The sequence below is a fragment of the Salvia hispanica genome, chromosome 5, assembly GCF_029641045.1.
Source record: "Salvia hispanica isolate PSC_SH4W2 chromosome 5, Shi_PSC_v1, whole genome shotgun sequence".
Lineage (NCBI taxonomy): Eukaryota > Viridiplantae > Streptophyta > Magnoliopsida > Lamiales > Lamiaceae > Salvia > Salvia hispanica.
The window spans coordinates 22,618,539-22,752,070 of NC_142696.1; the positions used below are offsets into that span (position 1 = coordinate 22,618,539).

At 34.6% G+C, this 133,532-nt stretch overlaps 14 protein-coding genes and 1 pseudogene across 25 annotated transcripts; 7 read left to right on the forward strand and 8 right to left on the reverse strand.

Annotated features, from left to right (window-relative positions):
* Positions 1-9,237: 9,237 nt before the first annotated feature.
* Positions 9,238-11,270, forward strand: LOC125191281 (protein NRT1/ PTR FAMILY 2.7-like). The gene is made up of 4 exons (XM_048088795.1): positions 9,238-9,354; positions 9,443-9,657; positions 9,733-10,256; positions 10,333-11,270. Exons 1-4 carry the CDS (start codon positions 9,285-9,287, stop codon positions 11,117-11,119), a joined length of 1,596 nt encoding a protein of 531 aa, XP_047944752.1. The 5' UTR covers positions 9,238-9,284; the 3' UTR covers positions 11,120-11,270.
* Positions 11,271-11,352: 82 nt separating this feature from the next.
* LOC125186163 (V-type proton ATPase subunit a1-like) lies at positions 11,353-20,728 on the reverse strand. Of its 7 annotated transcripts, XM_048082500.2 has the most exons (18): positions 20,212-20,728; positions 18,980-19,024; positions 18,407-18,529; positions 18,207-18,314; positions 17,210-17,323; positions 16,962-17,135; positions 16,682-16,819; positions 16,143-16,250; positions 15,942-16,049; positions 15,691-15,839; positions 15,370-15,523; positions 14,288-14,448; positions 13,382-13,588; positions 13,120-13,303; positions 12,949-13,032; positions 12,530-12,726; positions 12,393-12,452; positions 11,353-12,000 (listed from the first exon to the last, which is right to left on the reverse strand). In XM_048082500.2, the coding sequence occupies exons 1-18, from the start codon at positions 20,350-20,352 to the stop codon at positions 11,796-11,798; spliced, it is 2,460 nt and encodes an 819-aa protein (XP_047938457.1). In that variant the 5' UTR covers positions 20,353-20,728; the 3' UTR covers positions 11,353-11,795. The 7 variants fall into 7 exon arrangements, 4 of the variants coding, with proteins under 4 accessions (XP_047938457.1, XP_088914619.1, XP_047938459.1 ...); XM_089058493.1 differs by lacking the exon at positions 18,980-19,024; XR_007170369.2 differs by lacking the exon at positions 11,353-12,000 and having other exon boundaries at positions 12,530-12,670.
* A 3,358-nt stretch (positions 20,729-24,086) lies between these two features.
* Positions 24,087-27,128, reverse strand: LOC125186149 (arogenate dehydratase 2-like). Its single transcript, XM_048082484.2, has 12 exons — positions 26,793-27,128; positions 26,636-26,703; positions 26,426-26,518; positions 26,019-26,219; positions 25,862-25,942; positions 25,684-25,779; positions 25,517-25,594; positions 25,337-25,426; positions 25,193-25,260; positions 24,907-24,988; positions 24,712-24,786; positions 24,087-24,409 (listed from the first exon to the last, which is right to left on the reverse strand). Exons 1-11 carry the CDS (start codon positions 27,040-27,042, stop codon positions 24,727-24,729), a joined length of 1,167 nt encoding a protein of 388 aa, XP_047938441.1. The 5' UTR covers positions 27,043-27,128; the 3' UTR covers positions 24,087-24,409; positions 24,712-24,726.
* Positions 27,129-35,336: 8,208 nt separating this feature from the next.
* On the forward strand, positions 35,337-36,968 carry LOC125187256 (dof zinc finger protein DOF2.1-like). The gene is made up of 2 exons (XM_048083811.2): positions 35,337-35,525; positions 35,857-36,968. Exons 1-2 carry the CDS (start codon positions 35,493-35,495, stop codon positions 36,640-36,642), a joined length of 819 nt encoding a protein of 272 aa, XP_047939768.1. The 5' UTR covers positions 35,337-35,492; the 3' UTR covers positions 36,643-36,968.
* Positions 36,969-39,840: 2,872 nt separating this feature from the next.
* On the reverse strand, positions 39,841-43,635 carry LOC125191175 (interactor of constitutive active ROPs 3-like). Of its 6 annotated transcripts, none has more exons than XM_048088666.2 (4): positions 43,376-43,635; positions 42,365-42,453; positions 41,732-41,975; positions 39,841-41,483 (listed from the first exon to the last, which is right to left on the reverse strand). In XM_048088666.2, exons 2-4 carry the CDS (start codon positions 42,382-42,384, stop codon positions 39,966-39,968), a joined length of 1,782 nt encoding a protein of 593 aa, XP_047944623.1. In that variant the 5' UTR covers positions 42,385-42,453; positions 43,376-43,635; the 3' UTR covers positions 39,841-39,965. The 6 variants fall into 6 exon arrangements, with proteins under 6 accessions (XP_047944623.1, XP_047944627.1, XP_047944625.1 ...); XM_048088670.2 differs by having other exon boundaries at positions 43,307-43,635; XM_048088668.2 differs by lacking the exon at positions 43,376-43,635 and adding an exon at positions 43,070-43,094.
* Positions 43,636-55,222: 11,587 nt separating this feature from the next.
* On the forward strand, positions 55,223-58,012 carry LOC125188780 (tetraspanin-3-like). Its single transcript, XM_048085833.2, has 2 exons — positions 55,223-55,854; positions 57,390-58,012. Exons 1-2 carry the CDS (start codon positions 55,339-55,341, stop codon positions 57,735-57,737), a joined length of 864 nt encoding a protein of 287 aa, XP_047941790.1. The 5' UTR covers positions 55,223-55,338; the 3' UTR covers positions 57,738-58,012.
* A 10,555-nt stretch (positions 58,013-68,567) lies between these two features.
* Positions 68,568-69,624, forward strand: LOC125190302 (LOB domain-containing protein 1-like). Its single transcript, XM_048087573.2, has 2 exons — positions 68,568-68,839; positions 69,069-69,624. Exons 1-2 carry the CDS (start codon positions 68,618-68,620, stop codon positions 69,378-69,380), a joined length of 534 nt encoding a protein of 177 aa, XP_047943530.1. The 5' UTR covers positions 68,568-68,617; the 3' UTR covers positions 69,381-69,624.
* A 3,051-nt stretch (positions 69,625-72,675) lies between these two features.
* LOC148926459 (uncharacterized) lies at positions 72,676-76,492 on the reverse strand (annotated as a pseudogene).
* A 668-nt stretch (positions 76,493-77,160) lies between these two features.
* On the forward strand, positions 77,161-78,676 carry SLP2 (Calcineurin-like metallo-phosphoesterase superfamily protein). The gene has a single exon (XM_048083442.2). The coding sequence runs from the start codon at positions 77,297-77,299 to the stop codon at positions 78,461-78,463; it is 1,167 nt and encodes a 388-aa protein (XP_047939399.1). The 5' UTR covers positions 77,161-77,296; the 3' UTR covers positions 78,464-78,676.
* A 2,052-nt stretch (positions 78,677-80,728) lies between these two features.
* Positions 80,729-83,693, forward strand: ATPQ (ATP synthase D chain). Its single transcript, XM_048088119.2, has 5 exons — positions 80,729-80,997; positions 82,050-82,131; positions 82,601-82,665; positions 83,196-83,282; positions 83,384-83,693. Exons 1-5 carry the CDS (start codon positions 80,827-80,829, stop codon positions 83,483-83,485), a joined length of 507 nt encoding a protein of 168 aa, XP_047944076.1. The 5' UTR covers positions 80,729-80,826; the 3' UTR covers positions 83,486-83,693.
* Positions 83,694-84,781: 1,088 nt separating this feature from the next.
* AAK6 (P-loop containing nucleoside triphosphate hydrolases superfamily protein) lies at positions 84,782-86,258 on the reverse strand. Its single transcript, XM_048083855.2, has 3 exons — positions 85,947-86,258; positions 85,226-85,371; positions 84,782-85,146 (listed from the first exon to the last, which is right to left on the reverse strand). The coding sequence occupies exons 1-3, from the start codon at positions 86,154-86,156 to the stop codon at positions 84,960-84,962; spliced, it is 543 nt and encodes a 180-aa protein (XP_047939812.1). The 5' UTR covers positions 86,157-86,258; the 3' UTR covers positions 84,782-84,959.
* A 3,303-nt stretch (positions 86,259-89,561) lies between these two features.
* LOC125186979 (exonuclease V-like protein) lies at positions 89,562-92,930 on the reverse strand. Its single transcript, XM_048083470.2, has 7 exons — positions 92,431-92,930; positions 92,117-92,221; positions 91,743-91,864; positions 91,174-91,323; positions 90,938-91,091; positions 90,422-90,498; positions 89,562-90,096 (listed from the first exon to the last, which is right to left on the reverse strand). Exons 1-7 carry the CDS (start codon positions 92,782-92,784, stop codon positions 89,841-89,843), a joined length of 1,218 nt encoding a protein of 405 aa, XP_047939427.2. The 5' UTR covers positions 92,785-92,930; the 3' UTR covers positions 89,562-89,840.
* Positions 92,931-94,660: 1,730 nt separating this feature from the next.
* On the reverse strand, positions 94,661-97,012 carry LOC125188493 (elongation factor 1-alpha-like). Its single transcript, XM_048085352.2, has 3 exons — positions 96,870-97,012; positions 95,823-96,303; positions 94,661-95,733 (listed from the first exon to the last, which is right to left on the reverse strand). Exons 2-3 carry the CDS (start codon positions 96,282-96,284, stop codon positions 94,846-94,848), a joined length of 1,350 nt encoding a protein of 449 aa, XP_047941309.1. The 5' UTR covers positions 96,285-96,303; positions 96,870-97,012; the 3' UTR covers positions 94,661-94,845.
* Positions 97,013-103,748: 6,736 nt separating this feature from the next.
* Positions 103,749-104,889, reverse strand: LOC125190096 (4,5-DOPA dioxygenase extradiol-like). Its single transcript, XM_048087292.2, has one exon. The coding sequence runs from the start codon at positions 104,865-104,867 to the stop codon at positions 103,953-103,955; it is 915 nt and encodes a 304-aa protein (XP_047943249.1). The 5' UTR covers positions 104,868-104,889; the 3' UTR covers positions 103,749-103,952.
* Positions 104,890-121,900: 17,011 nt separating this feature from the next.
* Positions 121,901-124,332, forward strand: LOC125186315 (elongation factor 1-alpha-like). Its single transcript, XM_048082666.2, has 3 exons — positions 121,901-122,053; positions 122,640-123,117; positions 123,207-124,332. The coding sequence occupies exons 2-3, from the start codon at positions 122,656-122,658 to the stop codon at positions 124,092-124,094; spliced, it is 1,350 nt and encodes a 449-aa protein (XP_047938623.1). The 5' UTR covers positions 121,901-122,053; positions 122,640-122,655; the 3' UTR covers positions 124,095-124,332.
* The last annotated feature ends 9,200 nt before the right edge of the window (positions 124,333-133,532 follow it).

The window sequence follows — 133,532 nt, forward strand, 5'->3', positions numbered from 1 at the left end:
AATAGTAGAGTAGGTAAATAGTTGAGTCACTTCTTTTTTGCACTCGTTTGAAAAACTTGTAATAAATAGTTAGAGTGGGTAAATAGTAAAATAAAAGCGAGAATAATGCAGATAAGAGTCTTTTCTACATTATTCTCACTTTTACTTTACTAGTTATCTACTTTAATTATTTATTATGATTTTTTCAAAATGAGTGAAAAAAATAAGTGACATAACTTTATTGGAATAGGGGGAGTACAATTCTTCAGATATTAGGTATTAGAATATCTAGATATTTTGAAAGAATTGTATAAATATGAAATTCTCTAGATTATAGATGTTATTTATGAAAATATTTAGATTTTTAATCACATTTGAAGTATTGTTCCACTATTTTCTATTTTTTTCTCCTAATGACTATTTTGATACATTATTTATATCTATCTCATCTTTTTATTTATGATTTCTCTCTCTTTTTCATTTCTCTATTTATTAAATTTTACTTCTCTCATTTCTTCCATATATTTTACATGGAATGTAATCAAATGCAAACTCTAAATATTGTACATAACTTCAAACTGTGATTTAGACTATTACAAAATATCAACAGATATAAAATAAAAGCAACAAAAAAGTCGACATAATGTCAATGGTTGATACTGTGTTGAAAATGTGTTGATATTATATTGAAATTGTGTTGACATCAAAATCTTGAAATTTGCATTGCGTTGACGTTGTGTTGATACTATGTTGAAGAATTTGAAATTTGTAAAATATATGAGTTTGTATTTTATTATTACCCTATTTTATATAATGTATCCATTTTTTATTTGGATTTATTTTTGTCTCCTCATTAATAGTTCTCTTCTCTCCTTATGACTATTTTAATACATTATTTATATCTATCTCATCTTTTTATCTATGATTTCTCTCTCTTTTTTATTTCTCTATTTATTAAATATGACTTCTCTCGTTTCTCCCTTATATTTTATTATCCGTTTTTCGTTTGGATTTATTTTATCTTCTCATTAATAGTACTATATAACAAAATTAGACCTAATTTACAAAATTAATGTGATACTCTATCTATTTATGTATTATAACTATAAATTCTTGTCTTGTATCCATATACTCTAGTCCCACAATAAGAGTCATGTTTTGTCATTTCGATCCATCTCACAATAAAAATTTTATTTTATTTTTACTATAAATAGTAAGTAGGTCTCACATTCCACCAACTTATTCTACTCATATTTTATTAAAAAATTAATATATATAAGTGGAACTCATATTTCAACCTACTTTTCTTTACATTTCTTAAAACTCGTGTCATAACTAAATAGGACTCCTATTGTGAACTGAGAGAGTAATAAAATAAGGCAATTTTTTTTAATAGAATAATGCTAAGACAAAAAAATTTAAATGAAAAATGGTCCATAGACTTTATTTTTGTAGTTGACTCTTACTAAAACAGTAATTAGCATATGACAAAGTACAATGCATGCTTACCTTTCGATTCCCTCCTCATATTGTTCAACCTTCAACATTGAAAAAAAAAACAGAAAATAAACAGCAACAACTTAGAGTGTAGTTGAAAATAAATCATATTGAAAATACGTAAATATTGTAGTTGCATAAATCATCTCATTATTTCTAATATTGAAAACTCGACGGAATAAATTCAATTTTAAGGAATCATACAAGAATAACATACGTCTAATTTCACTTCGTATCAATGTATTATATCTATTAGTAAACTACAAAATTAATCCCTAGAAAATGAGGTTTGCACGTATTAAATCCCTGAATTTGAAAAAAAAATTCGCTACGGGTCTCTAGAAAATCACTAATCACATTTCAAATTTATCTCAATTTATTATTTCCCATTTTACCACTAACTCCTCAAGAGCTTATTCAATCTAAATTCATTAACATTTTAAGAATTCAAATATTACATTACATATATTTTTAAATTTATAATTTATAGTATAATATACTCCCTTCGTTCCATAATAATAAAGACATTTCTTTCCGGCACGGAGATTAAGAAAAAAATGAGAATATATTAACTAAAAAGTGGGAGTAATAAAGTTCTATGAGATAGGAAAAGTAGAGAGAAGAAACTAAGAGAGAGGGACTAATAAGTGAGAAGAAATGTGTTGACTTTTACTAAAAAATAAAATGACTCCATTACTATGGAACGTACTGAAATGACAAAATGACTCTAATACTATCGAAACGAGAAAGTATTCAGTAGACCTTCCACACCAAAGTGTCATTATGAGATGGTGTATTCAAGTACTCAACCATTTAATTTTTGACAAATGGAAACATAAATGACTAGACATGCCAACTAATCAAGGTATTTTTAGAAAATAGTAAGTACTACTTCCTCCGTCCACCATTAGAAGTCTCATTCACTTTTGCGCACTTGTTTTATAAAAATGATAATAAATAGTTAAAGTGGAGAAATGGTAAAGTAAGAAAGAGAATAATGTTGAGAAGAGTATGCTCTAGTGTGTTCTCTCTCTTACTTTACCATATTTCCACTTTAACTATTTATTATCATTTTTATAAAACGTGTGCACAAAAGTGACCAGGACTCCTAATGGCGGATGGAGGGAGTATTTATTAAATCACTTTTATAGAATATTGCATAGTCATAATTTTAAAATATGAATATTGTCAATATTTTTTCTTCCTATATATAAATATATTGACACACTTGTATAATTATAATTACTTTTTATTTTCGTATTAAGTTCTAAGTAAATGTATAACCTATTTAATGCAGTAAAACGCATATAACTTTCTAGATTTAAATTATTTTTTCGCACAACATATATCAAATTAAAGATAATTACATAAGGATTCTAACGAGATCTCACTTCATATGTTCCGACGTTAAAATTTGAAAAAAAATTCAAAAAATTTAATTTTTTCGTACAACACAAATGTCAACATAGTATATAAAATATGTCAATATAATACATGTAGAATGTCAATATAAGCAATGTGTTAACATTTTCAAAGCATTGTGTTGACATTTCCAAAGCATTGTGTTGATATTTATGAAATACTATATCTATATTGACATTTTCATCCAAAACCCTAATTTATTGTTTTTTTTATCTTTTTCGATTTAATTAATAAAAATGAAAATTACACGTGGCAAATTGTAGACCACAAGTTTTCTAAAATCCTATGATCTTAAATTAGTTGTAGTTAGCAATTAGATGATGAGTTAGTAATTGATTACTCCCCTATATTGTTATGTATAAATATATAAGAAAAATAAATAAAAACATAAAATTTAAATAATACTATCAATGTGTTGTACTCCGTGATTATATTTATTTTTTATTATATTATATACATAAGCATGTAGCGTATATGTAGGAGGAAAAAAAATATTGAATTTCAATATTAAAAATTAAGCATTATTCTATAAAAGTAATTTAATGCATATATTCTATATAAGTGTTTTAATGAATATCTTCTAAAAATAATACTATTAGTATATATATTCTATATATACTAATAATGTATACATATCTTTTGATGTATACGCAACAAATTTACAATTATAATAATAAATTATTATAATTGTTACATTTGTTAATATGGAGTACTAAATATACATACACATCTAGCTAGTATGATATTTTTGTTTTTGTTATTATAATTTGGGCATATACATAAAATCTCAGATAACAATTTTATATAGAAATTATGTGCAGAATAATAGAATATAAATATATGTAGAAGGGAGAGTGTTATATTGCTAACTCAATGCTTAATTGCTAACTACAACTTAATAATAGCTATTAGATATTCAAATTAAAGGCCTACATCATCAACCACAAAATGTCAATACGATCAACAAAAAACGTCAATAAGGCTATAGGATTAATTCCAATAAAAATCAATAGGGGTATTAATGTCAAGTTAGTTATAACTAACTTTTAAAAGAAATCCCAAAACTTTAAATTCATATAACATATATCAAATTAAAGATAATTTTATAAGGATTCCAACGATATACTACATGCATATGTTCCAACGTCAAAATTTGAAAAAAAAATCTAGAATTTTCGTATTTTTCGTACACAGGTTAATGTCAATGCAGCTAAGATAATATGTCAATATAAAGCATATACAATGTCAATCCTAAATTTGTGTTGACATTCTCAAAGCATTGTGCTGATATTTTTGAAACACTATATTGACATTTTCATCCAAAACCCTAATTTGGCGGGTTTTTTTATCTTTTTCGATTTAATTAATAAAAATTAAAATTACACGTGGCAAATTGTAGACCACACGTTTTTTAAAATCATGTGGCCTTAAATTAGATGTAGTTAGCAATTAAATGATGAGTTAGCAATTGATCACTCCCTTATGCAGAAGTATGCTTAAAAAATGAGGTTCCATCGTTTCTCCCAATCCAAGCTAATTTGGGAGAATCCAAATTTGTTAGATCCCAGTCCTCCAACCCCCAATTGCTGAACATTGCTTTTGGATGAAAACACGAAATCATCCTAATCCTTTGGATAGTGGAGTATAGGTTGCCGAAGGGGACCCACTCGTGGCTGTGGCTGTGGCCTCGGCATCACTCGTCGTCAGGGGGTGTGGAGAGGATTAGCGTGGAGACGAGGGCTCTGGCGGTGCGCTGGTTTATTAAGGCTAGCCACTCGTGGGAGGACCCGACCACCTTTGCGTTGTCGTAGGGGAACTCGGGAGGGTTAGAGATTTCTAGAATAAGTTAGGATAACTATATATACGGGAGAGTCATACCATTTTGCATCTGTTGAAAAATTTGAAATAAGGTGTTTTCTTAGTTTCTCCCACTTCTTCATTAATTAATAAATACATATAGATTAATTGGACCCCTAATTAACCTAAAAAAAAGGCAAACCCCATTATGCCCCACTTCTTCATTAATTAATAAATACATATAGATTAATTGGACCCCTAATTAACCTAAAAAAAAGGCAAACCCCATTATGCTTTTGAATCCATTTATTAGGGACAAAGTGAAAGAATTGAATTATTTAGGCACCATGTTTTTTTGGTAAAGCATGCCAAAAAAAACTACTCCTTAACAATTTTGGATTTGGATTAGGCATACGAATTTTTTACCTGTAAATCACAATCAAATTTAAAATTGACATTGATTTTAAAGTAGCAATTGGCAATCAGGTATTCAATATCAATACAAAGAAGGCAAAAACATACTATAATTATATGAATTTGATCAATTCTTACGTGCATTGAATTATAAAAAAGCCTCTAAACAATTGTGTTTGCATTTTCAATGCGTAAAATTAAATATCACGAAAGGTATCTATCTGGTCATCAATGACGGACCAAGGTGGGGTCGGGTGGGGTCGACCGACCCCACCGGAGTCCGTCGAGAGGTGCCGGAATCTTCATTTCATGGACCTCCGACCCCACGCAGCCCTGCCTTGACCCAGTGAGGCAGATCCCCACCAGGGCACTCGAATCAATTGCCCATTGCCGAAAAATAAAAAGAGATGGAGGAGAATCAGTCGGAAGAAAAGAGGAGAAAGGAAAGGGGGAGGAAGAGAGCCGCAGACAGTTTTGACGAGGAAGATAACGTTTCTTAATGTTTCAACTCTTGTTTTTTAACTTAATGGCTGTCTAATTTTAACTTAGTGGCCTTATTTAGGTTAGTTACTACTACTATTAATATTATTTTATGATTATAATTTCTATTTTTAACGATAATTCACTTCTAAATTATTGATTTTAAAAAATTGTTGATAACTTGTCACATGATTATTTTACAAAAATATTTAAATACAAAATTTAAAAATAAATACTTTAAGTCAAAAGATAGAAGTAAAAACTAGTAGTATAATTTTGTACAACCTCTATTCAGCACTGGGAGTCCATTTTTAACATCTTGTCTATCTAGTAATAGGAGTTATATTTTCCTTTAATTATAAATAAAAAAATAAATTTTATATTGTATTAATTTATTTTATTATAAAAATAAAATATACTACTTTATAAAAGTGTGATTTAGTATTTTGAGATTTAGGCGTTGGGGATTTGAGCTTCCATAAATGAGTTTTTTTTTTTAATATTCTAAATCATTGTATTCATTTCGCGGAAATCTAATTTAAGGCATCCCATAATATTATAAGTTTCTTCTTATTTTGTTAATTACTAAGTAATATAATTTTATAAAATTTCAGTCGATACAAAACAATTTAATAAATTTTCTTAACATAATTTATTATATAAAAATATTTAATATTATTATTTAAAAAAGTAGTTTTAAAAATATTATATAAGTATTAATTTTTACTCTGTTCGACCCCACGAGCTTTGTATCCTGCGTCCGTCATTGCTGGTCATAATCATATTTGATGCATTGTTCTACTATTAGTATTTTCCACTTTTTTCTCCTAATGACTATTTTGGTACTCCATTATTTATATCTCTCTCATCTCTTTATCTATGATTTCTCTCTCTTCTTTGTTTCTCTATTTATTAAATTTGACTTCTCACATTTATCCCTTTTTTTTCTCTCATTTATCCCTTATGTTTTTTACATGTATCCATTTTTTATTTGGGTTTATTTTGTCTTCTCAATAATATATTACAAAATTAGACCTATTTTACAAAATTTTATATACATAGATAATCGTATAATGAATGTTATACTCTATCTATTTATGTATTACTCCCTCCGTCCCCGATTAAGAGTCATACTTTTCCATTTTGGTCCATTCCCGATTAAGAGTCACACTACTTACTATATTTGGACATCACTAACTCCATTTAGAGCACTCCCAATGGAGTTCCCTTATTTCTCCCTTATTTCTCCCTAACTCCTGCCACATCAGCGCCACATCAGCATCACATTTTATCCCCAGTTTTTAGCCAACCCCTACAATGGTTTCTCCCTTATTTCTCCCTTATTTCTCCCTAACTCAACATTTCATTTTTACATCATCACTAATTTAATTGTTTTATTTTTATATATAATAAAGCTAGCTTATTTAATTTATAAAGATAAATCAAATAAATAGTAATAAAGTTCGTTGTATTAAACACGGGTACACATTACAACGAAGAAAATTAAAAAAAAAAAAAGTACACGAATGGAAATAAAAAATCAAAAAAAAAATTCAAAGAAAAAAAAATTCAAGGGCGGTGGGCGCGGTTTCTATTTGCCCACAATTCTTCGATGATATCGTGTTGTAGTGCTTGATGGGCCTCCTTCTGGTGTATGTCCATGAACGCCTGGAACCGTTCATGTTCGTTGTGCGGTACACCCTGGCGGGCGGACTCGGTTGAGACACCGTGACTCGATGATGCAACACTTGGGTCGTTGGTGACGTCGAGGACGCCTTCGTGTTCATCTTCGATGATCATGTTATGCATGATGATGCACGCATACATGATATCGGCAATATCCCCCTGGTAGAAAAAGCGCGTCGGACCCTTTACCAGTGCAAATCGCGATTGGAGCACCCCAAATGCCCTCTCCACATCCTTGCGCGCAGACTCTTGCGCTCGGGCAAAATACCTTCTTCTATCTCCGAGTGGGCATCTGATCGTCTTCAGAAACACGGGCCATTGCGGATAGATGCCGTCAGCCAGGTAGTACCCCATGTTATGCACATTGCCATTGGCCGTGAATTCGATGGAGGGGCCTAATCCGTTGATCCGCTCGTTGAAAAGGGGCGAGGAATTGAGAACATTTAGGTCGTTGTTCGACCCGGCTATACCAAAATAAGCATGCCAAATCCAAAGCCGTTGGTCGGCAACGGCTTCAAGAATGATGGTGGGATGCGTACCTTTGTAGCCGGTAGTAAACTGGCCTCGCCACGCGGTTGGGCAGTTCTTCCACTGCCAGTGCATACAGTCGATGCTGCCGAGCATCCCCGGAAAGCCGTGGGTCCTCCAGTGCCAATCCAGTAGGAACTGGCAGTCAGCTGCGTCCGGCGAGCGAAGGTAGTGCTCCCCAAATATCTCTCGCACGCCCTGACAGAAATTCTTCAGGCACTCGTTGCCAGTCGTCTCGCCGCATTGCAGATACTCATCGAACATGTCGGCGGACCCTCCATATGCCAACTGCCGGATGGCAACAGTGCATTTCTGTAGGGGCGATAGTCCGGGCTTCCCTGCTGCGTCTCGCTGGAGCCGGAACTCGGGGTAACGCGCGGACAACGCATTAACAATGCGCAGGAAGAGGGAGCGGCGCATTCTGAACCGGCGACGAAATACATCTGCCGGATAACGTGGTTCCTCCGCGAAATAATCGGCGAACAGCCGATCGTGCGCACCAGTGTGGTTGCGAGGGATGTATCGGCGCCGCCGGCGGATTGGCCGTTGGGGGGGTGGCTGCTGCATTCGAGCGATCTCGCTTTGTATGCAGCGGGAGATATAGTTGTTGATTGGGTTGTTGGCGAAACCCGCTACATCCCATCCGGTGGGAGCGGGAGGTACCTCTTCTTCGGAAGAAGAATGTGATATTTCCTCGTCGGACTGAGCACGAGACGATGAATCAGAACTCATTTAATAAAGATGGAGAGAAAAAAGATTGAAAATTTGTGTGAATGAAGTTTGTGGGTGATGAATGGAGGAAGAGGATGAAATATTTATAGGGGTGGGATAAAATAGCCGTTCGGCCAAAAAAAAAAAAAAAAATTTTAAAAATCGCCGATTATCGCCGAGCGTCGCCCACAGTGGCCGGCGATCGCTCGGCGATAATCCGGCGATAAATCGCCACTCGGCGAAGCAACGGTAACATTATCGCCGAATTATCGCCGACTTCGCCACAATGGCCGGCGATAATTCGGCGATAATCGGCGATTTATCGCCGAGAATTCGCCACCTCCATTGGGAGTGCTCTTATTACACAAAATGTCATTACCTAACAAATTTATTACACACAAAAAGTCAAAGAGGTTCTACATTCCACTACCTAACTCCATTTATTACATATTCAAACACTTCTTAAAAATCCGTATCCGGTCAAAGTGTGACTCTTAATCAGGACGGGGGGAGGATTACAATAAAATTCTTGCCTTGTATCCAATAAATAAAAAAAAGGCAAATTTTCTAATAGAATAATGTTAAGACAAAAAAGTGTAAATAAAAAATGATCCATAGACTTTTTTTTTATAGTTGACTCTTACTAACACAGTAATTAGCATATGACAAAGTACAAATGAATGTTTACCGTTCGATTCCATCCTCATATTATTCAACCTTCAACATTGTAAAAAACAGAAAATAAACAGAACAACTTAGAGAGGGAACCGATGGAGAGTGAAGCACCTGCACTTCTGCGCCGTGCTCTCGGCGGATGGATCACATTTCCTTTCTTCATAGGTTCCTTTTCTTGTCTCTTTCAATAACAACTCAAGCTAGAGCCATCTTTACAATTTTACAAGTTTCACTTTTTTTTGTGGAAAAACAGCAACGGGTGGTTTGTTGGCACTGGCATCTGGATTAAGCGTCAACCTTATTACATTCTTGAAAGATGAGTTCCACTTTGAAGATGCATCTGCTGCTAAAATCACCAACTATGTCAATGGAACCTTGGCTTTCATCCCCATCTTTGCTGCAATCATTGCTGATTCATTTGCTGGCTGCTTTTCTGTCATCTGCTTCTCCTCCTTCATTTCCTTGCTGGTATGTCTGTGAATGTTTCTCTCTCCTTTTTTCATAAACAAAAGAAAGAGATGAATATTTTCAAGAATTATGCAGGGGGTAGTGCTGTTGCTACTATCTGCAACAGTGAGCCATTTGAGGCCTCCTAGTTGTGTAAAGGGTTCCATTTTCTGCAAGCATCCAACGCCTCTTCAAGCCGGCCTTCTGTACCTCAGCTTGGCTCTTCTCTCTGTGGGAGACGGAGGCACGCGCTTCACTCTTGCATCCATGGGAGCAGATCAGCTAGACACCACAAAACATCAAGGGATATTCTTCAATTGGTACCTTTTCACACTCTACTTGATAAACTTCGTGAGCGTAACGGTCATGGTATACGTGGAGGAACACCTAGGCTGGGGCTGGGGCTTCACCATCTTCACCATGGCCAATCTGTTTGGCTTGGTGGTCTTCCTCTGTGGCACAAAATTTTATCGCTTTGTCAAGCCCACTGCCAGCCCTTTCAAGAGCTTGGCTTGTGTCATCGTTGCAGCCATCAAGAAAAGGAAGATGTCTCTCTCACCACAAACTGGAGACTATCATCATGATGGAGATGGTTTAAACTGTCCCACGCCGTTTTTCAAGTAAGTTTATTATCACTTGATATGCTATAATTAATACTAGCTTCATAGTTTAAACTATATTTGGTTAAATTTGCAGGTTCTTGAACCGTGCAGCGGTGAAGAGTGAAGAAGAGTCTAGTTCAAAGATAGTGAATCCATGGAAATTATGCACAGTGCAACAAGTTGAAGATCTGAAAAGGCTAGTCAAGATTGTGCCAATATGGATAAGTGGTTTGATACTGTGTATACCTATAGCAGTGCTGATGAGTTTCATGATCATACAAGGCAAAACCATGGACAATCGTCTCAACTCTCATTTCAAAATCCCAGTTGCTTCAATCCATTTGTGTTCGCTCATCGGAACCTGTGTCACAATACCATTGTTGGACCGCCTTGTATTCCCGCTCTGGGTAAAGCTCGCTCCCACTAGGCCTCCCACGCACCTGCAACGCATTGGCATTGGCCACGTCATCACTATAGTCAGCAGCATTGTTGCGGCACTTGTGGAGGCGAAGAGATTGAGGGAGGCGAGATCGCATGATCTCAGAGTGGTTCCTATGTCGTTGTTGTGGCTGGCGCCACAGCTAGCCATTGTTGGAGTGTCAGAAGGGTTCCATTTTGCCGGACAAGTTGCATTCTGTTACCAAGAATTCCCAGCTTCGTTCAAGAGCACTGCAACCGCTGTTGTTGCTTTGACCGTCGCAGGGGGCTACTATTCGAGCAATCTTGTCATCGATGCAGTGCAGAATGCGACGGCATGGTTGCCCAACAATATAAACAAAGGGAGACTGGACAATGTGTATTGGTTGTGCAGTGGGATAGGAGCTTTGAATCTGGTGTTCTATCTTGTGTGTGCATCTTCCTACAAGTACCATAAATCTTAAAATTGGTAGGGTTGGTTGATCTGAGTCATGTTGTAGTGAAATATTCAAATATGTATTGATTTTGCTGCATCATTGGTGTATTGGATTTGGTTGATATCAATAATTCAAATTACTAAAGTTAATAAAAGTTCGCAGCATGAGTTTTTATTCACGCAAAGACCACTCATAGTTATCAAATAAGCATTGCACACACACACAGCTACTCATATAACTGAGGCGTCTGAGCAAACAGCTAAACCATCCAATGTTATCCAACTATTGCCATTACTGTAATACTGATGAATATTGATTATTTGAAACAGGTAAAGAATCAATAATCGCATAGCATATAGCACATGCAGCTAAGCAGTGATTGTTGTTTATGAAAGTTATGTATGGCTAGCAAGAAGACCCAAATAATGCATCCCCAAGAACGAACAAAATATAGACAGTTTACGCACAGAGAAGTGTATAACTCCTTCACACTAGGAGGATATGGTTTACATACACACCTTATGGAAAGACATAGACCATTGCATCTATAGTCTTGAGCCTATGTATGTATGATGTTGAATTTCGAGAGTAGCAGCCCATTGTCCGTGTCCAACTCTACAATCAGAAGGCACACCAAGAGATTTCATCTTCCTCGCTGCTACTTCCTCGCAAAAATGCCAAATGGACGTGGAACTTGGAGGTTCTAATCTTCACCATCATTCAATGCAGCAAACGAAAAGGGTTCAAATTTGTAGCCATCGCCGCTGTAGAACTTATTCTGAAACTCCACCCAATGAAGACGCAGGGCATGGAGGAAAGCACTGAGTGTCTCCATCATGAGTAGTATAAATGCTGTGGCAAAAGCAAAAACTGCCAGACCCACCAAACGAATAACGAGACTGTCATACCTGCATTCAGTAACATTTGGCCAAAAGAGGAATTTTTTGTTAGCATGGTGTAGAACCTTCATCTCAGGTCAAGCAAGGCAACCATTTATACGCCAAGAATAAAAGGGTAGTTGATCACAAGCAAAAAATTTGGGAAATTTGGGTAGTACTAGTATTTTTTTGTCCTTTTCATGTCAACTAACTTTACATAACTGTTAGCAATTAGCATGAAGCATAATTGACTAGAAATAGAAATTAACCCCAGAAATGCGAAGTGGGCCAAATGCAGAATGTCTTTGAGAAAGCCAAAACAATATTGAAGGGAGGTTTCATTAACAATGCAAGGAGTCTATTGGAGTCAAAGGGCATCAATAATTGTACAAGGCTTTGGGCCCATTGATAAGAAAACTTACCCCCACGCAAGAAGGAGAACTTTTTCGTAGAAAACAGTCGATAACTCCGAGTGGGCCAAACTGCCAAAATAAACAAAAACGGATTACGAGATTGATAGCCAAGATGGAACTTCACTACATGATGGAATTGATCCTACCTCAAAGCCCACAGCCGGAGATATGACGCAGTATTTGATACTGCACCAAGTACAAATTCGATGGTGTGTATCATTTGATGCACAAATACCTCGGTAAAATCAAATTCCTCAGGGTCCGATTGGCTTGCAGAATCGTAGTCCCTGTCAGTATAGATGTCGGAGGTTTCAAGACTCTGATATGTTCGGCCTTGAAATCTCTTTTAGATACACACACAAATGGCAAAGTCAATATTTGTTTCAATGTAATCAGGACACAAAGCGAAAGATGGTTATGGTAGAAATCTATCATAAAAGAAATTAGACAGGCAAAAGAAATATAACCGTACAGGTGCCAATATAGAGCAGAGTTTCCACAACCATCTCCCAGGATAAAGGGGCTAAAGAGAGATACACGGCAGAGCTAAAAACATTGGAAGTACCTCAGAGTGGAGTTTCTTCAAAATATAAGGTTTTGGAAAGAGCATCCATGGAACAGCAATAACAGCCAAAAGCAACAATATAACCTAAAAATAATGTAAATTAGTAAATATCAGCATATGTATATATTATATACAATGTCACCAGTAACATAAGATTTATAACAAGCATGCCTGGAAAAAGCTCTGACCCCAAAACAGCTGGTTTTCACCTAAGTCTTCGAAAGGACTCAAGAACATGTAAATCATCACATGATAAAGGTCTGCTTCAGAACCAGTACACCATTTGGTAATGATGAGAAGTGAAAGATACCCAAACAGACTGTTAAGGAAGATCATTTGAGGTACAAACTGATACCTGGAAAGAGAGTTGAATAAGTTTTTGGCTGTGAAAGATTAGGAGTTTTTGAAAAAAAGAACAGTTGAGACAACATACTTAATATCAAGCAAGCTGCGAAAGTGGCGAGCATTAAAATAACTTAGGATGATTCCTAAATTCATTTGTGCAATGCCGAACAAAATAGACATTTTCATTTTTAAAGAATTTAAGAAAGGCAGCTCAGAACGACTTCCACGCCAACTTGGATCCACGCCAAATGGATATGTGTCATGATATTTGACTAAACCAATAGAACGAGATTCACTGTCGAGTCGGGAAAGAGAGAAACAATGTTAGTTATACATAAACAAATAAAAATGACAGGCAAGAGTACTAAAACACATCAGAAAAATGTGGATAAATAGACAGGTATAGATGACAATGAAATGGAACAGTATGAAAACCAGATTGGTTAGTGTTAGCAGAGAACATAGGAGATAACCTTGTAATAATACAGACTTTTTCATACTAAATATAGAATATGAGAAAAGATTTATGGTTAATAGGCTTCACTTTATTTTAACTTGTCCAGTGAAAGGCCCAAATGATTCCTAATTAATGCAATAGTAAAATGAGCTTATAGAAAAAGTTTGGGTGCCCATGTAGTACATGTGTCAGTTTTCTAACTTGAAGATTCTATAGAAAGATTATAATACTGCTAATCTCAGGAACAAGATAATCAACCAAATTCCATTGAAAACACATAGCCAGAAAAGGTTACTTATTTTGAGTACTTATTATGTACTTCCACGTTTTAGATGGAATAGAAACCATTCTACTGTGGAAGTGAAGGAAGATAGATATAGAATAGACCAATTTCATAGCCAATCTGACTATTAAAGGAGCCCAAGTGAGACTTCCTATATTCTTGTGCATTATGTCCCATGTCACTATAAATTTGAAGGATTTATTCCATCATTCCTACGTAAACCTGATCAACAGTAATCACACACTCATTTTTACCTGCATGTAGCATCCCGGCATCGATAGGCAGAGCTTCCAAATATGTTAAAAGGAACGGAAAAAAATTCGTTGTATATCAAGCCACAATAAATTGAAAAGAGAGACATCAGGAGGAGTACATATCGACCACCAAATAGCATCTCCATGAAGCTGCCAAGTTTCTGTAGGAAATGAACATTTAAGATATGAATAACTGAAAGAAATGAGAGCAAATAGATTGATGGAGTAAACAATTTGTTATACTAATAAATAAGAATTTAGCATATACAGTGCTCAACACATAAGAAAGTAAAAGTTCAATTAACATGACCATCTTGTCCACTCATTAGAGAAGAGATTTTACTCTGTACGAATTGTATATATTTACTCCCAGTTTAGATATAGCATCTCTGACATGGTAACCAATAGCTGAAAAAACTTGGTTACTTTATTCCTTCTTCTATCCATGATGAGAAGTTGATTACAGTTGTTAAATTTTCTTCTGAATTAATTTTAAATCAGCTCAATATATCATGAAAATACACAGCCATTGAGCCAAATGACCAAGGCCATGCAACAAGTACTTCTCAGAACCAACTAGTCCTTTATAACTTCTTTGCCTTTTCTTTTGAGTAAAATTATACACAAATTTATCAAACTCTAAATTAATCAAACACGAGCAACCTAACATTTCCTTCTAAATACAATTCCTTCCAACATAAATTTTCAGAAGCAAATATCATGATTAATTATTTTAATTCACATAACATACCAAGCAAGCATATTTATTGTATTAAGGCTAATCTCTGCAAGTCCCGCAAGAGAAAATGATAACCAAATTCTGGGGCATGTTCAAGAATATAAACCAATGTAAAGTAGTTTGATTATAGATTTCATGAACTTTAGAATCCAACAAAACAACAATATCTTCTCCTTAGTTTGTTGTATCAAAGAAACCTGAAGTAAAATTAAATGCATAACAGTAGCACGAAAATTCAAATAGCCACTGAGAAAGGCAATAAAAATAGCAAAATTGTGTCTGCAAGTGCAAATATATAGTTGGTAAACTCATGCTATTGAAACTCCAAAAGTAGATGGCATACTTGAGAACCAAGTTTCTTTTCACGGACAATTAGGATCAGCGCCCCTAATAACAAGCATATACCATGACCCCAGTCCCCGAACATGACAGCAAAAAGAAACGGAAACGTAATAATTGTATAAACTGCAGGGTTCGCCTCCTGGTATTTAGCAACACTGCCAGATAAAGGTTTGCATCAGAAACACAGAAATTAAAGACAACAATGTTACAGTGATATTGGTAAATTCAATTACTCAACAAAACAAAACTAGACAGAAATTTAATATATAAATAAGAAGCTGATGTAATACACAAAAGATACAGCTCAAACATACTGGCTTACCCATATGCATTAACAATTTCTTGATATGCATATGTGAAATTGTTGGTTTGAAAATATGTTGGAGGAGACTCAACTGAGTCCTTCACGTGAAAGATTATATCAGCTTGTGAATTACTATCACATGTTGCACGTTGCAGAGCTTCCTGTATCTGCAATATGTAGCCAGATCTCATCCCTTTCAATAAATGTTATACTGGATGAAGCGCTCCCGTTACTTCCACAAACAAAAAGAGCGTATATAGTAAAAGTACCTTAGTTTTAGAAAAGATAGGACACCAACCCTCACCCACCAAACACTTCTTTGTGACATCAAAATTCAGCATATTTAATGTGTCATAAACAGCCTTTTCCCTTTTCACCTAGAGGGAGGAGTCAAGAAATTAAATTAGTTTGTATACTAAAGCATCAATGATTTTCAAACTTAAACAGAAACTACAGCAGCTCAGTCCTACCATGTTCATCCACTTAGGGAGGTGAAATCCAATGGATGTCAAAACCTTATCTCGATGACAGAGGCCAGCCTCTAAGGTTGTCTTCAGATCAGACAGGTGTGATAGAACCTGACGAAGGCAAAGAGATGCCGTCAAACATGTAGTTACGGGAAAATCATTTCAAACAGTCCACTTTGAAGACTGTTGTCAGCTGTTGATTATTAACAGTTCCTGAGCCAGTGGTTGATTAAATTGAAGGTTTTAGTACAACATGGGGCTGGAGCTAGATGGCTACTTATATCTGTCTCATGGGATCTAGTTTATCAGGAAAAATGCACAGTACTTTTGTTCATCTTCTTACTCTGCATGAGAACTATACCACACTTTTAGCCAAATAAGAGGAGTCTCAATGGAACTGAGCCCTCATGTGTATTGAATGAAGTAGGAAACTAGAAATTATATTTATATATCTATATTGCCATAACAAGAATCACAGAAAGGCATATATGTGTTTATTTTCTGTGTATTGAAACACGAAAGCGATCCAGTTACAAACATACCTCTTGAGTTATATGCCTCCGCTTGGTCATTTCTTCTGGAACAGGATAGCAATTTGCACCAAAAGCTTCACAAATTTTCAGAATTTTTATTCTCACCTGTTCCCCTGAGAATGATACGATGAAAACTGTTTTCTCAACCTGCAGATGCAAAACCAAACAGTAAGTGTTCAATCTATTTTTCAAAAATAACATGCCTGAGGCTTCCTTTCATGGCTTAACTTCCACATTCAAATTAGAAGTGCTAATATATTCTCCAAAAATAAAAATAAAGAAACAATACCATCTCATTTGTTGCAGGATCCAGGATTTGGTCATAAGCTGGTGCCTGATTGAAAAGCATGTTTCCCCTTGTTGTACGAAAGAGCATCCTCTCAAATCTTAGGACTTTAGATTTAGGGATGATACCACTAACAAATCCCACACCACACTGATTAGAAGGTCCATTTAGCATCTCCTGGAAATTAGAAAACCTACCTGAATACAATAACAAAATTGATTCATAATGTACTCAAGCCTTATTGTTCTTACCTGATCCAGCAGTGACGAGGTGTCTGCATAATCATTACTAATATGGACATTGTCCTTTAATTCTGTATCCTGGGCTGTCATAGGACTCTCACTTGGTAAAAGGAGGTCTCCTGCCTGGAGTTACCATGTTTTTTGAGATGAATGGAATCTTGTATTGAACAAATATGATACCCCGAAATAGCAAAACAAAAAACAGACTAGACTATAAGGTGATGGAGGATAGAAAGAATATTTAATCTGATTGTTGAGCCAATACATCTCCAGTTAACATATTAGATTCAGTTGGACAATGAAACGTTTGCCTCCTGAAGTTTTAGCATGATCCTGGTTTTCATAATTTTTGGTAATATGCTGATTTCTGCCTTCAGTTTGGAAGGTAAAAGGCATGCCTCATACTTCTATGATCTTTTCCTAGATGGAAGTGGCAATAGTCTATTGGCAAACATGGCTTAAGAATTTGAGTATGTGAAATCATGTCATCACGATGTCGTGGTATTTCTCCTGGTGAATCTAGTCAATTACAAGTAAAAGATTATTCAACAACTACATTGATATAAACTTCTTGTCAGGTCCATAACTGCAAGTACAAATTGATGCCATTTATCATAAACAAAAAGTAACAGAACGTAATGTTTCCTTCACTGATATGCAGTCTCTGAAAAATAAAAGTAAGCACGTGAGGAAGTGCTGTGTTAGACACTCAAAATTTTCTCTTCCTTCTGTCCCACCATAAGTGGCCTGAGCTACCCCACTTTAAGTGGCCTAGTCCAATAAAAGAAACCTTTTATACATAAAAAAAGTTAAGTCAACTTTTGTGGACCTACCACTTAACACACAAAATACTTTCTTAATCTACTGCTAAAATCAAATAAGCCACTGTTAGTGGGACGAAGAGAGTACTAATTAAAATAGTAAATATTCAAAGTACTCCATATTGTTTACAAATTATTTATCCTAATTCCTTTTTAGGATAAACATCAATAGTTTGATAATGTACCTTCTGCAATACCATCTTAAACTCAAGCAGCTCATTGTATGTCCGCTGCAGTTTCTCACTATTAGCATTCATTTCACTTAACCCATGCTCATGCTCAGCAAGTTGAATCTAAGATCAGTAGAAACAACTATAATAAGTAACAGCCGGAGCATCAGAAATATTGATCTGTAGATGGTGATTGGTGACAAAATGAAACAGACCTCTAATTCTTCTAAATCAGTATCAGATTGAGAAGATGAATTAGAAGATGGTGTCAAACAAGCTTTATGTATCTGATCTTTGATAAAACGTAGTTTCCGGGACATCTCAGCACATCTTTTAACCTGTGGATTATATACCAGAAAGTAAATCTTGAAAAGCAAGAATGATAACTCATGAAGAAATAACCACAATCAAATCAGCATAAGAACATAATCCACATTGAAGTTCCTAGTAAAAACTCTTAGTTACAGAAATATGATGGAGAAATATTTTACAGTTAAAGGAAGTATGTTGATGCAATAAATTAGTGAGTTCCAACTTTTAATTCCATATAATATAAATTGATCTATATGGATACTAAATGGTTTGTATAATATTTTCACTAAGAACTAACAATAAATAAGAAGTCCAATTGACCAAATAAGAAAATAAGGTTGTACGCTGTTAATAGTAACAGAAACTTGAACAAATGTGTTTAGAATCTCCACAGTGACATTCAAAGTTTAAGAAATAAAGTTGATTGACAATGTATGTCCCAAAAATATATAACCAATAGCATTTCATAGCCATACCTGATTAACAAATGTTCTCTGAAAAGGGCTTTTCTCATCATTTAACTACAATTTAGGAAAGCATCCAAGATTGTTGTTAAAAAATAAGCAACTACTATAAGCTGAGATAAGAATTTTATCAATGAGTCAAATAGATATTCTAGTAGACATTCACAAAAGGATTGCAGAAGCATCCCATGAACAAAAGTGTCAAATGCTCAATGAACAAAACTGTCAGCAAAACAGACTTTCTTTTTCTTTTCTTAGCAGCTGCACTCCATCTCTATACAAAGTGACAAACTGATTATGAACCTGAGATTTATTTGCAGTGTAGTATCTGAATCTAAGGAGACTTGGAAGAGGTTTGAAAAAAATGAAATTGACTTAAAGTCTAATGTGAACACAATCACACAAAAGCACCAAAAACAGTCAAACTATTGTTTGTGACAGTGAGTTATTTTGACCCGTGCAGCAGATGCAGGCCTCTGCTTGGTTAAAGGTGGTGAGTCAGCAAACGAGGCCAATACGATGTGACCGTCCAAAGAAGTAAACAGAAAATGGGAAAGAGGCATCCATGTTAGTTAACACCATTGGAAGCATGCTCTGTTTTAAGAACAAGCTTAGCATATCCCTCCGTTTAGTTGCACCGATTGTGGACATGCACGTGGAGCGTGGACATATTGTAGAGTACTCCTTAGGGTGTGCACTTTTAATAAGCACGTATGTATAGGTTTGAGTTAGGAACACACCCACTGATTAATATCTGGTACTGAAACTCCCATAAAACTAACTCGGCTCATTTTCTTCCTTTGCAATTTTGTGGAATTACGAGTGTGTGAACAGTTATAGACTCAAATGTACTATAGAATGAATCGTCCAACAAAATCTCAACAAATTTGTCACCAGGAACTTCAAATTCTTAAGTAAACTGAAATTTGAACACTAAAAAAAGGGGTATACTTTATGATCATCAATATTCACACTCATCTACATAAAAAAACAGATATAAGTTAAATCCTACAGGAACAAAGATGCAGTGGCCTTAATTGCTAAAAGCAGGAGGCAAAAATAATCCCAATGCTTGAGATTACGTTAAATTTATACTCCCTCCGCTCCGCATGATGTTACATTTCCTCCAATCATTCGCTCCACCAAGTTCAAAAAATCAAATTATAATATAGTAGGAGTAGTCTAATAAGTAAATAAAACAGCAACAATTCGTCCAGTAGAATGTGGGAAAAAACAGAGCGTACGTCGCGGAATTGCATGAGACCGAGTTGGCCGAGATAAGAGACAGCACGGTGAGCGGACTCGACGGGGAGAATGAGCTGCACGAACATCATCTTCTCGGAGCGCATTAGATCCATGGTCGGCAAATTGTGGATGTACTCCATTTTCCATCCACCGCCAAAACAGACCTTTTAACTCAGTGTCTCCGATCAACCAACTAACAAGTGCATTTGTGTGAGAGAGGTGATGAACGTCGGTTTAGACGTTTAGTGCGAGAAATGTGGGGAATGCGAGTGTCGGTGATAGATATCTATTAGTAGCCAGTATGTTAGCATCGGCGGTGGCAACTGGCAACTGCAACGGCTGGTTTCTGCTCGCTTTTGGGGGTTCACTTGTAAATCGGTGGAGAAGAGTTCTGTCCAGGGTCAATTTGGTCAATTTTTCACTAGCACAAAAAATTACTCCCTATCTCAAGAAATGCGCACATCGTCTAAGTTCTATCAAAAATAAAATTAAACTCACTCTAAATGGGATGAAATGAGTATTTTGTGAGATTTGGATTCTCACCTCCAAATATATTGTGTTTTGGTAAGATAGGAATATGCTTATATGTCATTGCATAGTCTCCACAAATCGTTTCATGCCAGATCACATATGTTAGAAATAAATTTTCATATAAAATTGATAAAATACAAGAGAAAAATGTTTAAAACATTATTAAGAAAAATAAAGTTTATTTATCAAAAAGAAGAAATTTACTGAGGTTGATTTTATTTAATAATCTAAATAGAAAAACTAGGTTATTGGTATTAGCTATGAGTCATGTGAAGAATGAGTATGTAGTAATGTGCAAGTCAACTTAGAGATATCAAATTATTGATTTGAATAAATTATTGATATACTACCTTATTTAAGTGGAAGGTGTGTAAAGAAAAAAATTGTGCATGTTCAATGCGGTGAAATAGGCAAGGCAAGAACAAATTGTGATGATGCCACATCAATCCTACAGTATTTTTAAATCGATATATGATGTCACTAATTTGAAAAGAAGAGTATTGAAGTGAGACTTAGAGCATCTCCAATAGCGGCTAGCCGAACTACTGCAATCGGCGAGCGCACGCCGATTTCCAGGCGCTGGCCGATTCGCTCGCCGATGCGCTGGCCGCCATTGCAGGCTGGCGATCGGTGAGCGATCGGCCAGCGCAATTTTTTATTCTTTTATTTTTAAAATTTTTGAAACACTACTTGTTTTAACAAGTTTTCTCTCTATCTAAAATTCTTGTTTCTCCTCATTTCACGTCATTTTCAATGGTAAATAAGCTAGCCATAGGCTAGCCTGTTTCTCCTCCTGCCACATCATCCAGCATTAAAATTCCTCCTGCCACATCATCAGGACAAGCAACTGGACAAGCAATAGGCTAGCCACATCATTAGCACTTTTAAAAAAAATACAACTAAATTTACGGAATTAAACACAAAATACGGTATTAAATTTACGACACATATACGGAAAAATTCATTAATTTCATTAAAATAAAAAAAAGTACGTTAATTAAAAAAAATTACATAATAAAAAAAATACATAAAACAAAAAATAACTATCGCCGTGCAGTCCTCCGCGTCCACAACTCTTCAATTAAATCCTTTTGGAATTGAATATGAGCATCCACTTGGCGCATGTCGGCATGTGTCTGGAGGCGGCCGATTTCATCGCGAGGTACCCCCTTCGTACGTTGGGGGTGGCCACGCCGTGACTTGGACCGGCTTCATCGTCATTGGCCCAACTAGTCAGTTGTACACCTTCATCTTCGACTATCATGTTGTGCATGATAATACGGGCGTATATTATAGAAGCAATGCAGTCGACATGTCACAAACGCGTTGGACCCCTAATTGTCGCCCATCGGTACTAGAGCACACCAAATGCGCGCTCCACGTCCTTGCGCACCGACTCCTGTCGTTCCGCAAAGTAGGCCTTCCTGTCCTTATTTGTGCATCTGATCGTCTTCACAAAGACGGTCCACCTAGGGTATATCTCATCCGCCAAATAGTAGCCCATATCATGCCGGTTTCCGTTGGCGACAAAACTAATGGTCGGACCGACGCCCTGGCACTGCTCGTTGAAAAGGGGCGACGAGTTGAGGACGTTGAGGTCGTTGTTCGACCCAGCTACCCCAAAATACGCATGCCAAATCCACAGTCGGTAATCAGCTACGGCCTCGAGGATCATCGTGGGATTCTTTCCCTTGTAGCCGGTGGTGTAGAACCCCTTCCAGGCAGCGGGACAGTTCTTCCACTCCCAATGCATACAATCTATGCTGCCTAACATCCCCGGGAACCCATGCTTCTCCCCGTGCATCTGCAACAGATCCTAACAGTCTTGGGGGTTAGGGCTTCGAAGATACTGTTCCCCGAATATTTCAACGACGCCCTCACAGAAATTCTTCAGACACTTCAGGGCACTCGTCTCACCTATGTGGAGGTACTCGTCCCACATGTCTGCCGCCCCTCCGTAGGCCAACTGCCTGATTGCCGCAGTGCACTTTTGAATAGGGGTGTGGCCGGATCTGCAAGCCACATCGTGCCTGAAGCGGAAACACAGATATCGACGCTCCAAAGCGTCAACGACACGCATAAACAGCTTCCTGCGCATCCTAAAACGCCGCCTGAACAGGTTGGCGTTAAACCGCGGCTTCGGAGCGAAGTAGTCGTCATATAGCCGCTGATGTGCAGCTACGTGATCCCGAACAATCTCTGCTCGGCGATGGACAACGGGTCGAGGTCGAGGTACCGCCGGCTGAAAAGCCCTTTCTAACAACCGGTCTATCTCACCGGACGTATAGGCCTCCAATGCTTCGTCCATTTGTCGGTCGTACTCCTCATCACTACTACCACCAGTACTACCACCCGCGTTACTCATTTTGCGTTGTTGCTCTTGTATAGAAATTAAGAAAGAGAGAAAACTCGTTAAAACAAGTGGCGCGAATGAAAATGACGTGAAAATCGCATATATATAGTGTTTCGATATTTTAATTAAAAAAAAAATTGCGCTGGCCGATTGCTCGCCGATTGCCAGCCTACAACGGCAGCGAACGGATCAGCCAGCGCTCGCCGATTGCAATGGTTCGGTGAGCGAACCGGCCAGCGCCGAGAATCGGCTAGCCGGTCGCTCGCCGACCATTGTGGATGCTCTTAGAATGAAGATTTAAAATATACAGACTTTAGATCTTGTAATATGTTAGTTTTGTCTGAACGGATAGAGTTTGGAATTTTCTTAAATCAAGAATTGTTCAATATTATAAACCGATTCATAATGCGTCATGCCCATTAAACAGAAGCACCGACGAAACAAAATGTGTGAGTGTTTCATTAAAGATTAGAGTCAAACACAATATTCCATAATTTCTGAACGAAATAAAATATTATCTGCGCGCATAGCTCAAAACTGACGGTATGAAATAAAGATTTTATCGGCATTCCAATGTCTGAGCACATAAAATAAAAATTGAATGTATGGAAGTAGAAATCTCGAACTTTATAAATACTCAATTTGTACTCTTGTAGATGCCGGCTGATTAAATACACTCATGTGGGGTGTTACATATATGCAGACAATAAGGGCTACTGCAACTTTATTTCTTATTTGGATTGTCCTAATGTAAGATAGATGACGCATATATAAAAATAAACTAGTAGAAAAAAAGAAATAGGCTAAAACTAGGAGTAGTATTATTTCTTTTACGACTTGATGGAATCCACTACTAAGAGATGGGTGTGTACCAAAAGAAAAAAGAATAATTTACTCCTTAAACATATTCATTCTTAAATTTACTACTCAATAAAAAATTAATTTCCACACTAACAAATTCACATACAATAAAGCGATAATTGGACATCATTTTACTTAAAGCTCCCTTTATTAACCAAAAAGTTGTAAAAAATGAAGAAATAGATGGCTAAAATGTGGAGAAGGTGTGTGGTGTATTTTGTTGAATAACTCTCTAGTGTACAAAAACTACAGCCCGGTAAGGAGAAAATATTGGAGGGTGGGGGAACAAACCAAACCGCGTACTTACATCAAAGATAAAAGTGCACCAGTGAAGCTGCAACTTGTGCAAAGTGCGGCATTATTTGCTCTTTCTCTAGCATCTCTAGTACTTCAAAACTGTATATGGGAGCACGGCTGAAGAATATAAATTGTTACCCTCCAATCTTGAACTCCTGCATCATTGTAAAGCATGAAACATATTTAAGAAGTTTGAAAACCAATTAGGTCTGTTTTCAAGTCTTGCTTTTCTTCGACTATATTTTGTTATTGTTTTCAATCTACGTCGATCACTGCAAATATGCTTCATCAGATAAAACAACTGCAGCTTTTCATTAGGAAGTTAAATTAGTCCTTAGTTTGTACTTAGTTTTATCAGTTAGCTAAGAACTCACTCAAATAGACTAAAGTTATTCACTCAAAATCAAATGTAAAGCAGTTGAAAAGCATACAAGTTTCACAAATATAGGTGCCTTACATAAATACAAGGTTGCTATGGAAGGCCATTGTCTGCAGGGTAACCGCCAAGAACCCTTATAAATGTTGCAAACTCCTGCCAAGATTAAACATCGTAAGGTTTATACATAAGAAAATAACTGAAACCTAGACATTGGGGTGTAGCACTGAAAAAGGGGGAAAAAATTGCAGGCAGAACATTAGGGGTAGCACAGACCTTCAGATGACCTAGAGCATTTTGAGCTCTTTCATCTGCCATGGATGCTTCAAAATCAACATAGAAAAGATAGGGAAAGCATCTGCATGCAAGAATGAGACCATCTGATTACACACAATTAATCTAGGGAAAATTATCAAGTGAACTCTGAAAACAGTAATTGGATGCTTTAGGATAATAGCAGCAGATCTTTCGATGAATTTAATTTTTCATCAATTATCCTGAAAAGCTAAAAATATCCTAAAAATATTAGCCCAGAATCACACCTGTACTGCAAAGCACTTACTTAGGAAAGCCAATGGAATTGTCATCTGATGTTTGTAGAGTCCGCTTTGGCAGTGGACGGCTTTCAATCTAGTATCAGAAAATGATAAGTAGGCATACACAATAAAGTATTGAAGATATTCCGGGAGGCCAATGACAAACTAACCTTGGTGAGATTGATATTCCTCATAGCAAATACGGCCAGTGCCTTGAAAAGCATCCCAGGACCTTCCTCTAATGAGAAGACTATACTTGTCTGCGAAAAGTAAATAATGAATGATTAGATTGGTAGGTTAGAGGAAAATATGTGTGATGGGAAATTTGTTTTGAAAAAAGGAATTCTAACCTTGAAAGGTTTATCGGTGCCTGGTATGATAGGCTCCCTAGCCAGCATAAGGAATCGAGTCACATTAGCAGTATCATCCTGGCAACAAGGTAGACAAATGGCAGTGTTTTAAATCTGTAAGAAAATGGTTATGCAACACAACGTAAATATAATATCTACAAACAAACCTGAATGTCCTGAGCAAGTACATCAAGACCATAGATCTTAGCAGCAGTTAAGCTAGCAACTGCCCCGGCATCTTCTAGCTCATGGAATGCAACATGCTGGGGGGGGGGAAGTAGAATTCAGTTATTCGTAAAATTAAATTACAATCACACGTTAACAAGAAAAGGTAAAGCATACTACCTTTGCTGCACCAGCAGTATCATCCACGGCTTCCCTAACCAGACCTAGCTTAGTTAAGGTGTTCTCACACTGTGCAAGAGCCTGCAGTATCAGGAGTCACAGATTGTAAGCTTTGTGTTCCAGAAACAATAACCTGGTTTCATTGGGCTTGAGATACCTGCGGATGGCTTAGAACCCTTGTTAGATTTTCAATCTTGATCCCGGGATTAGCTAGTAAGCAGTGACGGATTGCAATTTTAACTTCTCCAACAATATGCAACCTATGCCGGAGTAGAAGATCATAGTTCCTGTGTATACTGCCTCCCAACGAATTTTCTATAGGCAAAACCGCTCTATCAACAAGCCACCTCTCTACTGCCTGCAGTAGCAGTAGTTAAACAGAAAATTTCAGCATTCAACAGAAATTTGAAGACAGTTTATCATCACCATATCTTCAAAATTCAACTACAGTTCAACAAAATAAGACACATGATGAAATTGACAGAAATCACAATTCATGAAATAAGGCACATCATAAAATAGATTAGTAATTAGAATTCACCAAATAAGGCACAAGATACTGACTTGAAAAGCTGTATCAAATTGTTCACATGGTACTGCCTCGCAATTCGGATAAGCCTTCTCGGCTGCAGACTCGCTGTACGCACCTCGAACGCCCTTTGAAAACACATAACCGAAATCAGAACCATATTCTCTCTCGTGGAGCAGGCGATGGCCAATTCTCATTGGAATTTATGCAATAACATGCAGATAATTTAGAAGGAGGGGGAGAACCTGATAAGCGACGCGGAGACGAGGCCCTTCCGCCGCCAAGTGCGACAGCTGAGCAGAGGTCAAAGGCCCTGAAACAATCAGCAATTCAAAAGTAATCAATCGAAATTACATCCTACAATATCGGGGGTTCAAATAAGATGAAAATAATGAGATGTACGAGGAAGTGATGGGAGAGAGTCTCTGGAATTGAACTGGTAAGGGGAATCCTGGACGAGCTTCTGCAGGTCGATTGCTTGGGTTTTGTTGTCATTGCTACTTTTACCACTACTAGAGCTGGAGGCGTGAAAATGGAAGTTGCGACGGGATTGAATAGGTCTGAGGGAGAAGAATCGATTACGGTTAGAGGTAGGGTTATGGATTCCGGAATTAAGGGGGGTGATTGGGGATCGGGATGTGTTGGCCGCCATTGTCGTCGCGGCGGATAATTTACAAATCACAAATAGTTTCAGAAGAATTGAAGAAACGTCGATGTTTTGCTTCGGTCAATTCCGAAAATTTTTGAGTCCAAGAATACAATTATTGATTTATATTATCCTTCCATCAGCCCCTATATTAATTTTAATATAAGTAATTTTTTTAATATACGCTCCCTCCATCCCACAATAAGAGTCACATTTTGTTATTTTAGTTCATTCTACAATAAGAGTCACACTTCATTTTTATCATAAATAGTAAATAGGTCACATTACTTAACTCATATACTATTTTATTATAAAATCAATATAAAAAAGTGGGTCTCATATTCCACTAACTTTTTCAACCCAAATATTTTTGTGAGATGGACAAAAATAGAAAGTGCACATATTTTTATGGGACGGAGAGTATTTTTTACTCAGAAATTAAAATTCAGAGATTGATTTTGGAGTACCGTTAAAACTAATTGTCTATCATATTTTAAGTTTTAGTGTATTATTGGAGATCGTGGAGTTACTGTATTATTTAACATTAGAACTGAAATTTGAGTATGTATACTAATTTACTATTGTTTGTATATTTTCGATTAATAAGTAGTTATCATCATTTTAAAATAACTATCATTTGATAAAAATAATCTTATATTCCAATGATAAAAAAAATTTGGACAATCAGGAGGTGGAGCTGATGAAGTGATCAAGAGGAAGAAGACGGTGGAGATGGCTTATAACTACAGTCAATTTGAACAAAATATTTGACAAATCTGCAAAAATGGAGATTTGAAAAAATTGGCAAAACTTAAACAAAATCAAGCACAAACGCGGTAAGAATAGCAAATTTTTTATGGCTAATAATATCTGATAGATTGTTGTTAGATGAAGGAAGATCTCCAGAGAGGGGAGGGTTCCCGTCGCAGAGGGGGGGAGAGAGGAAGCCAGAAATTTGTTTGACCTGTTTAGGATCCGCATTTTTTCCATTTGACCTGTGAAATTGAGATGTTGGATTTAGATTCTTCATTTAAAATTTTGGAATTGAAATTATGGAATTCAAAAATTTGGAATTACAATTCAATTCCAATTCTACACATCTTTTGATAACAAACAACAAATTTGGAATTGAAGCCTCCAATTCCAATTCCAATTCCATGAGTTGAATTCGTGTACCGAACACAGCCAATATTTTTACTAGACACAGTTTTTCTTTTTTCTTTTGAATGGGAGGGTGAAAAGCGTTTCTGGGATTGTTTAGTTAAAACAAAGGAATGATGTTGTATTTTGTTAATAATATTGGTCTTTGGGCTTGGGCTTGGGCTGGGGCATAAGCATCATCATATCTTGAGTAATTTTGAAAAGAAATACATGAACTTGATTCCAGCCCAATTTAAATGCATATTTGATCATATCTTGAGTAATTTTGAAAAGAAATACATGAACTTGATTCCAGCCCAATTTTAAATGCATATTTGATTTAGAAATGCAATGCTTCTTTCTCCGCGCCTTATATGGGTTAACTTAACTTCACATGGAGACAAAAAACATGTAGCATTTGTTTGTGTATGTTTATGCAGTAGGTTGTTGAAATTCTCACTTTCAATTAGTTGGTTGGCCACACTTCAATTTATTTAGGGAAATTGGTCTCTAAAATCATGAACTTTGCCCAAAATTTGGTATTTCCCATGAACTTTGAAATTGGTATATAATATCACGAACTTTGCATTTTGTTTGGTATTTCCCATGACATGTTTATTACTATATTTGACTAACTTACGAAGCTTTTATCATACTTGACACAATTAAATCAATGTGGTTTTCAACGTGACTTTTTATGCTACATGTTATGAACTTAAAAAATGGTTTCAAATATTATAAAACATATCACGGTTGCCTATGTTAAACAAGATTTTGATGAAAATATCTTATTTGAGTGAATTTGGGAAATACCAAACAAAATACAAAGTTCGTGATATTATATACCAATTTCAAAGTTCATGGGAAATACCAAATTTTGGGCAAAGTTCATGGTTTTAGAGACCAATTTCCCATTTATTTATAATTACACACCATCAATTTAAACAAAATCTCACTGTCTCAGCATTTCAAATTTCACTGACAACCTCAATGACAAATATCTTAATATTACTACAAGAAATTCAATGTTGGCCTTTACTTAACAAGATTCTATCTCATCAAATTAGTTTTATAGTGAAAACACTACCAACTCTATGGTTATTGAAAAAAAATATGTAACATTTCAGTGTTCCTGAAAAAAAATATGGTCACTAAGCTCTTACTTCACTTCTCAATTTTGTGCACGGCTAGCCATTTTCAACACAACACAAAAACCTAGTATGAACGCACAAAATTAATGAATTTGAAGATCAAGCCTTATAAGATTTGTGTTCTTATCAAATCAACGTTTTAATTATATAAGAACCTGATAATTTTGGGTTAGGTTGAGCTCGAGTGTAGTTTAATTACTCCCCTTCAAAAGTAATAGTAGTCCATATGTTTTTCAATAAGAAGTTGTTAATGTAATTGTATCGATCGAGACTGTTAAATCTATCAATTATCAAAACACTTATGAGGAAGCTCACATGTATTTTACTAGGAGTATATGGAGTATAAAAGTAGTGACAACTTAGGCATGAAATATAAATTTAATCCTAACAAGGTCACCCTACAAGAAGATAAATATACGTTTGGTAGAAATATGTTTTCAAAAAAGTGGGGTATATATGGTCCATCCATGTGTAACAATCCAATTAAAATTCTACTATAATATGCAGAAGCTTCAAGATTTTATAGAGTTTCCAAAGCATATTCTTTTCTTCGGTGATATAGCATGCCATATAGTAGTATTATCAAAGGCACAGTTTCCCATCTCAGCTTTCACTTTGCCTCTCCACTATTTTTTATTTTATTTTATTTGGCCGAAAAAACCAAAATTTTGACCGGTCAACTGATTTGACTGATACTGATTGCATCTGGTCCCACGTTATCTTACATGTGGTACATGTGAGCCCACTACAAATTATTTCTTCACCAAAAGTAGGGTTTCTTGATTAATCACACCAATCTAATTCCAAACCCTATCATCTTTACATATTTTCAATTCCTCTGTTTTCTTTCTTATCCTCCTAAATGTAGACATCTTCTTTTTTCGTCGATGATAATTGCTTTCTTGACCAATAATGAATGTAAATACTAATTTAGTATAAATATCATATATGAATGTGTCGGGTTGGTTCGAACTTCAAACCACTTGGAAAAGTAAAGTTCATATTCATTAGAAAAAAGAAATCGACATTCACTTAGTATAATAAGTAATTATTCAATGGAGCAATTATTTGGCCCTTTGAAAATATGGAGAGGGAAGCAAACTACAATCCGTTTTCATGGGATCCCAAGAGAGAATGCAGTGACAGGTGATGACAATATTAGAATATTCGTTAGTTGGCATTGATTTTCCCACATTCCAAGAATCTTGGTCCCTTCAGATTTATTTGTACATTGGGAAGCACAAACATATTAATAATATACTCCACTATATACTATAATTAATATAGTAGTATTATTAATATATATGTGTGTGTTTTGCTGACTGGCTAAGTGGTAGCTAGATCACCTGCTTCTCTTCCTTTTATTTGGATTGGCTGATTATGTATTATAAGTGGAATGCATGTGTTGCTTATTTGTTATCTTAATGGATAAGGAAAAATAACCAATCATTCGTTACTTGAACATTACTACTCACTAGTGTTAACACTCAAAAGCTTTTTTAATAACGAAGATATATTAATTTAAAATTATGAATATAGAGTAAATAAGTATAAAAATATATTTACAGATAAGAACTAATTAAAATAAATATTTGTAATATTATAAACAACAACAAAAAATATTTGTACAATTGTACTTCTCTCAACCCACTCTCAAGAAACATTTCATATTTTAGCGGATGATTGTATACTATTTTAATATTTGATATGAGTGTAGTATAAAATAAAAGAAATAACAAAAGAGAAGATGTGTGGATGAAATGAAATAAGACATACAAATAAAGAAAAATGTAATACTACTATTTACAAAAGAATAAAAAAAAAAAGCAAACTATTTGAAGGAATAAGTTCACCAGTTTAAATTAACAAAATCAACTCAATTATAACTATGTGTACTTCTAGTAATTTAAATATAAATACATTTATAAGTAACTTCAACATATTTAATAAAATTAATATATTATATATAAAATTGTAGTATATTACTATACATAACAACAATTAATGTTATGCAATATTGTTCTTTTTTTGATAATGATATTAATTTAGTTTCACTTTATATCATTATTTATTGATATTTCATAATTACTTGGTTTAGCGAATTCAATATAAACATATTTCAAAGTTTTGAGAAGTAAAAAGAATAGAAATATGAGTAAATAATAACATAATTCAAAAAAATAATTCAATAAATTAAAATTTCAAATTAAAACTTAGCATGAATATAATAATAGAGTACAACACTTAAATTAAAACTATATTCTATTAATAAAAATGTACCCCTACTATAAATTGCATAATTTTATAGTACCATTATTTAAAATCAAAATTATACTCCAAAAAGCCCACTAAATATATTAGATTAGTAAGATAAGATAAGATATTCAAATACTTATGAACGGAGTACTACTTGAAGCGAGGTTTTAGCGATTTTTTGTATGTTTATCAATCTTTTAACTCCGCTCTATAATTGGTGGTATACATTTTATCTTCCCTTTTGAGTTGAAGTAACACCAAATTTTTTTTCAAAATGTTAGTATGATGCAATATTGTTCTTGGTTTGATATTGATATTAATTTAGTTTTTTTTTTATCATTATTATTTTGTAGTATTTTATATTTATTATTTGGTTTAGCCAAATTTAATTTCAATATTTGATAATATATTTACATTCCACAAATATTTTGAAAAGTCTAAATAGAGAAATATGAGTAATCAAAGACAAATCAATTCTATCTATATACTATGAATTTAATAACTTAGTAAAAATACTTAAAATTTTCATTTTCCCTTTTGAGTAGAAGTAACACCAAGTGTACGACCTAATATCAAGAAACTAACACATAGTATGTGTTCGTATTAATAAGCATGTTCTTGTTATGCAATATTGTTCTTTGTTTAATAATGAAATTAATTTAGCTTCATTTTTCATAGTTATTATTTGGTGTAGCCAAATTTAAATTCAATATTTCAAAATTATCGGAATTTTAAAAGATAGAAATATGAGTAAATCAAAATAACTCAATTCTAACGGTATACTTTAAACTTAATTACTTATTAAAAAAATAATTTAAAAAATATATATTATACAGAGTCAATATATTAGAAGTCCAAATTAATCTTAGCTTAAAATAAATACAATAATAGAGTGCGGCACTTAAATTAAAACTCTATTTAGTTAAGAAAGATATACTATAAAATGAGGACATAGCACTATTGGAAATCTAAATTATATACTACTACTGAAAATTTTAACACAATAAAAGCACACTAAATATAAACAAAATTCCAAACAATATACAATAAATTAATATCATCCTAAAACCCTAATGCACATGCCACGCCTCGCCTCGCCTCGCCTCGCCTCCGCTGCCTTGCTGCCGCCATTGCTGGTAAAGATCGAATCTCTTCTTCCTCTTCTTTTTCGTCTTCACACCTTTCCCCCCTATCTCTCTCGCCCGGATCTGTCATGTTCTCGTAGCCAGTCGCCGCCTTGCCGCCACTGCCCCGCCTTTGTCACCCATCGTCGGAGCTGTCGCCGGATTCCAAGAGTTCTTCTATGCTGCAATCAAAAATAAAATTATCAGTAAATCAATCAATAAAAATGCAAATTCTGATTCATTAGACCAATTTTGTGTGTATGTATATGTGTTTTATCTTATTTGAGAAGCCACTGATTCATTAGACCAATTTTTTGTCCAATAATATCAGCCTCTTTTCTGTCCAATGATTGTCATTTCTCAAAATGACTAAAAGGATAAACAAAAATAGCTTCTGATTTTCCCTCCAAAAAGGGCATTAATGTCTTTTCACCAAACTGACACTTTAGATTATGATAGATGATAGATGATAGATGATAGATGATAGATGCGTTACAAGGATGTGATGTCATGAGTTAAAGTTCTCTAAAATTGAGTGATCATGCTAAGTTGGTTGTAGGAATAGCATATATTACAGCAGCTTCAAAGGAAACAAGAAAATTCAGATCTCAGAAGATATATTTCTTATAAAAATAAATAATACTTACTTGAGTGAATTTCAAAGGAAGAAGATAATAAAAAAGGAGAAAAAATAAGTACTATATTTATCTTTTATATGAATAAGAGGTAAATATATGTCTTCAAAATTGAAGAATACATAATCAAATACTGTCTTTTATGATGGATAATGAGTTTGTATAAAGAAAAGATAAATATGGTAGTTATTTCTCTTTACCTTTCGGTCTATTTATCCCTTTAAAGTTGAACTTAGTAAAAGAATCGTCGTCTGCTCTTAATGACTTTAAGAATAAACATGTTGGTAAAATGACTCATCAGTTACTAGCGTGTGAGCACGTGGATAAATTAAGAATAGACATAAAAATCAAGACAAGAAATGTGATTTTTTAAATCTTAATGATCAATGTTGTTGAATGATTCTTCATTTACCCGCATGTGAGAGTGAGTGGATTCGTTGTTGAATTAAGAATCAAACACAAACTCAATGGAAAAAGAGTTCGTATGGTCTTCTATTAATGCAACATAAATATTAAGAAATGGATTTGATCCATGTGGATGTTGTTAATTACTTAGCTTCAAAATCCCTTTTCCTCTCATTCATTGAGACAAACTTTTCATTTGAAATGGAGAATGTAAATAAAAGGGGAAATATATAGTAAAAGAGGGCATCCCACAAATGGTGAAAAAGGGGCTTCTATGTTTTTGTGAAGTAAAATTAAGATTGGTGATGGATCGAATAGCATGTTGATTTCTGTGTGAAGATTCAATTTATATCTACTTTTTAGGTGCATGTGACAAGATTTGACAAATCAAATATCAATATTTATGTACATAGCTGTATAGAATCTTGATCAGCTAGCTTTGCATTACAAAATTCAAAAGTAACAATACTTTCATTTATTTAGTATATATACTAGTATAAAGTCTCATGCATATGCTTCGTATTAATTATAACAACTAGGAATTAAATGTAACTCAACACCATATTTATACTCATGTGCTATACATAGATGGTCACATCACATGTAATACTGGTTGTGTATATATTAGGATTCACGTCTATCTGAAAATAGAAAACAAATAAAATAACTTAAACTATGTGAGGTGTACAAAAATAGGTACAGATTTGTCCATTCAAAACATAGCTAGGTTGCACGTGTCGGATATATGGAGCAACCTTGGTTTGGAAACAATTCATATTCGATCGAACAATAAGGGAAAATGATTGAAATCACTAATTACGTCTATTAGTAGTGTCACAGTTTAGACCTAATATTAATGATGACGACTATAATATAAATACAAATACAATCATGTATATAATGATGGGGTATTCTATGTTTTCTTTTCTCGAAGCATCCATATACCATATACTCCACAACACCTGTACAAACCTACTGATTTCAGTCACCACCAGACTTACAAAGTATCCTATGTTGTTGTTGGGTTTTTTTTAAAAAAAAAATTGGTCGGGCGGATTTTTATTTTTTTTAGGTCTCATGTGGAATATTGTAAATCTGAGCACATTTTAAGAGTAAAATATTACTCCATTTTTAATTGCAATGACATCAATTTTCAATATATGGTAGAGAGAAACAGAGCACATTAGAAATTAGAATTGAATGAAGAGAATGAAATTCGAGGTGATTAATAAAAGTACAAGACAAGTACGTAGAGTAGTAGCAATAGGGTAGTAGCAGTTGTCTGAATCCGACATGCCGCGGCGAGGAAGCCCGAAGAGCACCGGGCCGGGCCCACGGGGGTGGGGTCCACCACGTAGTTTGCCTTCCCACGCCGCAGGGGACCCACAATTCGGAATTGAAATGCCGCTGTGTAGACTGCTTTTTATCGTTTTCTCTCTTGCGTGCCAACACCCACATATTACTGACACACATCCCCACCACAATCTCGTAATCATTACTCTCACTCTCCTTCTCTCTCCTAAACTGTTAACGACACCCCACTTTGTCCTCGCTCTCTCAATCCGAATATATATATGGGGTAATGGGGGTGTGTGGCTTGTACTACTAGGCTCAGTTTTTCTTTCTCTCTTTTTTTTTCCACCTAAGATCTGAGCACAACCTTCTTCTATTTATACACATTCCCTCTCATCTTTCTCGAAGAAGAAGAAGAAGAAGAAGTAGAAGCACAGGTGTTGCATGGTGGGATGGATTCTTCAAGCGCACAGCTCCATCTCCAGGTGCAATTAATTTTCTGATTTGTAATGTGTATGTGTTGATCACTTAATCAAATATGTATCTGAATCTGATCAATTTCTCTCCCATACTTGATGAAAAAAAAGCATCTTCTTTGATTTCAAACTTTGGTGTCGCAAATTCTATATTCCATTAATAGTGAAAAAGCAAATATTTTTAAACGAAAAGCCTTGGAAATTTCTGATTGTACCTGACTTCATTATAAGGAGATTAATTCCTTGAAATTGGAACCCTAATTTTAGAATACATATGTATTTATGAATGTTGGAAATTGGGTGAGATTAATACTGACAATGAGATGGAAAATGTAATCAGGAAATGGGTATAGAAAGCATGGTGGCGTGCAAGCAGCAAGATGGAAACAAGAAGGCAAGGCCAGCTGATATGCAAGCTCTAAAATGCCCTCGATGCGACTCCGCCAACACCAAATTCTGCTACTACAACAACTACAGCCTCTCCCAGCCCCGATACTTCTGCAAATCCTGCCGACGATACTGGACCAAAGGCGGCACCCTCCGCAACGTCCCCGTCGGCGGAGGCTGCCGCAAGAACAAGAGATCCTCCTCCACTTCCTCTTCCTCCTCCTCCTCCAAGCGAAGCCAGGACCACCCCCTCCCCTCCCCTATCCCTTCCATGCCTCCTCTCTCCTACGATTCCAACGATCTCAATCTCGCCATCGCCACTCTCCAGAAGCAGAATTCCGCCCATTTAGGGTTAGAGGATCACGATTTCTCCATCTGGGCCCACTCCCAAGCCCTCGGCACCTCCTCTTCGGGGCTGTTTGATGCCATCAGAAGTAGTGGCTTTCTTGAGAACCCGAGCGCTGGGAATGGGCTTCACAATTTGTACTATGATGATCAGAATGGGATGATGCACGACATGCCATATGGGGACTATGCGGTCCCCACGGCCGTGGCCACGGTGAAGCAGGAGATGCTCGGAGGGAGGGACGCGGACGGGAGGATATTGTGGGGTTTCCCGTGGCAAAATATGGGTGCCGGGGATGGCAATGGGCCGGATCTCGATTCCGCTACCAGACTTAACTGGAATGGGATCGGGTCATCCAATTGGCAGGGGCTTCTCAATAGTCCTCTTACATAAGAGGACAGAGCGAAGAAGCCCCTTAAATAATTACAATTATTCTTAATCGTATAAGAATAATTGTAATTGTTTAGATTGGGAATTTGAGTGGGTTATAGTGTTTGCTAGAGAGGGGTTGGGGAAAGAAGAAAAAAGGATAGAGTTTAATTACTTATCAAGTGTTTAACTTAAAGGGAAAGTTTAATTAATTTTAATGATGTGGATTTGTGATCTGTATTGTACGAAGAGGGAATTGATTCACTTGAATCGTCTTCTTCTTTTTTTGTTGACTGTCTACATTTATTTGTTTGACGACAAACTAATGGAATTTCATTTCTTGTTCTTTATTTATTGTCGTTATTTAATCCCCTAAATACAATAGAAACAGTTGAAGTAAGGCAGGCTGATTTGTTTGCCTCTTTTGAGGAAATGGAATTTGACAATCTTGAAATTGGCAGTGTGTTTGATTGGAAGATAATGGTAAACAATGTTGCTTTCAAGAGATAATGTAATGATGGTTTATTGTTTAGAGGTAGATCTTAGTGGATTATTAAATGGGAAAATGGAATGTTGATTAGGGATTAATTAAATGATAATTGTGGTTCACTAGTCCCAATGACATTGAAATTCAGCAAATTAAGGCTAGAGTCTTGCGCGATTCGGACAAACCAAATCCAACAGCAGATTTGGGCGTGAAACAAAAGTCTGTGGAATAATGTTGTCAGTAATGACTTAGGGAAAAAAACATATCTCGATAATATCTGGATAGATTATCTTATAGGAATAAACCATTAATTATTTATTTATTTGCATTCTACTGCTAATTTCAAACTCCATAAAACAACTCCTCAGTCGAATGAGAAAGCTAGCACATACTCTTTGCATCATTAAAATACGAATTGATAGTTATTTAAATCATTAAATTCTACTAGTTTATTTTATAAAATTTAAAATTAAAATATTAAATCATGAAATTTCATTTTTTTTTCTCTCAATTGTCTCATCTATATACAAGTCATCTTAAATGATACCCAAACTAGCGTATTTTATTACTCTATAATAAATATTTTTTCCTATTAAAATAAATTATTATTGCAATCATGCATTAAACTAAAAATGAATGCTTTAAAAGTAAACCATTCAATATTTTATAAAATACTACTACAAATATATATTAATTTTTCGATTGTAATGCAATAATTTAAATAATACTATAAAGATTTAAATAATTCATTTTTAGATAATACTCCCTCCGTTCCACAAAAGATGTCACACTTGTGAGATGGCACGAGATTTTAGGATATTTTATTTTGTGTGTTAGGTGAAAAGAGAAAATATAATATTTATATTATTGTGAGAGAGAACTTTTTTTAAAATGGAAACGTTACATCTTTAGTGGGACAAACTAAAAAGGAAAGTGTGACATCTTTTGTTGGACGGAGGGAGTACAACAAAGATTTAAATAATTTATTTTGAGATAGTATACAAAGATTTAATAATGCCACAAACATTTTCAATCCTTAAAAAATCAGAACAGAAGTATAGAAACATTAAAAAACCAAAAGTTTTGTGAGTTAGAAGGATAGAATAGTAAAAGTTGGGATTGAATTTAGAATTTTTGGAACTTTTTTATTGTAAATGCTGGATACTGAAAAGATGCAAGGCCCATTTTTTGGGTAGTACTTCTATAGTTCACTCTTTAGTTTTATTTAACAGTTCTGCTAACTATTTCATAATAACATTGTCAATCATTAATTATTCAAATAAATTCCAAATAATATTTTGCTGGAAATATATACAAATTCCTAATATAATTATCAATGTGAAATTTTTTTTCACGTAATCTTTTTTTCCTATGATAAATCAATGTGGAGATTAACCAAGAAAAGAATCTGAAGCAAAATTAAAAGAAGAAAAAAATAAATGAACAAAATTCATTAGGATTTAATTCTATAAAGTGTCGAGTGTTGACAAACAATCGATGAACAATTGCATTTAAACTTCATCTGCTTTGGGTTGTTTTGTTTTAAGAGAAAAATACGAAAATTGGTGAATAATTGCAGAGAAGTTTTATTTGGTTATATAACATGTTATTTGGTTAATAGAAAATTTAACTATAGTTAAATCAGGACCCAAAAAGACAAAATAAAAATTACGAGAACCTACTAAAAAACAGTGTATGAGAATTAAATGAAAAAATTAGCATAAGGACTTAAAGATATATTTGGCCTAATATATATACTGTAGCTAGCTACTAGGTAGTAAAGAGCACTAATACATCGTGTAGGTTATTCAATAAAAAATTTAAATCATGAAGATTGTATGACAATTTATTGTATATGCAGATTTTAAATTCTGACGATTTAAAATCACAACCTGCTATTATTTGACATTAAATTATCTTTTACGTGATATATAGAATGTTCCATATTTTTGTTTTAACAAAATGTTACTATGGCAATGCAGATTGCGAAGCTTATCATACATTTTTATAAACACATTGTTTTGAGAAATTGATTTGATAAAAAAAAAATATACTGCAAATTAAAGAACTATACATTAAGAGGGGCCGTTGAAAAAAATCAGTTAACATATATGGAAAGCTAAAATAAGATTATTAGCGAAAAGCTTAAAATGCGTACCAATAATTTATTTTTAAAATATATGGATTTGGATTAATAAAAAAATTACTACAATGCCGTTTGCTATGAAACAGGTTCGAATACAATGCTTCCCCAATTCATTATACAAATGGGCCTACTATTATTTTTTGAAAGCCCAGTAAGAATTGTTTGATCTTTTTGTTGGGTATTTCTATACACTTGTTATGCTAACAGTTTTATTTGTTTTTGGGGTCATGGTATTCTCAATTTTAGAGTTCTACTTATAAACTCCAAATTTGCAATCTCAAAACATCTTTAACTAAAGAACTTAGAAATTTTCAGACAAATGGACCATGGAAGTAAAGATACTATCACACAAAATTAGGCCTGAACTCTGGGTAGTAGTATTTCATAATTTTCATTAGTTTTTTTCTCTTTCTTTGCCTCTCAGAATACTCTCTGCAACATATGACCAAATGACCAGTTATGGAACTCGTGAAATAAAGTATCATAATTGGAATTAGAAGATTGAATATTTTAGATGTGGTCTCACTCACAAAAGAATATTGGTGTTATAAAAAGTGAGAGGGCAACTACTATGTTAATTGCACTGAAATAAACATCACTGAATTCATGTTAATTCATATCTTCAACCAAATACCCCTAAAAAGAAGAGTTCTAATAAAGAAAACACAGAGGTCATCCATCACCTCATAATAATATTCATCAACTCTATCCTTCTTATTTCTGAGGCTTCTTCCATAGCACACCAAACTTCCTCAGCACATTCACATTCTTCTTCTTGAACATTTCATCATCAAGATCATCCGAGTATGACGAGGTGATGTTCCTCATCCGAGGGCTGTAGTTGTTGTCCATTGACCCCGTCCTCTCCACTGCGTGCCCGTTGTTCCCAACCGCTAGCATGGACGCAGCCACCTCCGCTGCCTTCCTCCACTGATCCGACTGCACCTTCAGCTTCCGCAGCTCTGCCTCCATCTCCGCGTTGGCTGCTTGTGCTGCCTCCAGCTGCTCAGCAACGCGAGCTGCCTTCCTGTTGCTCCTGTCCACCTCCTCCGTCATGGACCCCACCTTCACCAGCGCCTCCTTCTCTGCTACTCTCGCTGCCTCTAGCTCCGACATAGCCTCGCTCCTCGTGCTATTGTAAGCCTCCATTTCTTTCCTCAATGCTCTGTTTTCCTCTGATATGTTATGGTATTGTGCTTTAATAGTCTCATTTTCTGCTCTCAGCTCGTGCTCCCTGTGGCCGGATAACGCGTTCTCCAGCTGCATTATGAGGGCGTCATTCTCCTCAAAGATGCTCTGCAGCTCAGTCTCCTTATCCATGAGGTTTGACCTCAGCTCCTCGATTTCATAGCTGCATTTTCGAAGCTCTGCCTCCAACTGAGCCTCTCTCTGCCCTGATGTGGACTTGATCTGTTCCACAATCTCACAAGCATGCTTTACTTGCTCTGCGCTCCGAGCCTGATCCTCGTTCCGCCTCATCTCTGCAACAGCTAGAGCAGATCTCAACTGCTCCACTTCAAGCTTCGCAGAAGCAAATTCTGCTTCAATTGATGATATCTTTACCTTCTCGTCTTCAACTTCACCATTGAGTTTCCCAACAAGCTCTTCTAGAAGCTCTACACGAGCCTTCGACTGTTCCAGCTCACTGGCTGCAGCCTCGTAGACTCCTATGGTTTTACAACCATCCGACCTGAGCGTCTCCACCATCTTCTTGGCTGCCTCCAGCTGCATAAGTGTCTCACCAACAAGTTTTTGCGCTTCAGCTTCAGATTTCTTGGACTCATTTAGTTGCTTCCTCATTTCTTCCACAACCACGAGTGTCTCAGTTTGTGCAGATTCTAAGCGGTGAGCTTCAGACTCAGCTACCATCTCCAGCTGAGCTTTGAGCCTTTTGATCTCATCTAATGCAGAGGCCAAAGCAGCCGATTCTTGCAACTGCTGCTTCTGTAGAGCTTCCAGCTCAGCTTGCAGCGAGCTGTCTTGCTGTTCACACGTCTCAGAGATCTCTACTGTGAGAGCATTCCGAGTGGCTGAAAGTTCTAGAAATTTCTTCTCGGATTCTTCAAGCTTCGAGGAGAGGACTGAGAGCTCTTGGTTGGATTCCTCTGCATCTCTTTGGGCTTGCTTCCTAGATTTTTCTGATGAGCATAACTGATCCTTCACATTTTTCAGATCAGATTCTAGCTGAGAAATCTGCACCTCGAGCTCAGAAACTTTGGTTGGACGCTTCTTCTGCAGGTTGCAGCAGAAATTGATTTAGCAAAACACGCCATATGGAGTATATATAGCAGTAGTTGAATCATCAATATTATTCAGATTGACAAAAAAATACATCATGATGAATATAAGTCTAGTTTTGGACATGGTACAAGATTTCATTACAACATCGTAGTAGATTCTTGTATATACCAAGGAATCTGTGTTTTGGTTCACTTTATGCTTCGAGCACAAAACAAAAAGATGCTAGTTATTTTTAGTACCTCAGAGAGTGGACTTGCCGGCGAGTTGTGATCAGAAACTCTAAGGCCCGACTCCTTTGGCGATCGAGTTGCTAGGTTAGAAGAAGAGACGGTGGGCTCTAAAAAACGGGGACCAGTCTTGAGCTGGCGTGGAGAATGTTTTCTGGATGCCTCGGAGGGGGTTGATCGAGGGGAGTTCTTCCCCGACACCTCAGATGAAATAGAGCGAGGAGAAATCCTCGGAGCTGCTCCTGAGGAACTGGTTCTGCAACAGAGTAATGTAAACCATCAAGATGTTCTAACTCATGAGGCTCATTATTTACATGTAAATTGTGTACAACCAGAGACATGAAACCTCACCATCACAATGTCACTCTAAACATGAAGTTATACACAGATGACTAATCACTATATATAAAGAAGAAATGGACAACCAAAGCTATGCAATTTCTCAAAAGTAATCCTTCAACCTCTAATGGCCTAATCTGGTCCCATCAGACAAGATTTACACAATTTAGCATATCCATCGCGTATTTACTCAAAATCATTACAAAAAAAGATGATCATTAGTTCCACAACACTTTAATCATTAAGTCAAATAAAAATAATCATTTTCATGAATGCTTCATTGTTCTTGTAGTCACCGAAAGTTACCTTGACTTAGGCGTCTGCATATTCAAACTAAACTTGAAAATGGGAAATATTTAGATGCTACTCAAATGCTTCCTGCCCCCACACAACACCTGCAACAGTGGAGAGACACCAAATGCATAAATGAAAGAAAATTTTGTAGAGGTATGATGGAAATGACAATAATGTACAAGTCAATTGTTCATTTAAGGTAGGCATTTCTACCACATTGAAGAGAAATACCAAGTTAAATGTTTTATTGGGACAGAAGAAGATGATGGGATGGATTAGTAGAATGTCTCATTCCAATGTCTAAACAAAATATGAGATCTATGAATCCTGCACCTCTGCAGCAGAGAGGAATTCAAGAATTCTTGCTGCTTTTGGCATTAGTTATTTATTACAGCATTTATTGAGTTGGTTGAGGCACATTTTGATAAAAAGAAGTGTGCATGTAGGCTAATAGTGACAAATGATTCAACTAAAAATGGCTCTTGGCCGGAAAAACAAAACATGATGAAACAATTAACAAGGAAATGGTGAGTTGAATGTTATCATACAAGAAAGGTAACAATTATAACCTGCAGCTAAAGTAGTTTCACATCATCAATAAGCAGATTGCTTCTTTTTTCTTGTATTAGTACTCTTACTATACAACCAAATTCAAAAAAGAAAGCATCTTGGAAAGGAGAAGAAAAGGTGGAAGCAGCCAAATGAGAAAAGACATACTCCTACAAGAGGTGTGAATTTACTGAAAAGGGATTTATCATACTCAGCCTTTGAACAAAGCCTGTAAAGTGGCTTTGAGGTCCAAAACTTTTGTGGAGAGAGGAGGGTTCTCAAAATATACCAACATCACATTTTGCATTACACCCCAAAAGAAAAGCATATTAGAAACTCTCTCACTCTGAAGTCTGAACCAACAAAATGAAATTCAAAATGCAGTTTTTTGAAGCATTTCCTCACATTGTTATCTCCTCCATTAGCCAAGAAAGAAAGAATACAAGTTGAGTGAAATGGAGGAAACTTTCTCACCCAGAGTTGTTGAGAGGAAGCTGTAAATTGAGGGTTGCAACGGGCTAGTGCATAGTTTTGATAGAATCAAGAATAAGAGAGAGAGTCATCATCCAAATTAAAGAGCTTATTAGCTCTTATTCCGAGGGCAACTACTGCTTCTTTTTCTAGTCTCTGCAATTTGCAATGTGTCTGGTTGGTGAATCTGTATATGTAGGTTGGAATCTCAAATACTCAAATACTACTCTGTATACTATAGATTAGTACTACTCCTTCCATTCCTTGTTAATCCAAATATTTCTTAAGAGATGGTTACTATAGAAATAATTCAATTAACTTATAGTTTTTCAAGATAAAAAAATAACTCGATTAATTTAGAATTTTTGAAAATAGAAAAATGACTCCATTTACATTCAAAGAGGGAATACTATTTAATTTATTCTACTAAAAAAAATAGAGTGGAGACAAGCATATGAGGATATGAAAATGAAGAGATAGTGGTTGAGCTATAAAAGCTAGCCCTTTTACCTCTAACATAGGATGAGTGTTTAATGTTCATTCACTAAGTTTGACCAGTTTCTGAATCATAATCCGCTATTTACTTGCCTCAATTTTATGTAATTGTGGGTCCCGTGTGCTCCACCAACCCTTCCCAATATAGTCCGTAACATCATGACACATTATTATCATGACAATTTATTTACCTATTAAGTTTATTATCATATCAAAATCTGACGAGGAACATTTATTAAAGAGTAATACTAAACAACCAAATTTTATACCATTAAAACAAGATTATATTAGTAATTTTGATGTGTTAATTAAATATTAAAATAATAAATATAGATAGTTAATAAATTAAAAATACTTTATTAGTTTGTGGCCTCATTTTCAATTTTTTATTTTTATATTTGAATTATTTCTCTATTATTTTTTAAATTTGAATTAAAATATGTATTAATTATATTTTATGATACAAAAAAATTTGAAAAATTATACATAAATACCATAATATTATGCATGTTTCCTATACTATAAATATGTCTAATTTTTTAATTAAATGTATAAATAAATTACATTTTTTTTCAAATAAACTAATATTTGGTTGTACAAAATTTGGTTGCATGGCTTTATTGTTTATGAAATGCAATTTGACACCAATTTGTGTAAAAATAAGAATATTTGATATGTACCAGAATTATTGTACAATTAGTAAAGTAAGAGGTATAAATAACAGTGTATTTAAATTTTAAAATTATGTTAATAGATAGTGTGACTCACATTATTATTACGATTTAATAATGGGAACGGTATAAATTGTAGTAGTAGTTATAAATTGATATATATAAATAAATGAGTTTGAGATAACTTTCTAAAAATAAAAATAAAATATATTTATGGGATACACGCAAGGAAAAATATTGTTATTTTTATAGGATGGAGATAGTATTTTTTAAGAAAGATGACCAAATCAATTTTCTTATAAAAAGTTGCACGTCTAATTTATTAGCACATACTGCAAGTATAAACAAAAATCCAGTTTATTTAAATTGCAATTCTGTACTACTACCCTACTCCCTCCGTCCCCGAACAAGAGTTACTAATTTCCATTTTGGTCCGTCCTCAATTAAGAGTATCACTTCATTTTTACCATAAATGGTAAGTAGGTCACATATTCCACTAACTCATTTCACTCACCTTTTATTATAAAACCAATATAAAAAAATAGGTCTCACATTTCACTAATTTTTTCAACCAACTTTTTTTACATTTCTTAAAATCTCGTTCAATCAAAGTGTTACTCCTAATTGGGGACGGAGGGAGTATTTAGTATTTAGAGCACTCCCAATGGTCCGGCTAAAAACTCCCTTATTTCTCCCTAACTCCTGCCACATCAGCGCCACATCAGCACCAAAATTTATCCTCAGTTTTTAGCCAACTTTTAGCCAACTGCTTCAATGGTTTCTCCCTTATTTCTCCCTAACTCAACATTTCATTTTTACATCATTACTAATTTAATTGTTTTATTTTTGTATATAATAAAGCTAGCTAATTTATAAGACAAGACAAATAATAGTAATAAAGTTCGTTGTATTAAACACGAGTAAAAAATTACAACGACGATAATTTAAAAAAAAATAGGGGGGAATTATTTTAAATTAATTATTAAATTTTAAATTTATAGGGGGGAAAATTAAAAAAAAAAAAAAAACTATTTTTATCGCCGGATTATCGCCCACAGTGGTCGGCGATAATCCGGTGAATTTTCGGGAGTCGGCGTTAATTCAGTAAAATTAACGCCGAATTATCGCCGAATTCTCCCCAACGCCCGGCGATAATCGGCGATTTTTCGCCGGATTTAACGCCGACCCATTGGGAGTGCTCTTACGGTGCTATAAATGTGAAAACTAATAACGTCTCCATTTACCACAACACATGCACTCACTGCACATATATATATGTGCAACCTGTGTCAGGAGCCGGGTGCATTATGATCTAAATATTTTTCTAATAATAACGAATTAATGTCCATGTATTAAAATGTCTTGCTCATAGACTTATTTTCGCAAGAGGAATGCAATTAATTTAATTAGAAGTTAGTAGTATAATTTATAATGAATATAACGAAAGTAAGAAATGGAAATTAGTACTCCCTCCGTCCAAAGATATTAGAGCCCTTTTTTTTGGACACATGAATTTGGGAGATGTTGTTTTGTGGTGTAAGTGGAATTGGTAATAAATTAAATTGTAAGGTTTGGTATACTGAAAAGCATGTTTCGAGCAAGTTTCGCGCGAATAGAATCTTGCTTGTATACGTAAAACTCTACAATCCACTTTTAATCCGATTCAGTATTATTCGAGCAGTCTCGCATGAATAGAATCACTATTATTATTTCATTGTGTTTTGCTTGTGCATTTATAGGATGTTTTACAAACATTTAAATGCATAAGAAGTAAACAAAGTCTAAGTCTTTTGCTTAGTAGACCGGTTGTGGGCGTCGTCCACTTTAAGGTAACACGGTCAGATCTATGCAATGCTTTGCAAAAGAAAAAGAAGAATTTCACAACCTAGATAGGCTTTGGCTACCTATCGTGAAAGGTTGCAATGTCAGTCCGCATATTTATAAGCCTTACTGAAATAAGATGACATTGGTGTGGTATAGCACTGAACGGATCTAACAGCAAGACGTGTCTTTATGCTATATACTGAAAGACTAGGTCTTGATGAAATACTATTTCTTAATCTACATATGTTAGCATTGAGCGTACGGTATTGATTATGCACTACTTTGACTTATCAAATGGTGCGGGTTTTTCGCAACCCAATAATCCTGATATATTGGGTAGTGGTGATTAATAACTTGCGGTGCTAAGATTGCTATTATGTTGAAATGTGCGCGAGGTGAGTCTCGTTTGATAATGTTCTCAAGAGGAGTTCGAACAAGGTTTTATTATTTAGAAAACTGGCCAGTTGGAGTTTTGTTACTTTATGAATAATAAATAAATGTTTCTTGCTAAGTCCACTCTTGGAATTAATAAGATATTAATTAATTAAGTCCATAGCAGACATTAATTAACTAATGGACATTTATATCTTAAGCGCGGGAAATAAATAATAAACAAAGTGGAAACCCGGATTACTTGTAATTTCGGACTTGGATGGGGAGAGTTCAATATTACTTCTATAGTGGCTGCTCGTAATATTCCAATATAAGCTTGTATTAAATTGTGGGTTCAATTTAATTAGTAAAAAGCTAATTGGGAGAGCTCATATCCAAAACCTTCCATAGATCACTGTCTGGGCCCAAAAGGAACTTAATATAAATAGGAGAATAAAGGAGACAGAAATCATTTATTATTATTATTCATAATTTTCGTCCCCCTCTACCTAGAGGAGTTCGAATTTCTCTCCTAATTGGAGAAGGATTTCTTTTGTCTTCTTTATTCGAGTCCTAGTATTTTGATGAGATCAACCCACCCTGATATCGAGATACAGTTCGGGAACCAGAGAGAAGATCCGTGGTCTAGTATCGAAGATCATCACGTGGAGAAGGCGCGAGCAATCGACGATTCTTTGGAGAATCAAATCGGTAACTCTAAACCGTAGTATTCATGTTTAGGATTTACTTTCTATGAGCATGAATTATTTGCGTTCTAGCATGCAATTATCTGTTTAACATGTGAATTGATTAATCGCATAATCGGTCAAATAGATCCTACGTCTGATTTATTTGTTTTGTACAAGTCTTCCGCTGTGCAAGGGGCTCCAAACCCCAACAATTTTTACCATAAATAGAAATGACCCAAGTATGTTGGGACACCCCAAAATGGTTTGGTCTAATATCTTGGGACGGATGGAGTTAAAGAATGTGAATAGTGTAGTGCTTACTTTTTAAGTGATCAATGACTAGGGTAGCATTTAAAAACATGCCAATAATATATTGCTCAAAAGTTGTTGATATTTTATCTTCTCAGATCTTTCCAATCTAAAAGAATAGCGAATTTACTTGCATTAATTTTAATAAAAATTGATTAGTAGATGTAGTTTGAATAGTTATCTTAGAGCATCTCTAATGAGAGACTAAATGGAAGGTAAAGTCATATAATTAGGGGTGGCTAAACGGGTTATTCGTGGTTATTCGCACCCGATAAGTTGGGTACTCGTACCCAATTTTAGCAAAATTTGTTGTCCCAATATCCGCCACGCGACATACCGGGATTACCCGATACCCGTGACGGGTATCCCGTACCTGACATTGCGGGTACGCGTACCCGAGCCGATATCCTAATAAAAAAATTGAAAACCATAATAATAACCGTCAATGTTCCCTAATTTACTTTATTGATATCGATGGTAAACGTTGAATAGATTGAGAATAAAAGTAAGGGGACACTCTATAGCTAGTTCCGGTGAGTTTTCAATTGTATGCTCGTTGGAATATAAAAATGTTTTAAAATAAACTCTTAGATTATATAAAGTACTCCCATTGTTCCGCCTTTATAGAGGCATTTCATTTTCTTCACCCATTTTGGATATATAATAATATATATACTCTTTTTTACATTATTATCCCTCTTAGTTTATTTTTTCTCCATTCTAACTATTTATTTTTAATTTTTCAAAATGAGTGCGTATATAGCTATTATTATTTAATTATTTTTTTTCCTCCACTTTAACTATTTGAAATACCTTTATTTATATACAAACGGAGGGAATATTAAAAGATGGAATATGATTAACGGGTATTAGAGCATCCCCATCCGTGCTCTTAGCTAAGAGCACGGAAGTAGGCCCGGACCCACTTTTACTCCTTGTCCTTAGCTAAGAGCACAACACCCACATCCGTGCTCTTAGCTAAGGACAAGCTCAAAGGTCCCACCATTCCATTATTCAATTTAAATACTCTAATTATTAAAAACATTTCTACATTATAAAAATACATTCAAAAATAAAAATTACATAATTAAAATCCTAAAAAATAAAAATTACATAATTAAAATCTTTAAAAATAAAAATACATAATTAAAATCCTAGAAAATAAAAAAATACATAATTAAAATCCTACAAAAATGAGAATATGAGAAAAAAGATGAGAGAATGTATATGACAAAAAAAAGATGAGAGAATGTGATTTTTTTTGTGTTGAAGTGGAAGTATTTATAGATGAAAATGTCAATTTTGGGGAAAAAAATTGAAAAATAAATTAAAAGTGGGTAGAAAACGAATATAATTTTTTGGGAAGTGGAAAAATATTTTTTTTTATTTAAAAACATTTTTTTAAATAAATTTCGAATTTTAAAAAAATAAAAATAAAAAATCGAATTAGCCGTTGGCCAATCAGACGTTGCCACGTATGGGTGCTCAGCGGCACGGACGTGCTCTTAGCTAAGAGCATGTTCGTGCCGCTGGCACGGACGGACGAGCTGCAGCGGCGGACGGACGACGGGTGCTCAGCGGCACGGACGGACGGACGGTGCTAAGAGCACCGCTGCGGTTGCTCTTACGGGACTAACGGGTATACCCACACGGGTAGTGGGTATACCCGCTACCCGCAAAACTCTAAAATACACTACCCGATCCCGCCCCGTTTCCCGTTATCGTCGGGTAGCGGGTCGAGATGGGAATTACCCATTACCCGCTACCCATTTTGCCACCCCTACATATAACCATCATATTTATTTATTTTCCATGAAAAATCATTTTTTAACAGGAGAGATATTTGAAAAAGAATTATACCTTTTTCCCACTGTGCCTCTCCGTCAATGGAAAGGTAAATCTTATAAATATCATGTTTGCTTTTTTTTCATGAAAAATCATTATTCAAAGTAAAGGTATATGATAAGGTATTATACTTTATATTTTCTAATATATTTGTAGTATTATTTTATTTTTGATTTGCCTTTCTATATACATTTTTTCCTTTGAAATGTGTTATTTTTTGGAAAGATATATTTTACTTTTTATAAAGTTAAATAAATAATATATTTTTTTTATTTACTCTTTCTTGTTGGAGATGCTCTTGCCGAGACGGAGGGGTGTTTTGAACGTTAAGTTGAATATGAGGTCTTATTTTAAAATGGAAATTGATATACATTTGAGAGATAATAGTAGTAAATACAGTAAATGTGTTATTTTTGGTGAATATATTGTTCAATAAACATTTGTTTAGGTGTTGAGTGAAGCGTTATGAGAGAGCCACCACACGTGGAACTCAAGAAAATAATAAAAATAATCGTTTTATTTTAATATTTTTATATACATAAACTGAATTGAGCGAAAAAATTGAAATATTTGAAAAAACTCAATCCAACTTGTCCCAAAAATTATAAATATAAAAATAAATTTTAAATTAATTCGAATTGAATACTGCATTTGATTTTAGGATATTATTCCTACTTCTTTCACCGCAGATATTCGAGAAAATAGAAAATAAAATTGACAAATGAGTAACTTTTTGGATTGTGTGAATATGACAGAGAGGTAAAGCAAATAACACTAAAGACGATGTTGACCGGAGACTGTTTGAATTGGGCACAATCCACCATGCCCATGTGACCCACTGCAAATTCTGGGCCCACAACCGCTCACTCACTCCGTTTCTTTTTTATTAATCCTTTCCTTTACTTATACTCCACAGTCCAGATTAATTATTTCATTACTCAAGCTAAGAGCATTTATAATTATTTTATTTTTATATTCATCAAACCAAACGGTGGTTAATACAATTATCATTGTTCCTGTCAGTAAATATTAACATGTCATATATATAATTTTTGAGTGCCATTAACTGCATTATATACTAGGTTTGGTATGATAGGCCTGATTATGAAAGCCCAATACGATATTTATAAAAATAGGCCCAATTGTTGATAAAAAAAAATTTAAATGAAACAGAGTAAAAAATGAAACCTCCATCAATCATGGCCCAAATTCAAACTAGATAAATCGACACTCGAACGATCTCCACATAATTAACATTTTCAGATCTATGATGCATATAACTCATGCATACACACATAGACTTTTTACTAAAGTTTCATGATGAATTTCTACATTTTCAACGTATGAACATATTTACACATACTTTTCTATTTTTTTTTATTGGAGATAATAATCATATTCATCAAATTTGATTAAATTTTAATTTATCTAAGATTTTAAAAAAATAATAAATTTTAATTAAAAATCTTCTCAATTGATTCATTCATGTACAAATTAAGGTCATTTAGTGATGCTCAAACAACGTTGTTTCACACAAATAAGAATGTAAAAAAAATGGAATAACGAAAAAGGAAATACTAGTGCTTATTTTAATAAGTGATACTAATTCGAGCATTATCAAATGATGTTGTTTAATGTTCACAACAAGATAACTGTGAATAATTTAAATTTTAGAATTTATTATGTTCTTTAAAATTTTTACTGAGAATCAAAATGTCACCAATTGTTATGATTATATATGGCTATCCATTTTTTCTATTTTTTCGAATAGAGCAAACGATATAAATAGTTTTTTAACTTTGCATATCGTACATTTGCGATTCCTGAAAAAAATATAACATTCAAAGTTAAAAAACTATTTATATAAGATTGCTCCAATGCATAAACATAATTGACTTTTTAGCATAAAATAAAGTGACAAGAGACAGAAATGAGATAATAAATAGATGAAAATAATTAAATCTAGAGATATATACAATGTAATTTCATTAAGTATCACAAATAAGCATTATGTATTCATTATTTTTGTACTATGGTTACTTATTAGGAGTATGACATTCAGTGCTACTATGACATTGGGTATCTGATATGCAATTTATTTGAAATCTTTAAATGATTCCAAAATTAAGTGATTATTTTAGTGTAGAAAAACATAAAAATACCTCAAATATCAAAATCTATAGAATTTCCAATATTTTTACTAAAAATACACTCGTAACATACTAGTGTCTATGTAAATCAACTGGATAACTGATTCAAGTGGATAATTCCTAAATCGGCAAATCACCGATTTATAGGTGGACGTTGGACCACTATTTGAATCACCGACTATTTTTTCTCCTCGACAGGGAACCACCGACCAAATTGGCATTTACTCTGCTTTTGTAATTTTATATTCTTAAACGGGAAAATGATTTTTTATTAGTCGGATTTTGCTATTTTATTATGTACTACTCCATGTATTATGTTTTGTTAGTATACTCTTATATTATAAATAGAAATAAATTAATTAACGACAACAATTTATCTCGAAAATTATGGAAATCACGATTGAGCTATGTTAATATCCTCATCCAAATAATAATAATAAAAAGCACTACTCATAGGGCTGACAATTTTTGACACGACACGAACCGGCACGAAATTAATGATTTGGGTCAGAGCTTATTGAGTTCGTGTCCTTATTGGGTCGACCCGTTAAGGACACGAAAAATTCGTGTCGGGTTCGTGTTATCCGTTAACAAATAATATTTTAATATTATTAATTCTTATTATTTTCATTTTTCAATATCTATTAAATTGACTCTCATAGTCTCGTATGGTCACTTCTCATTTAAACCATTTAAATATTTAATCATTTTTCAATACGTGATGTTATCTATCTTGTAGTGTTGACTCGAAGTGGTTTGTGTCGTGTTCGTGTCTGAAGGTAGCGGATCGTGTTTGTGTTCGTGTTTGAGATTTTCTTAACGAATCGTGTTCATGTTTGTTATTATCATGTTCGTGTCGTTATCGTGTCGACACGATAACGATCCGACACGCACGATTTGTCACCCCTAAGTCTACTCCACTACATATGTCTCCTGAAACAACTCAAAACATTGTTTTGTGTATATATATCACTGATCGCTGACTACCCATTTCACATGTAATAGTGACATCTTATTTTAGCTTTCATTTAATAGAATAAAATGCAATTCTTTCATTTCTTTATCATTTTTATGAATGACTCATCACTTTCTTTTCTTACTGTTTCATGTCGAGTAGTACTATTTTTTCATTTTCTTTCTCTTATTTATTTTAACTATCAATACTTAAATTATTTTAACTCTCATTTGATTAATTTTATAGTAGGAAAATTGGTCCTTAATATTATGAACTTTGCTCAGATTTTGATTTTTCCCATAAACTTTCAAATTAGTGTAATAAATTATGAACTTTCAAATTCACTAAAATGTGTTCCTAGCATTTGTGAAAGAGAGAAACAAGGTTTTGTGTTTTAACTTTTGTAACGTAGCATCACAAGTGTGTGTTTCTAATTGAATTCTTTATGTTTTTATTAATTTTATTTTGTTTTCTTTATTCTAAGAGTTTTATTTTGTTAAATAAAAGTAGTATTATGTTTAATATTCCAAATAGATATACTAACATGACATGCCACTTATAAGAATTCTGCTAAATAGGATTTAAAATGTCATATAAGCTAGCCGGATTTTTACTCTTGATCTGCCGTGGGAAATACCAAAGAAAGTTCATAATTTATGGTATTAATTTAAAAGTTTATGGAAAAAACCAAAATCTGGATAAAGTTCATGATATTAGGGACCAATTTCCCTTTATAATAATCTTGAGTCTATCCACTCTAAAGAGTATTGCCGTGTTGGTATTTGATAGTAGGCGAAGATAGATTGCTATTGAAAATGGAGTATCAGTAAGGATTTGTAAATAATTAACCACATATTTTCATAAATTTGAATAGTTTCACGCTTAACTTTTGGCTTTTATTTTCGGGATCGGGTGATAACCTACAATTCGCTATTCATGATTGTTTTAAATTTTATTTTATGGTTAGTTTTTTATGTTTAGGTTTCTGGAAAAAAAATGTTTGTTAGGTTCGATTCGTTAGGATTTACTCGTACGATAGTGATATTTCAGCTTAAACATTTGCAATTGTTTTTATTTATCAGCTAGCAATTTATTGGTTAAACTTAGTATATTATGTGGGTTTTTGTAGTAATTGTTAACTATTGTTGATTATTTCATTATTAATGTGTATAACTTTATTTTCATAATGGAACACACACACACACACACAAAAACTGAAACATTCGAAACAAAATATACAGTCCACATCTTGTCTTGCGTCTTAAGTCGGCAGCCCGCAAACCATACACAATTAAATGATTTTGTGAATTGAAATTTGTGGAAATTTCCTCCACAGCCATACATAGTATTATCAGGATCATTAATTTTTAGACCATTGGGATTTTCTAAGAAATTCCCCAAAATAGTAATGTTGATACTTTTACTATAAAACTATATTCGGCCTATAAGTATGTAGTAATTTACAATTTTTGACATAACTATCGCTGGTAGCCCTCCACATTTGAGGGAAATTTCGTAAATCAAGAAGAAAACCTATACCTACTTATCCGGGGTATGTAGTAGTGAATTAGTCCATGAAGAAAATGGAAAATATTTTACTATCGCTAATAATTTTAAAATTGCATCGTTATTACCATGTGTCCATGTGTGAATTCAGAGGCTATAAGTAATTGAATAAAGTTCATCAAAACACCCAAATGTTTTATTTTATTTTATTTTGTGATGACAAAGCAAATTTCATAATAATACACTTTAAAAGTCAATAGCTTTTCAATGCGAGCATCATCCGATAAGCCCAGCAAATAACAAGATGGGGCTAGACCATCTAAAACATCATAACTTTTCTTTAATTGATTTTGAAATGTAATTAGTGGAATAAGTATTTAGTGAAAAAAAAATAAGCGCTTTTACATTTTAACTTTACAGTAAAATAATGAAATGATTAAATAAAGGTGGGACACAGCGATTAAAAATAGTAAAAATAAAAACTAGTAAATGAAGGCAAATCGACAGAAACATCGTCTAGTTTGGTAAATCTCATAATTTTAAAAAAGTAATCAATTTTTAAATTATAATTTTAATAATTTTTTCTCAATTAACCACCATAATATCAAATTAGAAGGAAATTATATATGATATGACAAATGAAAAATATTATGCTCAAAATGTTCAACTACTTTAATATACTTAGTCATTCACGTTTTTAATTTCTGCACATATGTGTGCCATATCAATAGATTCAACCACATAAAATTTTCCTTGCGTGAATACTACTTGTTGAAACTTGAAAGAGTAAGGATTGATTTCTCTCCAACACTACTATTTTAAAAAGTGCTATAATTGTCCAAAATCTGAACAAATTTGATTTTTTTTCAATAGCGCCTATACTGAAATCATCTGAAATAAGAATTACTGTATTATTTTTTTACTAAGAAAACGTCTTTAATAGGAGTAAGAAATTTGGGGTTTTGATTAGGGTGTGTGTTGAGTAGACCACAAATCACAATAAATAAATGAAAGAGTTTGTTAAATAAAATAATTGAACCAAAAACCTCAATCATAGACCTTCATTAGAAAAAGCAAATTACAAAAACAAAAAAGCTCCCTTTCCCTCTTCAACACTTGAAACTCCTCCTCCTCCGCCGCCGCCGCCGCGATGAGAACGAGCAACCACCTGATCGGTTTCCTGAACTTCCTAACCTTCCTCCTGTCCATCCCCATCCTGGGCGGCGGCATCTGGCTGAGCACCCGCGCCAACAACACCGACTGCGTGAAATTCCTCCAGTGGCCCATCATCATCATCGGCGTCGCAATCATGGTCGTCTCCCTCGCCGGTTTCGCCGGCGCCTGCTACCGCAACATCTTCCTCATGTACCTCTACCTCTGGGCCATGTTCCTCATCATCGCCGCCCTCATCGGCTTCATCGTCTTCGCCTACGCCGTCACCGACAAGGGCTCCGGCCAGCCCGTCCTCAACCGCGCCTACCTCGACTACTCCCTCACCGACTACTCCGGCACCTGGCTCGCCGACCGCGTCACCAGCCCCTCCTACTGGTCCAACATCCGCTCCTGCATCAGAGACTCCCACGTTTGCCGCAACATGGCCAGGAACTTCAACGGCGTCCCTGAAACCGCCGACATCTTCTACACCAGAAAACTCACTCCTATTCAGGTTTAATTCCAATTTCAATTTTTCGATCTGGGTTTTTTGTTTCTTCAAAAGGGCTTTGTTTTTACTTTGTGAATTTGCATTGATTGATTCCAAGGTTTGATCTTTGAGTTCGATTATTGCTTGTGATTAGAGAAAGAAGGTTTTTTTTTTACAGTTCAGAGTCAATTAGTCAGAGAGAGAGATTATGATACCCTAACCACCCATTTTTGTCGTTTAATAATGGAAATTGAGACTATCGTCATCTACTTTTTCTCCAACAAAGTAGATATTTGATGTAAAAAGACGAGAACAATTATTTTTTTTGAATCGGTAATTAGCTGTGGCTGTTTTGAAATTCATCTCTGGCTTTAATTAACCAATTTTCCTTTTTGGCGCATAAATGAATAAATTAATCTTTTGGGTTATTGTTTTATTGTTTGATTCTATTGATGGTCTATTTGGATTTCCATCTCAAAAATGTTTTGATTCAAATCGTTTGAATTGTTATTTATATATATGTCGATGCAATCAGATTCTTTGTGTGGTTTCTTTGCTCCCTTACCTTAAATATACAGTGATTCCTTTGTAGTAGTAAAATTTTTGTATACCAGATTCGAGATTCTCTTTTCAATTTAGTGTCGTTTTGAGATCTCAAAAGGCAACAAAGGTTTCTTTATCATTGTCTAAACTTTTCCAAGATTTCTAAAACTTTATGGAAGGGAAGTTTTCACGAAATTGGTAGGGTATTTTTTACCTATTGTGCAACTGCCAATGACGTGCTCCATACTTCTTCACGTGGTCCGAGTAATAAGATGAAGATGGGACCTTTAATTATTCGGTATGGTGATTGAAAAGTTATAGGTGCATCCTTTTAAATTCAATACTATTATTATTGTTATGATTCCTCTTAAATGGAGTAGTTGGAAACCTTTAGCAGCTGATTTGAAAAGTTTTCAAGAAATACTTATTAAACTATAGTCTGAAATGAATTTGGTGGAGTACTAAAAATGGGGAGGGAATTTTGTGTGCTTGCTTGTATTTATTGTGTGCCATACTTTTCTAGTACTATTGGGAATTTTCTTGGAACTTTTAGATGCATACTTTTATCTAAATATGATGTCGACGTAGTTGGATAAAATAAATACTTGAGAGATTTATGCAAGTCTTTTTCTTGGAAGTAATGAAATTATTTGCCGTGTGATCGATCACTAATCATGCTATTAAGATATATTAGATGTAACACTTAACAAAAATAGTGTCACACCTTCACGAAAAGTATAAAAGACTTTCATGTTGATAATAGGAGATTTCTTGCATCATCATCCTTGTCTCACTTTCTTTGGTTTACAAGATTCATAGTTGATTTTGGTGAGCAAAGGAATCAAGGTGAAAATAAAGTACTACTGCTATGCAACAAAAAGACTTTATAGTGATGGTGAAAAGCACTTCTTCAAATCTTTTTGGCTTATTTCATGTTTCCATTTTATTTGGAATATGAAATAGTGTATGTTGTGATGTAACACACATCTCATAGTGAAGCATTGTTTGCTATGTAGTCTGGATGTTGCAAGCCTCCCACATCATGCGGCTACGTCTACATGAACGAGACGTATTGGGCGCCTGGAGCAGGGCTCGTGGGGACTGATCCGGATTGTTTGAAGTGGAACTACAACGACCAAGAGCAGCTCTGCTACGACTGCGACTCCTGCAAGGCTGGTGTGCTGGCAAGCTTGAAGAAGAGCTGGAGGAAGGTCTCTGTCATCAACATCGTCATGCTCATCATCCTCGTCATAGTGTACTGCGTCGCCTGTGCAGCCTTCAGACACAACAAGCGGATCGACAACGACGAGCCCTATGGGGAGACCCGGATGGAGAAGTCGCGGCCGAGCAGGATACACTTCTGAGTGTGAATAACAGAGATTTTCAAGAAATTTAAACAGTGTGGGATTTTCAGTTTCTTTGTCAGTGTTTAGTAGATGATGGGAAAGTTGCTTGGTTAGTTTTGTTTTGAAAGAAAATATCTTGTGTAAGTATTTTGTTATCATACTCTCTTGCGTCTTCATGATAGGGATCGAGAGAGAGAGAGTGTGCGTGCACATGGAGAAGTAGTGTATAATACATATGGGGTGTTTTTGCTACTCCAAGAAATTTAAAAAGTTGGCATGTTTACGCAACTAAATTGATTTTTTAGTGTTGTTTTGGCAATTAAGTTAGGTAATTCTGTTGCAGAGAGAGAAAGCAATTGCATGTGCAGGAGAATTCTTCAGACATGGATCCGAGGAATCGGGAATGTGGGTGGGGGCAATTTCAACTAAATCCGTTGAATTCAAATTATAATAGTAAGTCGTTGCTATTTTTGACATCAGATATCAATATCATGTGATCAATATATGAGTAACTTTTATTCATTGATCCTCAATAAATGAGTGACTTAACCCAAGGATTGATGTTACAGTGTTATGGAACTCATCCACCCTTAACCAAATAGCAGCAACTTTATTTTTGGGCTAGTTATCTCATCCTTCAAGATGTCTACAAATCACTACGATGAATATTCTCTAATTTGCCGGTGGATACTCTTGATGACTTGATCTAATAACAACAAAAAATGAGTAACTTATTTTCCTTTTGTTATTTTGACCCGTTTCCAAAAGTTTTTGAATTTTCCGAATTTTGCAAATAAGTAGTACAGCTGCCCCTTATTTTTAGTTTTTAAAATTGAGGTTTCTATGAAGTATGAAAATGAGAGAAAAATAGTGTAATTTAATTTGTTCGAAAATTCCTGGGCATTCATCCGAAAATCCACAAATCGGTTATGTATCAACTTTTGTAAGTTGACAACTAAGTTTTAGTTTTAGCTAGCTATCTTAAAGAGGTTAGTGTTACATATGAACACTTGTATTTAATTATGTTGTAGCACATTTTCTTATCATAGTATACTGTATTTTCTTTTCCATATTAGACTTTTAATTGATAATAAGTCGTTAGCCGGTAAGGATCTCCTCATCCACTTTTCCTCCTCCATTCCTACTAAAAGCTTGCTCCATTCCTCATCCACTACATTCTTCATACATTATATGGAATTATGGATCAAACAAAAAGATGTCATCAATCAACAAACTCAAACCATACATAAGTTGAAGCAGTACAGCTACGCTATATGCATTTGATCTGAAGAAATGAAAGCATTCTCTAAACTAACCGAATTAGAAACATCCTCAGTCTCAAAGGCGCATATATTTATTCTCGTGCAACAACAATAATCAGAAATCAATAAAGCAAATACAAATGCACAACCATTCAGACGATGATACAAAGCCAAAATCAACAAAAAATTAGCAGATTCCTTACACACATATATAAAAATGCCTACTAACAGCCTGCTCCATTTCTAGATTACCCACAAAGCAGCAACTGCAAAATTTCAAATATACTCCAACCAAGCAGCAAAAATAATGAAATCATTAAATTACCATAAAAATTTAAAAATAGTTCACAGCAAAATAATTGAGTTCATCAATCTTTTTCCACTTCAAGCTCAAACACAATTGGTCTTAGTGCATGAAAATTTCAAAAATAGCAAACACAATCTTTTTGTATGCTTCTAAACAATTACTTGTGAATGCTTTTTATTGAATGGCATGTTGTGAGCTTCAATGGAGAAGCTTCAATGGAGATTGGGAGAAATACTTCCCGTTAGTAATAAAGTAGAGAGGCGCTGATTTTAAAAATGGAAGATAGAAGGGTTGTTTTGATTTGGCGCTGATTTAGTTCGGTTCATGAATTAGATTTGATTAGGCATTTTTTTATATATAAAATGGATCCATGTGTCAATTTTTATATTAGTGGATGAGGAATGGAGGAGGAAAAGTGGATGAGGAGATCCTTACCGGTCATTAGCATACTAGTACTACTAAATTAAGTTTAGATGTGAAAATTTGAGAAAAGATTAAAAATAGAATAGAAAATTAGCAGTAAATCTGATTAAAATCATGAAGACAATGGGATATTTAACCAAATTTAATTTCTAAAATTTTTATAGCCTTAAATAGTTATATCTTATCAAATGCTTGATTTGGAACTAGAATAGGTAATTTGCCTTAAAATTTTTAAACTTTAGTGAACTTCAAGTTTTCATCTTGATTCACAATTTGTCTAAAGTTGTTTATGAAGAGACAGACACCCAGTTGGGCCTTCTTAATTCCAAAGATGAGCCCTAAATAAAATTGAAAGATTGGGCCAATCTTTATAAACATTATTGCTAATAAATCTATAATAAAGAAATTATTAGCGAAATTAATTCAGATAGTTACATTAGTCCATTTACTCATATTAATGATTGTACTATTTTATCTTAACAGAACCAATATTTTTCCAACAATTTTTTTAGCTGCAATTCAAATCAACATTAAGTTCAGTAGCCAATCATTTTTGTCATATACTAAAGTTATATAATGAGTACATTGTTAAGATTTTTTATTGGGCTAGTAATTCACACTAATAATTAGTAAGCCCATTGGGGCCTTAGTTAATTTATAAGTACTATAAGGCCTTAGTTAATTTATAAGTACTATAATAATTAATAAGATCACTAGCTGTATTCCTCATTCTTTAGTGCGTATTTCCCAATCATAACAAAAATCATCAGCATTTTTTCGTATCGAGTGCGATTTTTTTAGATTATACTATCAATCAACCAATAAATTTATTTAAACATTAGTACTACTTTCTTGAAGAAGAATATGTATATAAAGTTAGTCTTGATGGCTAAACTAATTTCTTGGCTGCGTGGGCCTCTTAAACGAAAAAGGGTACAACTAAATTCTTACGTTAGACCCAAAAACATTGATTTGGCAGTTCAATTCTTTCATGTTTCTTAATTTCATTTACTGTACAATTTATTGATTTAACGATTAACAAAACATCACATGTCAACAAGAGCGCCCCATGGTAATTTGTTTAGAAAAATAGTACTCCCTCGTAATAAATATGCTTTGTGTCCTTTCGTTTTTTTGATTTTTTTGTATTTAGCCATTGTGACTTCCTTGATTACCTCTAGTGTCTAGTCTGTGTCCCCTACTACTCATGGCAGATATATGCTCATCTCAGCCTTGATCTCAAGCATCACTACGATAAATTGTTTAAATCATATTCGCTTTTAAATTTTCTAGTACTGTCTACATACGTAAATACAAGAAAACTTTAGTAAATTTTAATGACATAGTACTATATGACTATGGTTAAATTATATTTTACCTACAGTGAGTTTTTTGTTCTTGTTATTTATGGTTATAAGATCCGGTGGATTAAGAAAATAAATAATGCTAAGATGTATGCTATCCATTTGCTTCTGTTTTCTTGTGTTTATAGATGTTTTTCATTAGGGTGTCTCCACCGTCGCCCTTTCCGTTCGCCCGTCGGCGACGGGCGACCGGACGTCCGCCGTAGTGAGCGGGACGTCCGCCCACGCCCGTCCCGAGTGCCCCTGCGATGGGCTCGCCCCTCACGTCGACGTCCGACCGGACGTCCGCCACTGTGGCGAAGGTCGGACGTCCGACATTTTTATTTAAAAAAAAAAAAAAATTTATAAATAGGGCTCCCCCAACTTCATTTCATTCACACCACTTGTGTTGACAAGTTTCTCTCTCTAAATCTACAAATTTCATTTCTACTACAATGGAGTACAATAGAAACTCCCCCACCACGAGCGGAGGAAACACACCCTCGATTCCCATTGGATCGGAGGGAAATTTTGCGGGGATGAATCCCCAAATGGCGGGGACGGCGAGGATGAATCCCCAGATTGGCGGGGATGGCGGGGGTGGGGCGGTATGCCGGCGATGACTCCCCAAATGTTCTACACTATGTACACTTGGATGAGTCAGATGGGTCAGATGATGTCAGGGGCAGCAGGGTTGGGCGGTATGCCGCCAAATATGGCGGGGGTGGGAGGGATGATGCCTGGGGCAGTGGGGATGGGTGGTACGCCGCCAAATATGTCGGTGGGTGGGTCGATGGAGAGGCAGAGCCCGAGGACGCCTAGGGAATCTGTGTATCGGCCATATATAGATTTGTTGGCCGATGATTCCCCTAGTACTGTTCCGGAGACTCAGTACGCCGGCATCGAGACTTTCTCTTTTGAGGATCTGGGGCTATCGCCGATCCGTGAGACTCCCGATGAGGCGGAGCCAGCTGCAAGGGGAAGGAGCAAAGGCAACGGCAAGGCCAGAGGCGGGGGTAGGGGCAAGGGCAAGGGCAAAGTCCCAAGCTCTTCATCGCACACGGGGGCATAGGAGGAGGAGGGCGAGGATGAGACTGAGAGGAGGACGATCTGGTCCGTGTGGGAAAATGTCGCGCTTGCGAAGGCATGGATCGGTGTTGTAGAGGATCCCTATGTCGGGGCGAACCAGTATGTTGACCGAATGTAGCATCGCATTAGTGCCGCCTACCGCAACGTCAAACCGCTTGGGGCGAAGCCTCGCATACCTGAGCAATGCCGGAAACAGTGGCTTCGGTTGAGGCCTAAGCTCAGTCGTTTTGCCGCCCTCTACCAAAACAACATGCGCATGGTAACCAGCGGCATGTCTAAGGATGATGTGAAGAGACAAACCTTGGCCCAGTACCCCAACCGAGACTTGAACATCAGAGAGTTTGACCGGTGGGAGGCCTTTCTCGTGGTCAAGGATTCGCAAAAGTTTGCGCTTGGTGTCGAATCAGGCTGGAAGCGGACGAAGATCAACTCTTCCGGTGAGTACAGCAGCAGTGCTGGTTCGCACGAGCTCCCCGAAGCCGAGGAAGAGGCCCCGCTACCACGAACAGACTCTCGCCGTCGTTGGCGCCCGATGGGGCAACAGGCTGCGCAACGGATGGCGAAGGGAAGCGGCAGCGGCAGCGGGTCCTACGAGGTCGAATCGGAGGCCCCGGGAGGCCCAGAGGACGACATCCTCGCCCGTGCGCAGCAAACAAAGACTCTGATGCAGAGCACTATGAAGTGGTATAACACGCAGGATCCAGTGTTGAAAAGGCTGTGTAAGGAGGTGGTCGACCAATGTCGGCGCGATTTAAGGCTGCCACCCATTGATGATTATGGCGTCGAGATCGGGGGCGGGGACGTCGGAGGCGGCAGCGGCACGGGCGACGGGGACGAGGACGAGGAGGAGGAGTGAGAGCCGAGGGTATTATGTAATTTTATTTTTAAACTATGTTTTTTTTTAAAATTATGTAATTTTTTTTAATTATGTAATGTAATTTTCGTATTTTCCGTTCGTATTCGTGTCGAATTTTAATTCCGTGAATTTTAATTTTAATTGTGAATTAATTTAATTGTGGGAAGGGCTAGTGGAAGGGCTAGTGGGAAGGGCTAGTGCAGTGGGAAGAGCTAGTGATGTGGCAGTGAAATGGGAAGGGCTAGTGCTAACGTGACATGCAGTTTTTGTGGGAAGGGCTAGTGGAGGGGCGAGGGGGAGGGGCGCCACTGGAGACCCCTTTATTAATACTAGTTTTGTATAGAGTGTTTATTTTTGTTTATACAGTGATTTGATTGCGTTTTTGTTGTGGGTTATGTTCTAAACTGTGCATGTACTGCCATTGCTCGCCAATTTTTAACTCCGAGTATATCTTTTGTATTAAAAAAAAAACTGAAAAGATATGTTTTTCGTACACTTGTTTGCTATGCAAAGAAGATCATATATGGTAAAACTCAATATTCTCCATTTCAAATGAGAATTCTCCTTGTCACGAGAATGTGAAAACCATTTTCAATCATTGAATGATGAAATTTTTTTAGTGAACCATCTCTTTAATGCATGAATATAGTTCTTTAGGTCAAACCTTAGCAAAATATTTACACATGTACATTCTTGGCGGATCTAGAATTCGTATTATATTAATGAGTAAAAACACATTAATTAGGCTCACAATTCGGGTCGAGTCCACTTCCGATTTTGAACGATATGATATGTGTGTGTTCGTATGTGGAATGTCATTAATTAGGTATACAAACTTAGGTATGTATCACTGGCAATGAAAACGAATGTTATTTGGTCAAGAATGTTTGGCCAATTAATTATATTGTCATGCAATATAGTGTTATTTATTGAGAATAAGGTATTCATTTATTTACATACTACAAAAAAGTTAATAATTTGATTAGTGGACTGTGGACATAGGCGTAAATTATTTGATTTATCCATTGCGATTGCGATTTTTCTTTCATATATTGCATTAAACTAATAATCTAGTCAAACGGAAGCATTAACTAACTTTGATTAGTCAGACTCCCTCAAGGACCACCAGAACTAGACTTACTAGAAATATATTACTAGCATATCATAATAATAATAATAATAATAATAATAATAATAATAATAATAATAATAATAATAATAATAATAATAATAATAATAATAATAATAATAATAATCTATATCCATGTCAATATTTTCGTTTGGATCAATCAATTATTTATCATCACTTATCAATCAAGTTATATTTCACTACAAGCGTTATAGCTAGCACACAAGGCGCTCGAAGTGTGCTAGCAAATTGAACGGTTGCGAGTACGTTTGAAAGCTTTTAGCTAGCATGAGGGTGCTTGCAAATGGCCGCATTTTTTGTAGTGTCTCTTACAAATATATTATTTATTTTTGGAAATTTTCATATATTGAGTAAAAAAGATACTCCCTCCGTTCCATAGTAATGGAAGTGTTTTTCTTCAGCACGGAGATTAAGAAAAATTGTGTTAAGTGAGTTTTTTTTTTTTTTGTCGGATTTCAAGTTAGGTGAATTAAGTAAATGGAGAATAAAGTGAAAAAATGAAAAAAAGTAGAGAGATGAAGAATAAAAAAAGTAAGAGAGGGTAAAGTAGGTGTGGAAAGATGTGTTGACTTTTACTAAAAAGAGAAATAACTTTATTACTATGAAATGTATCAAAATGATAAAATGACTCCATTACTATTGAACGGAAGGAGTATATTTGAGAAAAAAAATCAGATGTCGGAATATAACTAGATTGGGTTAGTGATATCTTCTAAGCTGTCAAATACTACTGTATTAATTGAGAAAAGTGGTAGAATTTGACCAATTAATTGCGCCATAATTATTCCCAGTCCTATACGGTTATTGACACGTACCTTTTTATTTTTCAATTGCGTACTTTACCTTAACACCATCATTTTCTAGAAACAAAAAATTACTTGGAATTTCTTATATTAATGGGGTAACCTCTCTTTATCCTTATCGACTGCTGAGAATTATTTCAGACAGACCTCTTCTACAAATTTTTAGTAGTATCACATTTATTTCTCAAAGTGGATTTTTTCAATTTTAGTTCTTAAGTGATTGATAATATATAATGTAGGAGTTATTTAATTTATAGTATTAATTAATTTGTTGTTTTAATTGTGAGAAATTTTATTTAATATTTTTTCAGTTTACAGACTAACCTTTTAGTTAGTCTATAAATAAGGCTATTTTTCATGTATTTTGCAGTTGAATTTTGATCAATTGTATTATTGTAATTTTTATCGACGTTAGTATTATATAAATTCTAATCACCAGAGTAGATGTTTTCCATGTATCAGTTGGTATTAAAATCTTGCTACGAGATTTCCACATGTAGTCCATACAATAGTTAATATTTTGCAATTTTGGACATTGCTAGCTATTGCTCAATTTATATGGCTGATTGTTCAAAAACTTCGATTTTATGTTCCAAATAATTTTTTTGAAGATAAATTTCCTATTTAATTCACTGATGATTTGTTTCGATACAGGGGGGAATGAATTTTATGATATAGTAGTATAGTAGGAGTATTTAAAATTTCAATTAACGAACTAGACACATCATTTCATGATATTAAATTTGATAAACTTTTTGTTTTAAATTTGATAAAAATTTCGTACAGTACAAATTTAAAAATTAAAACTGTATATCATGATCTTAATATTTGCGTGTATTATTGATTAAATTTTCTAGGTATACAGATATAATTATAGTTGAAAACGATATTCCTAAAAAATTGGAGTAGGCAATTTCTTATTTTCTTAACCGTCAAGACACAAGTCAATTTGTCAAATTAATTCCACGATAAATTAGTCCTTATCCAATATTTACAATTTTTGTTGCTAAATTTTCTCTGACAACTCAGGTAAACAAGTGACACATTTGGAATTATACATTCTTTCCAACTCGGAAAGGTAGAAAAATCGATAAATTTGAAAATTTGCATCATTCATTTGGATCTGAGTGTACAACACTCAAGAAAAAAATTATCGCGGTCGTAGAAACTTAATAGTAATCCATATAAGATTAAAATTATACTGCTATAATTGATTTCTTTTTTCGTGTGTAGTATTCCAAAAGATATAATGCAGATGTCCAACACGCATTCATATTAGTCTTAATTCCAGCTTATCAAAACGATTATGTTTAGATTACTTATTAGTTTATTTTTTTTATTAATTGATTATAGTCTTTCAGTAGAAGATAGAGCTGCATTCCAGATTTTCTTTATCGGTTCTTCTGAAACTAATAAGAATCTATCCGTTTTGGTTTATAAATAGGATAATTGTATTCACTTTTCCAATCATAAAAATAATCGTATATTACCATGCTCTTTACTTTCTTTTATCGAGGAATCCTAGCCTCTCTTCGTAAATTATTTAAGCTTTCATATGTGCGCTCCAATCGCTCCCCGCGGTCTCTTGGCGTGCGATTAAATGATAGGAAGTGTAAACCTATCATACAACTTCACTCTGTAATCTGTATACTAGCTAGCGAAGTTAAAACCAAATTAAAAAAGTTTTAAAGTATGAATATAGTTGTAGTTAAAGACATCATCAATCGTCATACTAGTACTAAAAGATTTACATTTAATAAAAAAAGTGATCCCAAAAAACGTGCCGATCGAATTATCTTGCACCATGTTCCACGCTAGAGTGATATGACACGTAGTGAAATGGTAGTTACAAGATAAGAAAATTCTGCATTTGTGTTGATGTAGGTAGGCACTTTGGTTACTAGTTGTCGCCTGAGTTTGATCTTTAGTTTGGTTTACATTCATGTCTCACAACTCAAGTTTTCTCATTTTTAATTAATGATAATGCAAAATTGAACAATATACAGTTTTCATTGATCTTGTAAGTAGAGGAAATGTAATTTATTTTATGTGAGTGTGTTGGAGACAGATGCATAGATACAGTTTGCAAGGGCTAAAAAGTAATGCTGATAATTATTGGAACATCAACAACATCGATAATAAGAACAGATTCAAATAGTATTTGATAGTATTAAAAATTCATAACTCACATCAAGTGTAACAGATTCAAATAGTATTTGATAGTATTAACAATTCATAACTCACATAAAGTTACACTAAATAAATCCTAGGCGACGAATTTAGCATATCATGATTATAATGTTTTAGTACAGAGTTACTCAAAAGTGTGGTATTTCCAAATTCAATACGCGATTCAATAAATAAATGCACATTAGTATCATTTTTAGTTATTCAATGATTAAAATCTTCGATAGACTATACTATATAGATACATCTTCTTGAATATAGATCTTCGATTCAAATCCCAAAGGTATTTTTTAATATGACGAATATAGTGTATTTTATATAAGTTAAGTAGTATTCTCATGTTCGAACAATAAGAGTTGTTTTTGAATCAGTATATATTTATGTATATATTCGAATAACAATGAATAATACTAGTATCTAGGAGTCAGTGACAGAGTAACCAATTTTGATTTTACAACTTGATAAAATGAAGTGATGAAATTCAAATACTTGAACTTTCATCTGAAAGAACAATAAATCCGTGCGCAGCCTTGAATTTTTGCGATAGAGTCGGGACTTCCACTGCGCATAAATCCAAAATGTTTGGACTTTGGAGCTATATATACTAGCATGTAAAAAAAAAGTTGTTTCCCTTTGGTCTTTCATGTGAAAAATGCACACACTGACACACGGGACACACTATGTGATGAATATTTAGAAATCAAATACTACTACCATGAATATTTAAAAAGGTTATCAAATATGCCAGCATTTTTTTAAAAATGAAAAAGGGGAAGCAAACATTAAATTTCTATATATTTTATTGTTTTGGAGGAAAATTGGAACCCCGAGAATCAACGTAGAAGTCATGAGATTCAAACTGAAGTAAATCATACGAGTACTATAATACTATTGATCACTGCACTTATACTTTATTCTTTATTGCCTTATCATTCCAACTCTAATCTTTATAATTATTTTCACACATCTTTATCCAATAAAAGACTGATTAAGAAAAAATTGAAACGCTTTCATACAATTCAAGATAGCCAACACAAAACACATTTGCTTAACGTATTACCAATAATCTTGATATGGATGGACTACACAAATTCAAATGCAAAATACTTTATAACTTTAAATAAAATTACTAGAATTTTAATAAGAATGAGTTTCACCTTATTAAAGAGAGAAACATAGAATAAACTGAAAGACATGGATATTTATAGATGGACTAAAATGATCAAATATAAATGACCGAAGCTAATAAAAATGAAACATGACATTTAATACTTTAACTTAAACTCTATAAGGTACTCCACTACTAGTAGTAGTTAATGAGTAGGACCAATAGAAGGTGTATGTAAACAAAGCACACTTTTTCAACGAAAGCAACTCTTCCTCCGCCTCTATATATATATCCAATACTCTGCTTTCACAACCATTCTGTTCCTCTGTAATATTTTGAGAAGCCTCAACCCCATCACTACTTAAAGATAATGGAGGGCAGCGACACCATCAACACTTCCTCTTCCTCCTCTTCCTCTTTTCAGCCTCAACCTCAATCCCTCGTCATCAGCCCTTGCGCCGCCTGCAAAATCCTGCGACGCCGCTGCGTCGATAAATGTGTTCTAGCGCCTTATTTCCCCCCGCACGATCCGATCAAATTCACCACCGCTCATCGCGTGTTCGGCGCCAGCAACATAATTAAGTTCTTGCAGGTATAGCTAACAAACCTTCGCGCTCTCATGCTGTTCCGTCAAAGTCCTTGTACTACTTCTTTTGCCGCGCGAATTTTATTATTATAGACAGCAGCAGAAAAAAAGAAATGAAACTTGGTGATTTAATATTTTATTTTTAAAATTTATGAAATTGATCAGAATTTAACTAGATTTCATGATTTAAACGTGACACGAGAATGTGTGATAGAATTTGAATGATATTTATCAGGAACTCCCGGAGGAGCAGAGAGAGGACGCGGTGAGCAGCATGGTGTACGAGGCGAAGGCGAGGCTGAGGGACCCGGTGTATGGGTGCGCAGGGGCAATATGCCAGCTACAGAAGCAAGTGACCGAGCTTCAGGAGCAGCTAGCCATCGCACACGCTGACATTCTCAACATGCAATCTCAACACTCCAATCTAATGGCTCTCATCTATATGGAGATGGCACAATCCACCACCGCCGTCGACCACACCAAAACATCCTTCTTCGTCGAAGACACCAACAATCTGGGGCTCCTCTTGGAGCCCCTCTGGACATAAATTTGCATCTCATCTAATTAAAACTATTTCGCCAATCAAAAATTCTAGCTTCGCCACCAACTACTATGTTATAGTACTACCTAGGATTCTTGTATTTGGTGGCACGAGAAATGTGACCTAGTAATAGTCTGTTTCTGGGACAAATAATTAATCTTGTAACATAGGTGATTAATTACGTGAGAGTATTTATGTTTGTCATGATTGTATTAAAGCAAAAAAATGAGATTGAGATTGACTGGTCTTCTTCCTACCGTGTTATCTTATCATAACAAGAGGAGAGATGTCACTGTCTTAATTTCCATTGTCAACTTGACCCAACTTTCTGGTTACCTAATGCTTTTGTTCTCTTTACAACCAGTCTCAAACATTGATATATTTTTCAACTGAAATACCTTTCATGAGTGAGTTATACAAGAATATTTTGCATGTGTAGTAATTTCGTTATAGATTAGGTAATTATTACTGTTTCAATAGTGTATGGTTGACGTATTACTGTGAGTGTGGAATGTTAAAACTACAGAAAAACAGAGTAAATTGGGCAGGGCAGGATGAGGTTTGATGTAAGGTACATGTTTTTTATCACAACTGAGAGAATTTATGGTTTTGAAAGAGAGATGTACAAACTAGTTTAACTCTCTCCAATGGGATTGGGTTTAGGCCATCCGCATCGCATTCTCTTAGCGGTCTCGGTCTCGTCCGCATCGAGATAGCGATGCAGCCTCCCATCTCGTCTCCATCTCGTCGCGTGGCTAGTTGGGGAGAGGCGTCTCGCGAGACAGCTCGCCACGCACCTTGGCGACGTGGCGTGCTCCCGTTCGTGCGTGACGCCCACTCGCCGGCCCGCGAGTGGGCGTCGTTTATATCCGTTGAAAATACTTTTCTTTTGTCTTTTTTTTAAAAAATTCAGTAAAAATTCAAAAAATTAAAAAAAAAATCACAAAAATATACTAGCCGTTTATAGCCTTTTTTTCTGTTCTTTAGAGAACTCCTTCTTCTGCTCTTTGAGTTTTGAGCTTTTGAATTTAGAGAGAGTGAGCGGAAGATTTTAAATTATGTATTTTTTATTATTTTTTTCAGATTTTAATTATGTGTTTTTTTAATTTTTAAGGATTTTAAATTGTATTTTTATTTTATTTAATGAAGTGTGTTTTTATTAATTGAATTTGTTGGAAATAAAAATAAAAAATGAAATTGAATGAATAGTTAAGGGATGAGATGATTAAGAGATGGAGGGATGCAGGTGTTGTCTCTTAGTTAAGAGATGAGGTGAAAAGTACAGTGGAGCCCATGATAGTGAAGAGATGAGACGGTTAAGAGACATGGATGCGGATGACCTTATGAGTTTCTCTCCGAGGTTGAGGCACTTTCTTCGCTTGTTTCTTACACTTCGTAGCCCGGCTTGATAAAAACAAAATTTGGGGTCTCAACACAGAATCTAGCATTCAATGAATTAATTTTCATTGTTCAAGGTAGAATCTAATTTTGTCCTTAAGGAGACACTGAATGATGAAGACTTATGTTTGTAAACAACGAGGTCTAGGACTCTAGAATTCAAATCTTACGAGCGTTTGCTCATTTTTTGTTTTGCGTACGAAGTACTCTATTTGTTATGGCTTGGAATATACTATGATCTTTAAAATGCTCTAATTTTTACTCAGTTCGTAATTATCCCCAAATTAATGTCCGGATTAATACTTGGAGTAGATATACTATATGACATAGTTGAACACCTAACTGAAATCAGCTAGCAACAATGACATTTATTTGTCACGATGACCATAATTCGACGGAAATTGATAATCGTATATAAAATTAGAATAACTGAAAGTCCATGTATTCAGAGACAAAAAAATAGCACACGCATAACAAGAGTTGAATCAAGATTCTACTATAATCTAAAGCATTACTTCTACAAATAATTTCAAATTTTGGTTAGTGCATCTCATCAACACATGGAAAATGTCGTCGGCCAAATGCCATGTTAATTGAGATTAATTAACAATGTGCAATCACTGCAATGTGATAAAGTATAAATTAGTTGCCTAGCAGGTTTTGATGAATTATAATAGCCCTAGTTGTGGATTGGGCAAGGGTTCATGATTAAAGATGTACAATGAAATATGAATATTATAATGTCAGTTAACATGGATGGTCTGTTCAGTCTATGTTCATTAAGCTTTAATCCCACTTTGGTGATGTTATGTTTCACCTGCATTTTATAGAAACTATGATTGCTGGTCCATCACTTTAGTAAAATGAGATATATTGCTGGTATGAGGCAATTATTCACAACAGAAAGTGAGTTATCTTCTACTGTGTGTCCTTAATCAAGGATGATTACAAGAATCTGTTTAGTTTATAGTGAAATTTTAAGCTGTCGGCAAATGGAAAAAATGATATGGGACATGCTTTTAGTTCCTAGCTACACCTAATGTTGCCCAACTACATTAATATATCATTTCTCTTTAGTAACTAAGCATCATGGCAATCGCCTTCATCTTGGTGTTTAATTTGTACTCACCACTTTTCTTCTACTTTAGGGGTACAACTATCATCATTGGCTACCTCCATTCGAGAAGATTGCGTCTTCACACCTATCTTAACTCAATCAATAGAAATTAGAATATTGGTCTTAAAAATAATAAATTTTGGACAGTATTTTCAACTAATTTTAAAATTGGTTTAAAAAGTCACAGACTTTTCAAAGTGCATTTTTTCCAACTTGTTTCGAGTATAAATTTTTCGGCGGATTTTATTCTTAACCTGAATACATGAAACGACATTGTTTCGATGCCCTAATTCTTAAATTTATACTTTGAATAATCTGCTCGTATTAGAATAAATAATATCTTGTGGATCGTTATGGTTTGAAGAATGGACCCGTTGTGAGAAAATGATACCAATATTAAAATTTGTGATTTTTAAGATCATATTCAAAGTTCATGAAAAATACTAGAATGAAGCTCAAAATTGGTCCTGAACATATGACCATTTTACCTTTTTGGTCCTAAACTTTATCTTTTGGATTTTTTGGTCCTGCACATATTGAAATTTGATCATTTTGGTCCTCCGTCAATAGTTCCGTTAAAAACTAACGGTCAACCCGATTTTGACCAAATTAAACTCTTAATTCTGATTTTTAATTCACTAATTAATCTCCTGATTATTTTAACAAATATCCAAGTTAGAGTACAAACACTAAACACTCGAAATTCATTAAATAAGAAATAAAAAAAGAAAATCTAATCCTAATTCCAATGAAACAAATCATCAAACACCTCCACCCCAAACTCAATCAATGCATCTTCGACAACCGCGGCGAGCTTCTGATTCCGGCGGCGGCAGCCACCACCGCACCCCCAATCTTCCTCCCTCCCTTAACCAATTTCCTCTTCTCTCCCCTTTTCCCTTCACCACCACTCAAATTTGCCTTACTCCTCGTCCTCACCGCAGCGCCGCCCCCAATTTCTCCGGCGGAGCTGCTCGCCATCCCGCTCTCCCTCGCCACCCTCTCGAAATCATCCCCCAATTTCCTCACCGAACCTTTCTTCACCGCCACAACCTCCTTGTCACACCTCAACCCTTATGACTTATACACTTACTATAAATAAATTCAAAATTTAATTTGAATAATCCACACGTCAAGTAAATAAAACACACATTATATAATTTCGAATACCAACATTTATCAAGTACATATTTCAAAACATTCTAAACCCTAGTGGGACCCTCTCACCACTCTATATACTACACATATATCTACATGCAAAAATGATGAGGAGGAGAAGGATGCCAAAAATGCGCCAGCCGCCGACCCTTATAATAACTGTAACTCACATCCACCCCACGCATCATTGATATCTTATTCCTGAAAAATATTAGTGGTTTATATGAGCCACAACTCAGTGTGTATAAACCTTACCTTTAATTCCACATCCCAAAACTCAAACATATTCTTTAACCAATATATATATAACAATAACCAACGAACAATATAAACAACTTCATATACATATGCATATGCCACTCTGTTCACTTTATTATTCTGTGACTGGTCAAGCCTGGTATCTGCCCGAGATTTCCATTGTATACGACCCGTAGGTCCCTTATATTTATTTGACCTTTCCACGAAGGCCCCTCTTTGTATTGACCTTTCCACGAAGGCCCCTCTTTGCATTTTGACCTTTCCACGAAGGCCCCTCTTTGATTTGACCTTTCCACGAAGGCTCCTATTTGATTTGACCTTTCCACGAAGGCCCCTCTTTGCATATTTTCTTTGACCCGTAGATCCATTATCATTGTATATGACTCGTAGGTCTTTTTCCATTGTATATCAGATCCAGAGCAAGACAGTCACGTATCCACTTTAATCCCATGATTCGAATAATTCCAATACCAAACATCAAACATACCGTTGCACCAATTACATATCCATATATTCCATCAATAATTCCAATACTATCGATAAATATATCCATTGTACAAATCATATATCCACATCATATTACACCATCAATATCAAATAACACAACCATTTCAGGCTCACATCATATAATTCAAATAATCACTCCAATTTAACGCATAGCAATCAATCATATAAAATATGTAAAATTAAAAGTGTGATTTATACACACCTAATTATGATAAGTAAACTTATTGAACTCCTGATTCTTGATTTATAACCCTTAATCGACTAAAGCCCCAAAGTGAACTTCAATAAATTTCTTGCATTTTCGTTCTTCCGTTTTACTCTTCTCCAATATCTCTCATTTTTTTGCATAAATATATACAATAATATATTAAAGTTCACGTCGGTCACTTGCCGACTTATGCTTACTATTAAAGTATTAGTAATTCAAATGGCATGTACATAGAATCCGTGTCACCCACATATACTATGAACCAAATAATTATTTAATAATCTAAATAAAACTATATAAAAATGGAGCTTGCTTTATAATTAAGATACTAGTCATGCACAATATATATACTTCCATAATTCCAAAGCACAGGTTCACATTAGCACACACTTAAATTAATTAATTAATAATTAAGGCAATATATATATATATATATATATATATAATGTTTATTGTGCAATAATAATATAAAAATGCACTTATCTAAAATAAAATGTATAAATATAAACATGATGTATGTTTCGGGTTAGGGATGTCACACTCCTCTTCCTCATCCTCATCCATCAATCCGACGACTCGCAGCCGCTTAATCGCCACAGGAGCGCGCGACGGGGAGGGGGTTGTATCGATCTCGACATGGATCTTCTGTGGCCGATTTTGCGGCGGATTTCTTCGGAATCGGAGTGCGCTTGAAGATCTGCTCCTTCTGCACTCAGAGCTTCTCGAAGCTGCCCTCGATCCGCCCCTGGAGGCGGTGGCGCTTGACGTTGAGGCCGCCCATGGACCAGTGGGCCTCCTGCGCCCACGACATGAGCGGATCGGTGACGGAGGGCGGCGGATTGACCCTCTCGGAGTTGAGCTTGACGTCGGTGTAGAAGCGCGGGCTTTAATAAAAACCCTAGAGTTAAAAATAATTAGGTGATTAATTAGTGAATTAAAAATTAGAATTAAGAGTTTAATTTGGTCAAAATCGGGTTGACCGTTAGTTTTTAACATAACTATTGACGGAGGACTAAAATGATCAAATTTTCATATGTGCAGGACCAAAAAATTCAAAAGATAAAGTTTAGGACCAAAAAGGTAAAATGACCAGATGTTCAGGACCAATTTTGGCTTTTGCTCAAAATACTAGTATAATTCACCTAAAGTTTATGATATTTAAAACTAATATTAAAATTTGTGATTTTAAGATCATATTCAAGAAAAATACTAGTATAATTTACCTAAAGTTTATGATATTTAAAACCAATATTTTCATTTCGCAAAAGTAATGGGAGCAATGCTTGTGTCGGTGTATAGATATGATAGATATTTAATTTTCTATATAGACAACTAAGACAAGTATTATTAAGCCATAATGCTTCATTCAAAGTTCAGATTTAAAGAGATGAAAGAAATTTGTGAATTTCCTACTGTTTATTCTATTGGACTACAAAACCGATAATTTCCCCTTAGAAAACTCGATTATTCAACTATGCCCTCTAAAAGAGTTTAGACAAAGACGAAAGAGTTAATTCCTAAACCAACACTATAGTAATTTTTTGTTTTGTTGTTCCGGTTACGAAGTAGGACCAACCAATCCAGAAAGCAGGCCTGCAATTAACAAGATTGGGCTAAAATTGAATGGTCCACTAACAAAACTATGAACCCTAAACTTAAAAAACACAAAATTTCAATTAAATATTCTAATAAGATTTAATTTATACATTTATTTATTACTTTATCTGAGATTAAGTAATATGAATAAGTTAGAATATTTCAGTAAAGAAATAGTACTACTTAAATAAAATTTAAAATTGGATAAATACGTAGTACTATATTAATGTATAATTAAAATATTATTTTTATTTATATAAAAAAATTGGTTAGAGATAGCTAGATTTCGTTTCTAAATAAATTTATACCTTTCAAATCAATTCAAACATAGCTCCGATTATTTTAGTTTTTGAGCATCCAAAATAAAATAAATAAAATTTTAATTGATAAAAAATCAAAATTTATTACTGCACAAGTTTAATCTAAAATAAGTTGTTGAAGAAAAATATGTATGTCCTTAAATCTAAAATAAGTTGTTGATAAAATTATGATTTGTCGAACAATTATAAAAATCAAATTTACCTGCTTCTTTATTTGATCCCAATGCTTGCGGAGCTGCTCTCTGTAGCGCTTGTACGCGTACGCCGGCTTGGCCGCATTGTATTTCTCAGCGATGCGCTCACAATACGCAGTCACCTTCTGGTTGTTGGCGTACACCGGATCCTCCGAAACATCAATCCAACATCTCGTCAAGACGATGGATTCGGTGTCGGAGTAGTTCGTCATTCCCGGGGCAAACTCTTCACACACCTCCATTGCAGGCAACTTCTGGGCTCGTGCCTTGGTCCGCTTCTTCTTGGTGGCGGACCTAGACGCGGCGGCGGGCCGGCCGCGAGGTGCGGAGGCGGCGGAGGGGCGGTGGGGAGAAGGCTCCATGTCGGACAGCCCGTACGAGTCGGTGCTAAAGTCGGGATCGTACTCGGTGTTGGTGTCGAATGGCCGGTATTCGTCGGGTTCTGTACCCGGCCATCGTGCACCACCGAACATCGGACTATTCAGATTTGGGTAATCTCCGGAATCCATTTTGCTTGAAATGTAGAAAATGTAGTGTGAATTTGAGAGTGAAGAGAGTGAAAAATGAAGTGAAAATGAGAGGTATATATAGGTTTTGAAAATTTAATAAAAAAAAAAAAAAAACGGAAATGCGTCGCATCGTCCGCGTCGTCCACAGTGGCGGACGATGCGACGGACGATGGGGTATTCTCCGCGCATCGTCCGGGGACGATGTATCGGGCGCGGACGATGGTTAACCCATCGTCCACGATGCTGCAATGGCGGACGATGCATCGCCCGCACCATTGCGGATGCCCTTATAGTCCTTTATATTAATAATACTCCTTGTGTGATATGGAGTATATTCTTTATAAATAAAAAATATTATTCAATTCTAGAGACATCCACTTGTGATTTTCGTTTACCATTAATTTCACCAAAATAAAAGATAAAAATTTGTGATGATATTTTCAGTTGTAAAGACTTGTAAATATTTTTAAATTTAAAAATCTGAAAATACAAATTGAGGAACTGAATTTGAAATTTCCCCCAATAGTATCCGTCATGTATTCTCATTTCTCACGCCAGTAACCTAATTTTCCAGTTAAGAAACGTTGAATAAGTATCTTGGGTCAAAAAAGAGGGCTTCAAATTTAACGGCCGATTCCAAACAGCAAAGAATCGGCGATGGATTGCGCAGCCGTTCCGTCTCTCATCTCCGATTTCGTGAACACATTCGTCGATTTCTCCGTCAGCGGCGGCATTTTCCTGCCTCCGGAACCGGAATCGGTTAAAAACTCCACCGGTCCGCTGCGAACCGTGTTTCCTCAGCCCGCCCGCCTCGTCGCCGTTGGAGACATCCACGGCGATCTCCCCAAGGCTAAATCGGCCCTGAGGCTCGCCGGCTTGATCGGAGCGGACGACCGATGGTCTGGCGCCGCCGCCACCGTTGTCCAAGTAGGCGACATATTCGACCGCGGCGGCGACGAGATTAAGCTGCTTTATTTCTTCGAGAGATTACGGAGGGAGGCGGCCAAGTCCGGCGGCACGGTCATCACGATGAACGGGAACCACGAAATCATGAACGTCGACGCGGATTTCCGGTTCGTGGCGCGGCAGGGGGTTAAGGAGTTCGAAGATTGGGGGTTTTGGCAATGTGTTGGTAATGGTATGAAGAGAATGTGTTTAGGGATTGGTAGCGATCTCGTGTTTAGGGATTTGCTTGACGGCGTGCCGGATGAGATCCCTGGGATTCCGCCGGAGTATTTGAACGGAATTAGGGTTCGGATTGCTGCTCTGCGCCCTAATGGATTGATCTCGAGTAGATTTCTGTCGAAGAATCAGACTGTGGTGGTGGTGGGGGACTCGGTGTTTGCTCACGGTGGCTTGTTGGAGAAGCACGTGGTTTACGGACTGGAGCGGCTGAATGAGGAGGTGAGGGATTGGATTCGTGGATTGAGCGAGAAGGTGGAGAACCGGCTGGTGAGGGGGGCGGACTCGGTTGTTTGGTTGAGGAGCTTCTCGAACAAGCTAGTGAAGGACGGGGATTGTTCGATTCTGGAGCATGTGCTGGAGACTATCCCGGGGGCGAGGAGGATGATCATGGGGCACACGATTCAGGAAGATGGGATTAGCTCTGCCTGTGGCGGCCGTGCCATAAGAGTTGATGTGGGAATGTCTAAGCTGTGTGGTGACCGTTTTCCTGAGGTTTTGGAGATTGATGAGAAGTCAGAGCTCAAGGTCTTGACATCCAATCCTTTGTATATCAAACGGCAGTATGATGCGATTCCGAAAGATGGTTTAGGTTCTTTGATCCCTGATCAAAGACCAAGACAGGTTGAGGTGAATGCTTGAGCATTTGTTGGTTTCTTGATTTGCTACTGCATTATGCTTGCTAGCAAATGTAGGTGATTATGACTGTTGCTGGTTCAAAAGCCTTCAACAAATATAGTAGAATCCTTGAAGCTGTAGATTGTTTGGCTGGATTGTTCTTTGCCAGATTGCTATTAAGTAAAGGAATTGCTCTGAAACTTTTCATTAAATAAAATGTATCATCTTTAGCACTTAGTTTTAGTGTTAAAATGGTAGCAGAAGACATGAATGGTGTGTTCTTGTGTTTGCATTTTCACTGCTAGCTGCATTGATTCCTATCGTTCTTGTGGTGTTTTGATTAAACATTTTGGTAATCTGATACGGGCCTCCCATCGCCAATCCATCACCGTGCAGCCCTACATCGTCACCATCCGTCAAGCAGCCCACCTTCATTGCAAGGTCCATGCCATGAAGCGCCTGTTCGTCGAACATTATCCGAATGAATCCACAAGACCGTGCTGCAAGGTGATAAGGCCAACAAAAAGTCGAGACTTTATCTAGTTTGCGTTTTAGAATTTAGGATAATACTCCTACTTTCAATAGTGTTGCCTCTTTTTTCCCTATGCTATCAGTTCTTTGGTTTGCAGGTGTTCTTCGTGGAGCTCTAATATTAGTTAGCGCCTATCATAATTTGAGACCGCATGCACAGTGATTACCACTCTTCTAACAACTTCTCTTTGATATAATAGAGTTGACAAACTTACGAAATACCCAACTTAATAAAACGAACTTACGAAGTACACAATCCGAATATAAGACCATCTCCAATCATTCACCAAACCCAAACTCATTTTTGAGTTTTTCAATGAAATAGCAACAAATATGATGTTACTACAAATTTTTTATAAGACAAATACTCAAAAATAGTTTAAAACTTAAATATGGTGTAAATGATTGGAGTAAAACTTTTTGGTGCATTTATATTCAAAAATGGTTTGAGTTTGACGTAAATGGTTGGAGATAGCATAAGTAAAAACTAAAAGAAAACCAAATAGATTTGTGGTGTAATAACTAGGGATGTCAATTGGACCAATCCTACTTGGATTACGAGTTAATCGTACTACATATCGGTTAGAAATTTTAATCCTTAACCCTAAACGTTCGGACTCCGAGTTAGTCCATCAAACTTGTCGGACTAAAAACTACATGAACTTCTCGTATACTGTATAGTATATAGTAGCTTTATAATCTTAAAGATTCTATATTTCTTGTAGATAATAGTATGTACAAATCTATATTAATATTAATAAAATTAAAAGTATATTCAACTTTATAAATGAAAATATATTTAGCACAAATTAAAAATATAATGTGGATATTTGGAAAACATTAACTTCATAATAAATAAGGAAATATAATCAGTTCGTAAGCATTAATTTATATACTGTATAATTGTATTTGTCTTTACTCTTTTTATTTTGAGACAAATATATATTTCCATCCATCTTTTATATAAGAGCATACTATATTTTTGAGAAAAAAAAAATGGAGTGATTTGAATTAAAGGATGTGAATCATGTGATGCAGGTTAAAAAGAAAACAAGTAAAAAATCAATTTTTCTTACAAGCCGGACAGACCCGATTAACCCATCAGCCCGAACGGGCTAGCCTAATTTCTAATCAGATTGAAATTTTCTAGTCTTAACTTTAATTTTAGCAGACTAATCGAGTCAGCTCATTGGATTAAGGTTGAACTGACATCTTTATTAGAGCATCTCTAAGGAGAGAGTCAAATGGTGAAGTAAAGTCTTATAACTATCATATTTACCTTCTTTTCATGAAAACCATTCTTCAAGGGGTAGTTGAAAAAATATTATACATTTTTCCATTTTAAAGAGGTATCTTTACATCTTCATTTATGGAGAGGTGTACTAGAACTATTTCATGAAAAATCATTCTCCAACAGAGCAGATATTTGATAATGTATTATTATACATTTATGTTTTGGAATACATCTTGTAGTACTACTATTTTTTTTTTACTTTAGAAAATAATTTACCTTTCTACATATATTTTTCTTTTGGAGTTTTATTTCTTTTTGAAATGATATATTTCCCTTTTAGAAGGTAAATAGAGTACGTACGATACCTTCAATTCTTGAAAAATGGAGATGCTCTTAATAATACAATTAGACATGTAGTAGTAATAATTTTTAGAAGTTTGAGTGGTAAAATATGAATTATGCAAAAGTGATGGGGTAAAAATGAAATCTCTGAGTAGGATTAAAAAGGCGAAAAATAAATCCTAAATCATAACCCTCGTTCCCACAAAAGCACCGCATTTCTGCTTCGTCACAAATCCGCACACAGCCGTTCAATCAGATCGATCTAATCTCGCCGGGAGAAATGAGTGGACCGGGGAAGAAGGTTGCCGACGTTGCCTTCAAGGCCGGGAAGGCTATCGATTGGGAAGGGATGGCGAAGCTGCTGGTCTCCGAGGAGGCTCGCCGCGAGTTCTTCACTCTCCGCCGCGCTTTCGACGAGGTCAACACCCAGCTCCAGACCAAATTCAGCCAGGTCCATTATTTTTCTTCAATTTATTATCAATTTGTGCGTGTGTTTACGATTCAATTATATAGCGTTTGAGCTTCGTTTACATATATCTATTGCGGGGCAGATCTATTTACATCTCCTTCCTGGTTTGATTTTTGGTCCAGCATTTGTCATTTTCCTTTTTTAGGTATTATGTTTCTATGATTTCTGTAGGGGTAAAGAATAAAAAACAATGTACTTTCGTTGAGTGATTGGATTCGTTGTTGGTTGGCTTGCAATTGTTTAATCCTATGTTCTTTTTGTTATTTATTTGTCAATCCGATCCTTTTTCAACCAGCCCAATATCAAGTGCGATAGAGCTTAAATTAGTTGGTTGGATTGCAAGCTAGAGTCTTCTCATATTGTATTATTCTATAATGTATTCAGGTTATCACAATACTGTCTAGTTTTCTACTTTCCTGGTATATAAAATAAAATTATGATTCTTCAACTTAATGTGGTTTCACTAACTCAGCCATCTAGTTTGATGTGGCTGGACTCTGGAGGATGGGGATATCTTAAAGGCATCATGGAATGGTCTTATAACTCATTTGAATGAATAAGTCAACTGCTATTTATGTGTATTTCTTATAACTCATTGTATGAAACGCCAATTTTCTTCTTTTTTGACTAGTAATGCTACCTCTTTTCCCCACCTTTGGTTCTTTTTAAATGTGCATTCTTTTCCTAGTTTTACTTGAAATTGCTTATTTGCTATATTGGTTGCAAGGTTAGACGGAATGGTGTTTACATTAAATATTGGTATCTTACTTCTGATCTATATAAAATATGTAATTGAGTAAAAAATCCAAAAGAAATTTTTATATATTGGAAATATCAATGATACTTTTCACTTTGTTTGAACGTTTTCAATAATTACCCAATGATCTTGTGATTTTGTCCAATTAGTATTTCAAACTAGTGTATATTGACATTGATATTGATCTGTACCTAAATTTGGACGCAAGTTTCTTGCTGGGGATACATTGCAGCTATTTCCTGGTTGTTGGATTTAATATGTTTATATACACATGTAGGAACCAGAGCCTGTTGACTGGGAGTACTACAGAAAAGGGATTGGATCTCGTTTGGTCGATATGTACAAGCAAGCCTATGATGGTATGCATTCTGTTTCGTTTGTTTTTCTCTTACATTACTATTTCCAGAACAGCACTAAATTATTGTGATGTATAGTTGCCTGTTTCAAAGGCTTTATATAAAAGTTCTGAAGTTTGTTAGAAGTTTATTCTCTTGTATGAAGTATCTTTCTACTTTCTAGTTGAGGTAATTTTATACTGATAAGCATGTTTAACTTGAAGTTGAACGAAATATATCTGAGGGTACTATTAATTAGAGCACAATATTTTTGAAGCATATTTTGGTCCATGGCGAGGGAGATAGTCATACACCAGTTTTTTTAACCTTATAAACACCAACATGTGTGTGAAGAAATCCATTATAAGTATTCAATGCATAATGGCCCTTCCAAGCCTTTCAGTACTGATGCCAACAAATAACTATGATGTTCACCTAATCATCTCACCTTTGTTTTTCAACTTGCTAATCTTATTTCCTCTATTGAATGCAGAAGTTCAAATTCCTAAGTATGTCGACAATGTCACACCTCAGTACAAACCTAAGTTCGATGCTCTGGTGAGAAAATCATAAATATTGTATATACTGCTACTATGATATTGGTCTCTCTCTGTATTTTTTTGTTGCCTAATAACTGGATTACATTCTGTTAAGAAGATAGCTTTGGAGTTAGAAAGTTGGAGTGCTACTCAAATAATGGCTTCTTTAGCATTAACATGCTTCATTTCTAAGTAGCACTTTACAAGTAAAAGAAGTTAAAGATATAAAATTTTTCATGTGATTTGATGCTTTAATGCTATCTCTAAACTGAATACAGTCTAGAGATTCCCCACATGTATGCTTGTGTGTTTCTGAATACAGTCTTGGAACTTTCACATGACCTCCCCTGTTCTGCTCACATGGCAACTTAAAATTTGTGTGATGCTACACTTTGTGAATACATGCAGCAAATGTAGTTTTTATTCTCGAAAAGGCACAATTGCACACATCTGATGTATACATGTGCTAGTCAATGTTCGACACAATTGGAATTCATACGGTGTCCTTAGAACAGGGAGAATCTTATACTGAAATTTCTTGAGCTGCAGCTGGTAGAATTGAAAGAAGCTGAGCAGTTGTCACTGAAGGAGTCTGAAAGATTAGAAAAAGAAGTTGCAGAAGTCCAAGATCTGAAGGTGGGACTGTTTCACTCACTCAAATCATACAATGACACATGCCTACACACAAAACATGTATGCTTGTGTGTTTCTAATACCTTTTCTTTTTGGTGAAACAGAAACGTCTTAGCACCATGACAGCAGATGAATACTTTGAAAAGCACCCCGAACTCAAGAAGAAGTTTGATGATGAGATTCGGAACGACTACTGGGGATATTAGATTTGATCGAATGTTGCATTCCAGACCATTCTGAGGTGATCTTGTTGAGTTTTTACTGCTATTCAGAAATAAAGAAAACGAGGATGTTGTCAATTCATTCTGTCGGTTTGTAATGACCGTGGACATGAATCTTATACGCTATGAGTTTGAGGCGCTTTGTTCAGTTTCTGTTGACGATGATGAAAATGAATCATCCCATTTCTTGTTACGTGCATGCTGTGTTTATCCAGCATTATGTTTTATCTATTCTATATAAAAATGCGTCGAAATCCAGTTAGCTAGCTGTTCTTGCATCATCATCTATCTAGTCTTCCGTCCTCCACCACCAGAAGCAAAAGTTTCCATCCATGGTGAACTTACTGCTTGAACGCTCCATGCGCACAAATTATTGACAAAGGCGAGTCTTCAAATTTGATAAGTATGATCAATGTGTTTGGAACTCCAATCATACACTAATAAAAGAGAGTTTAACAAGTACGCCCTTAGATGATTTAGTCCGTCCAAATTTGATGAATTGCTTCTTCTTCTCTGTTCCGAACATACAGATATGGACCTTTAAAGGCATGTCTATTCTTTTTCTGAAAGAACTTAGGCCCTGGTTTTCTTGTAAAGGTTAGAGCACTTTTTAAAGAATAGAGGTAAAGAAGGCTGGAAACGAACAAAAAGGATGTGGAAAATGGAATGGACTGGCACAAATAATGATAACAATCCTCTATACAAAGAATCAAAATAGTGCGTTTTTGTATTATGTTGCTTGGCAAATGAATACTTCAGCAGCAAAACAAAAACAGGTCAGCAAGATGATGTATGAATGGTATGCCTTGCAAAACAGTATGTGAGATCTGTTGTTTTTGCCCATGTTAATAAGGACTGCATAAATTCGTAGGACAAACAAGTTCTAAGATCCACATATCCTTGCAAAGCAGACTATTCCTTGAGCAATATGCTAAGCTTTGATTGGATCTGCTGGTAGTTTATTTCATTAGAGTTGAAGATGATTGAGGGAGGTCAAGATGAGGAGGTTGAGATAGATTTTATTTTCAAGCCCAACTCCCATAGTCAAGGAAACGGATTTATTGTTTTCTTTCCAGGTATGAATTAATTTTAGTTTTATAAACGTTCTGTGCATCATTTGCATCCACTAGGAGTATCTTGACAATTCATCTCCGCATGCTGGATATGTGTTGCTCATGGCAAAACTATTACATATTTACATGCATCTGAAATTATTTAAACAAAAACACAAACTTGTTAAACGATGCCATGTCCGTAAGATACAGCGAGGCTACACAGCTATGGTCCAAAACTGAAATATACTTAATTAAGGAAAGATACAGGTGTAGATGGATTCAAATTTGCAAAACACAAAGTAGAGTATATTTGTATCAAGTGTTTCACTGAAACAACTAAATTACAGAGTGCAACAAACAGCAAGGAAATTGAAGTTGTATATTTCCAAGACCATTGCATAAAATCAAGGTAAGGAGCTCCAATTTCTTACCCAATCGGTTATAGTAGAAACATTTCTATCTATATCTTCGACGCAGTCACTCCTAAGTGCCACCACAATATCTTCTGAATAACTGTCTTTGGCCTCCTCCAACAGAACCTGAAAGATCTCACACTCAACGTTGTTTGAGAGTTTTTTCCCTGTATAGCCCCTACCATAACCAAATTCAGAGCTCAGTATATACAAATAATGAGAGAAAAGAAGTTCACATAGACAGAGAAGCAAATCACCTCTTAGCTAGCCGATCATACAACACGGAATTATCAGTTTGAAGCACCACTACACGATCAAACCAACGTTCAGGAAAGAAGTCGCAACCATGGTGATCTACAATGATTCCACCTTGTTCCATCACATCTTCAAGTTCATCACATACCTGCCAAGGACATGTATTCCAATATCTTAAATGTGGGAACAAAAATCAATTCCTTTCATTTACCAGATGTGATTACTAGACTACAACAGAGTATGAAACAGAATTTGAGCATCAAAAAGCTTGCGTGTTTGTAAAATCACTGAATAAATTCTGGAATGTTAAGAAAATAAAATGTACAGTGATTTCCTGAGTGAAAATGCAATGAATAAGAAAACATTATGGAAGTAACCCTATTTCCACTGAACAGGCAACAAATAGGACTGTGATTATGAAATTAGAAAAAACTATCCCTATTTCCATACAAAAGTAACAACTTTGGGCAAAAGAACTAAACCCTAAACCCTAAACCCTGATTCAATAAAGTGATTGATGGAATTTACCACTCGCCTACAAATATTTCGGGCAATTCGAATTGATTAATGGAATGCAATGATAATTTCATCAAGACAAAAAAGTGAAGTATTTCGATTTTTTAATCTAATAAGTATACCTTAGAGAATCTCTAGGAATGCTCCAATATGTTTAGTTGATTTAACGCTAATAAAATGTTAACAAACATGGATAAGTTGGCTTACGAGGTCTTCGTTGAGGAGATAGCACTCGAACTCGTCGTCCCAGCCGTCGTGGAGACTCTTCTCCTTGACCAAATCACCAACGTTGATGTGGCGGAGATTGGCAGCCTCGGCGAGGGCCGCCGACGTCGTCGTTTTGCCAGTCCCCGGCGTGCCAGTTATGAGTATGTTTGGCCTCTCTCGTTTCGTCCTAGCGCCGCCATTCTGTGCCATTGTTGGAGCTCGAGAGTGGTTGGGCCGACAAGGGTTTTTGATTAGTACTCGCACACACTTTTTTTCTCTCGCTTTAATCCGAGTCGACCAAATCCTAATAATCCTAAGTCCAAATCTGATCCAATTCGAATTCATGTATTAGGTCTCAATTTATTAACTCGGCCTTGTTTATGTCGGGATTTCGTATCACGGCAAAAATTGGTAATCCTACCATTAAAATTACTTAGTAAATTAAATATTGTTCAATTTAGCTTGATTAAAACTTATTAAGTAATAATAATTATATATAATATTTTTTATTTAATAAAATCACTAAAATAATAATTTAGTTTCTTAACCGTGTCCAACCCAAATTCGACCCAAAATCATCAGGTTTTTAATGAGTATACTTGATAAGGACCCAAAATATTAACTTTGTGTTTGTTCATAATTTTTCATGTTCTGTTAAAAATTATCAACCAGTTCAAATGTCCATTAAGTAGTTTAATACTAATGAAGATTTAATAGCTACAAAATTTTAAACATTTAATTTTCTTTTTTAGTTTAGTTGTTTACGGTCCTTTAATTTGGTCAAGTTTATGTGGTCGTGGCCCAGTTTTAAAGTGGATTTATTTTTAAAGTGGATTTATTTTTATTTTATGAGTGAATTACAAAAATAGTCTCTGACTATGCACTTATCTTGCAATTGAATCCTGAACTTTAAAAATATCCTCAGACAATCCTGGACTAAGCGTTTATTTCAAAATTGGTCATTTTTCACTGTTTCGAACCGAAACTACCCTTTTAGAGGTTTGAGCAATTTCGGAAGTTCAAAAAATTGACTTTTTCATGTGTCAGCACATTAATTGATTGTGCAAGTTGTCTCCTCTTTTAAATACTCATTCTCTCTCTCACCTTCTCTCCTCCATCTCTGTTCTCTTCCCTTCTTCTTCCTCCCATTCCTTCCTTCTTACCTTCTCTCGCAACATCTCGACTGAAATGGATTGTTGCGAGAAAAAAGGGCAAAGGTTTAATTTCGGTGGTGCTATCCGAATCGTGTGGATTTTAACTTGGTTGGGCAGATTCGGCGCGAAGGTGGGGTTGGGGGAGAGGACGGACGAAGTTGATTTGTTTCATTTGGTGGGTTTCCGTTGTTTTCATTTGTAGCCAATTATCGTGGGTTTGAACAAGTAAGTTTGATAGATAGATTGCAGTTAGTGAGTTTTGAGGAAAATTTTTATTGGCGTGAATTTTATTTGATTATGTGTTTATAAGGTGTAAGTTTGGAATTGTATTAAGTTTGAAGGTTGTGATGTTGTAGTTTGATTGAAAAAAAGATTTCGACTCTTTCACTGAATAAAAATGACAATATGAAAATCACTCTATGGGAAGTAGAAGTATGAAATGAGCATTTTCATTCGAATGGATCTTGTTCGACATCTTCGACCCAGTGATCCCTGGATGGTGTTGGCTTCGTTTCGTTTCCATTCGGCTTTGTTTCGTTTGCATTTTGGGGTCACTTTAATCTTGCAAAGATACTTCTCAGCTTTTCTTTAGACAATTTTCCACCAATGTGTTTGTTTGGAATTCTGCTTTTCTTCATTTTGTTGTGTTTAGGCGTATGTATTGGGTTGTGCCAGTATTTATATTGGTTGATAATGTATCATTAAATGAGTTAGTTGGAATTTGGAAGTTGGAAGTTGGTAGTTGGAAGTTGAAAGTTGGATGATTTGAACGCGTATTTGGATGCTCATATTGGGTACTGATCGAATTAGACATATGATACAATACCAATATCGGTTCGAAACTAATATCATCTCTAGTACAAACATAATATCAGATTTGATCACATTCATTTCAAAGAATAATATCATCTTTAGTACTAATATCAGAAAATTGCAAACACTACTGCACAAAATAATATCATAGTGCATACAAATAGTAATCTGACCATAGTGGATGCCACAAAATGATATCAGTTTCAGCAGAAGAAGTTTTAAGTACATAAGTACTCCTAAGTTAGGTATGCAATAAAACATAAACGCATACCAAAATCATGTCATGGTTAATTTCATTGTCAAATAGAGAAATATGTGAAACAAACTTAAACTTCAAAAATCAAGACTCAGTACTTATAACACATAAATCAAAATCAAATTACATTGAGTTGAACACTACAATTCTTCCCAAACATTCACGAAGTACGTCACCAATTTTTTTCCCACAAACTGCAATCACAATATCTGAAACAAACTTGAAACTTATACTCAGTACTTAGAACACATAGATCAAAATCAAATTATATTGATTTGAACACTACAATTCTTCGCAAGTTTCACGCACTACTTCACCAATTTTTTTTCCCACAAACTGCAATCTACAGGTGAAAACCTACTTGATCAAACTCACCATAATGGCAACAAACGAAACAAACAACGAAAACCCAACAAACAATACCAAAACAATCTTTCACTTTACTTCCACCTTCAACACGATTTGGAGATACTTCAGAATCAACTTCATCTTCTCTTCCAACTTCGTCTTCAAGCCACCATGTCCAACCGATTAATTGTAACCTTCTAAATCCACACACTTGGGATGACACCACCGAAAATACTTGCAGCCTCCAATCTTTCCCTTTTGTTCGCAAATGAAATACAACATTCCATTAGATTCCTTTCCTGGGTCGACAACGATTTTGAGAATCGCTCTTTGTCGGCACAAACAATTTTCGTACTCAAATCGGAGCCACCTACAACCAGCCACGCCTCCTCCATCGCCCGATTTTGTAACAGACAGCGAAGACATGAAGGCAAAAAATTGTGTCGAGATGTTGCGTCGACTTTTGCAGAAGGAAGGAATGGGAGGAAGAAGAAGGGAAGAGAAGAGAAATGGAGGAGAGAAGGTGAGAGAGAGAATGAGAGAGAGAGAATGAGGAATATTTAAAAGAGTAGACAACTTGCACAATCAATTAATGTACTGACACATGAAAAAGTCAAATTTATGAACTTCTAAAATTGCCCAAACCCCTAAAAGGGTAGCTTCGGTATGAAACAGTGAAAAATGATCAATTTTGAAATAAACGCTTAGTCCGAGGTTGTCTAGGGATATTTTTAAAATCCAGAGTTCAATTGCAAGATAAGTGCATAGTCCAGGAACTATTTTTTTAGTTCACTCTTATTTTATTAGGGGTTTGAATAGTTCAATTTTGTTGATGTAGTTTACTCATTCATATCAATTTGAACAATAAAAGAATTTTGATCAAATTCTCAAATTATTCAAAATAACAACTGGTGGTTCTTTTTGGAAAAATCTTAAAATAGGGCGGAATGAGGTATAAATTTAAGTGTTTTTTTTTGTTTTTGGTAAAATAATTCATTGCTTGTCATACTGAACCTGGGAAAAATTGAATGTAACTCTGGGCAATACACAAGTACTATATCTCTTCATTTATGAGACAAAGTTCAGGTGCATTTTTTACAATGCAGCAGTAAAAATAAATACACTATCACAACTTCCTATTTGACATTTGATCCTATGTTATAACAATAAACAATAGACAATAACAATGAACTTTACAACAATATTAAACTGCTCATTAAAATTAAACACTTATTAAATGCTCCTAATGGGAGAAATCAATAGTAACAGTCCCAGCAAGAATCAAGGAGATTATCAAACCGCTCATTTTCTTTACCAAATGGCTTACTTAGGTGTCAGGTCGGGCGAAGGAATGTCTTCGCCCTTTTTAATTGGAGAATCGTCTGGGTCCGAGTTAATTGGACATACGGAGGCGAACTTGCAGAACTTGCACTTCCAGAGCTCCTCCATCGGAGGGTAACTGGCTTCTCTCTTGCCCAGCCAAAACTCGAGACATGACTTGATTTGATCTTTGACCAAATCAGGGTCATACACGAATTCATCTTCCCCTAATAAGGAATGATCCTCCTGTAACTCGTACCTGTTTAATGAAAAGAAGGTCTTGTAACGGTTCATGCGATGGGAACTCTAAACCAAAATACACGCAACAGAAGTATGCCTGAAGAAAATGATGATAACAGATTTAATCGGACATGCACCCATAATAAGAGCACGGGAAAGAATTATATTGGACTAGACATCCACTGTCATCTCATACTTCATTTCACCAAGAACTGACATCATAGATGAACTCCAAAGAGCCCAGCTGAGTTATCAATTTAGATTGATTCAAAGGACAGTATATTAAACAACAGACCACTGACACTGCAGAAAGACGAATAACTACAAGGCTAATGCAAGCTCACCTCAACAATAGCTGGTCATGAGCCATAGGCAGCGATCTACAACTATTTCCAAAATACCGTACCACATCACTCAGAGTCTGCATGAAGAACAACAACAACATGAATGTCATATAAAAAGCAAGAACCAAAATTTCAGTTATTACTGTTTTGCTTTAGCTTATTTTTGTAAATTTAGTGATCAGTAAGTTATTGTAATTAAGATTTTACTGTACACCCTGCCTCTCACGCTCAAACAATTTGACTTTCATTTTCTTTGCTCACAATCACTAGCTGATGTCCCAAGCAATCAATGTATCTTGAATTGCATCCCAGCAATATATGTTTCAAGCAACAGCACAACTGGTATTACTTATGAGAAAGTTCAGTTTCTGTACTAAAGAGAAACAGGAAACCTCCAGTACTCTTATGGTGTAATTGGAAGCTTATGCTTCATAATAGTATCTGTTAGATTCATTTGTCAAAATTTCCATATGCAAAAGTCAAAGTGAATGCTGTAGTCGGGAAGAAACAATTTACCTCTGACGGAAAGCCTGATTTGGTTGTATTATCTCTAATTTCTGGAGATAAAATATGATTGGGATTCAATGAAAAGAAATCAAAGAACTTTTTGGTGGGAAACTCGTCTGCAACTAAACTGTCCCACATATACTTGTAGCACATAAGTTGAAACCTGCCACAAAGATTTTGACTAGATGGCTCAGAGGAGGAGAAAGTAAAAGGGAGCTGTTTAATCAATTGTGAGTAGCCTCTACCTTCCATTTCTTTTTTGTGGTTCGCCTGGTAGGGTCGGCCGGACACGAGTTTTGGTGTCAACTAATACTGGAAATTTTGTGGACTCGGATACAGGCATCCGAAGTTCATCAATTATCCCCACCATCCATACACCTTCTACAAAGCCTACTCTGAAAGGGCATCAAGTAAAAATGCACAAGATAGTCAACATAAACAACTCATATTCTCCATAAATAATCAGCATTTTAAATACTACTACATTTTTGCACATTAATAAGATAAGCAAATATGTCCATATAACAATCTTCGAACCAAGTGCAAAAAGAATTAGAAAAAAGTTACAAAAATACGCTACACATCAAATGACAGGGGATTCGGGTAAGTAAAACTTTCTCATTTGGTAAAACACTACTCTTATCTTTTATGCAGATAAGGAAAACACTGGATCATGAAGGTGGCAAAGTTCTGACCAAAATGAGACAAACAACCCATGGCCAAAGACATTCATTTCCATCATGGTCTAATAGAACAGAATAACACTTACTTAGTCACATTCACATATGAAAGTAAGAAATATACAAAAACTTACAAAGGTAACTCGCGCGTTAATCCATCAAACAATAGTTGATTGCTACCGACAATGAAATTCATAAATTTAAGAGCCCACGCATCTTCAGCACTTTCAACCTGAACTTTCACCCTTTTAATTACCTGCCCACATTCAAAAGAAAGGTCATATATCCTTATCCTACCAGCAATCATACAAGAGAAGTTGCATAAATACACTACTACTGTTTCCTACTTCATATATTTGCAAAGATAATTGTCAAAATTCATACTATTAGAATTAAGAATCGAACAAACACTCAAACAGTAGAGCATATTCACATATCCCCCACAGAAAAGAAAATGCAAGGTGCATACAGTTTCCAAGGAACGGGAGAAAAATTATTTGAAACATACCTCTTCTTCAAGTACTACATGCCGCGCACTACCTGCTTTCATAGCTTTCGTCCTTTTTGGTTTACCAAAGAGTAGAATAAACTCCGTCTGCTTTTCACACCATTCCTAAATCAAACAGAAAACAAAAATGTACTATAAACATGACAAATATTTGCACATTCTGCTTATGATTAATTGATTATATACTAGCTACTGCAATTCACCAAGTCAGCACTCACAAAACCCTTCTCACAGTCCATGAAATTTCAAAATCAATTTTTTTAGGCAAAAACCAGAAAATACTGCTTATAAGGAACTGGGGGAAGCTAGGATACCGTGCCGGTAAGATCGGTGACGGACAAGCCTCTGCCCTTTCGGAATCGATTCAGAAATGACTCAAGCACTACGTTCCTCTTATTCTTCTGAGGACTGGACCCGCAGGCCCGGCCCGAATCCTCGATGTCGGACGGGCCGGTAGACGTGCAAGCGCATATTCCGCGCTTGGACAAGAGAGTGATGGAGCGGAGTGATTTCGAATTTCTGTGGAGGTGAGAAGCAGGCATGGCGGTGGCGGCGGCGGCGGCCAGGGCAGCTTCGATGAGAGCCATTTCCTCTTCGCTGATGATGTCGATGGGGATTTTGGCAGCGGAATCGGCGGTGGTGGGAGAGGAAGAGGAGTTGGTGGTCATGGTGTGTGGTGGATGACGGTTTGTGCGGGCGGGTGACCGTTGGAACGCCGCCTCTGACGGCGGGGCAATTTCGTAAATACTGATGGCGTCACGTGTAAGTATTGCCTGCGAATGACTTTTGTCTTTTGATGATGAAGGGAAGTATAGTTTGAAACTGAACGGCGTGACAGTTCCGTTACATATAGTACGATTTTATTTTTATTTCGATTTTTTAAATATTTGAATGGCGTCACATGTACGAATACTTAAGATAGTTAAACAATAAACAAACTTTTATGCAATTATTGGATTGAAATGTTACCAGATATAGATGTATAATTCGTCAAAAATTAAAAAGTTAAAAAAGAAAAGTAAAATTAAGAATAAGGTAGAAGAGATAATAAAATACTACTACTATACTATAAAAGAGTAAGATAAAAAAGAAAATAAAGTAAGAGACATAAATGTATTATATTTTATAAAAAATAAAAATGGCCTAATTCTAATTAGAATATATTAAAAAATTATATGATCCAACACTAATACAACATATTAAATAATTATTGTAACACTCTTTGTCTGATTTACAAATTACAACTAAATTTTAAAACTAAAATATTTTCGAGTTATTCAAATGACATTTATATTTTAATAGCTTATTACTGAAGTGTCAATAAATTTGTTCAATGGTGTTTATATAAGACCCATACAATTTATATATTCCTTTTTGTGTCAAGTAGGCAAGTAATACAACTCATCTTTTAGACAATACTGAATTTTATCAGTAGTGAGGGATCCATAAACTACAGCTCGTGGGATCGGACTCCATATTATGAAAAAACAATTAATAAAATAATATTAAATGCATTAAAATTTAAATAGTTATACAATCTAAAATGGCAAAATAGTTCTGGTGGACAAAAATAGTGCATATTTTATATTTATCATTCAACATAGTATATTCATGAGATAAAATTTAGAAAGAAAGAATAGAAAAGATCATACAATAATGATGATCAATTGTTTAATTCAATTACTTGATTTGGGAATAGGTAAACTTGTGAATAATAATGATTAATGTTTATATATTCAAACAACAAAAGATACTTCGTATTTTTAGCCCAACTTCTCAAAACTTCATCTTCTCCATAGTTCTTCACCTGCAAGTATTTTGTGGGCATACATGAGTTCTCTTCTTCTTCGTCGTGGCCTCATGAGGTCAGATCGGACTGCAGCGGAGTCGGCGGAAGCTCCTAAGCCCGATTCTAGTGGCTCTATGGTGGGGTCAGTTGACCGACCCCACCTATATCCGTCGTTGACTTTATGTAATGTTGTTTTGTGTGCAAAATGAAGAGAGAAAAAAGTAAAATAGAGGGTTTCCATTATAAGAAATGAGTTATACTTGGTACTTATTTGTATTAGGATTTAGGAAAAAGAAAAGTAGATCCAGCCCATATTTCAGTCAAGGCTTGTGGAATGGCAACGCTACAATACCATAGCTTGCTATATTCAGCTTTGGAAACTAACTGTCTCAGGAACTATGGATGTTGAATCACTAAAAAAAATTGATCTAGAAGAAACACTTCAAGCAACAACAAAAGAACAACTCTCTGATGATCCCTAGTAAATTACCTCTATGGATATGATATAACCTTTGGCTTCCTATGATTTTCGACTGTTTATAAGTACCTGTGTAAATGTATCAATCTAGGTGTTCTCGTTTGGGGATTCTTGCGCTTTTACGACAATGGTTCGTTCTCATTAGTCATTACCTATGATTTTCAACAATGGTTCGTAATTTACACCCGTGTAAATTACGATGGTTTAAGCTTCAGTTGACCAACGCAATATTATGTAGGAAAAATGTTTCCTAGAGCATTAAAAAAACTCGGCATCATAAAAAGAAAAAGCAAGATAAAAAAGAAGGAAAATAAGTTCAAATTGTCAAGAGAGTCTCCATCTCAAACTCTAAAACACAAGTAGCAATCCGCCAAACAAACAGAAAGTAAAACCAGAAAATTGCAAAATTTGAAACCTCAGGGAAGTAACCAAAATTAAGGGTTGAAATGGTTGTCAACCTTTTCACTTTGCTCCCTTCTTGACAGCAGCCTTGGTAACCTTGGCACCAGTTGGGTCCTTCTTCTCAACGCTCTTGATGACACCAACAGCAACAGTCTGTCGCATGTCACGGACAGCAAATCGTCCAAGAGGAGGGTACGCTGAGAAAGTTTCCACCACCATGGGTTTAGTCGGAACCATCTTAATCATACCAGCATCACCATTCTTCAGGAACTTGGGCTCCTTCTCCAGTTCCTTACCAGATCGCCTGTCAATCTTGGTCAAGATCTCAGCAAACTTCACTGCAATGTGAGAGGTGTGGCAATCGAGCACTGGGGCATATCCATTGCCAATCTGTCCCGGGTGGTTCATGATGATGACCTGGGAGGTGAAGTTGGCAGCTTCCTTGGCAGGATCATCCTTGGAGTTGGAGGCAACATACCCACGCTTCAAGTCCTTGACTGCAACGTTCTTCACGTTGAACCCCACATTGTCACCAGGAAGAGCCTCTTGCAAGGCCTCGTGGTGCATCTCAACTGACTTGACTTCAGTTGTCAAACCAGATGGGGCAAAGGTGACAACCATACCAGGCTTGATAACACCAGTCTCAACACGACCCACAGGCACCGTACCAATACCACCAATCTTGTAAACATCCTGAAGTGGGAGACGGAGAGGCTTGTCTGATGGTCTCTTGGGCTCCAAGATCTGGTCAAGTGCCTCAAGAAGGGTTGGGCCCTTGTACCAGTCAAGGTTGGTGGACCTCTCAATCATGTTATCTCCCTCAAACCCAGAAATAGGAACGAATGGGATCTTCTCGGGATTGTATCCAACCTTCTTGAGGTAGGAGGCAACTTCCTTAATGATCTCATCAAACCTAGCCTTGGAGTATTTAGGTGTGGTGGCATCCATCTGCACGATAATGGTAGCAATAAGTCAGATTGTGTAACGATAAAATCCTAGACGCTACAAAAATACACGAGTTGATTAAATAGATTTACCTTGTTACAGCAGCAAATCATTTGCTTCACTCCAAGAGTGAAAGCAAGCAATGCATGCTCACGGGTCTGCCCATCCTTGGAGATACCTGCCTCAAAACCACCAGTGGTGGAGTCAATGATGAGGACAGCACAGTCGGCCTGTGAGGTACCCGTAATCATGTTCTTGATAAAGTCACGATGTCCGGGGGCATCAATAACAGTGCAGTAGTACTTGGTGGTCTCAAACTTCCACAAGGCAATATCAATGGTGATACCACGTTCACGCTCAGCCTTGAGTTTGTCGAGCACCCACGCATACTTGAATGACCTCTTGTTCATCTCAGCAGCCTCCTTCTCGAACCTCTCGATCACACGCTTGTCAATACCACCAAGCTTGTAGATCAAGTGACCAGTGGTGGTTGACTTTCCAGAGTCGACGTGGCCAATGACCACAATGTTAATGTGAGTCTTCTCTTTACCCATGATTTCTCAGCAAATAATACTGCAACAACAAACCATATTATTAAAATACAATCAAAAAGCTTAAATTATTAGTCTAATTACTAATAAATAATTGAAAAACTCCAAAACAAACAAGCAAATATTAAAAGTCATCCTTCAATAATTATCTAGTGCTACTATTTTCTACTGAAAGTTCAACTATTCAGGATTATAAAACTACACCTAGTAACATGCGGAAAACACAAGTTCAGATCTCTAGCTCGATACATCAAAGAATTCAATCCACATAGGCATAAAAGCATGTGTATTAAAAGGCATCAAATTAAGCATGCAAGCTAAAATTCATAACGGAAATGAATCGGTATATACGCAATTCCATAAGATAACTGAATGAAAAAAAAAATAGTAATTCATTAAGTGAGTAGATCAAATTTAAAGCATACAATAAACCAACAAATAACTACACATCCATAAATAAATGGAATTATCGGATTTCAAATGTTTCAAAGTTGAAACGATTAGCATTTTGCAGATTTATACATATACAACACACACAAACGCTGAAATATAGTGGAATAGATATAGTGAAATAGCTAGAATGCGGACCTTAGAGAAGTTGGAGAAGGCAGCTCAGTGTCCGCCGCGAGGTTTTTGAAAATGAGAGAGGAGAATAATGTGGGAGGGCTCACAAATTTATACTGTCTTTCAGGTTTCTCATGGCCGTAGGATCAATTGAGATCTGACGGGTGAAAATAGGCGGATTTTTTAAAGAGCTGAGGCGGCTTTTAACTCTGTTTTGCCTGCCCTAGCAGCGTTAGCGCTACGCAACGTCTATATACCATTGCGTAATTACGTCCTCGTCCTCATGTTTTTGGTCAAATTACCACCTATATTTATTTCATTTTTCCCAAATAAATAAATAGGGTTATTATACTTAAAACAAAATTCAGTATTTCCACAAACTTAACACGGGTGCTTATATGCATTGTGATCAATTGAGATTTTTTATGTTAATTGAGAAATGAGATGCAATATCAGCCACTCATTTTTATTATAAATGAGTGGTCCAAATTTTTCCACATGGAAAATATCTTTAGATTAATTAATTATGAAATGGCAGAATGGTAATATCATAGTAAATTATTTATTCAATAAATATTTTTTAAAATTTTTAATTTTAATTTTTTATTAATTTTTTTAAAAATTTTTAAATTATTTTTTATTTTTTTTAAAAAAAATTAATTTTTTTTTATTTTTTTTAAACTTTAAAAAAAAAAAATTCAACTACATATACAATTCATGTCAACTACACACATATAATGTCAACTATGTGTACAATCCATGTCAACCACACACACAATTCATGTCAACTACACACATATAATGTCAACTATGTATACAATCCATGTCAACTACATATACAATTCATGTTAACTACACAATATAATGTCAACTACATGTACAATTCATGTCAAATAGTATTTATTGAATAAAGTTGTTGACATTTGATGTGTAGTTGACATGAATTGTATATGTAGTTGAAAAAAAAATTTAAAAAACAAAAAAAAAATTTAAAAAAATTAAAAAATTAAAAAATTAAAAAAAAATTAAAAAAAAATTAATAAAATTATAATTATGCCCCTCTGTTGACATAAACTACATGACATTGACATTTCACAAATATTCTGAATGAGTGGCTGAGATTGCATCTCAATTCTCAATTAGGTTGATAAATCTCAACCTAACAAGACCCGGTGCTTATATTATCAAATTACAATTTCTAGCGAATTTTGCACAATCAATTTTCCTGTAAATTGAATTCGACGTGGCCGATCTGATTACTATGTAAACTTATCAGTCAATAATAGAAACGATATTGCTTTGAATGGGTGTAAACGGTATTGTTATATGCAAATATTTGAGTTTATAAATTAATCCTATATTTTGATGAATTTTAAATTGTTGTGCCAAAAAATTTGAGTACATTCAAAATACTTAAATTTTGATTAAATTTTATTATAATTTTAGGATTAATAGGCTTGCTCATAAATAAATCCATTGTAGCACTTCCTACATAAATGTTATTTCCATGTTTTTTTAGGGAATGTTACTTCAATGTTATTGGCATGTTATTACATGAGATGAGCTTGATTTGTGCTGTACAGATTTATCTTCAAGATAAAATTTGAGAACCTTTTAAAATATGAGATGAACTTGATTTGTGTTTTATAGATTTTCTTCAAGATAAAATGTAAAAAAGCTTTGCAACATGAAATACAGCTTGATTCGTGCTTTATAAATTATCTTCAAGATAAAAAGTAGGAGTAAGGAACTTCTTCAACATGAGATGAGTTTGATTTGTGTTGTTTAAATTATATTCAAAATAAAAGTAAGAAACTTTTGCTTACGATATTTCCTAATTTCAGAATTTGATATATGTCTTCAAAAATCATAAGTCACATTATTCGTACATTTATTTATGGCATGAACTTCAATATTGGTACCTGATTTTTCAGTTTAGCACAAAAGTTGTCCCTAATTAGTACGGAGCACTTCCTCCATTTTATCGAAGATGATCCATTTGTCTTTTTTTATCCCAACTAAGATGATCATTACTAAAAATGAAAACACTTTTTATCTACTTTATTCCATCTCTCTTATTTTACTCTCTACACTTAACACACAAAATAAAATGCGTGCCGCCCAAGGAAGGGGTCATCTTCCTTGGGACGGAGGAAGTAACATTTTTGATATCTGAAAATCACATTGTTCCTGATGCTGATTTTCACGCCAAAATATCCTTCAAAAAATACATTTTTTTCATATAGGACATTTCTGGGCTTACACAAAAAATGACCTAAAATGATACTTCATCCGTCCCACAAGATTATGCATTTTTTTCTTTTTAGTCCGTCCCACAAAAATATGCACATTCTAATTTTGGAAACTTTTTTCTCTCTCTAATGAGGCGAGACTCATTTTTATCTAATAATACTTTAATTACTTTTTTTTCTCTACCTCTCTCTTACTTTACCAGTTTTGTATTAAAACTTGTGCCGAACCCAAATTGATATTCATTGAAGACGGAGGAAAAAATAGTATATTATAAAAATCTTCTCTCTTTCACCTTTTCTTCCCTATTTCACTTCTCCTCCTTCCAATTACAATGTACTACTATCACATATATTCATGGATATATTTATAAAACTAGTCTTTTCGACAATTGGAGCAGTTGGATATATTTTGGTACCTAAGATTATTTTCATTTTAGAATACCAAAAATGGTAGTATAAAACATGAGGAACTATGATCAAGTACACTCTTATTTTACTCTACATGATTACAGAAACATTTTATCCGTAACAAGCTTTGTTGCTGTAAATAATTATTTCAATCCTACTCTTTGAAATTTAGCTAATATACTTGAAATTATGAGCGTCTCTAATCAAGGGTGTAGCTTTCACTTTAGGAGGAGCAAAAATATACTCCTCGGTCACATAAAAATGCTATAAAAATAGAGATTTTTTCAATTTTAGTTTGTCTTATTAAAAAGTCAATTTCTATTTTTAGTAATTTCTTTCTTTTATAATGAGGTGAGCCTCATTTTCCATTACCAATACTCCAATTATCTTTTCTTTATATTATCTCTCTTATTTGATCAATTATACACTAAAACTCGTGGCGTTTCAAATATTATTATTTTTATAGGACAGAGGTAATAGTGTGTTAGGAAAATTTTATATATATGAGAGAAGACAGTTAGTGAAGTTTATAGATATAATCATAATTAAAAATCTATGTACTATAAATATGCATTATATTGGTGTAGTAGGGACGAGGGGGCATTTGCCCCAGGGGTGAGAGGCTGGATCTGCCTTTGTCTCTAATGGAGGAGATAATTGTGTCATATTTATCACTTCTTCATTAAATTAAAACTCATTCATCGTTAGAAAGGATATTTGAAAATGTATTACTATAACTTCTTTAATTTTTAAAAAGAGTAGTGATTTAGAGACATAATGTCTTCGTACCATAATGTCCCTGTCATTTTACCATAATCTTAACTTAAACCTGGAATAATACCCTTATGTTATTTTGATAGCATGCAATTAAGGATAGTTCTAGCTTAGAGGATTTAATGTGAAGAATAATCCAATGAAACATGGTAAATTTAAGTTATGTCTCCAACGTCTTCTAGTCACAAATTAATATCGTTAAAATATTTATAAAAATGTGAAGTAATAGTTTTATTTTTCCTTTTTTTTTTCTCTTTCATTTTTTCTTATTTTTATTAGTACCTTTCTTAAAGTATATATTCTTCAATTTTGTATTAAAAGTTTTTTTTAATCAAGATTTAACTGTAACGATCCCAAAATTAAGGGCTTAAATAAATTAAAATTTTATAAAGGAAATAATTAAATTCAAAATTATAAATTCTCAAAATTAAAACGGTAAAATAGTATTAATATATCATATAACAAATTTTATTTGCTGCGTGCTATAGTGAATGTATGAATTTTAATAGTATTTATAAAAAAATAAAAATATATATTAATCATATATCCTTAAAATATTAAATATTAAATAGATAAGTTATGAACATCTGGTAAAAAGAAAGAGGAAATAATTATTGCATAATTGTGAAATATTAAATAGATAAGTTAAGAACATGTGATTATTATTTTTTGATTGAGGTTCGATTGAAGCATTTTAAGAATTAAAATTTTCTAGAAATTAATAATTTAGAAAGTAACAAATTAGAATTAATAAATTCTTAAAATCAAACTCGTATATACAATTAGTGTTAATATATCATATATCAAAATTAAATTTATACTTTCAAATATTCAATAGCGAATTGAGCTAATTATTTTAGAAAAAAAATTAAAACATACTACTATCTTTAAAATACTACATTAGATTTTACTTATCGATAACCGATTATAACATTACAATAATTAAAATAAATAAGTTATAATTTTGAAAATTAAAGAATTCAAATAGAAATAATTAAATTAGTAAAATTAAATTTACAAACAGAAGTCAAATCAAAATTATGATATTCATAACACTAAAATCATAAACTTAAGTAGGGAGCATTAATTTATAATAATAATATTAATATTAATATTAATAATAATAAAGGTCGAGATTTCCATATTGATTTTGTTTTTAAAAAATATATAGTTAATGTTTTCTCTTTTTCTTTGTAAAAATATTAAAATTATTTGTTCATTAATTATAACATACAACAAATTATAATGTGAAATACAATAATACTTAATTGAATTTTTGGTATTGATTTTATTTCTTTTACATTCACATATTTTAGTTTATTTGAAGTTTTGTAACATTACAATCGAGCATCGATCAAAACCGTTATCACATATTCTTAATTCATCTATTTAATATTTTATAGCTATATAATTAGTATGTTCTCTCTTTTTTTAATAAAATATTAGAGTTTTTAGCTTAATTCATTATATCGTGAGTACTATTTGTTGCATGATATATTGAATTCAGTAGTATAAAGAATCTTGCGGATTAAAAGTGACAAATGAATAAGTTTATCGATATTGAAAATTACAAATAAAATACTTTTTTGTCATATGTTATAAATCTTATGTCATATACTACTCCTACATTTTATTAAAATTAAATAACAAATTTTTAATACTTCAAGTATTTAATTATTTTTATATTAAATTATTCAAATTAAAATTTATAAAGACTAGTTTTATAAGAAAATCCATCTAATAAATATCATTATATTATTTGAGTGGTGAAATGTACAACAAATATATAAAATTAATAAAATTACAATACTTTAAAGTTTTAAAGATAAATCTTTAAATAAATATAATAAGAGGGAAGAGATAAAAAAAATTGTTCGTTCAAATTTTTGGGTCCTATGATGACAAAAGAATTCTGTATGTACACCTAATTTTATGCTCTCCATAAATAGGTGTATCTAGTACACAATTTAATGCAAGGGTAGTAAAGTATATATATATAATATAAATTTAATTAAAAATAAAATATAGTGTACAATTACTATTTAAATCCCATTACCATTATGTCTCTAAAACATTTTTCTTTAAAGAAATATATTTACTTCATTTCCATATAAAGATATATATACATTTTTATATTTTTATAAAGGTAAATGAAGAATATATCTTCTCAATTTACCTCTTTTACTGGAAGATGATGCTTTAAACCCTAAGCCGTAATGAATTTCCCCTTCCCACCTCTAAATTAAAAATAATGTTCTCTGAAGTATGGATTGGTGTTCGTTAGTGGTTCCAGACTTCGAGTAATAAGCCATACAATGTCAAAGACATCCATGCAAAACTTAACTACAAAAATAATTAAAGAAGAATACAAAAAGGTCTTGGACTCAATTCGAGTAAAAAAAATACGAAATATGCTATTGCTCGTTGTAATTCGTAAACATGAGTGTAAATGTGTAATACTATGTGGCTTATTGATAAAATATATGATTAAGTATTTAAATAATAAGTTGGTCGAATAAGTTTAAAATTAATCAATTCATCAAACATATAGTAGTATTATACTATGTGTGTACTTAACTTGGTTATTTTAATCAATTCATCATACATTCAAAGTAAACGCTCCGATATTAAAATGCATATTTTAAAACTTGAAGTTGGTCAGGACTAAATGTTGTACTCCAGTTGGCAAGTTTTTGTGGTATTGAGACTGAGTTCGAGTTCCCCTATCTGTATAGTGTATAGTGACAATCTTGAGGTCTATTTATTATTGCGTCGGAGTATATGTTCACAACTTAGGAGATGCATTCGTTTTTCAATAGAAAACTTCTTAAAGGATTCTAAAACTCACTAAAACAAGTGGGTAGAATACACAGATGAATAAACAAGTATTGACATTTGTGATCTTTTTAACTTTCACAAAAGTTGTCGTTTTCTATGAACCCTTGGCTGTCTTTTCTAATGTAGGAATCAGGATGCAATATTAAACGTCAACACCAACTGTAGAATGTTTACTCCAAGAGACTCTAATCCGGATATAGAAATTAGAACGTGATCACCTCTGCGGACTGCGGTGTTGGTGCAGGCGGAACAGATGCCGGATCCATGAGTCTATATTCTTTTAAGCAGATCTCTCAATCATCAATACAAAAAACTACTACTATTACTGCTTGGCCGGCATTCACAGAGCACTCAGAATTTACATTAACAACCTTTTTATGAAACCAAAACCAATACTCAAGATTTGACCAATTACAAGTGGCTTTTACGAAGACACTCCCCATCAATCAAGAGGCAGTCAAATGCAACCAAAAAACAATGAATTTCACAAAATTAAGTCGACAGCTCTAAACCTCTGTTTTCTGGAAACAATAGGGTTCATGTAGTGTTTTTAGTTCACGAGATTCAACCCTACGACTCAATCCTAAACGGATAATTATGGGATAATCTATGACTAAAATAATCTCACAACTGAATCCCAATCCCAGATTGTATCTTGGTATTATTTTATCTCACCACCTAAATTAACATGGATTTTAGACAGTAAATACAAATAAAAGAGTGAAATGGCAATTCAAATTACAACACCGTGAATTCATCTACATATCGCACGAGCGAGGCATATAATTTGGTGTCGACTAAAAGTAAAACAGTAAGGATAGTATAAGATATTGAATTACTTAGGCGCGAACTTGTAGGACGCATAAGAAAGCGTCCCGTGCGTCCAGCTATGGTGGATGAGCTCCCCCGTAGTGTTCTCCCCAGCGGCGCCCATGGCCACGTGCAGCGGGTAGAAATGGTCCGGCCACGGATGCGCCATTTTAGCATTGGGCGCCTTCTCCTCGTACTTATTGAGGTCCTCGTACCTCCCCTCCGCCAGCGCCTCCTTCACCCAGCTGTCGAATTCCTCCGCCCACTTATCCACCGTCTTCCTCCCGTCGCGCTTCATATCCCTCAGATTGTGCGTGGCCGAGCCGGATCCCACGATCATGACGCCCTCGTCCTTGAGCGGCCGCAGCGCCTGCCCCATGCGGTAGTGGTGCGCGCCGTCCTTGTTGGTCTGGACTGACAGCTGGACGACCGGGATGTCGGCTTCCGGGTACATCAGCATCAGCGGGACCCACGCGCCGTGGTCCAGCCCCCGCTTCTTGTCCACGTGGACCGTCTCGAAACCGGATTTCTGCAGGAGGCCCTTCACCCGGTTGGCCAGATCGGGCGAACCGGGGGCCGGGTACTTGAGCCGGTACATCTGCTCGGGGAAGTTGTAAAAGTCGTAGATCGTGTCGCTCGCCCCGGACACGGCGTTGACCGCGGGCTCCGAGGTCTCCCAGTGGCCCGAGATTATCAGGATCGCCTTGGGTTTGGTGGGGAAGCATTTCTGTTGGAAGGATTTGAGGAAATGGCGGGCCGGGAGGGAGTCGTCGATTGAGAGGGTCGGGGAGCCATGGGAGATGTAGAAGGTTTCTGGAATCGCTGCCGCCATCGTCAATCGGTGATCGATTTGGATTGTAATTGAGAAAATGAGGGAGATGAATATGCAGAAGAAGAGGGATCCGATTGCGTATATAAAGAAGATATTTTTTGCGTGCATTCCGTGGGGCTGATTTAGAATTTAAAACCTACCCTTCTCTCACCAACAGATCAGAATTCCATTATTAACCACCGTGGGTAGCTGGGGCTTACGTATGCAATGATTCAGCATTTTTATTAAGGAATTCAGTAATGCTAATAATTAAAATGTGTTCATATTCAATTTTTAAATTTGAATGTTATTTAATTTTTAAGTAATAAAATATGAAGTGTAATTATGATTATGAAAACAAGAAAAATAATAGTAGTACAAGTTTATAGGATTTTGATTATTCAATTTTTAAAAAGTTTCTTTTTCTTAGATTTACAATTATTTATTTAAGTATTTAAAAACATAATTTCTAGTATCATTTTATACAATTAATAGTAATTGATATTAATATTATTAAATAATATATAAAATTATAAATTATAGTACCTAATTATAATTATAATCATCATATTTTGTTATTATTTATTATTGTTATTTCTATTTGGAAACATAATCCTCAATAACAACTTTCTTGATAAACAAACGAGTTATTATATTTATATTAACAAACTTTTTAAATTATTGTCCATATTAAAAATCTCAACTTCCATTTTTATTTAACTAGTATCACACGACCCATTTTATTTTTTCTATACTTATTTGCTTTTGTGAAATAATTTTATAAAATTATAAACAAAAAATATTCTACATCCACTTACTTTGGAATATATTTCTCCAATTGCATACCACAACATTTTATCACTAATTTATATATTAAATGTATAATTTATTCAATAAATTTCAAAGTTTGCAAATTTAAATACATTAAACACACTATATGTAATATGCAATTTATTTAAGTTATGCCTTAAATCCATTGTTCATAAAAATTATATAAAAAAATATTTTAACAAAATAACCTCATTAATTTCTCTAAGCAATTCATATCAATAATCTCATTACTTACCAATCAATTCCATTAATTAGAAAATATGTAGGGGTTGGCAACAGAAGGTGCATCAAATAAATTACATAATAATCATAATAATTAGATCTATTTAGCAGATTATTTAGACAAATTCTATTCGTGTAATTATCACATGTATCATGTTCATAACTTGAATTAAACATGCTTTAAGTATAATCGAAACCTAAAACATACTTTTCTACGGAGTAGGAATAATACCTTGTTGATTCTCCAAAAATCAACGATGGCTAGCGATTTCTTCACATGATGCGTCAAGTACTAGACCACGGATCTTCTGGCTGGTTCCCGAACTGTATTCCGATATCTGATGGAACCGGCAGCGGAAGCGGTGTTGAACTTGATTATCATAATTTTACAATTATTAATCACACCAATAAATCACATAATAATCAGATCTATTTAGCAGATTATTTAGACAAAATCTATTCGCGTAATTATCACATGTATCATGCTCATAACTTGAATTAATCATGCTTTAAGAATATTGAAACCTAAAACATGCTTTTCTATGGAGCAGAAAAATACCTAATTAATTCTCCAAAGAATTGAAGATGGCTAGCTCCTTCTCCACGTGATGCTTTGAATACTAGACCACAAATCTTCTCTCTGGTTCCCGAACTGTATTCCAATATCAGTGTGGGCTGATCTTACTAGAATACTAGGACTTAAATAAAGAAGACAGAAGAAATCCTTTTGGGAATAGGAGTGGAATTCGAAATCTCCTTCAGCTAGAGGCCGAAAATTTTCAAAAATTTTATGAAATAAAATTGTGTTCTTTCTGTCTCCTTTATTCTCTTAATTATATTAAGTTCCTTTTGGGCCCAGACAGTGATCTATGGAAGGTTTTGGATATGGGCTCATCCAATTTACTTTTTACTAATTAAATTGAACCCACAATTTAATATAAGTTATAATTGGAATATTACGAGCAGTCATTACAGAAGTAATATTGAACTCTCCCCATCCAAATCCGAAATTACAAGTAATCCGGGTTTCCGTTTAACTTTCATTTTCCGCGCTTAAGATTAAAATGTCCATTAATTAATTAATGTCTACTATTGACTTAATTAATTAACTTCTTATTATTTTCAAGAGTGGACTTAGCATGCAACGCTTATTTATTATTCATAGAGTAATCAAACTCCAACTAGCTAGCGAATAATAAAACCTTGTTTCGCGCTCCTCTTGAGGACATTATCAAACGAGACTCAGCTCGCGCACGATTCAATATAATAGCAATCCTAGCACCGCTAGATATTGATCACCACCACCCAATATATCAGGATAATTGGGTTACGAAAAGCCCGCACCATTTGATAAGTCAAAGTAATGCATAATCAATACCGTATGCTCAATGCTAACCTACATTGATTAAGAAACAAATATTATCAAGACCTCGCCTTTCAGTAGAAAGCCCAAGGACAAGTCTTGCTGTTAGATCCGTTCAGTGCTATACCACACCAATGTCATCTTATTTCAGTAAGGCTTAGAAATATGCGGACTGGCATTGCAACCTTTCTCGATGGATAGTCAAATTCCATCTAGGTTGTGAAATTCATCTTTTTCTTTGTTTAGAACTGACCGTGTTACCTTAAAGTGGACGACACCCACAACCGGTCTACTAAAACAAAGACTTAGACTTTGTTAAGTTAACTTATACATTTAAACATGCATTAACATCCATTAAATGTAAAACATAACAACATTATGACAAAAAAATCTGTTTTATTCATTGGAAAATAAAATAAGAGTTTTACAGTATTCAATCACTCGAAACGTGATTTCTAGTATACAAACTCTAACAATATCAGTGTGGGCTGATCTCACCGGGATACTAGGACTTGAATAAATAGAACAGAAAATCGATCTCACGGAGGAGAGCTGAGGGAGAAAAAATCATCCCCTACTGTATGTAGGAATGGACGAAAAATTTTGGTGAAAATTAAAGTGTATTTTTCTGTCTCATTTATTCTCCTATTTATATTAAGTTCTTTTTGGGCCTAGACAGAGGTTTTGGATATATGCTCCTTTAATTAGCTTTTTACTAATTAAATTGAACCCACGATTTAATATAAGCTTTAATTGGAATATTACGAGCAACCACTACAGAAGTAATATTGAACTCTCCATCCAAATCTGAAATTACAAGTAATCCGGGTTTTAGTTTTAACTTTTATTTCCCCCGCTTAAGATATAAATATCCATTAATTAATTAGTGTTTGCTATGGACTTTAATTAATTAACTTCTTATTAATTTCAAGAGTAGACTTAGCATGAAACACTTATTTATTATTCATAGAGTAATCAAACTCCAACTAGCTACGTTCCGAATAATAAAACCTTGTTTCGCGCTCCTCTTGAGGGCATTATCAAACGAGACTCACCTCGGGCATGATGCATCATAATAGCAATCCTAGCACCGCTAGATATTAATCACCATTGCCCAATATATCAGGATTATTGGTCTGCGAAAAACCAGCACCATTTGATTAGTCAAAGCTGTGCATAATCAATACTCTTTGCTCAATGCTAACATACATTGATTAAGAAATAAACATTTATCAAGACCTCGTCTTTCAGTAGATAGCATAAAGACTCGTCTCCCTGTTAGATTCGTTCAGTGCTTTACCATACCAATGTCATCTTATTTCAGTAAGGCTTAGAAATATGCGTACTGACATTGCAACCTTTCACGATGGGTAGTCTAATTCAATCTAAATTGTGAAATTCTTCTTTTTCTTTGTTCAGAACTGACCGTGTTACCTTAAAGTGGACATCGCCCACAACCGGTCTACTAAAATAAAGACTTAGACTTTGTTAAGTTACTTATATATTGAAACATGCAATAAACATCCATTAAATATAAAACATAACAACATTATGACAAAAATAATCTGTTTTATTCCTTGAAAAATAAAATAAGAATTTTACAGTATTCAATCACTCGAAAGGTGAATTCTAGTATACAAACTCCAACAAAATAATCCTATAACTGATTATGATCATTATTTTGGTAATTTCAAAAAATTTAAATAGCTTTCCATAAGTGAATTTTGTTGTTGATTATTTTAGTAATGTAAAAAAAAAAATATAATCTCTGATTATGTTTAAATTGATTACACATATCATCAATTCCTCTTAATTACCCAAAAAAAGGCATTCCCCATTAGAGCATCTCCGGTGGCGCCCTTCCCACTAGGACTTCCCATAAAAGCTTCCTGCCACGTCATCACTAGGACTTCTCATTCCGCTGCCACATCACTAGGACTTCCCGCAATAAAATTAAATTCACAATTATTAAATTTACGGAATTAAAATTTATGGAATTAAAATATCGACACGAAATACGGGAAAATTCGAATACTTCATTAAATTTTTTTTACATAATACTTAAAAATTACATAATCAAAAAATAGTCGAGAAATACAACCCTCGGCTCTCACTCCTCCTCGTCCTCGTCCTCGTCCTCGTCGCTCGTGCCGCTGCCGCCTCCGACGTCCCTGCCCCCAATCTCGACGCCTAATCATCAATGGATGGAATTCCTAAATCGCGACGACATGCGTCGATCACATCCTTGCACATCCTTTTGTACACAGGATCGTGCGTGCTTAACCACCTATGCATGTTCTGACTCAGGGTCTTCGTTAGCTGCTTGCGGGTAAGACGGTCGTACTCATCTGGGGCTTCAGGGGCCTCCGATTGGACCTCGAAGGACCCGCTGCGGCTGCCGCTTCCCCTCGCCATCCGCTGCGCAGCCTTTTGCCCCATCGGGCGACGACGACGACAAGAGTCTGATCGTGGTAGCGGGGACACATCCTCGGCTTTGGGGAGCCCGTGCGAACCAACACTGCTACTGTACTCACCGGAAGAGTTGATCTTCGTCTGCTTCCAGCCCGAGTCGACACCCACACAAAACTTTTGCGAACTCCTGACCACGAGAAAGGCCTCCCATTAGTCAAACTCTTTGAACTTCAATTCTTTGTCGGGGTACTGGGACAAGGCCCGGTTCTTCACATCCTCCTCAGACATGCCGTTGGTTGTCATGCGCAGGTTGTTTTGGTAGAGGCCGGCAAAACGACTAAGCTTAGGCCTCAACCGATCCCACTGTTTCTGGCATTGCTCGGGAGTGTGAGGCTTCGCCTCAGCCGGTTTGAGTGTGAGGTAGGCCTCACTAATGCGATGCCACAATCGGTCAATATACTGGTTCACCCCGACATAGGGATCCTCGACTACACCGACCCTGGCCTTCGCAAGCGCGGCATTTTCCCAAACGGTCCAGATCGACCTCTTCCCCCGCTCCTCCTCACCTTCCTCCTCCTCTGCCCCCGTATGGGAGGAAGAGCCCGGGGGTTTGCCCTTGCCCCTACCCCCGCCCCTGGCCTTGCCCTTGCCTTTGCCCGTGCCCCTTGCAGCAGGCTCCGCCTCATCGGGAGTCTCACGGACCGGCGATAGCCCCAACTCCTGCCCCAACTCCTCAAAAGAGAAAGTCTCGATGCCGGCGTACTGAGTCTCCGGAACAGTACTAAGGGAATCGTCGGACAACAAATCTATATATGGGCGATAGACAGATTCCCTAGGCGTCCTCAGGCTCCTGTGCTGCGTCATACTCCCCATCCCCGCCAAATTTGGCGGCATACTCCCCATCCCCGCTGCCCCGGGCATCATCCCACCCACCCCCGCCATATTTGGCGTCATACAGCCCATCCCCGCTGCCCCGGGCATCATCCCACCCATCTGACTCATCCAATTGTACATATTGTAGAACATTTGGGGAGTAATACCCGCCATCCCCATTTGGGGATTCATCTCTGCAAAGTTTCCCTCCGTTCCAGAGGGAAACGTGGGTGTGTTTCCTCCGCTTGTGGTGAGGGAGTTCCTATTGTACTCCATTTTAGTAGAAATGAAACTTGTAGGTTTAGAGAGAGAAACTGTCAACACAAATGGTGTGAATGAAATGAAATTCAAGAAGCCCTATTTATAGAGTTTTTTTTATATATATATAAAAAAAATTGTCGGACGTCCGACCCCACGCCACAGTGGCGGACGTCCGCCCACCCATGGGTCGGATATCCGAGCCCATCCGACGGGCGCACGGGACGTCCGTGTCCTACCATTTTCCTCACTACGGTGGACGTCCGGTCGGACTTCCGCGACGTCCTACCGCGATGTCCGCCTTTGGAGATGCTCTTATTGTAGGCCCAAAAATAATACCAATTTCATATAATATAGGAGTAATATTTTAATATATATCCATTATTTGATTAATCTTGGTAGTAGAATAATCTAAATCTTCCAATTGGCATCGTATAATTACCCAAATGATGTCAATATTATTGAAAGTGAAAATTACAATATTATAAATGATTGTAGACTTTCCTTGCTAAATTCAATTAGTGTTCCATGATTCCATCACTTAAGAATCAATCAACAATAGACCATTAATCAAGAAATAGTGAAAAAAATAAATTTAATTAGGTTAAAGAATTCCCCTTCACCTTCTCTTTAATATATGCTCTAATACGTTTTTAGTTATCTTCTCCCCCAATTTTTCCTTTCCGCCTCCATTATACTAGTAACCTTCATTTTCTTTGATAATCTTTTATAGCACTTCCATTGTCATATGTCAGTGTCATTTTTTTCATCCAGTCAGTTTGCTTCCATTCGTAGGTAAGAACTTCAAATGAAAATCAAACACGGATCTTATATTATAACTTTGTGTTTGACCACAAGGAGAAAATATTCATTGATCCGTCCACACGTACCAAAGTCGATTAATATGTGGCATGTCCAACTAATAAATATTTGACAAATAGAGAACCACATCCAATTAGACATGAAATTTAATACAATTATTTTTAGGAGATATTCATTAAACTCGGTCAATTAACGTTTAATTTGAAACGGTTCATTTTCTCTATTAAAATTTCAAATCAAATGCACTAATAAATTATGTGACCGATTGTTATATGGTAACAATGTTAAATTACTTTAATTTGCATTGTTTTCTCATCCATGACAAAAAAAAAAATAATCACTTCTAAGTTTGCATCACTATCGATTATATACATCAAATTCGCCTAAATGGTGTAGTGCTCAATTTATTAGGTAATTGCCATATTAGCTATTTGTTTATTTTATTGCTTAATTCATTAGGTAATTGCTATACTAAGAAAATATGCAAATTAGTCCAAAACTTATCAATATTCAAATTCATACACAAAAATTCATAAGTATTCTAAACCAAGATCAAAACTCATCCTTTATATATACTAGTGTTAAGCCACGTGCGATGCACGACGGAATATTTTTCCGTCTAACAATTTTGATTAATAAAAATGAGAAACAATATAACTTCATAAGAATGAAAAATAGTAAAATGTACTACTATATAATAACAATTCAATAAATATATACTTCTCAATTCGTTTTACACCCAAAGACATAAAATTAAACATATTTAAAATGGAATTAAGACAAAACACAATATGTACAATAAAATGTTGAGAGCTTGAGAGTGAATGGAGAGTGCTTCTGTTGGTTTGTAATTCATCCACTACTCTATGTCTTAGCCTTTTATAGGCACAAAATTAGGACATGAGATATCATGGAATTAAAAAATCATACATTATAAAATTAAGGCAATAGAGGTTACAAAATTTGTTAAATGCTCATTATCTTATTTAAGATTTGTAACCGCCGGTTATTCATTGTAATTTAAATAAATATTCATAACATTATAAATATTCAAATTCATGCCTGAAACTTATAAATATTTAAATTTATTCCCAAAACTCTTAAATATTCAAAATAAGGCCAAAACTCGCTTTTTATACATGTATATATGTATAGATAGATAGATAAATAGCCTTAAACTGTCAATCATTTTTATAAAAAATATCTTGCTATAAGATATGAGGTCGCTTTATACATAAAACTGGAGAAGAAGAAAATAATAAAATAATAATTTCATATTAATGATATACTACAAACACTTTCACCCACTGATGCAGCAAATAATCCACTTAAAATAATCGAACTTAGGAATCATTGTTGTAACCATACGTAATTTGTTGTTGTACTATTAGAGCATCCGCATCGCCATCTTGATGCGGGCTCGGACTTGTCTTGGCGAGACGAGCTAGCATCGAGATAGCGATGCAGCCCTCTCGTCGCGTTGCGTGTCCCTCCGCCTCGATGAAGCTGGCGAGCCAGCTCGCCACGCGCGAGGCGTGACGCCCGCGAGTGGGCGTCGTCATGCTGACGCGATAAATAACTTTTTTTTACAAAAAATAGATTTTCCGAAAAAAATAAAAAATAAAATTTTAATTTCTAGTATTTTAATTTCTAATAGTTTAAATTATGTCTTTTTTATTTTTTTAATCAATTATAATTATGTGTTTTTTTTTGTTTTTTTAGGATTTTAAATTGTAATTTTTCTTTTATTTAATGAAGTGTGTTTTTATTAATTAAATTTGTTGAAAATAAAATAAAAAATGAAATTGAATGAATAGTTAAGGGATGAGATGCTTAAAAGATGGAGGGTTGCATGTATTGTCTCTTAGTTTAGAGATATGGTAAAAAGTGCAGTGGGACCCATGAATAGTTATGGGATGACACATTATTGAGACATGTATGTGGATGACCTTAATCGGTTTTATATTGGCAAAATACATACTTAGGTCCTTATATTTTAGTCAAAATGTTCATTAGGTCCTTGTACAATTTTTTTATTTTAATAGGTCCTTATACTTTTCACAATATTTTTATCAGATCCTCGTACAATTTTTCGTTTTAGTAGGTCCTTATACTTTTATCCTAACTTTCATTAGGTCCTTGTACAATCTTTTATTTTAGGGACTTTTTTACATTTATCTTGGATAATAATCTAAATTAATTAAACTTAATGAACTTTTTAATATTCCATTATTTAACTTAGCATAATCTATAAATATAATATCATCTTGTTATCCAATAATCTCAATAAGTTGTAGAGAATAATAAAAAGATTAACCGTGATGATTGAAGATTAAAATCGAAGTTTTTTTAGAATAACTATCCGAATTTTCAATTGATTATTTATATTTATATTGAAAGATACGTTTCCTGAATATTTATAATTATAAGATAAGTTAAATAATAAAATTAAAAGGTTCATTAAATTTAATTAAATATAGATAATTATCTAAGATAAAAGTAAAAGAATATTTTAAAATAAAAATTGTATAAGGACCTAATAAAAGTTATAATTAAATTATAAGGACCTACTAAAATGAAAAAATTGTACGAGGATGTGATGAAATTTATGAGAAAGGTATAAGGACCTATTAAAATGAAAAAATTGTACGAGGACCTAATGAATATTTTGATAAGAGTATAAGGACCTAAGAATGTGTTTTGCCTTTTATATTTGTTAGCTAAAAATAATGTTGTTTCGTATAGTGAGTAAGACACTGATAAAATGAATAAATTTTATCGCCAAATTTTATCTAATAAGATAATTTATAATATGAAATTAAAAGTTGGTGCACTTGTATTGAAAATAAAAATTAACACACATTTTAGGAAACAAAAATTTGTGATTTTAGATTAAGAAAACAAAAGTTACAACCATTTTTGGAATGTGAGTCGGTGGCAATGCTTTACACAAATCTTATTACTAAATCCTATCACGTTAATATACTATATCGACATAACCAGATAAACGATTAGTCGATTATCGATTAAGCGATACTCGAATCGATTATCATATAATCAATGTGAATTTTCAATTTTAGTTCGGGTTTGGTTCTAGGTTTCTAATACTAACGCTTATCGATTGGTTAATCGAAATAAATAAATAACTGAATATTAATTAAATATTCATTTTAAAAATTACTAATAACTAAGTGAGCCAACACCGGTTTGTGTAAAAATTCTGGGATTAGACCAAAGAGCATGACACGACCCGTGTGGTCAGTCATCCGCACCCCACGGATATGATGGGGTTTGGTGCCCCTTGCACAACGGAAGACTTGTACAAAATAAATAAATCAGATACGGATCTATTTGACCGATTATGCGATTAATCAATTCACATGTTAAACAGATAATTGCATGCTAGAACGCAAACAATTCATGCCCAAAGAAAGTAAATCCTAAAACATGAATTCTACGGTTTAGGGTTACCGATTTGATTCTCCAAAGAATCGTCGATTGCTCGCGCCTTCTCCACGTGATGATCTTCAATACTAGACCACGGATCTTCTCTCTGGTTCCCGAACTGTATCTCGATATTAGGGTGGGCTGATCTTATCAAAATACTAGGACTTAAATAAAGAAGACAGAAGAAATCCTTTTAGAAAAGGGAGTAGAATTCGAAATCTCCTCAGTTGGAGATTTTCGAAAATTTCGAAAATTACAAGAAGTAAAATTGTGATTTCTCTGTCTCCTTTATTCTCCTATTTATATTAAGTTCCTTTTGGGCCCAGACATGGATCTATGGAAGGTTTTGGATATGGGCTCCCCCAATTAGCTTTTCACTAATTAAATTGAACCCCCAATTTAATACAAGCTTTTATTGGAATATTACGAGCAGCCACTACAGAAGTAATATTGAACTCTCCCCATCCAAATCCGAAATTACAAGTAATCCGGGTTTCCACTTTGTTTATTATTTATTTCCCGCGCTTAAAATATAAATGTCCATTAATTAATAAATGTCTGCTATGGACGTAATTAATTAATATCTTGTTAATTCCAAGAGTGGACTTAGCAAGAAACATTTATTTATTATTCATAGCGTAATAAAACTCCAACTGGCCAGTATTCTGAATAATAAAACTTTGTTCGAGCTCCTCTTGAGGACATTATCAAACGAGACTCACCTCGCGCACGATTCAACATAATAGCAATCCTAGCACCACTAGATATTAATCACCACTACCAATATATCAGGATTATTGGGTTGCGAAAAACCCGCACCATTTGATAAGTCAAAGTAGTGCATAATCAATACCGTATGCTCAATGCTAACATATGTAGATTAAGAAATAATATTTTATCAAGACCTAGTCTTTCAGTAGTTAGCATAAAGACACGTCTTGCTGTTAGATCCGTTCAGTGCTATACCACACCAATGTCATCTTATTTCAGTAAGGCTTAGAAATATGCGGACTGACATTGCAACCTTTCACGATAGGTAGCCAAAGCCTATCTAGGTTGTGAAATTCTTCTTTTTCTTTTGCAAAGCATTGCATAGATCTGACCGTGTTACCTTAAAGTGGACGACGCCCACAACCGGTCTACTAAGCAAAAGACTTAGACTTTGTTTACTTCTTATGCATTTAAATGTTTGTAAAACATCTTATAAATGCACAAGCAAACACAATGTAATAATAATAGTGATTCTATTCGTGCGAGACTGCTCGAATAATACTGAATCGGGTTAAAAGTGGATTGTAGAGTTTTACGTATACAAGCAAGATTATATTCGCGCGAAACTTGCTCGAAACATGCTTTTCAGTATACCAAACCTAACAGGATACGGGACACGACATCACAACGATGTTTTAGAGATAAAATTTAAAATTTATCTCTAAATTAATATTTAAAAAAACTAAATTTAACATCATATTCCAATATATCTCTAAGTACCTGAATGCTGGATATATGAATATATTTAGCTTATACATATAATTAATTTGTAGAGTATTTGCTAATGACATAAGTTCATAATCATGTTTGAAAATTTTGACAAGTAGACAAGATAGAAAGAGGAAAAACAGTCTTTAAATCCTTAGCCCTTTTTTGATATAAGTGAAAACCTACAAGAATGTATTTTCACTTGCTCCCTCGTCTTCAAAGAGTGTGAACTTTGGGTTCGGCATGACTTTTAATAAAAAAGGAGAAAAGTAAGAGAGAAGGAGAGAAATGGTAGTGGAAATAATGTTAGTGGAGAGTGAGGTCCACATTATTATAATGGTATACGTGTTAATGGTAATGTCTTAACTCTTAATGGTATAAGTTGTAAATAAAATGATGTGTATGAGTAGTATGTTGTTTTAATTTTTCAAAATTAGAAAGTTCATACTCTTTAGGGACGAACGAAAAAAGAAACAATTCATACTTTTTGAAGACGAAGGGAGTATTTTGTTTCTCGAACTAATCATGTAAGTGGTGTTACACAAAAATACTAGTATGTGAATGTTTAGGGGACATAAAACTATGCATATAAATGAGATGCAAGTCGATTCATTTTCACGTAAGTGTGATTTCTGATCATCTCAAGATTGTATTTTCACATATGTATTACTTCTAAGTTCTAATTATTTCATACTATTTGACTCACTACCATGGCATCCAATTTGACTATACTCCCACCATCCACAAAAATAGTCATATTTTGTTATTTTGGGATGTTTACAGAAAATAGTTATATTTCTATAAATGGAAAGTCTCCCTCCCATATACTTTATCTACTTTTTTCCCATATCTCTCTTACTATACTTACTTTTTCTCCATAAATGTGTTACTTTACCTATTTTTTCTCCTTATTTATTACTCTACCAAATTTCTCATTAAAACTCGTGCCGTCTATAAATGAAACTATTTTTGTGGATAGAGGGATTATATAATTTCATGTTAGTATAACCATATGTTTAAAGCGATGCGGATATATGTTAAAATTTTGAGTGAACTGCATGAAAAATCTCTAATCTTCTGGCTAATAATGAACATGAATACTTTTATGGGGGAATATTTTGGTACCTAAAATTTACTATATTTTTGGCTAAATTAGCATCACATCAATTTTGATTTGTGTGGAAATTGAATTCGGAAAATATTAGAAATGATCAAAGTTTGTGGTTTTTTTATCGATTGTTATACACATACTTCACAGGGTCACACTATAATGCACACTTGTATCAACATTTTTCGTTAACGTTATTATTGAAATCAAATCTAAAAATCTGGACGTGTTTGATAGGTTAGTAATACAAAGATAGAGAATTATATATGAATATTTCTATTTGTTTGATATCATAGATAATCTTAACTCAAAGCCCAGTATAAGACAAGGGCCCTATCCAATCTTACCAAAATTATAACTTTAACCATGTTTACGTAATCCATCAATTTGTCAAGTTAAGCCATGTTAATTAATATACTATACAAATTTAGATAATTTATTTTCTATCAAACAATAACGAAAAAAAATCTTATCATTGCATATCTTGACATAAAACCTGTATTTTTTATCATGTTTTACATATTTTCTCATATTCCATATTTCTTATCAAATTGGTCCTTAGGATCCGTTTGATAAGAAATATGGGATATGAGTAATAGTCCATATTTTAGTTTGTACAGTTTATAGAAAAATATAGTTTGTAATGATTACACCTCATATTTAATAATATAAAAAAAAATCTTATCTATATTATTTTTATATACTTTATTTTTTCGTCACTTTATCTATTTATACTAATTATTTTTTAAAAATAACTGTGAAAGAAAAAATGTGTCAAAGTAGGGTGGTACGAAGAGAATACTTAACATGTACTCTATGAATTCACAATCAATTAGCCACTTATTAAAGTCATTTTAACCGATGAGCTATCACTTTTATAGTCTCTTTTTATAGCTTACTAATAAGGTAGTAATTTGTATTAAATTGAAATATATATTCAGATTTTTTACTATATTCTGTTTATACTTTAGGTGTGAGATCTCAAATGAAATCCACGCTATCCTACCAAGATTTGAAGAGATACGATCTTAATATCATGGATGTTAACTTTTACTTCGTGAATTTATGCTCAAACATACTACGTCTTGAATTATTGTTGGAGCATTTTTTTTCTTCGCTAATCTGAAATTATAATTATGCTTGTTCCTTCGAACCACACATGAAGAGGTAATATTAGTGTTAGGAATTCTTAACGATTGGAACGGCTAATATGATTGCAATCCCATCTTCACTCTGTGATTTTCCTTTTCTCTCTACCTTTATTTCTCCTATCTTCTCTCTAATTCTCATTTCTCATCTTCCCTTCTTTCACTTGAAGTTGGCAGATAATTGTGTTTTCTGCCATTTTGCAAAAGCTTGAAACTGGTGTCATAGATTTGTTCATCAATTTATTTATTTTATCAGTTTTATAGTAAATATGAGTGAAATAAAGTTAATGTAAAGTGGGGTTCATTACCAAAAGTAGCTAAAAAACAAATAAAACATTGGTAGACGATGAAAATAGCAAAATGACACTTATTAGTGGACGGAAAGAATAATATACTCATTGCGAAACACCTCTATAGCTTAAAAGTGCTATACTTTTGATACTACCGGTACTGAGTACTATAATTGAATAGGCCTGCTTATTCGGTCGGTTCCGGTTCTAACCGGACCGGTTGACCGGTTAACCGGTTTTAAATTTTCATAAATTTAAGAACCGGAACCGGAACCGATCAGTTCCGATTTAGAACCGGCCGGTTAAAAACCTGTCGATTCCGGTTCCGAACCGGAACCGATGTGTAATTTTAATCCGAATTTATCTATAATTTTAAATAGTTCAATACTAAAAAAATAATAATCCAACATCTAGAATTATAACAAATAATACCTAAAAATTAAAATAAATACACAAAATACAAACCAACAATACAATAATATTCATATATGGATAAGAGTGATGCCAAGTGTAGTAGGTCGGGTCGGACTAGTTTATGTTAGCAATTTTTTACTAATACAAAAATAGGAGTTCTAAACTTTAGCAATTTTTTTTAAAAAAATGAGTTTTAAAATTGAATTTCATTTTCCTTTTTTGGCTAAACATAGTATTCATTGGAATTTCCAATACTAATTGATATTGTTGTGACTATTTGGTTTATAGGGAACACTTAATAAATTATTCACAAATATGTTAAAATCGTATGTTGAATTGTTACATAAATTTGTAATAAATATATCATATGAAATGCTATTGTATTTGTATAAGTTATTTTTAAAACTAAAAACAAACTTATGATGTTCTACTCATTGTAGTTAGTTCATAAAAAATGGATTAGGGAAATAATTGTAGATTCAAAGTATCACAGATTAAACATTTAAATCTAAAAATCACTCAATGTTCAAACTATTTTACTTTAATTCAAAATTAATTCAATAAATTAGATTTTTTAGTATATTAAATTATAAAAAAATAAAATTAAATTATAATCCGGTTCCCGGTTAGGAACCGGTCGGTTCCGGTTCCGAACCGGTTCACCAGAACCGGTGTTATTTAAAAAGTTGGAACCGGTACCGGAACCGGAACCGGATTTTTCGGTTCCGGTTCCTCAATTAACCGGTCGGTTCCGGTTCTGATTCCGGTTAACCGAGAACCGGAGAACCGTTTAAGCACCCCTAATTGAAATACCTTTTTTTTTTTTCGTTTAATAGAGTATACACAAAATAATGTAACTTTAGTTTTAACACACTCCCTCTATCTGTCCATAAAAATATGTGCATTTTAAAAGACCGAAAATAAAGGCATAATTGGTATAGTAAAAAAGAGAGGAGGAGAAGTGTAGTTAGAGTAGTGTTAATGGATAGTATGACCCACATTATTATTAATGTTTAATGAGTTGTAATTGTGGACCATAATAAGTATAAGTTGTAAATAAATTGATAGTACTTCATATATATATATGTATATATATGGGTAATTAGTTGGGGACAACTTCCCATAAATGAAAATATCTATTATGAGACGGACATAAATAGAAAATTCACATATTTTTATGGGACGGAGCCACAGATGGAGTAATAGCAAAAACAACTTTCAATGGTATTTTAGTACTACAATAATAACTTTTATAACTCTATTTTTATATTGATATAGATATAAATACAGATATAGTTATAGTTATAGATAAACAATACAAGGTGTGATCAATTTCTAACTCATTAACCCAGTATCTAAAAAATGTCAACACGATGACATTAGTATGTCAACACAAATTTAATTGACATACTTATGTCCTTGTGTTAGCTTTTGAAAATAGATGTCAACACAACAATATAAGTATATCAACTAAATTTGTGTTGACATGATAATGTAATAGTGTTGGTATTTTTAATGTACAGCGTTGATAAGTTAGCAAGTTAGTAATTTTTATATTACTAATAACAATATTATTATATATATAAATTCTCCTTTTAAACTCTAGTATAACAATGTTATATTTTGTTAGGAATTATTGACATGATAAAAAAAAAAAGTACAAGTAATAACATGAATCGAGATCCATATGTAAATAATGTGAGGAGCTAATAATCACACAACAATTATGATTGGTTATTTGTTGCATAAAAAGCTTCCAATGCTTCCATAAATTCATTATCTCAACGTTTTTGCCCTGATACAATGATGAGATATGAGAAGATATGTAAAACAAGATAAGAAATGCGGGCTTCATGTCAAGATATGCAAAAATATAATTTTTTTTCTATTGTTGTTTGATAGAAAAGAAATTATATAAATTTGTATTGTATATTAAATAACATGGCTTAACTTGACAAATTTTGAGTTACATAAACAAGGTTAATGTTATAATTTTGGTAAGATTAGATAGGGCCCTAGTCTTATATTAGAGCTTTGAGTTAAGCTTGACTATAATACCAAACAATTAGAAATGTTCATATATAATTCTCTATCTTGGTATTACTAATTTATCATACATGGTTAGAAAATCTCTAATTGAAGTACTACTATATTATTGTTTCCAATATGGCAAAAGACATGTAGATACTTATCTATTTTCGAGAAATTGACGTTGGCCTAATATTATTTGTCTTGTTAATTAATTAACAGTCGAACTATTAATTACTCCAGTTGACAAATTTCATCAACAATGTTTTTGTTAATCAGTGTTCACAATAATTTGTTCTCTGTATAAGTAGTCTAACCAAAAACAAAAGGGGGAACTTTGACCAAACAATCCCTCGAATAAAAAGAAACTTAGTGACAGAGCATGAATTTAATTTCCGGAACTGCCCCTACAGCCGGCACCATCTATATATAGAAATCCTAAGATTATAAAAATGCCGCGAGGCCAAAATGGTAAACACACACTGATAAATCTTCAACATAAGCCCTGGCTACCATTATAAACCCAAGCATTTGTAGGAACTTCTTCACATTTCACTGCCTGCGGCTAGGGTTTCAGCTGAGGCTTTTTCTTTCTAGTCTAGTGCATCTCTGCGTTTGAGGTCTGATTTCTTCCCATTTCTTTTATGTATCGTTTATCGTTTGTTGATTTGCAATTTTATGTTTGATTTGTGTTGGTTTTACCATCGATGCAGCACGTTGTTGATGAGTATGTATGTTTTTATAAAAAAAATCTTAGTTTATTTTGAATCTTAGAATTGTGGCTTTCGAGGAAGATCTGGTTCTTTTGCTGGCGTTTCGTTATTTTTTTATTGTGCATCCCTATACTTATTATAGACGATTTATTATTAACTTGCAACTGGTTTAGAAAACATAGGGCGTTTGCCGTTTGTTCTTCTGCTTTTGGAATCTTCAGATATCATCTTCTTCTTTTGAATTTCAGATCTATTTCGATTACTCATGTATTTATGGTTTTCCGATACTCTTTCACAAACCTTAGTAATTGCTAGTTCCGAGCTATCATTTTTAGCATGAATTGCCAATTTTTTACCATTTAATTTTATGTTAAAATTCATACGCTGAATTATGTGGGAAATGTTCGTAGAATTAGTCTATTATGTTATGCTAACTTGTTTATGTTGTTAATATCTCTTATGCTAAACTAATCTCATTTATAATTAATTACAGCTCTTATTAATCAACAATGGGTAAAGAGAAGACTCACATCAACATTGTGGTCATTGGCCACGTCGACTCTGGAAAGTCCACCACCACTGGTCACTTGATCTACAAGCTTGGTGGTATTGACAAGCGTGTGATCGAGAGGTTCGAGAAGGAGGCTGCTGAGATGAACAAGAGGTCATTCAAGTATGCGTGGGTGCTCGACAAACTCAAGGCTGAGCGTGAACGTGGTATCACCATTGATATTGCCTTGTGGAAGTTTGAGACCACCAAGTACTACTGCACTGTTATTGATGCCCCCGGACATCGTGACTTTATCAAGAACATGATTACGGGTACCTCACAGGCCGACTGTGCTGTCCTCATCATTGACTCCACCACTGGTGGTTTTGAGGCAGGTATCTCCAAGGATGGGCAGACCCGTGAGCATGCATTGCTTGCTTTCACTCTTGGAGTGAAGCAAATGATTTGCTGCTGTAACAAGGTAAATCTATTTAATCAACTCGTGTATTTTTGTAGCGTCTAGGATTTTATCGTTACACAATCTGACTTATTGCTACCATTATCGTGCAGATGGATGCCACCACACCTAAATACTCCAAGGCTAGGTTTGATGAGATCATTAAGGAAGTTGCCTCCTACCTCAAGAAGGTTGGATACAATCCCGAGAAGATCCCATTCGTTCCTATTTCTGGGTTTGAGGGAGATAACATGATTGAGAGGTCCACCAACCTTGACTGGTACAAGGGCCCAACCCTTCTTGAGGCACTTGACCAGATCTTGGAGCCCAAGAGACCATCAGACAAGCCTCTCCGTCTCCCACTTCAGGATGTTTACAAGATTGGTGGTATTGGTACGGTGCCTGTGGGTCGTGTTGAGACTGGTGTTATCAAGCCTGGTATGGTTGTCACCTTTGCCCCATCTGGTTTGACAACTGAAGTCAAGTCAGTTGAGATGCACCACGAGGCCTTGCAAGAGGCTCTTCCTGGTGACAATGTGGGGTTCAACGTGAAGAACGTTGCAGTCAAGGACTTGAAGCGTGGGTATGTTGCCTCCAACTCCAAGGATGATCCTGCCAAGGAAGCTGCCAACTTCACCTCCCAGGTCATCATCATGAACCACCCGGGACAGATTGGCAATGGATATGCCCCAGTGCTCGATTGCCACACCTCTCACATTGCAGTGAAGTTTGCTGAGATCTTGACCAAGATTGACAGGCGATCTGGTAAGGAACTGGAGAAGGAGCCCAAGTTCCTGAAGAATGGTGATGCTGGTATGATTAAGATGGTTCCGACCAAACCCATGGTGGTGGAAACTTTCTCTGCGTACCCTCCTCTTGGACGATTTGCTGTACGTGACATGCGACAGACTGTTGCTGTTGGTGTCATCAAGAGCGTTGAGAAGAAGGACCCAACTGGTGCCAAAGTTACCAAGGCTGCTGTCAAGAAGGGTGCCAAGTGAGAAGTGCAAGCTCTTGTCTCTTTTGATGCCAGAGAAGACTATTTTCACAAATGATTATATGATGTTAACAATGCTGGTCCTGCTGTACCATGGAGCAGTATTGTTTTTTGCTTATTTCTGTTGCTTGGTTTGAGGTGTCTTTATGCGGCTCTTTTATCCATTTCTCTTTTGCCTATCGTGTCTACTTTTGATTCTTCCTCGTTGGTGGCCTTTCAAATTTCAATCCTATCTTGACTCAGCCCAGTGTGCCTGGTTTTGCGCTTTTTAGTTTTTCTCAGTTTGTGTAGTATGGTACAAGACCAAATATTCACCAATATTTTTCTAAAGCTAGCTTTGTTGCAAATAACACTGGATTTTGAAAGTCCCTGAAAAGCAACCTACATGGCTACAGCCTACAAGTGAGTTTTGACAAGGATACAAATAATCATACGAAAACGAGTTGTGCTGGCATTCATAAGCCGTGCCCATCTGGTGCACATATCCCTTGATCATAAAATTCAGACAAAAAATATCAGGCTCAATCTCAGCATCTACCATTTGCTTGAACAAACTTCTTATAGTCTCCACACAAATATGATTAATGTAGGACTTCTTTCTACGGCTAAGGGTCCGTTTGATTGCCCTGATATAAGAAGAGCGGCAAACAATATATAGTAAGTTCTTATAGTTGGCCTGCTATCCAATTTCCTACAATCACACATACGGCTTGAATATATTGGATTGGATTGAACATACTATAGAGAAAGGGTTAAGGGTTTCTTGGGTTGGATGCGTTGAAATTTATTTCCGCGTAGAGCGAAGATTTTAGGAATTGGGGTGAATTTCAATCAGTTAAGAGCATCCGGCAATGGGGTGGACGATGGTTAACCCATCGTCCGCGCCCGATACATCGTCCGCGGACGATGCGCGGAGGATACCCACGTCCGTCGCATCGTCCGCCACTGTAGACGAGGCGGACGATGGGTCACGGACGATGCGACGCGGTTTAGTTTTTTTTTTTAATTTTATTAAATTTTCAAAACCTATATATATCAAATTCACTTCATTTTTCACACTTCATTTTTCTCACTTCACTCTTATCAAATTCACTACATTTTTAAGCAAAATGGATTCCGGAGATTATCCGAATAGTCCGATGTTCGGTGGTGCACGATGGTCGGGTACAGAACCCGACGAATACCGGCCATTCGACACCAACGCCGAGTACGTTCCCGACTTTTCCACCGACTCATACGAGCTGTCCGATATGGAGCCGTCTCCACACCGCCCCTCGCGGCTGGCCCGCCGCCGCCGCCGCCGCTTCCGGGTCCGCCACCAAGAAGAAGCGGATAAAGGCACGAGCCCAGAAGTTGCCTACAACGGAGGTGTGTGAAGAGTTCGCCCCGGGCAGGACGAACTACTCCGACCCCGAATCCATCGTCTTGACGAGATGTTGGATTGATGTTTCGGAGGATCCGGTGTACGCCAACAACCAGAGGGTGACTGCGTATTGGGAGCGCATCGCCGAGAAATACAACGCGGCCAAGCCGGCGAACGCATACAAGCGCCAAAGGGAGCAGCTCCGCAAGCACTGGGATCAAATAAAGAAGCATGTAAATTTGTTCGCGGCGGAGTACGAGAAGTGCGAGAGGGAGCAGGCCAGTGGCGAGAGTTTCGCGGATGTGCGGGACAAAGCGATGCAGTCGTACATTTCATTGTACGGCGATTTCAAGCACTACCAGTCCTGGGCGCTCTTGATGGACAAGCAAAAGTTCGTTGGTGGTGTGATTCCCCAATCGACGGCGGCGAGGAGGAGGGCGTCGAAGCACACCTTCAATGATTATACAAGTAGCGATAGCGGCGCGTCTCCGATGGACCTCAACAGTCCGGTGTTCGAGGACGAGAGTTGGGGCACACCGATGTCCTCCCGGCGTCCCCCTGGCATCAAGGCTGCCAAGGGCAAGGGCAAGGCCACATCCTCCTCCGTTGTGCCGCCTGAGCAAGCCCCGTCGCCGACCCCGAGTTCGACGCCGTCCGCGACTTCGACCGCGGCCCATGCGTGCGCGGATTTGGCGACCTCCTCCGACTACCGGACGTTGTTGGACGCGCACACCGCCCTCATGCAGGCGACCAACCCGGCTCAAATCGAGGGCATCCAGCGGATGATCGATGGCCTCAGCCGCAAGTTGGGACTTCTTTAGACTAGCCTCCTTTTTTGTATTTAGTGCTTTTTTTTATTTCTTATTTTGTAACTTTTTTTTTAATTAAGTAAAATTAGAATTTCCCTTTAATTGTGTTGTTTTTATTTGTTTAATATTTTTATTTACATTTGCAAACATAATAAAAATATAAATACAAAATAGTGAAATGCTTAAGGCGTCGCTTAGGGCGGGCTATAGTCCGCACTGCAGTAGAATAGGAGGAGGATAAAATGCTGACGTGGCGGTGCATAGGGCGTCGCTTAGGGCGTCCCATTGTGGATGCCCTAATGAGAAGGTAATGAAGAATTAGTACGGAGTCGAGGTTTGAAGCTGTCGTCGACCCTCCGACGGGCTCCGATTCTTATTCCTAATTTACATTGACATTTACTCCTCCATTTGCTTATTTTGGTCGACCGGTGATATAAATTTTATGGACAATTTTCTGGTATTAATATATGAAAATTTTTAACTTTCTTTTTATCAACTATATTCATTAGGGTCCTATTCTAATGCTTATAGCACCCTAATCCAAAATCAAGACTAAATCTCCACCATTGGATTTTAAAATGAGTGGATGAGATGAAAGCTCACAAATCTCAATAAATAGTAGACAAAACATTAACAAAAGGGTAATATCGTCATTATGTTATCATATGATAATTTTCGTGGGTGTTTTTTTATATCAACATTGTGTATTACAAATATCAACAATGTGATATTAGAATATCAATACAAGGACAAGAAAATATCAACACATTTTTATTGAGATTGGACATGCATAATATTGAGATTTTGCCTACAATATATTGAGATTTTTTGTTGCATTTGTTGATAAAAGCTGCCTATCAACATGTACGAAAATTGAAATATAATTTATCAAATTTCATAACCCGAACATCGTCGGAACATATGCAATTGAGATCTCGTTGGAATCCTTATTAAATTATCTTTAATTTGATATATTTTTTGCGAAAAAATAATTTAAATTGAGAGAGTTACGTAAATTTAAAGATTTGAGATGATTTTGAGGAGAGAGGAAGTAATTAGTTATAATTACTACATATATAATTTGACATTAATACCCTTTTAATTTAATTAATAATTATTTAAATTTAAAATATATTACACTTGACATTATATCAACCACAAGATCTTCTAATCTAATGGTTAAAAATTGGTCACAATTTTAGATTGCTAATTAGTTAGCAATTGATCACCTCTCGTATTCATTGATATCATAGTTATGCATTTAATTGTATCTGTTTAATTTTATTGCATAAGTTTTATTGTTTATTTATATTGTTATATGTAATCATAGTTATTGTCTCTTTCATTTTTAACCGTGGATTATGAATATATAGTATATGTGCGTTCTTAAATTCACAATTATTGTCAATTTTAAATTAATTGATAAATATTGAACTAATCGATCTTAATTAACTCATTGTATTTATTTCATACTTGCCCATAAAAAATAGATAAGTTTTACTATTTTGGACCGTCCATCAAAATTAGACCAATTTAAAAATGGAAGTTTTAAACCAATACTAACCTTACACGTCATTCTAAACTAGTATATCCCCTGCGCGTTGCGCAGCTGAGAAAATTCGTAGTAAATCATATAATTCGTGCGATATATGAATAAAGAAAATTATTTAACACACTTTGTGCCCAAAAGTTTTGTACCAACTTAATTGGGACAAAGAGAGTACAATATTTAAGAATACATATTTTCCTATAAATTTATAAGAAAAACATACTCTCTCTAGTTAAGACTAAGAAGATTATTTTAAGATTTCATACCAAAAAATTATGTACCAACTTAGTTTGTACAAACAGAGTACAATAATTAAGAGAATCTAAAGTGTTAGTGCATCCCCCAGCGCGTGGCGCAGCTGACGACATTCGTAGTTAATTACGTATTCATTTAATTACAATTGTAATTAGTTACTGAGTTGTCAATGGAGAATGCATATGTATAAAATATTGAATACAATTTTAAATATTTATGTATATCCCTATAATTATGCTTGGTTTTCGGTCAAAAGAAAATCTAAATTATCCCTATTGAAAATATGAGATGCACTTCATTATTGCGTATAATCTTAATATATTATTTAACAACCCAAGTGCAAATGAAAGTAAATCTTATGCGTAATAATTGTGAAAATTTAGAGGTAATATTGTATTTCCTTATCCATTCTCCCTCAGCCACTAAATCAATACAATTTTAAACTCTTCATTAATTATTTTCTTAAATACACTACAAAGAATTCAAATCCTTTTAACCTACCAATCCATAAAGGCAATAATCAACTTATACTAAAATCAAACAAAATACTTTAGCAATAACACATCTTTCAAGTTATATTACCCTATTAATAATTCCTCACAGAATTAAAACCATGATTCACAACTTTCCACATTAACGAAATAAATAAATAAACACTACTCGCTCCGTCCCGGCTAAGATGACACATTCCTTAGCCGGCACAGGATTTTATGAGTTGTTGGTTAATGTGTTTAATTGGAGAGAGAAAAGGTGGGTGGAAGTATTAAAATAGAGAGAGAAAGAAAGATAAATATTTTAATAGGGGTGAGAAAAAGTGGTTGAGTGTATTAATTGGAGAGAGAAAGTTTCCAAAAAAGGAAATGTGTCATCTTAGTTGGGACAAACTAAAAAGGAAAACGTGTCATCTTAAGTGAGACGAAGGGAGTACAATATAACGACTCTAAGAATAAAAATCAAAAGCAGAAACCTAGCTTCAATAGATATGCAAATCACCAATAACATAATATCAGTTTAACAAATACATTTATCATCAACAGAAAACAAAAAAAAATGCAGATATATATTAAACATTAAATATCGACAAATAAATCCTATTATGTAAAACAAAATATAATAACCATATTGCATGTACTCATATTTTATTGCATAGATTAAAGCACAACATATTAACAATTATAGGAATCTCAGCAAAGGTAAAATAATACGATATCATTATATAATGCAATTATAAATTATAGGTAACAAATTAGTAAATAAAATCCAAACAAACTTCGAACTAATTTAAAAAGTAATCTAGCATGCATTATCCTTTTTGACTATTATAAAAACTAATTTAAAAAGTAATACGACATGCATTATGTGTATATACGTGTAGTTTATACATTTGTACGTTTATCAATCACTTTTCTTTATTTTCACTCAGAAACAATTATACATACAGATCTGAAAACACAAGTTGAAGCATAATGTTATTGCACATATACTACACGTCTATTAGTCACTTTTAGGAATATTTTCCTTATATATCTATATAATAAAATGGAGTACTATATTATTTCCTCTTATTAAATTTACAGGAATGATGGCATTAATTTATAGTATTTTATTATGTACTTGAAAAGTTGAAATAATTAGAGAGACGATCTCATCATATCTTTTAATGTTAGTAATATTAATTAGTGGTAAATTTAGTTGTAATTTAATATATACTTCCAAAACCTATAGAATATTAATATACTCCATGTATACTTCCAAAAACTATAGATTATTAATATGCTCCAAAATTATTATTACTAATTTCCATCTTTTTTAGGACCAATTGTGTATTTTCAATTTCATATTTCAATTACTGTAATTTATGTTGTTTATTTTATACAATTTTAGTCTATCATTTATCGTGCTTTTTATCAATTTTTAGTGTGCAATAATAAATTTATCATGTAATTTTTTATTATAAAATTTAACAAAAATAAATATATAATGGTGTGGTTGGATAGTCACTAATAAATTACAAAAAAAGTATAGTTGGGTTTGTTGAATATTGAGCATATCTTAAAATATTATAATTTATTATTTTAGGTTCTCTTATACATATACGATGCAAAAAGTAAATTTTCCATTGATTGATTTAAACTCAATCAAAGATAATAAAAAAGTCCAAAAGTTACATAAATTATATTGCTTCTCTAAGAACTTTTGCACACAAAATCTTAATAAAGTGCAAATGTATACTATGAGTCAATCTTTGTATGGTTTTTTAAAATATGAGATAAAAATACACTATTGATTAATGACATAAAAAAATATTTTCTTCCAAATTGATAACAAAATTTTATATAATCCATATATCAGTATGTTGTACGATTCTTTCTTTGCACAAATGAAAGGAAAAGTTGAATTAGCAATTTATGATAGTGGAATAGGAATAGCCGTTATAGCCTCTACAGTGTGAATTGGGAATATGAGAATGCATTGAGAATAGAGAAATTTTTTGGAATATGCATCATATGGATAAAGCACCATTATACTTTGTATAATGCACATACAAAACGTGAATGAGTGTTATTGATGTGATTATCAATCAATAAATCAATGTACCAAATGGCACAATCTCATAGGTTGATAAATATTTTTTAAAAAAAAATTATATATCTTTTATCTATTATATTAAATAATTATATAAATTATATCAAAATTTTCAATTTTTCATCCTCTATAAATATAGACCGCATTTGCTATATTTATTTTATCATAGAAAAATATCATCTTTTCTTCTCATATAATCCCTCTTCTTTGGTTGTAGTCTTCTTTGTTTTTACTATGAATGGTGGTGAGAGTAATATATTATATGATTCTCAAAATTACTACTATTACTAATTTCCATCTTATATTTTGAGCACCAATCGTGTATTTTTCAATTTCATATTTCAATTACTGTAATTTATGTTGTTTATTTGTTTATTTTATACAACTTTAGTCTATCATTTGTTGTGTTTTTTTATCAATTTTTAGTATGCAATAATAAATATTTCATCTAATAATATTATTATAAAAATAAGTATATAATTGTGTGGTTGGATGATCACAGATAAATCAATCATAAAAAAAAGGTATAGTTGAGTTGGTTGAATATTGAGCATATCTTAAAATATAATAATTTTTTATTTGGGTTCTTTTATACATATATGATGCAAAAATTAAATTGTCCATGGTACAAAACAAAAGCTTAAAATTATAATTATCACTTTAAATGTAATTCTAAAACATTATACTATTAAGGACATTTCTTTACGTGGAAAGATTAAAATTATAAATAATCACTTTAAATGTATATTGTTAAAATATACTTATCAATTATATCAACTAAATATCCATATTTTATGAAAAAATGATAAACCAAGAGCCGATGTAATCTATACATCTATATCTATATTCATACATATATAAATGTCAAGTTGTAAGAATTTTTATTTTCCCGTTCAGATTCATGAATTTTATTGAGTATATTGTATACATCTTTTAGAATGTATTATATAAATTTATGTAAGATGCATGACTTGATAGATTGTCATTGAATAAAGGCTCAAAAGTTACATCAATTCTTTAAGAAGCTTTGCACAAAACCTAAATAAAAGGCAAATATGTACACTGAGCCATTAACATGTCCAATATAAATAAACCATTGATTATTGACATAAAAAAGATTAAAACACATTTTCATCAACTGATTTTAATTTTTCAATCTTACCTACATATTTATTAAACTACACATTAACCCAACAACACTATTAATAATTTACCATTATAAAACATTTTTGGACTGCATTGGGACACTCTCATAAATCTATATGTTATTCATTTGCTTACGTATCTAAATTCCACGTTTAATCTCACATCACACACGAAACATATTCTTTAACCAACACATATATCCAGAAGCAATATAAATAAAATATACATATGCATATGTCTCTCTATTCCTTTTTATTATTCTGTTACATATCAAGCCTGGTATCTGTTCGAGATTCTTCTAGGACCCGAAGGTCCCTCTGTAATTGGACTCATAGGCCCCTCTATAATTGGACATATAGGTCCTTCTGTATTTGACCGGAAGGTCCCTTTGTATTTGACCCGTAGGTCTCTCTGTAATATCAGATCCAGGGCAAGACCATCACAGATCCTCTTTAATCATATGATTCATGTACTTTAATCTCAAATAAAAAAACATATCCATTTCCTCACATCATATTCCACCAAAGAATTCCAATATAGTTTATAAATATATCCATTGCACCAGTCCCACACAGCCAGATCATATTCTATCATTAATAACAAACAACATATAATTATATTAGGTTCACATCATATAATATAATTAATCTCTTCACCAGAACTCAGAATAAAGAAGCATGTGAAACATGTAAAATTAAAAGTATGATTTATACACACCTAAGTACTATAGATATTCTCATTGATTCTACCTCCGGCTGTGCAATCCTTTTCTTCACCAAACTGACTCCGTTATTAATTTGTTACTCTTTTTCAAAATATTATCGGACTATTGCTTCTTTCAATTCCGTGGTTAGGATGGCATGTGTATTATGGTGAAATATTATTTCGTAAGGCCCATGTATGAATAGGATTTTGAAGCTGAAGTTTTGAGTATACAATTTTCTCATTCACTTTCTTAATAATAATATTCTATTAACTTTAATATAAACCAAAGAGTCGGTGTTAATATGACTAATTTCTCCAACTTATCATACGTGTTTGTCTATTGCATAAATTACTCACACGTATAACACTTCTAGCTATATGTCATGCGTATTCATATAATATTAATTATTAAACTATTAATATATATACATTTGCCAACACTTTTCTATAATATTCCATACACCCACTCGTTAATTATACATATATGTATATTATTTATATAATTTCTCATGTATTTTACATCTCTTATATACACATACACACTTTGTGAATAGTTTAATAATTTTACTATCTATGTTATTTTTTTCGTATAATTATAAAAAATAATAACTATAGTTTATAATAAAATGAAGAGTGATATTAATGATCATGGTCAATCTAATAATAACTATATATTATAATAAAATAAAGAGTGCTATTAAACTTTAGGAAAATTAGAAGTTAATAACGAATAATTTGATTTGGGCTTATAAAAGAATAAATAAATAGATGAAATATGAATTTTAGTCTGAATAAATTAGAAGATGTTACAACTATACAATGAATTTTAGGTAATTAATTGTAGGTATAGTTATTGATATTTTAAATAATCTATTGAGTAATAGTCTGATATATTGAATAATTACTAAAAATTAGTATTTTATTATGATGGATGGTAAAAAGAAAATATAATTTTTGAAAATGCGAGAAGCACATGTTCTTAACTCATTTATTTAATATTTTAAATCTATATAGTTAATATTTTATATT

Bases quoted from the DNA above. Each gene is read 5' to 3' on its own strand.
- LOC125188493 (XM_048085352.2), bottom strand. From the start codon at position 96,284: ATGGGTAAAGAGAAGACTCACATTAACATTGTGGTCATTGGCCACGTC. The intron at 95,734-95,822 runs GTAAATCTATTT...ATTATCGTGCAG, and splicing joins TGATTTGCTGCTGTAACAAG to ATGGATGCCACCACACCTAA.
- LOC125186979 (XM_048083470.2), bottom strand. From the start codon at position 92,784: ATGACCACCAACTCCTCTTCCTCTCCCACCACCGCCGATTCCGCTGCC. The intron at 92,222-92,430 runs GTATCCTAGCTT...TGTTTGATTTAG, and splicing joins TCACCGATCTTACCGGCACG to GAATGGTGTGAAAAGCAGAC. The intron at 91,324-91,742 runs GTAAGTTTTTGT...ATGCCCTTTCAG, and splicing joins TTAACGCGCGAGTTACCTTT to AGTAGGCTTTGTAGAAGGTG.
- LOC125186163 (XM_048082500.2), bottom strand. From the start codon at position 20,352: ATGGAGTACATCCACAATTTGCCGACCATGGATCTAATGCGCTCCGAG. The intron at 19,025-20,211 runs GTACGCTCTGTT...CCTAAATTGTAG, and splicing joins GTCTCATGCAATTCCGCGAC to TTAAATGATGAGAAAAGCCC. The intron at 16,251-16,681 runs GTATGTTTGTAA...TGCCTTCGTCAG, and splicing joins GGAGGCATATAACTCAAGAG to GTTCTATCACACCTGTCTGA.
- LOC125186315 (XM_048082666.2), top strand. From the start codon at position 122,656: ATGGGTAAAGAGAAGACTCACATCAACATTGTGGTCATTGGCCACGTC. The intron at 123,118-123,206 runs GTAAATCTATTT...ATTATCGTGCAG, and splicing joins TGATTTGCTGCTGTAACAAG to ATGGATGCCACCACACCTAA.
- LOC125190302 (XM_048087573.2), top strand. From the start codon at position 68,618: ATGGAGGGCAGCGACACCATCAACACTTCCTCTTCCTCCTCTTCCTCT. The intron at 68,840-69,068 runs GTATAGCTAACA...GATATTTATCAG, and splicing joins ACATAATTAAGTTCTTGCAG to GAACTCCCGGAGGAGCAGAG.
- AAK6 (XM_048083855.2), bottom strand. From the start codon at position 86,156: ATGGCACAGAATGGCGGCGCTAGGACGAAACGAGAGAGGCCAAACATA. The intron at 85,372-85,946 runs GTAAGCCAACTT...TGTCCTTGGCAG, and splicing joins ATCTCCTCAACGAAGACCTC to GTATGTGATGAACTTGAAGA. The intron at 85,147-85,225 runs GTGATTTGCTTC...TGGTTATGGTAG, and splicing joins TATGATCGGCTAGCTAAGAG to GGGCTATACAGGGAAAAAAC.
- LOC125186149 (XM_048082484.2), bottom strand. From the start codon at position 27,042: ATGGCGGCCAACACATCCCGATCCCCAATCACCCCCCTTAATTCCGGA. The intron at 25,595-25,683 runs GTTTGTTTGTAG...CCTTGTTGCCAG, and splicing joins TACTTGCTCAGGACATTCAG to GATGATACTGCTAATGTGAC. The intron at 25,427-25,516 runs GTTAGAATTCCT...TACTTTTCGCAG, and splicing joins GCACCGATAAACCTTTCAAG to ACAAGTATAGTCTTCTCATT.
- SLP2 (XM_048083442.2), top strand. From the start codon at position 77,297: ATGGATTGCGCAGCCGTTCCGTCTCTCATCTCCGATTTCGTGAACACA.
- LOC125188780 (XM_048085833.2), top strand. From the start codon at position 55,339: ATGAGAACGAGCAACCACCTGATCGGTTTCCTGAACTTCCTAACCTTC. The intron at 55,855-57,389 runs GTTTAATTCCAA...TTTGCTATGTAG, and splicing joins GAAAACTCACTCCTATTCAG to TCTGGATGTTGCAAGCCTCC.
- LOC125191175 (XM_048088666.2), bottom strand. From the start codon at position 42,384: ATGCAGACGCCTAAGTCAAG. The intron at 41,976-42,364 runs GTAACTTTCGGT...ACTCTGTTGCAG, and splicing joins ATGCAGACGCCTAAGTCAAG to AACCAGTTCCTCAGGAGCAG. The intron at 41,484-41,731 runs GTACTAAAAATA...TGCAACCTGCAG, and splicing joins CGGCAAGTCCACTCTCTGAG to AAGAAGCGTCCAACCAAAGT.
- LOC125187256 (XM_048083811.2), top strand. From the start codon at position 35,493: ATGGATTCTTCAAGCGCACAGCTCCATCTCCAG. The intron at 35,526-35,856 runs GTGCAATTAATT...AAATGTAATCAG, and splicing joins GCGCACAGCTCCATCTCCAG to GAAATGGGTATAGAAAGCAT.
- LOC125191281 (XM_048088795.1), top strand. From the start codon at position 9,285: ATGGAGAGTGAAGCACCTGCACTTCTGCGCCGTGCTCTCGGCGGATGG. The intron at 9,355-9,442 runs GTTCCTTTTCTT...GTGGAAAAACAG, and splicing joins CACATTTCCTTTCTTCATAG to CAACGGGTGGTTTGTTGGCA. The intron at 9,658-9,732 runs GTATGTCTGTGA...AGAATTATGCAG, and splicing joins CCTCCTTCATTTCCTTGCTG to GGGGTAGTGCTGTTGCTACT.
- ATPQ (XM_048088119.2), top strand. From the start codon at position 80,827: ATGAGTGGACCGGGGAAGAAGGTTGCCGACGTTGCCTTCAAGGCCGGG. The intron at 82,132-82,600 runs GTATGCATTCTG...TATTGAATGCAG, and splicing joins GTACAAGCAAGCCTATGATG to AAGTTCAAATTCCTAAGTAT. The intron at 83,283-83,383 runs GTGGGACTGTTT...TTGGTGAAACAG, and splicing joins CAGAAGTCCAAGATCTGAAG to AAACGTCTTAGCACCATGAC.
- LOC125190096 (XM_048087292.2), bottom strand. From the start codon at position 104,867: ATGCACGCAAAAAATATCTTCTTTATATACGCAATCGGATCCCTCTTC.